The sequence below is a fragment of the Diplotaxodon limnothrissa genome, linkage group LG1, assembly GCF_057381915.1.
Source record: "Diplotaxodon limnothrissa isolate DT_005_m linkage group LG1, D_limnothrissa_male_GT1.1, whole genome shotgun sequence".
Classification (NCBI taxonomy): Eukaryota; Metazoa; Chordata; class Actinopteri; order Cichliformes; family Cichlidae; genus Diplotaxodon; species Diplotaxodon limnothrissa.
Genome location: NC_140596.1, coordinates 3,393,922 through 3,515,817, shown reverse-complemented (window position 1 = coordinate 3,515,817; position 121,896 = coordinate 3,393,922). Strand labels below are relative to the sequence as shown.

Here is a 121,896-nt window from a genome sequence, read left to right as displayed (position 1 = left end):
CTTTACTAGAACGCTGATGTTTAAGGTGCCTCGGTTTTATGCCCACTGTGAGGACATCCATCTGTGGTGCTAGCGGTAGAGCTTTGTCTGATAATCACTGGGTTGGCAGGTTGATTCTAGGCTTGAGTCCCTCCGGATGGTGAACAGATAGTGTTTTGTGGCCTCTCCACTTTTAAAATGAATCAGAAAGCCTTGAAGGGAAACTTCTCTTGGCTCTGGACTTAGATGTTGATTAGCCTGCCACTAAAAATAGCTCCAAATAAATACACTATGTCCTCCTGTTTATCTGATAAAACTACAGAGAGCTTTCTGAAGGAATTACCAAACCTTTTCAGAAAGCTTTAAGGCTTCAGCACTGGGCTCAGAGCTGAGAGCCGCAGACTGAGAAGAAACGATCCTGATGAAACAGCAGCAGGAACTCAGCTAATTCACTCAATCATGTCCAAAAACTACAACCACGTGGAGCTTTGGAGTACCATCAGTCTGACCCCTTTACCCTGCTTTGAGGTCAAAAGACAAAACTCTGCATTTTTGAGGAAAATGAAAAGGCTAAAGAGGCGGAGACAGGAAGCTGAAAGCCACGAGAGACACATAAACACACAGCTGCTTTGAGTCTGAACATGAGATCTGATAAAATCTGTAACATCACACCGTTCACCTGCCTAACAGTCACCTGAATCTGAACACCTGTCTGCACCTGTGTCGGCTGGTGACGCGCAGATCAAAAGCAGCAGGTGACCTCTGACCTCTGCAGGTTGGTCACATGGAGCTCAGGCTACAGGAGAGAAGATCGGACCTGCTAAGAGGTGCAGCTGTGGGAGGATGGATGATGAGCTAGTTTCCTATTGGATGGCCTAACAGGAAGCACATCACCTGATGTCTGTGAGTATCCTGAAGCTGCTGATTGGTGGAGTCCAGCCCTGCTCTGCAGGTGGCTGATGTTCCACTGATCTGGCATCTGCTGTTACAGTTGGGTGGGGCCTCTGCTGTGAGGCTCAGGAGGGGGCGATGTCACCAGGCTCCTCAGGTACACACAGGGGGTCCTCCTCCTCCCAGAGCCAGGGGCGGAGCTAGGTGGCGGAGGTGGAGGCGGCAATGGCCCGGGGGGCTTCAGGGAAGACATGAGCGGCTGCATCTCCGCAGCCACTCCCCCTTCCACGTCCTCTTCTTCTTCCTCCTCCTCCTTCTTCTTGTCTGGGAAGAGGAACGAGCCCTGAGACACCTGAGGTCCGATGGAGAAAGTGCTGCCCGCTGCGCTGCCGGGTGGCGTGTAGGAAGCTGGGCGGGGTCCACCCAGCCTGGAGAGGGCGCTCACCCGTGGGTGGATGGGCTCAGCAGGGGCCGGTGGGGAAGAGATGCTCTCCAGAGAGGAGATGCTCTGGTTCCAGGCCTGCTGGAGGTCCACTGGGATGATCTTTGTGGCCTCCAAAGACACGCAGGGGGGAGGCGAGCCCAGACTGCCTTTCCACGGCAAATGACTGTCCTCACTGGTTGGTGAGGAGGGTGCGGGTGGTGGTGAGGGCGGTGCAGGTGGTGGTGGTGGTAGTAGCGGAATTTGACACCCTTCCAGAGCTGCTGGCACTGAAGGATGAGACACAACAGGGGGATAGTTACTGAGCAGCGAGGCTTGAAAGACTTAAAGGTTCACACCCTAAGAAAAGGAGGAGATTCTGATTCTGCTTTTAGTTAGTCATGTGACTTTAATCAGACGTTCACCTCAGGGACTGCAAATCAAAGATGGATGTAGCTTCTGGATCCAATAAGTAAAGCCAAGACTGAAGTGCCCAAAATCTGCAGTCTTCCTAGCAGCCAGCAGGGGGCGACCCCTCTGTTTTCTACAAGAAGTCTGGCTCAGTTAAAGTCTATGAGAACATGTCCCTAAAACTCACTTAATCTGTTAGCTCAGTAAACACTTCCTGATCACTTCACAGCTTTATTTGCCTGTTCAGTTCATTTTGTGAATGCAACATGATTTTAATTTTGTAATTTATGGTCCAAGGGCCGCTGTCCTGCAGGTTTTAGATGTGTCCTTGGTCCAACACAGCTGATTTAAATGTCTAAATGACCTCCTCAACATGTCTTGTAATGTCCTGGTAATGAAATAATCATTTGATTCAGTTGTGTTAACCCAGGGTGAGATCTAAAACCTGCAGGACACCGGCCCTTGAGGCCTGGAGTTGCCCACCCCTGCTTTAAAGCATGTCTTCCTTCGGATTAATAAGTTGCTACATTATGAGCTTACTGTGTCCCTCTGTCTGCCACTCCACTCCTCACTTATTACATCCAGATTCACACACACAAGAGAGTTTGAGGTCCACTGAGTTTTTGAGTGACACAGTGACGTTTTACCCGATTTGGGTCGCTGCTTTGGCGTCTCGGCCTTCCGAGCTATGAAGGTGATCCCGACGTCTTCGTCTTTCTCTGGATCTGAATGTTCAGCTTTGTCCTCCGTCTCCACGGGAACAACCACCGGATCTGAACACAAAGACAGAGAATCACGTCTGCTGATAGGTGGAGACATTAAAATCCTCTCTGATGGCAGAGGAATCTTTCCTTAGACGTTCAGAGCAGATGTGTGGATGCGTTGGTAAGTAGAAAGAGCCCGCTGAGGCTGCAGCGCGCTCTCTTTATTTGCGTTACCTTTGTCCTGCCAGCTGACGTTACGTCTGGGTTTATCGCTGCCGTCCTCCTTGACGTCGGATCCTCGCCGCTGTTGAAAGGGGAGAGAGCAAACGCAGTGAGCCACAACAGGAAGCAGCCGGCCTTCAATCAGCAGTCCTTCGTGACAGACAGCGGTAAAAGCCTCTGCGCTGTAATCCACCAACCGTTTCACAGTCTCAAATGTCATGTTACAGTTAAACAGACTGACGCAGGGATCCATGTGCACGTTTAGACATCTTTGTGAGGACAGAAAATTGGATTGCTACTATACTTGTGGGGACAAAGTGCCCGTCCCCACAAGTTTAAGACTCAAAATCTCTTTAAAACCTTTAAACGTTGTCTCTCTCTTTCATCTTCCAGCTGCGTCACTCAGTATGAAACGTTTACAAAAGTCTAAAATATAGATTTCCTTGGACCCGTCCAACGACCGATCCACCACGTGTCCATAGTAATCTGCGGACCGCACCGTGTCATTTAGAGGGCTGTTAGTGGTAAAATGGGATTCTTTGTGAAAACAGGTTCACTCCAGAATGTCTTTTTCTTTCTTTGTTTTTAAGAAATAATCCAGTCATTTTCTGTCCGTCTGGTTCTTTCTGTTTACTGAGCTTTCCGCACAGGTAGTCCGCTGCATCATGCCTGCATAAATAAAGCTGAATGAATAACTCGCACCTCCATAATCAGCTTCGCCCACACGACACAAACAGAGAAATTTCGCCATCCAGCTGATCCGTCAGCCTCTCTGTGATATTATGGACCTGAGCTGGAAACTAGCAGGACTTTACTGAGCTTACAGAAGATATACACCCAATAAAAATGCTCGATTTGGAGCAACGGTGAGAACAGATGCAGGTACTGCATGATGTGCACTTTAAGTCCCAAAACAAGCCCAGTGAGAGCAGAGCAAAGCCAAGCTTTAAACAACTGATGGGGTGATCGTGGCTCAAGAGTTGGGAGTTCGCCTTGTAATCGGAAGGTTATGGTTCTCGGTCGTTGTGTCCTTGGGCAAGACGCTTCACCAGTTGCCTACTGGTGGTGGTCAGAGGGCCCGGTGGCGCCAGTGTTCGGCAGCCTCGCCTCTGTCAGTGCGCCCCAGGGTGGCTGTGGCTACAACGTAGCTGCCATCACCAGTGTGTGAATGTGTGTGTGGATGACTGGATGTGTAAAGCGCTATACAAATACAGGCCATTTACCATAACCGATCAGTGCACAATGAGACTCACTCATTTCACAACACAATGACACTGTTTGTCTTCATAATCTTTACGCATAAAAATTTTGCTGTGACACCAAAGGAAACATTTTCCAGCTACAGTACAGTAGATGTAGAAGTAGAAACACTTTATGAAGTACATCTACTGTACTGTATTTTCCTCCATCATCATCATCATCAGGAGTCATCTGATCGTTCCAGATCCATTCAGTCCAAACAGAGCAGGTCATGGGTTTTCTCTTGATTTAAAAAAAAATACATTGTTCAGAGCATGCTCAGAAAAGTGATTCTTAATCTCAAGCATTTCACTTCCTGGTTCATTAAAGGTGAAAAAAAAATCCCAACCAAACTAGACAACCGCAAAAACCAGTCTGTAATGACAGCTGTTATTTCAGCATCACAATCATTCTGTTTAACAAGAAAGACCGAGGACCCTGGGACCGACTAAATCCTGGAACAGTCTAAAAGCTGTTCCTAAAAAACTGGCGTCTGGTGCACTAAGCAGAACTTTATGTTTTCTCTGGACTTTGGTTAAAGCTTGTTTCGGTGACTGATGCGTCTCACCTTTTTCAGGCTGCGTTCCTTCTTGTGGCGTTTGTATCGGGTGGATTTGAAGGTCTCCATGCGGCTCCTCATGTTCCTCTGAAACACCTCCCGGTCCTGGCGCTCCTGCTCCCCCAGTGGCATGAAGTGACGACTGTAGTGGGACTGATACTGAACACAGAGGACACCAGCCTCAGCCTCACGCACTCAAACACATTTCATTTCCCAGTGAGACCTGCTCCCCTGTCCTGATCTTCTTTAAAGATCTCAATAATGACTTTAAAGACCCTGAAACATCTTGAGTGCCCTCCAACACAATCTCCACAACTTTAAGAAACCTTGGGGCTCCAAGAAGGGAAAAACTTACCCGTCTCCTGGGTTTGTACAGGTTTCCAGCGAGGACATGGTGCGTCTCCATGTCCTCCTCCACTTTGGCTCCAGGAATGTTATCGATGACCTGGAGGTCCAGACACACACCGCTGCCGTTCTCACGTCTGGAACAGACAAACATCAGCGAGCATTCAGGCCAGTCAGAACTGAAAAGCTCACAAAGAGTTTGATAATTCACTTATCAAAGGGCACAGGGTGAAACCTGAAACTTTTATGAGTCCGGCAGGGCAGATTTTGCAGTCATGTGACTCACAGATAGTTTGTGACGTTGGTGACTTCGGGGAACGAGGCTCTGCTGGCCATCGAGGGCAGAGACAGTCTGGCTGAGGTCAGGACGTTCCCACCCTACACACACACACACACACACACACACACACACTCTTCAAAACATGTCTTACTGCAGGTGCACTACTTGCAAATCACCTGGTGGTACAGTTTGGTGGTTCAAACGAAGCGGTGACCTCCACAAAATCAAATGAAACCAACAGCGAAGCACCAAAACTTGCAGTTCCTTTAATGACCACCAGAGGCCCCAGCACTCAGTCAGTCATAAACAGTATTCAATCTGAGACCCTCCTCATTTGTTACAACCCACAGTTAATGTTATTGTAAACATTTTTGTGGTTTTCTGACAGGCAAAGGGACATTTCACCCTGAAGTCAAATTAACAGGAGCCACCTGAGGAATTCCAAGCATGTCCCACTGGGAGGAAGCTCCAGGGTAGACCCAGAGTGGATATTCCCACCTGTTGTGCTGTTTATCCATCAAACTAAAAGTCTGTTTCCAGAAATGCTGACCTGGTTTCTAAGAAGTTTTCTGTAGGAAAAATGATAAAGTTACTGAATTTTTAAATGCTGCGTATGGATTTTTAGCGGTGGAGATTTTTGTGCTCTCCTAAAAACATATGATGGATCGTCATATAATAAAAAGGCTGTCTCGATGTGAAGCAGCGTTCTGCTTCATGAAACGTTCCTGTTTTCCTCATAAATCTGGTCCAGGGGTTTTCCTCGTCTCAGCTGGTGGGCTGATAAATAAAACTCACCTCTGCTCTGACTCTAATGTCGGCCTCACGGGGGGACTGAGCGTTAGCCTGGAGGCCCCTCACTGTGTTTCAGGCTGATTTATTAAAACGCTCAGCTTGTGCAGGTGCGGGTCAGACTGTTTGTGTTTCACTCTGCTGACCAGGAAAGTTCACAGTCGTGAAAGGAGACGCCAACAAGTCCAAAATCAGAGCCAGCTCAGTCTGAGAACACTGAGACAGAATTTAAAGGAAGGACCTTAAAACTGGAAAATTTTCAAAGCCATAAAAGAGACGATTTCATGTCTTTTCACAGGCAATTTATCTCCAAAGGTGGGAAACTCTTTTGTCAGAGAGGTCAGTGTAGTTATTCTTCTTCTTCTTTCAGCTGGTTCCTTCAGGGGTCACCACAGCAGATCATCTGCCTCCATGTCACACATTCCCAGCATCCTCTTCTGTCACACCCACGCTCTGCACATCCTCCTCCTCTGAAGTCTTCCTCTTTTCCTCCTGCCTGTTAGCTCCATCTCCATCCTCCTTATATATCGCTCTCCCTGCTCTGCCTCTGTCTCTGATGTACTCATTTATAATCCTGGTCCAGCTCGGCCTCCATCTCCAAACCACACATCACAGCAGGTCTCACTGCCATCCTGTAAACCTTCGCTTTCACACTTGCTGCTGTCTTCTGTCACAACTCAACTCTGACACTCGTCTCCACCCACTCCACCCTGCCTGCACTCTCTTCTTCACCTCTCTCAAGCACCGTCCTCTCTGTTAATCACAGCGTTAAACTAGAACAGGAAAATTTTTTTATAAAAAAGCAAGTAGAGCAGAATGAAATAAAACAGAATAATACAAAATATAGTGTGTCAATAAGTAAAAGCTAAATAAAATAATACAATGAAAGATAACATTCCTGAATGAAATAAAAGTTCATAGAAAAAAAATCATTTTCTAAATATTTTCAAATTATATTTTCAAAGTAAAAACAAATGATGCTGTTTTCTTAATGCGTCTGGATTTGTACGAACTGATGCTCAGGGATCGACGAGTCTCTGTCATATTTTGAATGTTTCTAAAGTGTCGTCTTCCTCCTACACACAGCAAACCTCTGTCAGCTTCACACTGAAGCCTACTGGCTCTAATTCTTGGTTTAGTTCTCCACCTGGTGGCTTTCAGAGGAACTGACAGAGACGGGACGTCATCGCTCATCGGTCCATGAAATATGCAAGTCACTGTCAGCAGAGAGGGATTATACCTCGTCGTTTACGGGCACGTGTGTGGTTCTCTTTATGAATCTGGTCCCTTTCATTTTCATTTTCTGAAAGTTTTCAGTGTTGGCAAAACCAAAAGCCATAACTGACTTTCATACATGTTATTGATATAAAACTACGATAGATGTAAAGCTGACACGCTTTAAAACTCTCTCGATGTGACAGTGAAGGACTTGCTGGCTGCTTTCCTTCTTTACACTTAATGTTAGTAATGCTTGGATGGTTTTTCCGACCTGGTCGATGACGCTGATGGCGTCTCTGATGTTGATCTTCTGATAAGCCTCCCACAGTTCACTCTTCCTGTAGACGGACTTCCTCAGCAGCAGCTTACTCAGGTAGTTCTTGTCAAACTGCTCCCACCTGAGCTCAGACAGGGCGACAGGTATGAAACACTTTGTCTCTGCAGCTTCCTCTGATGTTGCTGTAACATTGCAGTGATGTCGGGGACACTCACTTGTCTCTCCAGTGGTGATATCCCTGCAGTCCTGCGATGTCCTCCACCGCAGTCAGAATGTGGTCGAAGGCCTGGAGACAAAACATTAATGAGAAGGGCGACGGTGAAGAAGGTGAAGAAGAAGAGGAAAGGGGGAAGAAAAAGAAGTCACCCTCTCGTGGATCTCCTCGTTGATGGTAGGCTTCCTGTTGGTGGCACGAGGAACTTTGAGCCACTTCACCAGCGGTTTGATGGTCAGACCCTGATGACGAGAGAAGAGTCTCAGAGAGCTTCTGGTCAAAAGTATGTGGACACCTCCCCCAGGACCTTCTCTATTGCTAAAGTCGTGATGGCACTTCCAGTCTAGCATTTTAATCTCAAAGAGACATTTACCATCGAGGTGGCAGCAAACCCACCAAAACAGAGCCATCTATCTTCGCTGTACACGTGTCTGAATCCATTAAAGGTGGATTTACCAGCACTGGATTCTCCTGTGATGGAAGATTTAGTGGAATTTTCTTTTGCTTTTCTAAATATTCCTGAGCCTTGTAGCAGTGTTTTTGCCTTCTGGTGCTTCTTTTTGTACATATTAGATGAATTTAATGTATACCGAAGTCCTCTTATGTGCCCCAGATAGACATATACCCAGTATAATAAATGCTCTTGGTCCTCTTTCAACGTTTGTAAAACCATCTGTCAGGAACTTAGGGATTATCCTTGATCCTGCTCTTACGTTAGATAGTCATGTTAAATCTCTTGTTCGGTCTTGCTTTTATCATTTAAGAAATATTTCTAAATTGAGCTCTATTATATCCTATACCGAACTGGAGATTGTTATTCATGCTTTTATCTCTTCACGACTGGACTATTGCAATTCCCTGTTTACTTGTTTAAATAAAGGTTCTTTGGAGCGTCTGCAGATCGTTCAGAATGCTGCAGCAAGACTTTTGACGAAAGCTTCTAAATTTTCACATATAACACCGTTGCTCATGCAGTTACATTGGCTTCCTGTTGAATTTAGAGTCCAGTTTAAGATTTTGGTTTTAACTTTCAAGGCTCTTCAACAACAAGCACCACCATATATTATTGAACTTTTACAGCCCTATGCCCCTAGTAGGTCTCTGAGGTCGAGTAGTCAGGGCCTACTTGTCATTCAGTATACGAGACTGAAAACTAGGGGTGATAGAGCTTTTGCTACTGTGGCCGCCAGACTGTGGAATTCCCTTCCTCAGGACTTACGATCCGCTGATTCATTGATTACTTTTAAAAAACAGCTAAAAACACATCTTTTTAAAACTGCCTTTTGCTAACTTTGTTTGTATTTTGTCTTTTTAATCTGTTATATCTTGTAAAGCACTTTGTGATCTCTATCTAGAAATGTGCTATATAAATAAAATTTTACTTACTTACTTACTTACTATACTTTATTGATCCCTGTGGGGAAATTCCTCTCTGGATTTAACCCATTCACTCTATATAAGTATAAGCACTGATTCTACGACATTACAGTGGAGCTAAAACTGGTGCAATGTAGCCCTGCCTCATGTCTCAGCCCCCCAGAAGACTCACAGCCTCTGAAGCAGTGTTCCAGTTTCTTCTACTGTTTCTCTAAAACAGCTCATGAACTTGAGAAGTGATTTGGTCATAATCCAGAGATGAGTCAGCGTTATCCACGTCTAAGTCACGTTTTCGTTATTATCTAAGTGATAAACCATCATCTGTTGCACTCAGACGGTAACTCATTAACAGAAGACATTTGTGGGAATCACCACCGTCTGCTGAGGTCCGTGATTCATGATGGGAATCAAAGGTCCTTCAGCCTCAACGTCAACTCATGACTTACACCAAAGTATACTCTTTAGATTTAGTGTTTAGAATAGAACAGAATAGACTAAACAGACGCTAACTCAGTTGGCTGCTTCTGATTCCAGGGGATCCTTTTAGCTGGAAATGCTTATTCTATCTAAATTAAGATGATATCAAACACATGCATGTGTGATTAACATCTAAGATGATGGAAGGATGAATCTGTGAGTCCTCCTAACAGCCTGAAGCAGACACAGTTAATGCTGGGTCCTCATTTTGATTGGTTGCTTTGCAGTTGACTCCGTTGGGTGACTTATAATGATGGTGAGAAGGCCTTAAATGGGTTTTTTTGGAACCCAAAAACAATTCCTGTTTGTTATCTGCAGAGGCTTCGAAGCACACTGAGTGCAGCATGAAGGACAGGGATGGTTGGACCTGCTGCTAAAGTCTGTTTCACTAAAACTTCCAAAAAATCCACGTAAGAAATAAGGTATCAGCCGAGTCCGACTTTCCTCCAATTTCCTCGATAATTTCACCACTGAATGTGAAATTAAAGGCCACTTTATAACATCGACAAACTCGTTTCTGTTTTTTTTAAAACACTTAACTTGTGACAGATTCCAGGTCTGACACAGATCAACAAGTGAGTCAAATTTCAGTCAGTCAGCAGCCAGTTAGTGAGAAAAACAGAAAAATGGCTGAAGCGAACAGACGCTAATCGGTCAAATTTAAGGGGGGAGGGGAGCAGGGCAACCTCAGGTCGCCCTTTAGCCACGCCCCTGCTCCCATCTGTGCAGAATAGTGTAACTCACTGGTGTCAAACTAAATTTAATCTGTGTAAAAGTCACGGCGTGGGTCACCTGACCTCACTCGTTTGCTCGTCTGTCTTTCAGGGAGGGCGCTGAACGCCGTCATTCCTACCTGAAACATGACGGTGAAGAAGACGACCACGATCGTCGTTGCGACGAAGTAATCCTTGGCTTTGACTTGCTCGCCGTCTAGCAGTACCACCAGGGCGAACGCCACTGCTCCTCGAAGGCCGCCATATGACATCACCACCTGGTCAATCTTCTCCAGTGGCACGAGGCGGAAGCGGTTCAGGACCCAGGTCTGACCAACCACACCTGGAGAAGAAAGGACGACAGTTTCACCTTTGTGCTGCATGAAATATCTTAATTTAAGGGTGGAGAAGATTCGACATATTTTCTGGATTCAATTTAAATTCTGCGCGCCTCCTTTCAGCAGGGAGAGGTGGAGCAGGAGTGGGAAAAGCCTTAAAGGTTAAAAAGGAGGTTTTTCTCTGTCTGATACGAGTGTGACATTTGAGCGTGCTCAGTTAAAGATCAGCCATGCAAAAGGTCACCGCAGGAAAAGCAAACAGAAAAGGACAAAGCTGGTTTATTCCATCAGCGATCATCGAGCAGATGCTCCGTATTTTTCTGCTTTTCTGTGAAGCCGCCGTCTCCTCGCACTCTGAAACATATCCTAGTAAGATGCTGAACTATTTTAAGACACGATGGAAACCGACTGACCGACAGCTCTGAAAATTAAGATGAAGACGAGGGTGCAGGACACCAGGCCCGTGTCCCAGGCCCACTTTGACTTGTCCACAGCTGAGATGCCCAGGAAGATGAAGATGATGGTCTCTGCGATGCTGGCCAGAGTCTTCATGGTGTACTTCACCGTGGTTCGAGACTTCTGGGAAATGTTGGCCTCCACATATTTGTTGGCCCCGATGCCACAAAAGGTCATGCTGAGATGTGACAAAAAGACAAAGTGAGACATGCTGTAAAACTTAAAATCAGACCAGAGTTGATACAAAAGATGGATGGAAATGTTTTTGTTTTTGCAACCAGAGAAGTCGCCATCTGCTGATGATCAGAAAGAATGCAGATTTGCGACACCTTAGACCCAGAACCCGCTCCATCTGTTGTACACTGGTAGTTCTGATTTATAGAGGATGGACTTACGACAGGATGGCGGACAGGGAGAAGAGCTCGGCGGTCAGGTAGGCCAAGTAGACCATCAGGAAGACGAGGAGCGGCTCGATGATCCGGACTTTCTTGGTGAAGCGAGTGATGAAGCCCAAGATGACGGCAAAGATCAGACCCACCATAGTCCCCCCGATACTGACGATGAGGAAGGAGGCTGCAGGAGAGGAGGAGGACGTAAGTCACAGGACTCAGGTTTAAGTCAAAGTTTGATCCTTTCTGTGGACTCACCGACTCCTTTGAAGTAATCTGCTGTCTGCACATTCTCTGCTCCCACTTCCACAAAGGAAATGTAGACTTTATATAAAACCTGCAGAACACAGACAGGTTTAGACTGTAGGTGTTTGGAGGTCTGAGCCCACGGACGGTCTAATGTTTAGTGATCTGCGTCTCGGGAAAATCAGTTAAAGTGCAGGTGCTTAATAGCACCACAAGGTGGAGCCTCATTCTTTTTTTGTTATTTGGAGCTGGAGCGCTCACAGGCTAACAGAGGTCATCATGTATGACCAGGCAGCAACCTTTGACCCCGGGGCTGATAAATGAAGCCATCATGAGGTGATAAAAACTGTAGTTCCTTGAGTGGCCACTTGAGGCTGACTTCAAAAAGAGTCATTCCCCCAACAAACGGTTTCCATTTATAGCTAATTATTTTGTTTTGTTGTTTTTTGTATCTCACCTGTATAGATTTTGTTCACATTTAAGGACTGGCAGCCTCAGCCGGCGGTTCTCTGCTCAGCCTCACCTCAACTTAATTAAGTTTTTAATATACTCAGTGTCTCAGCAGTGTGGAGGTTCACACGTATTGCTTCACACGCAAAAGATTCCAGATTTGAAAGCAGGAGGTGACACAGAGCAGCCTCAGGGGTCACAGGCTGCTGCACTCCGAGTGTCAGCCCCGTGGGAAGGTTGTGTCAGGTGGGGCACGTGCTGCAAAAAATCTGCTCCCAATTATTGCAGCTTCATTTTCTGCGGCTTCCCTTTGGGAAACCTCTCAAGAAGTCTGTGCTGCAGTTTCTGTGATTTAAACTCTAATACAATCAAGATGAAGAAACATGTTGTTGCTGTTCTGTTCACTGCCAGGTCACCTCTGTACGGTGCATTTTTGAACGTACTGCCCAACACTAGTGATAACCAGCTGGATATCAGCTCACTTCACTGGGTTATATTGCTTTCTTTTTTATTGTCCTGCAGTGGAAACCCCCTCCCTGCTTTTCAAACACTGATTTCATGTCCTCTGCTCTCTAAGCTGATTCACACAGTATGAATCTCCACTTTATACCCACAAATAATCATTTCACAGCAGGAATTCCAGGCATTCTTACTGTTTACAGGACCTTAATGTGCTGCGTGACAACAGTAAATTATGGCGTGCGGCTTCGGGGAAGCATGCAGCACTCAGCTGAGCCTGAACAGTAATAACTGTGATGTGAAGCGATTGAGCAGCAGTAGTGAGCGGCCAGCCTGAGAAAATGAACTCCTTCCTTCGTCCTGTGCTTGCAGGTCATGGCTGCAGTGCTCCCACACTTTGGATTTTTCCATTTCTTGGTGGGATTAGCTCAGATTCGGAGTGCTGCTGAGGATTAGACAGTTGCAGTGTTAATCTCCTCACAACTGATTAATCTCAGCTTTCTCAAACAGTAAATGTGAGAAAATGTGAAGGTTCTGCTCTTCTGTCCTGGTCCGTGTTCATCACGCAGCTCTGCTGCTCCGATTCACCAGATTCTGTCTCTTCTCTGTCTCTCTTGATGTGGAGTAACATCGTAAATCAGCGGACCTGCTGCCGCTCAGACCGGCACCAGCACCCACACTCGACCTTTCACTGCCACCATCACTTCATACAAATGCAACAAGTGAAGTATGAAGGAAACGATATGTTCGCACAAACACGGCCCACAGTGCGTCCTTGTGTGCTAGTCATTGTTGACCTTGTAAGCCGCTCTGTTGCCACAGCAACACACCTGACATGATGAGGCATGTGTGAGAGCGTATGTGTGTGTGTGTGCAGCTCTGCCTTAACATATCATGTGTTTCTGTGCTGGTTTTACACCTACTGTGGGGACGTACGTCTGTTTGCTCAATTGTGCTCAATTTTAAGATGTGTTTTGAACAGGAAAATACTGTGTGGAGATGCACGTGTGTGTTGTTTATTTTTTATTGTAATTTAAGTTAGAAAATATGACCTTTGATATCAAGAACTGTTTTGCAAATGTGTCAGCAGAGATTTCACAGACTAAAAAGAAAGAAAAACACATACATACAGAAAATAAGTTTACACATGTATCAGAGTTTCTGGTGATATAATCATGATATAAAAACTTGTATTATTATTGGAGTCTTTCAGGATTGGGTGATAAGTTACAATTTTAACACCATCAGTAACAATAACCAGCTGGTGATTGTTATTGACGCATGTGTGCGTGCCACTTTCCATCCCCCGTCCCTTGTGCCTGACGGACTGTGTGTGGTTCTCACCACGGTGACGGCGTCGTTGACCAGTGACTCTCCAAACACGATGATGAAGAGCGTTTCATTGACGTGAACCTCCTCGAACACGGCCAGCACCGCCACGGGGTCGACGGCTGAGATCAAGGCGCCGAACAGCAGGAAGTCCAACATTTCGGCCTGCACGTGCTCATCTGCAGGGACACGCGGGAAATATGAAGAGACGGGACAACACAACAATAACAGGAAGTTTCCAGTTTTAAACGAAGCAACTTTAACATTTTAAAGGAAATTATTCTGCGCCACTGGTTCTCAGATGGTCGGCGAACTCTGTCAGTACTGTGTTTGCAATGATTACGAAATCTATCACAAACCAGTGAAGACAACAGAGAGTTCAGAAGAGAGTGCAGGTAGGGTGGAGTGGGTGGAGATGAGTGTCGGGGGTGATTTGTGACAAAAGGATAGCAGCAAGAGTGAAAGAGGAAGACCTCAGAGAGAACATGCAGGGGGCTGGTGTGACAGAGGAGGAGACGGAGGCAGGTGAGCTTCTGTGGGGAAGGAGAGGTGATATGTGTTCGTTTATTCGCTGTCATATATAAATCGTGCTCAAGAGTAGGAAGCATAACCACGACCATGATATACATGACCAAAGTAAGTAATGAGGTCAGCACACGTCTAAAAAAACCTGTGAGAAACGAAGAGTTAAAGGAAGAGGAGGTACAGCGGCTCGTTTCAGACAGAGGATGGACCGGAGGGACACACCGAAGCCCAACATGACAACATAAATAAGGACTATGTTGAAATTTGGATTACGGAAAGCTGCTCTCACTGAGTCCAGAAAATAACAATAAAGGTGGAAATGAGCACCATGAATCTCCTTTAGAGGCACTTAATGTACTGTAAATTTACTGCTGTGTGTTTGTCCTGAACAAATGCTGTTCGCTGGCACATTTAACTCAAATTTATTCACAAGTTATTTCTGTTTCCTGGAAAGAGGCGCTGCCTTAAAGACTAAACTCAGAGAACAACAAACTGATTGCTGTAAAGAGCTCGGATTGAGGGCAGACTATAAATTTACACAGAGGTGGGGCTATGCAGGACTGCAGATGCACACCTGTGACCTATGACCCCTGCACCCACAGCACTGACCTATGAACCCCAGCAGTTTGGCAGCGTACAGGGAGAACCCAGTGCAGAAGGCGTTCCACAGCGTTCCCACCACAGCGTATGTCAGGATGGCTCCCAGGTTGTCGAAGAAGAGCCTGGCCGGCATGAAGTATCCGGCATCACCCACGATGGTCGGCAGCAGGAAGAGGAAGAAGAGGCTGGGCTCTAGCTGGTATAGCTGCTTCTTATTGGCTATGAGGACGACCCCGCCCAGGACCAGACCCAGCAGAATCAGCATGCAGCTCTCTGGGACCACGGTGGTGAAGCGCTGGGAGAAGTGGAACACTGCAGGACAAGATGCACCGATTACAAAACAAGGCATGAAAAAGTTTGCATGACTTCGTTAAGTTTAATTATTTATCTGCTTTTCTTAATTTACCTTCTCTACCTTCTGTTTCCTGCAACAGCTCCTCTTTGTTCCTTCTGCTACTAAATCCTATGTCAGCTCTATTTTTCTCCACCTGCTTGGCTCCACAAACATCTGACTCTGCAGCTCCTGACTCGTGCTTCATTTTAGTCAGGTCTGCAGGTGTGAACACGGACATGTGTCGCACGTGTGCCGAGATGTGAGGAAGCAATTATTTGCTCTCTGAATTGTTGATATTTTTGCATTTGATGAAACACATAAACAAAAATCAGCGCTGCCATTGTAGCCTTGGACATGCAGTTAGGAATCCATCAAGGCCTGCGGTGAGTCACAACAAGACACACACACACACACACACGCTGGTGATGCTCCTCATAAATCAGGACACAGGGAAAAAACATCAAAGCCTGAACGAACATACTGTGTGCGTCTGTTTCCATGATGATTCATTTACACCAATCAGAAGGCTCTGCTCCATCAGCCAGGGCTGGATCACCATCCAGACAAACTGGGAGTCAGAGGAGCCTCTGACTTCCTCGTTATCATTTCAGTCGACATAATTTGATCAGCTGAAGCAGAATGAAGTAGAACTACAACTGATCCTACAAGTCAGACGAACCCAGAACCTTCAACTGCATCATCATCATCATCATCATCATCATCATCATCATCATCATCGTGCTTCCTGAACATTCTGCAGACTTTGATACTGAACTTTTCCAACTGAAATAAGTCTTTTTAAACAGGGTAACTCTGCATTTTACTTAAGCTGGTCATCGGGATCAATGCGCCGTGTTCTCCGTGACCATGGATAACAGCGCTGGGTCATCCTCACACTGAATTCTCCACATACACACATGGAGCATCAGCTGTTTGCAGCTTTTAACTAGAATAAAATAACAAAACATGAACAAAACTTTAAATTTCATGTGTGAATGAGCTTTCTGCCTGACTCACATATATGAACGGATATGTGTGTGACGCTCTTACAGAAAGCAGTTCAGTTACATGGTGTACTCGTACACAACTCTGTGCTCTGGATAACAGATAGCAGAGGAGGCACAACAAGAGGAGCGATACAGTCCTTCAGCTCACTGTAAAGAGCGTTGCAGAACTTTTCTAATTTTTCTAACCAACATCATAAGATAACGTCTGTCGATCTTTGAGCTTCTGGGTTTGTGTCTTAACACTTTAAAACCTGAACCATGAAATAATTACTTAGTTTGTCAAACAGAGTGTTAAATTAAACTTTCTGACAATTTAATTAACTATTTATGGAAGCCCGTTTCCGCCACTAAATAAAAACAAAACAGCTAGTATCCATAACTCGAAATTTCGAGTTATTTTTCTCAAAATTTCGAGTTAGCTCTGCCAATCAAAAATATAAGTGAATGAGGTCGCTTTCTTGTTACCCGGAAGCATATGGCGCAGAGGAACGCGCACTCAAAAACGGATCCCAACAAACTGGCGCTTTGGCGAGTACGTTTGCTGATAGTAACACCATGTGATTCAGCTAATAACACGGGGATTTCATCATTTGTGAAGCCAGGCTGAAAACACTCAGCAATCTGTGCATTCACGACTGGATGTAATACCGGTAGCTTAGCTGTAGCATTTGTAGCTGAGGGCTTCAGCTTCCGGGTAACGAGGAAATGACGTCATTCACGTAGATTACTGATTGGCAGTGCTAACTCGAAATTTCGAGTTACTTTTCTCAAAATTTTGAGTTAATAAATCGAAATTTCGAGTTAATATGTCAAAATTTCGAGAAAGTAACTCGAATTTTGAGAAAATAACTCGAAATTTTGAGTTATGGATCCATTTTTTTTTTTTTTTAGTGGCGGAAACGGGCTTCCATAACTATTTGTTTGCATATACTGTACGAGTTTTAATTTGTACCATTTTTTATTGCAATTTATTTTGTTTTTTGGGGGAAAGACACACAAATGATGTAAAAGTATCAAAAACTCAAATTCTCATGATACACTTTACATTAAAGGCTTAAACTTTTTAATAGCCAACAGCAGACGACTTCTCTGGTTGCAAAGAAAGACGTGTGAGTGTGTAGAAGTTTAAGGGAAACGTTATTCTACTGCCTCTGTGAGCTATGACTCCAGCGAGCGCTTTTCTGATTATTATTAGTTAGAAGTATGATTGGATACGAGTGAAGTTACTCTCGATTTCTCAGTCGGATCTGCCCGGGTTTCAAACTCCAATACACCAACTGGGAAAACACTCATTTTGAAGCTTTATATCAGGACTTAACAAACGATGACCGTGGTCATATTTTTTATATGCTATGCTCAATAAACTAACTGCTGTGCATTCAATGAACACATTTAATAAACTATAATTAACAAATAAAATGTAATAAAATAACAATGCAGCCCATAAATGTTGAGTAAAGAAAGAGCTCGTTGTCTGATCAACATCAGTCTGAAATAAAATCCTAGATTTTGGTGCTTGACGCTTCATTGCTTGTTTCAAGAGAAGCATGTTTAATATTTGCTTTGTACAGTAGTACACACACACACACACACACACACACACACACACACACACACACACACACACACACACACACACACACACACAGCCGGACCACCTACACACCAGACGCACAGCGAGGACAAAAAACACTGAGAACATTCAGCTGCTCAACATGACGTCCAGACATGGCCATTTATACACCACACATCCAAAGCAGCTCTGAAAACAGAGACTGACAGCGTCTGAGTCTGATTCCTCAGAGCTGCAGAGCTCCACCATTAAAACTCATCCCTGAGGCTTGTCTAAGGAGCTTGGAAAGAAAAGCGTCTGGACTTCTTTAGGTTAGGTCCAGCTTTTCTTTCCAAGCTCCTTAGACTACGATGACCTGGATGACTGAGAACCTTCACAGACATCGCTGAGGCTTCATCACCATCAAGCTACACACATACGGTGGTTTATTCTGACTCACTGCAACATGAATCGCCCCTCTGCCAAATAAAATCTAGAGCAACAAACACTGATTCATCCACTGCAGAAAATAGTCCCCAAAATGGTCTATTAACTCCTAAATGATAGTGAACAGTCTCTTAAAGAAATGACTGAGCCTAAAGTTTATATATCTGTTATGGAGGTTTGACTTTTGAAGATCAAAAGCTTAAAAGTTTTAGCTTTAAGAATGTTAAAAGACACCAGGAAAGAGCACATTTGTCTGAGACCGTCTTCAGTGTCGGATTAACCCACCCGTGGCGCTCTGTGAGCCTGGAAGAATCTCACAGTGACAGGAAACGGGGAATTTAACAGTAGATGCTTGTGTTCGGCTTTAACAACAGGAAGAACACGCAAGAGATCACCAGACCTGCTGATTTATGTCTAAATGATCTGAATGTGTGCAGCCAGCTAGAACAGAGCCACAGTGTGTGTCTGTGTGCACGCATGTGTGTGTCACTAACATTACCACATTAGTAAGCAGTATGTATAGCATGTGCGTATTATTGTCTTGCAGTGCAGTGACTCACCAGCAGCTTGGGAAGTATTTATGTCAACAGGTATTCCTCATGTTGTGGGGACTTAAATGTGCAATCATGCTATGGGGACGAGTCATTTTAACAGGGACGAAAGCGTCAAATTTTTAAGGTGAATGCAGCATTTAATGTTCGAGATTGTCTCCAGGAAGTGAATGAGAGTCATGGAAACATGGCTGTGTGTGTGTGTGTACCTGTTCAGACGTCTTTGTGAGGACCAAAAATTGGAACCTTACTATACTTATGGGGACCAACAGTCTGTCCTCACGAGTTTGAAGGCATTTCTGAGATTCAAAACGTGGTTTTAGTGTCAGGGTTACAATTAGGTTATGCTTAGGTTTAGGCATTCATTTCGAAGGTTAAGGTCAGAGTTATTGTAAGCGGCTAGGGTAAGTGTTATGTCAATTAGATGTCCTCACTAAGATATCAAAACGAGAATGTGTGTGTGTCAGTTAAAGTCCTGCTGCTCTGAAACGTTCTGAAACACTGAAGCTTTCGAGGATCGAGGTTCAAAGGTTTCTTTGTTCTTTTCACATTTTAATACTACATAAAGTTTATTGTTCATTACTATTAATGTTTAGCAGACGTGGCCAGTTCTTGGCTGATGAACAGACTCATCAACCCACTCATCCAAGCACACACGCCACATAAGCGACCTCTTACTCTACCTACAGGGACTCCTTCAGTTGTGTCAAGATGGAGACATCTTGGGGAAACTGGGGTCTCCTCCGGGATATGGACCCGGGACCTCAAGAAACCCAAAGATTAAGGATCATTCCTCTACGCTCTTCTTTCATCTACTCCTGTGCGTGTTGCTCCCTGTCAGTGGGACCCTTTCCAGCTGAAAGTGGGCTCTAACAAGATGCTGAGGTGCTGGGGTAGCACCGGTTCAACAGGATGCAGCTGATATTGAGCGGGTAGTAAGCTACTTGCCCCACAGGTTCAGGTTTCGCCAACTAAACTACTCTGTTGTGGAGAAAAGAAGCACTCACTTTAATATTGGGCTTTGAAACTCTTTGAAGTGTATTTAGGCAGCAGTGGGAGTCCTCTTGTGGTATATGCCAACCACAATCCTCTTATTTTTGCACACTGTAGAGAACACAGATCAGCACATGATGAGAAGGTGCTCATTTTAACAGCTCTGCCAGCTGGATGTCCAACATTATGTCTGTTTAGTTTTTTTTTTATTTTGGGAGTTTTCTTCTTCAGTTCTCTTAAAAGTGCTTTTTAGGTACCAAGCTGCTGAGAACAGAATTGGTGAAGGTAATCTTAGTATCTTCATAAATACATTTGTTAGTCTTAATGACTGAAGTAACAGCTGGTGTCACTTTTGCTATCTAATCATAACAAAACAAAACCAGCCATATTTCAGACAGAAAGGGTGCAGGTCGAAGCAACAGCTTCGGTACACCTACCCCTCATATTACACAGTTTAACCAACCGTGAAGTGATTGCTACGAGTCATTACGTAGAAGAGTCAGATAAAAATTTATGTCCAGAAACAGACATCAATAGCTGAAACGTGCTGTCAATGTTAAAAACTGTTAAATTTGAACATTTACAGTGATGCAAAACCAACAAATACCACCAATACTACTGATAATAATAAATGTTATACTTAATATTATGTTGTACAGCACTGATTTATTGTTGTGGCCTCATTTATCTGGAGTCTTAATTTCTTTTTATGAAAACAATATAATGACTGATTCTGTTCATGTTTTATTCACTAAATATGATTTTCTTATTTTGAACTTGGTGATATCTCAGTTTTCTGATCTCGCTTCTTTTTATGACCTCCATTTATCGTCTAATCTAATCCCCAAGAAACTAAATGTGTTTTATTACTTCGACAACTTGTTTATCATGTGAAGATTAGTTTTATTTCTGTCTTCTGTCTGGGTGGCTCATTTTTAAACTAAGCGAATAATCAGAAATAATCAGATAGATATAAATAAAAGTTGTTCAACACTGGATTAATTAACATGAAAAGAAGGCGCTGTATGGAAGGCCTCAGGTTTGACGATTTCCTTTGGGTTTCTGTAATATTACTTAGAAATCCAACCTTTATTAAAAATGTACACAGAAGAAGAACATTTCATATGCAACCAAAATCTTAAAAAGCTCAGTTATTTTAGTTTGTACAGATGCCATTTGATTAAACTTGGTCTTTTATCGAGTTGTTCAGCATGTACAGTGACTGATAAAGATTTCATGGGAGAACTGTGAGGCTAAAACCAGCAGTTAGTTCTTCCTCCTTATCTAAAACTCCAATCATTACTTTCAAACTCAGAAAATATTTTAAACTCTTGTTTTGTCGATTACAAAAGTGTTCATTATCAGAGAAAACTATAAAAGAAGGAAATTATCCCAAGCTGAGTAGGAGACCCCACTGGGGCATACTGCTAAAATAGCGTGGTCACTTGTTGGTTAATATTATTAGTAAAATATTACAATTATTGGCAGTTATAAGTGTCTTCGTTTTAAAAAAGAAAATATTTGTTACTTATTTTTTCAACCATTTAATGAATTAAGCCATCAGCTCAAAGTCACCATCAGTAATGAGCCTAATTCTTCTTTTAAAGTTGTTCTAAAAACCCTGGTAACAATCAAACAAAAAAAAAATATCATTTACTTTTGCTTTTCTCTACCATTTTTTAAAATTATTATTATTATTTTGGTAGCTGACAATAATCAGGGTTAGAAACATCACCAATGATTTAGACATCAGTGTTTACTATATCAAAAATGGGGTGGGTTCGGGGGGCCCAGCAGGAACTTTGTGGCCCGTGGCTCCGCAGCAGGTGATTCCGGCAGTGGCTGCAGCCATTCCCTGACTCTCATTAATAAACTTCCAGTCTGGTTCCAGCTGCAGTAAGGAGACCAGTGAAGTTCCAGTCTGTGTACTGGTGCTGGGAAACAAACACACACAAACACACACACACTTACAGATCTTGGCCACGCTGGCCACCAGTAGCCAGATGGCGATGATGTACGGGGTCTGGACGTAGCTCCACTCCCACTGGACCACCCGGTACCCGCCGCCGTGATGATGATCATGCTCCCCTGCGTCTTCCTCCTTTCCGGTGCCGGTCGGCTCCTCTGCAGCGGACCGGGCCAAGGCGACGCCGGGCGCCCCGTATTCCGCCCCGGGCTGCGGGAGGAGGAGCGGCGGGGCGGAGGGAGAGGCGGGGACCGGTGGAGAGAAGCCGAGCCCCGGCCCCCGGAGCGGCGGAGCGCCCGTCCCGGGCAGGTCGGCGGCGGCGGCCGGCAGCAGGAGCAGCATCAGTCCGAGCGGCAGCATCTCGTCCCTGGAGCTCAGCGGGCGGACATCCTCCGAGTCTTTATATACACACCGGGACACGGAGAGGACGCGGAGCGAGGCCGGGATCCGGTTTACAACATCAACAACACACACGCGCGCGCGCATGGACCCACGCTCACATACACTCAGACTCCGGTAAGACACGGAGGAGGGGACACCGGAGCCGGCATGTGACCCGCCCAGTCCCCCTTTAAAGAGACGGAGACACTGCAGGTGAAGCTCTCCTGCTGACTGACTCACAGCTGATGCTCGGTACCGATCGGCTATGACGTCACACATCAATACTGCTCGGCGTGACGTCAGATTTTCAGTTCATTGACATGTTTGAACTTTGCAAACATCTGGTGATTGTAACTGCTCCTTCTTTGAGAGGATTACTGAGGAGGAGCCATGTTTCTGGAGAAACATGGTGAAGGGGCAGAGCCAGCTTTGGGGGGGGGGGGAAACACTGAATGAGAAGACATGAGGTCACATCTGGGTCATTCTCCAGCAGAAGGAAAAACTATATGAAGATTTAATAAATGTATGAACAGATGTGATCATCTTGTAAAACCAGAACATGAACAAGTTAAACTACAGTCCTCACCCAAAACAGCACAGTGTAAAGCAGGCTCATGATTAAATGACAGCCTCCTGAAACAGACTGTATATAGAAGATGGGAGTGATAATCGTGTCAACTCGCTGGTCAGTAAAGTCCAAGGAGTAGATGCGACTCGGGCACACTGCTATGGAGGACCACAAGAGCCGCACACATGGAAATAAAGAATTCTGTGCTTAAATAAATTGTACAATAAATTATGCATTTGTAAATTCACTATTTACAGAATTCTTTATTTCCATGTGTGTGGCTCTTGTGGTCGTCCATACGCCGCACCCTGCATAGCAGGAGCTTTTTCACAATGAGGCCGCCACAACCTGAGGCACTAATTAAAGCAGAGAACGAGAGTGTTCACCCGAGCCGTAGCTAAAAGCCTGGACCCGAGCTGGAAGGGAAAGACTCTCGCCCCATTTAAAAGAAAACAAAAAGCAGTGGTCAGTCTGAGAAAATAAGTAGAATTTTATCATTTTTCCATTTCACACAATACAGTGGAAATACACAAAACCTCCACACAGAGCAGGGATGTCAAACTCGTTTTACATCACGGGCCTGGTTTGGGCTTTAAATGGCCCAGACCAGTGAAGCTTCTCTGTCTGGGAATGCAAAGAAGTTTAACTGCACATTTAATTCCCGCGATATCTTAATATAAGGAAGAAAAAAAAGAAAAGAAATGCATACCACTCAGTTTTGCTACAAGATAAAGAAATCTGTCAGCACGAGTCTTTGGGCTTAAAAGTAAAATTACAGAAAAGTTTCTGGGAGCTCACCGAAACCTGTTAATGATTGTCGATGAAATATTTTGTAGTATTGTAGTAAACCCCCCAAACAAACAGACTGTAAAACCTGCAAAATATAGTTCAAAACCCAAAGTTTATGTCCTTCTTCAGTCTTTGCTGGGCCGATTCTGCCCCCCGGGCTTTATGTTTCACACCACTGAAGTAGAGATTGAAGAGGGGTGGAGATTAAAAAATACTTTGAACTTTCAGACGTTTTCATACCAGGAACAGAAACCAATCAATCGCGGCTGATACAAGAGAAAACATTTTATTCATTACAACCATGAAACTTGGGTTAGACCATACACACATCAGGAAAGTGTTTAATGAGGTTTTAAATCACCAGATTAAAGAATCTGTTTCCCCTCAGGCTTCTTTTTGTAACCTCAGTTTCTTTAACACACAAGCTTTGGCTGTCCATCTTCTATCTACAGTCTTTGGTTTGCAGCTTCATATTGCTGCATTGTTGAATGCGTCATTCCAGCGTGCTGAAAACCCACAGAGGCTGCTGTAAGTGTTGGAGAGCAGCTGTTTAGCATGCAGAGTGGAAAAGGAAGGCGTTGCTTTAATCTGTGGGAAATGAAGGGTGTGGAGCCACTGCAGGTGTAGTGGGTGGATGTCCAGTGGAAGAATATAACATGAGGCACGAGGAACGTGACAATATTGTTGTGTGGAGTGAATGAACAGACTGCAAACACGTCTCTCTTCTTAAAAATCTTTATTAATTATACAAGCGACACATTCAACCATCCATTTAATATTTTTATAAAATGTTCGTCTTGCTCTTTAAGTTAAAACAAAGTCGTCATCTGTTTGTGAATGAAAAAAAAAATATGTGAAGAAGCTTTTCACACAAACTGACCTGAAGTCAGCCGCAGAAAGAAACCATAAAAACACCTCAGAGTGCCAAAAACACCAAGACCGACGCACACTGTTAGTCCCTGTAATCACACACACACACACACACACACACACACACACATATGTTTGTACCACGTAAGTGATTTTAGGTTTTAATCCAACTTTTTTTTTTAACATGTGTGATTAAAATTTTCCAAACTGAGCATTAATCGGTTTGAAGACCACGCCTCCACGAGGGCCCGAGTCCGTGTGACCACGCCTTCCAGTCCGTGCCATGTGTTTTGACCTGATTAGCCCACGTTCACCTTGAATTTAAATAAAACTATACAACTGTCAAGTTTTTAAACAGACCACCTTTGTGCTGTTTGTGACGCTGCAACAGCAAACTCTGCAAACTCTTCAACTCTGTGCAGGTCGGAGTGCAATTCAGCTTCAGGATGACAAATCTAACAAGAATCTGACCTTTTATTTGCAACGTATTCCTCAGATAATCCTCAGAACAGCCACTAAATGGACCCTGCTGTTTGATAATTATGTCAGCTGAGCTTTCTATGAAGTACATTTGCCTCCAAATCCATCAAACACACTTTCACTTACTTAGGAAAACAGGTTTAAAATTGTAATTTTATTATGATATTTTCTAAAGTCTCACAGTCTCCGGGTTTAAAGTTAAAACAGACCAGTTAATGAGCTAAACGTGAGGATATTTCACACACTTCAATAAGTTAAATATATTCACCAGCCTGTCGTTTCTATTGAATTTTAAAGTTTACCCTCTGAGGGAGGAAACTCGCAGCCATTTCTGCTGAACTCTCAGACTCTTCCTGATCCTTCGCTGACAGTTTTTGGCTGTGAAATAAAGAATTTGAGGCCATCCAGTAACGAACCTTTAACAGAAGAGTCCATCCTGTGGAATACGACAGTAAAAATAAAGCTTAGCTTTGCATAAAAACTGGACATGCAGAGAACTGGAGCCTGGATCACCTGACAGCAGCGGTAAAGCCCACCAATTAAAAATGTTTTATGTGCCGGATGACTTCTTTCCCTCGATTTCATTTTTGAGGACGGGCGTTTGGACGTGGCCAGTAAAACTAACTCTGACTGCTCCCATGCCAGTTTCACTCATGATGTCATGTTCAGACTCAAGCGCATCATCTCACTGGTCTCTCTGGCATTAAATCTGCATCCACCTTTGCAGACGTGCTCCGAAACTACACACTGTTGTGGCTCCCTTATTATATACTTTTTAAACTTAAATTTAGGAAAAGTTCATATTAAGAACAGCTGTGAAATTTTATTCCCAGTTTATAATTTAAGGAGCGAAACTGTTCCTTCACATCGCTGATGGTCTGTTTACACGCGCTCTAAAGATTATGGTAACACTCCAGTCCAGCAGGTGGCGGTAACGCAGAAGACTGAACAACAAAAATGAGCAGGTACAAGCGACGCGTGTCGGAGAGGCCATGCTCGACTTAAAGCAAACACACAGACTATAAACTGGGGACTTCCCAAAGTTATCTTAAAGTCAGTGAAAATGTAACAAAATACCAAAAGTTTCAATTTAAACTAATCACCAAAAAAACCCAGAAACAACTTTCAAAACAACAAACCGCCGGCCTTCTAAAACAGCCGGGGTGGCGTGCCCGAGCGTGCCACGTGTTCAAAACCCAGAAACTGTTTTGAGATCTCGATGAGCTCGAGCCGAGAGTCAGACAGGAAGAGACACACAGACAGTGACACTTCAGAGCCAGCGGCGATTCAAGTTAAAACAAACATGGGAGCAGTTCGAGAGGTCGAAGGCTTTGCTGTGCTTCTGCTCGCATTTCATTTATCCGACTCTCACACTTTCAGTTCTGGACGGACACCTGACAACGACACCTTAAACTCATTTCTCAGTAAGACCGCAGCTCTGCGTCCAGATTTCCTCGTGAGCATCTAAATGTTTCAAAGCTGCAGGAAACCAGTAAAAATCTGTCACGCGGGAAAAATTCTTCTCACAACTATTTCTACAGCAAAGTGTCTGAACAGCTGCGGCAGATGTGCCGGTGGAGGAGTCTCCAAATGCAGAGCGCACGTCTCCCGACGTCTGCTGGAGCCGCTCAGCTGGTCTGGGTTCAGTCTCTGTAATCAATAGTTCGCCGATTTATCGATCAGCTGCAGTCGCAGCTCAGACTCTGTCTCCTGCCGTCTTGTTGTTGAGTCCCAGAGCCTGAACCACGTCCACACTGAGGCCGCTCTTCAGAGTCCTCCTCACTGAAACACACAGAAACAACGTCAGCATTACAGGAAGCTGGGGCTCAACTTTCTTCTTCATTGATTTTGATTCTTTTCACAAAACTCTTCAGAAAATCTTCAGCCCAAAAATAAAAAGTTTAAAATATCTCCTGCCTACGTCTTAGAACAGACCAAAGAGGAGGCTCGGGTGGACCAGCGACTCCCAGCTTCTGCCTGATAACAACTATTTTACTTGGAAGAAGAAAAAAAACCAGCCATTTATCTGCTCCTAGAAGAGAACGCTTCAGGAACTCGTTCCTACAGGTCTTCATAACACGTCTTTCTGTGCTATTCCACACATATTTCTCTATTATACCATCTTTCAGCCTTTTTCTCAGATTTATAGCGTAAATGTACTAATTACTCATGTAATCTGCACTAGTTTCTTGCACAGTGTCAGTTTTAGTCATGCAAATGTAAATAATCATCATCATCATCATCTCCTCGAATCTGAGAAGCCAGAAGCTGCAGATTTGTGCGTCTTTTGCTTTAAAACACCTCGTGAAGGTCAAACACTCCAAAAATGTTCCAATCAAAGATTGCAGTTTATCGCACTGCCGCCAAGTTACTTAGAAATGAGTCTGCAGCCTGCGAGCAGCAGTTCATCGTGTCCTGCGCTCAGCAGTAGGATGATGATGATTATCTGCTGCTGTGGACAGATTTACTGAGGAAGTGCAAACAGTGATATGAAGCTGCACAGATATCAGCTTGTTTTGGACACACAGCTGCTGTTGTGTCTCCACGCAGTCTGAACCAGACTGAAGCTCAGAGGACTCGACCTTCAGCAGGACGGGTCCCTAAACCTTAAATAACACAGCAGGGGAACGTGAGGGGCAGCCGCTTCCCCTCGCTCAGGTTTCGCTTTTCAGGTCGTCCTTTGGAAAGCAGCGTTGCGTTCGTCAGTTTAAACTGTGAGTGGAAAAAAGTGACTAAAGTAAAACAAAAAGAAGCTTTGAAGAATTCTCAAAAGCAAAAATTTAAACATGAGTGAAACAGTCTTCAGCTGTGTTTGACCAAAATCATAAAATTCACTAAAATTAAATAAACAAATACATAAACGTGAAAGATTTAAAAAAGAAAAAAAAGAAATGTGGTTTTTCTTCCGGGTGCCCCTCAGCAGGCTTCTGAAAGTTAGCCAGTTAGAAGAAAGCACGTATGGAGGGCGGAGCTTAAAGAGACAGGCGCTCATTTCAGACAGATGATGAACTACATGAGACTCATTTAAATGAAAAATGCTGATTTTAAGCTAATAGACTGCTTTTGCAGAAATGCACCCTGGGAGTTGAAGTCACATAAAGCCTCGACTACACTCTGTTAGGGACGGCTGGAGACCCGAAGGCTCAGCAAAGCCAACACAGCCTAAATGCTCCGCCCACAAGTCTGCAAGGTCACAAAAAATTAGGCACGTCCTCGCACTCACCATCTGATGACGTCACAGGGAATCAATATTAAGAAGTAAATTCATACTCACGGGACTTCCTATTCAGTCGGGACCGCTTGCGGTTCTTGGGGCTGGACGATCTGCCGGAGGGATTCTGGGTAACAGACTTGACGAGTCGGTCCATGATCTCATCTGTGGCGTCGTCCTGGGAGCTCGTCTCGTCTTCTTTGGCTAAAGACATCTTGGGCGGCTCCACCCGGCCGAGACCTGAGGACCAGAACCGGAACATTAGCCACGAGCAGGAACGCGATAAGGAGCAGGGCGAGGGCGCCTGGGTGTTCCCATCCCCAGCTGCTCGAACTGGTTCAGAGTTTAGTAGTATTTATCCCAATTTTCTAACTTTCGGCTTAATTTCAGTGTGACGCAGCATCTGCCAGACTCACTAGACGTCCGAATATTTAACAGTAAAAACGAAATTAATTCAGAGCGTGCCGAAACAATCGCTCATTACGTTAGTTTATAAATGGAGTCATTATGTTGATGGAAATGTTCGGAAAAGAAAACTTTTTTTCATTTTAACCAACCAGAGTAACTCTGAATGAGCCCTGAAGGACGTTTCTACAGCGTCCGGTGGAGCGGCGCCGGCCGCTGATGGCTCTACTCAGATTTAAGCAAAAGAAAATGATTTCACTTTTTTCTCTGCAGCTCCAGCAGAGGTGAAAATATTCAATTTTTCATGCTTTCCAATAAAAAAGAAAAAGCTGATTTAGCGTGTCTGAGTTCAAATCACGACGCAGTCACATTTTTCTGCGTCCTCACTCCGATGACATCAAAATGTGGGGAATGTCGTGCTGCAGACCGGATCTCTATGTCTGATTTTACTGGTTGAACGCTCATTTCTAGCAAAAGCAGCACGAGCCTGACGGCCTTAAAGTTAAACTGATGCCGGAGGTGAACGTGGCGCTGACAGTCAGTTATTGTGGGAGTCGTGTGGAGGTGAAGAAAGCTGCTGGTCTTACTGCGGACGGCTCGGGAGCGCCTCAGGCCTCTCTGATCACAGTTCAGGGTGCTGCTGTGACTGATCAGCAGGTTCTTCATGTTCTCATGCTCCTCCTCCTGATCTTGGTCTGCCTCCGCTGCCATAGAAACGGGGGACGGGCTGTCCGGACGTGACACCGCCCCTGAAAACTTCTCCGTCTGAGGACGGGAGAAAGAGGATAAGCCCACTTTAGAATATAATATCTGTAAACAGTGATTTAATCTCTAGATTGTAAATGTTTTCTTTTATTCCTCTCTGTTCAACAGTGAATTCTGGTGGCATCCTCTAAGGATCGAAGAAGCGTCACAAACTGCAGTTCCTCGAGTGGCCACTGGAGGCATACTCCAAAAGTGAGTCACTCCCCATAGACTTCCATGTTAAAATATCCAACTTTACAGCAGAGTTAAACGCTAAATGTTTTGGTCTGTGAAGCTGATTTCCTCCTTTGCAATAATCACACAGGCAGTAAACTGATTTATACCTCGTCCATTTGAATTTAATTAAAGCCTGAAGATGGAGGCGTGGCGGCTCTGATTGAGAGGTGTGTTTGCAGTGGTTTAAATTGTACTGAAAGATCATCCGAGAAGTTCAGTGAGATTCAACCATTATGTGAATCTGCTATTTAAAAACTACAAACCTGGGAAGCTAGAAGTCTGTGGGCTTTGGTGCCGTTCTCTAATTAATACAAATATTTGATATTCTATGTAGATAACGGTGTTAACTGATTGGCACTGGCTTAAATCAAGTAACTCAGATTTTGTGATTCTGTTGCCGCTGACCTCTGACATGCAGGGGAGAGTCTTACCTCGGTGATCATCTTTCCTCGCGTCTTGGTGCGCTCTCGGTGAACTGCGCGTTTCCGTTTGATGGTGAGCACTCGCTCTCTGGTGGTGCGATATTCCAGAGCGAACTCGCTGATGATCCGACAGAAATTTGTCACCTTGACGTCTCTGACCGAAGAAGACGGCTGACCCAGGAACAGCAGGAAGGAGTGGAACCTGGAGGAGGAGGAGGTCAGTGCATCATCGTGCCGAGGACAGTGTGTGTGTGTGTGTGTGTGTGTGTGCGCGCGCGCGCGCATGCTGATGTGTCACCTGTTGATGACTCTCCTGTGGACGACCTTCAGGATGATGATCCTCTGCGTGCAGTCCTTCAGGAAGTCCGTTAGTTTGTTCTTCAGCGCCGCTTTGGTTTCATGTTTGGCCACCACCTTCAGGTTGTCCCATGATGCTTTGCAGCGTCTCTCAAGCTGGACCAGGTTCTCCGATAGCAGCTCAAAGTCCACCTGGAGAAAAAAGTAAACTAGTCAGCACCAGGCGATTTTACATCAGGGCGGCGTGAAGGTGAGAAGGACTGAACTGTACTTTGGCCGAGCGGGTGATGGCGGGGATCTCAGAGTAGACGTCAGAGGATTCTGGGTAATTTTCCACCACCAGGTTACAGGTGTGATGAAGCAGAGACTGACGGTGAACAGTGTCCTTCACCTCCACCACTTTCTCCAGGTAACTCAGCTCAAAGCCTTTAGCCTGCACACACACATGCACACACGCACACACAGATTCAGAGGACGATGTTTGATCTCCGCCTGAAATCTCCAATCTTGACTCTTTGTTTAGAGGAATAACAAACTGGCCCTCGCTGTCAGAGATACGTTTGGATGTAAACAAAGCACCGTGCACGTGTTTGAGATTCTTACCCATCACAGAGGCGTCTCATTGGCCAGATCTAAGATCCCAGACGAACTACCGCTTGAAGATACGTAACCATGGTAACCAAACCCCACCCATGACATGATCCAAGTAATGATTAGCACATGTGAAAAGTACACTACACCCAGTAAAGTAAAGATACTTGAACTAATAGATCATCACCATCCAGCAGTGTCTGTTGTGACACAGGTCACTACTGCATTGCATTGTGGGATATTATATTACAACATTCCCACAGAAATAGCTTGGACGTGGTGTAGTGTCCAGCAAAACAGCCCTGCAGCGCTCTGTTCTTTGTGACTTCAGCGAGGTCAAACAGCTGGGATCACTTCCTGGGATCTGTTTTTCTGACTCCACTGATTTATCAATGATAAATTAGTACATCAGAGGATTTGAATAAATACATATGTGCAGGCTTTTTAAAGGCCTGATTCAGAGTGCCAGCACGTGGAAATAAAGCTTAAATCAAGCTCTTTCAACCTGATTTTATCTCACTTTTAATAACGTGCAAATATATAAACACAAATGAAAGCTTCAGCCGAAAGTCCGTTTGAGAGCACAAACCTCCCTCTTGACAGTACCGCAAAATCTGAGCTTTCCCTTTAGAAATGTAAAATGCTGCTGCTGTGTATTTATTCTAGCTTGGTTTGCTAGTCTGTAACCTTTACAGTTTAAACTGTGCAGTGATGATGAGGAAGATGGCGACGACATCCTAACAGTGCCTTCAATCCCCTTCTGTTAGGGCAGCAAACACGATGCACAGCCTCTGGAACAGCCCTGCTATGGTTTATGTTCAGTTCTCTTTGATGTGATAAAGTGAGGAGGACAGCAGCTGTTAGCAGACCTGCTGCTACATCCTTTTTAATCAGCCATTCAATATTTTAAGCCCTGGTTCATTTACTGTCACAGATCATAAAACTCTTCCTAAACACCGATGTATTCAGTTTTTATAAAGAAGTCGGGGAATAAACAGCTGCTTCCATCTTCCTGTGAGTAACCGTGCATACAGCCTGTCTGTGAACAGCAGGGTGCAGTGAAGGAAACGTGAGGCTGTGGCTCTCGTGTTGTGTAGCAGCTGCTGTCGGCTCAGATTGAAGCACCGCTGACCTCCCTGCTGCTGACTGGCTGCAGTCAGAGTGCTGTCACATGTCGCTGAACCACCAGGGAAAAGTGTTTTTAACCTGACAACCACACTACTCTGTGCAGCAGCTGTTCAGTTTATTTGGATACGTCTGGAATATGTTATCACTGCCTGCTGCAGCAGTAAAATCCCTCATATGCAAGTATGTTTACTTTAATGACGTATACAAACTGCACGTGAGTTTTTCTAACCATGGAGAGATTCACATTTCCTGCTGCGAGAGTTGAGTTTCTACACCTCTTGTCATGTGTGTGTTTGTCTATTTAGACAGCTTTGTGGGTACAGTTAGGATTGTGTTAGGGTGAGGCTGAGGGTTAGGCTGAGCGGCTAGGGAAAGCATTATGTCCTCACTAGGATATCAAACTAGAATGTGCGTGCGTGCGTGGGGTTGGGTCCCTCCTCACGTTGGAGCTGTTGAGGAAGTTTCCGATGGCGAGCAGCGTCGCCAGGATTCTCCTGAAGGTCTGATTGGAGGCGAGCTGCTCCATGCCGAGCTTCAGGTCAAACAGCGGTTCGGCTATCTCCTGCAGGGGCGACACAGTCACAGGCTCAGCATTGCAGTATAACAGCCTAACTATAATCAGATCCAGTTTTTCTGTAATCTTGCTGAGCTGAACTCAGGTGACTTTCAGGTGTAAATCTTCTAATGATCTGCAATCAGCTCGCTTACCTTCTCCAGAGCCTCGTAGTTCAGTTTGAAGGCCCAGAGCTGAAGGCGGGGGGTCAGGCCATTGATGGAGGCCAGGGTGAGCAGGAACTGCTCTGCTGTGCCCAGAGGGAGGTCGGGATTGGCGAGCTGAGCCTCCTGGATCTTCTGCTTCTCCTCCTCTGTGGGGGTCATGGTCAGGATCTTCTGCTCAGGACAGAGAGAGGGCCCATAGCGTTAAAGTTGAAGATGAAACAGCAGATGGATCAGACTGTGATCCGTCCGCACACAGGAAGTCACCCCTACCTCGATGCCCTCTTTGCTAATGGCGAACTCGTCGAAGCTGAGAATTGCCGACTTGATGACGTGGATCGGTGGCAGGACGGTCATACCGATGTTGATGGCGTTACTCCTCTTTGAGTCCAGAACCAGAATCTCAGTCTTCTTGGTCTCCGGTCCTTTCTGCACACAAGCGACATGTTAGAAACGCGACGAGTGCGACAGTTTTCCTGCTCAATAATTCCTCCTCCAGCTTTGGAAGAGAGCCGCTCGAGCGCGACTAGCAGTGTCAGCGCTTCCTGTGATGTCATAAAGTTACACAGTAACACTTCTTAACAATCATCACTTTTAATGGTAAACTGATAATTGGTTAAACTAAACACACTGATCATGTTCATTTTCTGTTTAGTATTCACTGCTTGTTTAATTTGTGGTTTGAGTTGAAACATTAAGTGTAAAAGTGAAGGGATTTTACAGCCCGCTGGAGCCCCCTGGTGGTCAAACTGTGGCAGACCGCTTTAAATGAGCTCGTATGTGTTTGACATTGGATACTCTTTCTGCAGCCCGCCTTTTTACAGCCTCTCGAGTGCATCTCATTTTGCTCTCTGTGGGTCTCAGGCAGGGTTTTAAGTTTTTTTTTAAGAGAATCTATCATCCACCCACCTTGGTTACAGGGAGCTCCTTGCCTTTGGACTCAAACAGATGCTCGAGGCGGGCGGTGTCCACCGCCACCTTATCCAGAGACGCCCACACCGTCCCCCGACCGAAGCGACACTTCTTCGGTCCGTCTGCCTGCTTCAGCTCCTTCCAGAACAGCTTCACCGTCTTCTTCTTCTTCTGAGAGGCCTCAAGAAGAGGAGGAGGGGGGACACCTGGTGGAGGTGGAGGAGGAGGGGGTGCGAGGCCTCCTGGTGGAGGAGGTGGAGGAGGAGGGGGTGCAAGACCTCCCGGTAGAGGAGGTGGAGGAGGAGGGGGAGGAGCCCCCGGCATGCCAGGAGGGGGAGGAGGAGGGGGAGGGATTCCAGAGAGGGTGAAGGATGAAGCGGAGCTGTCGAAGGTGTCTATGTCCAGGACGTCGATGTCCTCCTCGTCCAGCAGGTCAGAAAAGTCCAGGTCCTTGATGCGTAGGGCGGCGGCGCTCGGCTGCAGCTGGTCCCAGGCGTCGTTGGAGCTGCCGGGGCCTAGCGGGGTCATCTGGGTGGTGTCCAGACTGGCGGCGTGCGCCTCGGTGTCGATGCTGCTCTGGTGCCGGATGTAACGCTTCTGATGGTGGATGGAGACACATTTATCAGCTTTACGTTCAACCTTCAAACTGCACACATGAGCCAAAACATGATGCGGCCCCGCAACTCCACCTGCTCTTTAGCACCAACGTGAAGCCAGCGGGCCTCAAACTGGAGCCACTGATGCAGGCGGGTGTGGGAGGGGCTACAACAAGAAAGCAGCACCACTTTAATAAAACAGAGGAGCTGCAGAAGCATGCTCTCTGTTATTATTGCATGTCATGACTTGTAGAATAAATTTCATGAACAGCAAACGCTGATTTGTTCTGCTCGCCATGAACGTCGTGTCTCAGAAATGACCTCAGCACTCGTTACAGGAACTCTGCTGAGCTCCTCACGACATTTCAGAGAATCTCTAGAGTCCTGTTGGAGAAGTTCAGCTCCTCACCTGAATGTTCTCATAGACCCAAGAAACTCTACTTATCCAGACCATCAGGTTTTGGCTCATGCCTGTACAGTAACTCGGTGCATCAACTAAAACCCGATTCACTTTAAAGATAGATGCAGATAAGTGACTAAAGAACGAAGGATAAACCGAGTACAGAAACACTGCTTTTAAAAACCTGCGGATCCACAGAGAAGAAGAAGAAAAACATCTGCAGACAGAATAACGTCCTTCATGTTCTGACCTGTTCTTCAGCCAGTCGGGCTCGTGCCGCCTGCGTTGAGCCTTCCAGACTCTCCAGCTCTGCCCTGCGGGAGGCGCTGCTCTCGTTGGAGGTGGAGGACTCTGCCGAGCGCGCTTTGAAGCTGGACAGACGCTCAGTCACACGACCCCGAGCAGCCACATCGTCACCTGATGGGAAAGGGAACGAAATCACAAAAGAACAGAAGAACGTTTTTGCAACTTTATTTATTGTCATAATATTAATAAAGTCTGGGATGTGCAGCGAGCTGCAGAAAAGCGGCTCTCTCACCAGGCACGAAGCTCCTCTCTTCTTCATTGGTGTCTGCAGCTGCAGAGGGGCTCATGGGTCCCGTCTTTGAGTAGAGCATGTCGAGCATGAACTTTGTGTCGTTGGATAACGTGCTGCCCTGTCGCTGCACAAGCGGTGCTGCAGACAAAAACACTGGTTTTTAAGTTTATGCCAACAGACTGATTCAGGAGAAGATGTGTCCTGCAGTTCCTGTCTCTGCCTGTAGAGGGCAGCTGTAGGCTCTCACCTGGGTCATCCTGGGAGTCTGAATGTCCGTTTGTTTCCAAACTGCTTGATGTTGAGTCTGAACACACACACGAAGCAGAAGAGTGGCTGTCAGCTCACACATTCACTTAATCTGGAGTCACAGGAGCAGCATTAACACCATCACACAGTAACAGAACCACGTGTACATCAGGAGGCTGTGTGCAGCTCTCTGACTGTAATGTGAAGCTTTACCGTGACGTGACGGCACTTCGGCTGCGCCCTCGTCCGCTGTCCCCTCCAAAGTTGACGTTACGGCATCATCAAGTGAGGGCAACTTAATCTCGCTCAAGTCTTTAGTTTTTCGCTTCCTCTGCCACTGTTGGGCAGCCAGGATGCGCAGGAAGGCGTCTCTGAGAAAAGAGAGAGAGGAGAGGGGGGAAGGGATTAGACCTGATCCCAGACTTCGAGGCTGCTTTGAGGAGCCGGGAGGCAAACTCTGGACTTCTCGCGTCAAGTTAAAGAGGACCTTTTCAGTCTCTTCTCTTATTTCCTGTCTTCTTCTGATCGTTGCACTTTTGGACGATCATATTAAACAAAGGTTTGGCCAAAGTTTCAAGTAAATAGGTCAACATATTTAAAAGCTCAGGTGCTACTTATGGAGGTTTGCCAATCAGGAGGCAAATTTAAGTGGAAAAGGTCCCCCTTAAGTTACTTTAATACCGAATCATCGCAGTCAAACTGATCTCAGATTCATTTTTATTCTCAACTGCAAACCAAACCAGATTAAACACCAGCAATTAGACTCCACCCAGAGTTACAAAAGACAAAACCAAACCAAACTCAGGACCGGAGGACGCGGTCAGCCCCACCACCAGCAACACACCCCTCCCCCCACATCCGCAGCACTGAAACATCCCACCGGTGCAGATTTATGACTTTAATATGTCAGGATTTGGACGGACCGCTGAGCCGCGGAGCCAACAAACACACACAAACCCAAACACATAATTTTTATATGGTGTTTTTATTATTCAGTTGTTCTTGGCCACCAAAGAATCTCTTCTCATTTCAGCGTTCAGAGGTCCGCGCTAATTTAACATTTTCTAGTTAATTTTATGAAATGAGACGCTCTTTGGTCACATGAGGGGGTCAGTGTGGATGCATGGTAATCATAATGTGTCTGTTTGTGACAGCGTGCAGTTTCCTCATCGATGACTGGTTCTACAAAAAAAAAAAAAAAGAAAAAAAAAAAAGCTGTGAGTAGGAGAGACTCACAAAACGATTGGTCCCAAAGTTGGAGCCGGCGATGGGCTCCTCTAAGAAAAGTCATATTTAGATAAAAGTGGAGCAGAAGCAGGAGACGCTTCTGAAAAGTCCAAACCACCTTCCAAACATAACCGACTGTGTTACTGCTGAAAACAGGGCCGTGTGGGCTGTTTTCTCACTCTTTGTGGTTGTTTTGCATCTTTTATCTGAGGTCACTTCGTACAGAGACACGGGGGTCCTTGGTTATCGCTGCCCATCCACGCCTGTAGTCACTTTGAAAGCATAAAGAGTATTTTGTAACGTTTCCGTAGAATGTGCAGAAACTTTGCATTAGTTACATATTCAGACAGAAATATTATTATATCATCTTTGATTAGTTTAAAGTCTTTAATAGTGGCAGAGATTTGGAGGCGTCTTAAGAGGTTTCTCTCAGCCAAGTGGAGAGAAACACTTCTTATGTGAGAAATTGTTTTTACACAAGTTTTAGCTGCAAGCATACTGAAAAGTATGCTATACCATGTATATCAATACACATGTAGTTAGCTTATTTGTACCAGTACAGTGCAGTACAGTGGAGTGGAGAGCGGTACTTTTGGAGATGGAGCGGGTCCAGGTCCGGGGGACCGCAGAGCTGCCGGGTTCGGCTCTGCGATCGACGATCTGGGCTTCACGTCTGTGTTTAGTGGCTGCAGCTGCCTCCCAAAAATCACACAGCTACATTTTTGCTTCACTTTATGAGTTTCTATTGTTCTGGTCTGAACCACAGGAGGACAACAGATCCAGACCAGGACCAGGACCAAGAGAAAACTACAGCAGGGTTTGTGTGCTGGGAAATAGATAATCTACATTTAGCACAGAGATACTGGAGGCTTTGCTTGTGCTTCTCATTTGTGTGAGACTTGAGCTGAGAACATTAGAGACGGCGTCACTTTGAGCTTCTTTGATCCGTTGCTGCACATCCTGCTGCAAAATGTGACCCCGCAGCAGCTAAAGACCCTGACATGCACACAGACTGCATGTAACATGTGACAATGCATGAATGCATCCAACGCATGTTTCCATGCTACATCCCGCTGCTACAAACAAGCTTCAGCTTTCTTTGAAGGAATCCATGTCCATCTACTCTGAGCGTTTCCTTTTACAGTGCTGCTTTCTCTCTTTGGTCAGTCGACACAGAACGGCAGCCATCGTTGGCTGAAAGATCACGACGAGACCGTGCACGGCGTCATTACACCGAACGACATCGGCACGATTCTTTCACGCCGGTCGCCTCGTTTGAAAACCCAAAATGACATAAAAGCAGCAGCCTTAAATCTGCATTAAGGGAGTTTAAATGTCACTCAGACAGCGTCATAACACACAACCCAACCCACTGAGGTGATGCAGTCCAACCAACACACACACACACACACACACACACACACACACACGGGTGAGTTACCGTCACTTTGAATCACATGAATTAATCACTTCCCGTTGACTCACCTTTACTCCAAACTACAAAGAGTCCTAAAGTTGATTTCAGTGATGACACACACAACCCAAACACAATCACCAGAGCCCGACAACCATCCCTGCAACTCCCAGCATGCAGTGGGGCTGCACCAGTACTTACTCAAACTTCCTCAGCACCGGCTTGTCCTGATTTACATTACAGTCAATTGGGCTGTAGAGACACAATACACATCTGAGCATGACACACACACACACACACACACACACACACACACACACACACACGCACACCAGCAGGCTTTCATCATCCTGTTCAGGCAGCAGTTGCATGCTGGTAACCGGCTACTTTAACGTAAAACCTGCTGACAGGTGCTCAGCTGCATAAAAACCCTTAAAGGAGCCCCTTCAAAGTCAGACCTCTGTATCTGTGGCCCAGCTTCTAACAATGAGACAATCCAGAGAATCACGTAAAAAAGCAGAAACCGAAACCAAACAAATAGAGCCTGAAAAGAAAAGTGTTCAGCACTGAGAGATGAATGAGGTCAGTTAAAGGTTCCCCTCCCTTATCGAAGCACCTGAATCCAGCCTGATGTACAAAAGTGTTACTAGTCAAAGACTCATTTTATGCAGCTGAACACCAGACTGACGACTACAGACACACAGGACGATGAGGAGGAGCAGGAGGAGACGTGTACTTACCAGAGGAGCTCCTCATCCTCCCCAGAGCTGGGAGAGGAATAAAAGGAGACGGGGAAAAAAAAAAAAAAGGAGCAGGAATTTTGGAGGAGAGACAAACAGACAACACATTATAATGTTATAACTGAAAGAGGAAGTGCGCCGAGAGTAAAGAGTAATAACGGCGAGAGCGAAGACGCTGCGGCTGAACTTTTTACCGTCTGCAGCCCTTCTTACTGCATCGTCACAGTTTTTATCAAACTGAAAATCAGAGCCAAAAATCATCTTTGACAAAAAAAACTCAAAGAAAAGGTAACGAGACAACAACAACTTAAACATGGAAGAAAAAGTTCAACTAAAATGATCCAAAAAGATAAAAACGTCAGATTTTAAAAGATCGCAATAAAGATGATAACAGATAAGATAAAGAAACAGTCCTAAAAAAGTATCGTTTTAGAAATAAATAAAAACAACGTCAGGAAATTATCCAGGAAAACTGACATAATCCATCTCAAAATAATAATTACATTTTCCATAAAATTATCTGGATGCTCTATACACGGGATTGAACGGGAAAACATCAGCCAGGAATTTAAACACAGAATATAATCAAGTTTTTATAAAAGAAAAATAATGAAGGTCACAGATTAAAATAACCCACAAAGTTCCAGAACAACGCTGGACCATTTAAAAGGCTAAACCTGATCCCTCCTGCAGTGATGACCCTGCACAGCGATGCCAGAGACGCGTGGTTTAACCGTCCGTTAAACAAACAAACAGAAAAAACAGAGCGCCCCCCCCAAAAATCAACTGATTCACTTACTTCGCTTTAGTTTTGGGCTCCGTCTTGTTGTCGAGCTGCTGCAGATTCGACTGGGAATTCTCGTGCAGAGAGAGATCTGGCGAGGATGGACTGTAACACACACACACAGAAGAGAGTGAGACTGCTTTAAAAACATTGCTCTCTGCCAGTTCATTCCACCACTGCTGTGTGTGTGTGTGTGTGTGTGTGTGTGTGTGTGTGTGTGTGTTGCTCCACGTCTGCAGCGACCATCAAGAAAATCAGTGCTACTGTCAGCGTCTGGCTGGTCAGTGAGGAACATGTGACCAGATGTTAGATGAACCCTTAATGAGTTCCTGTTACAGCAGGTTTTTCACAGAGCTGTGTGGACAGCAGAGTGGATGTGAGTAAGACTGAAAGCTAAAAGTTCAGCTACACCAGTTTACACAATAGTTGCCTTAAGCTTGTGTGGTATGAGAAATATACATGATAGTGAGAAACGCATGTTATTGGTCTGTGATTTTGCAACAAAACGTAAAATAAATAATGACAGTGATTGTGAATCCTAAAGGGACTGAAGGCATGGCAGCGGACAGAGTGCTGCAGGGAGCACGAGCATGACTGCAGAGTGTTTGTTAGTCGACAGCAGACAGGCAGGAGTCCTGGTTGCAGGTTTGAGGTCTGTCTCAGTGCTACAGACCTGCAGTCGGCCCGATGCTCCTCAGAGATGGAGCTGGTTTTGGAGAAGAACCTGGACTTCCTGCTTAGACCCAGAGACGACATGTGGTGGCTGAGGAAAGAGCGACTCCTAGTGGTCAAGATGCAGGACAGCACAGCGAGGGAGAGAGAGAGAGGGGAGGGAATCGGTGGTTAAATCAGAGACAGAACCGACACCAAGACACCCAGATGAGGGGGGAAAAAAAACAAAAAACCCCAAACAGAAAAAGAGCCCGAGATAAGAGGAAGAAAAAACATAACCAGAGGTGAGAGAAGGCGTCCACGGTGGTGTGATTTGTTGAAAATCACCACAACTGGAAAATCCTCCTGATTATTCTGCCATCATGACAATAATCACCTTTAAAAATATTTACACCCGTTTTTAAAATCAAACCAGTCACTTAACTAAAACAAGAAAACTTAGAATGTTTAGGCCAGCGGTGGGGATCTCCAGGCCTCGAGGGCCGGTGTCCTGCAGGTTTTAGATCTCACCCTGGGTCAGCACACCTCAATCACATGATTAGGCCTCTGGAGAACTTCAAGACATGTTGAGGAAGTCATTTAGACATTTAAATCAGCTGTGTTGGATCAAGGACACATCTAAAACCTGCAGGACACCGGCCCTCGAGGCCTGCAGTTTCTCCAGGCGGTGGTACATGTTCAAATAAGGACCACATGAAGAACAGGATGCAACGTTTCCCAGCAAAACATTCCTCTGCAGTGACAGGATCGCTGCTCCTCACGTCAGCCGTTTTCAGTGTTTCTGTTGTTATGGCTGATTGATGTTTAGATTATAATATAGATCATGACGGTTTCACGAACTCGAACAAGTCTTGGTTGTGAACCCAGAATGACTGAAACCAGTTTCCCCTCTGGCTCTGCAATGACTAAAACACAACTAACATTCAACCTGCCGGCGTCCCTTTAAACGCCCGTTTCTGCAGAGGCCAAACACGAGCAGAAAGGTTTACCCGCTGAGGACAAACATTCCTGCTGATTGAACTCACAGAAAAGCTGCTTCCAAACAAAACACGCCCCCCGTCTCCCCCCCTCCTCGCTCCGTCTGTCGGGCTAAACTTGGTAAACTGAGCAGCGGGAGAAGGCGACGGCGCAGACCACAACACCCGAGGGAGACGCAGTCTGACCGCTGCCTCCGATTAACAGCCGACACGGCGTTTGACCTGCAGGAGAGTCACGATTGCAGGAAGGACTTCAGGTCGTTTCCTCCCACAAACCTGCAGAAAAGCACGCTTGCACATCTGAACCTCCGCTACTGCCTCGATTTCAGGTTTCTACTTGGGCTCCGTTTAGCGAAACGTCTGGAGCTGTTGAATGTTATACTAGCTCTCATTGATTAGTCTAATTGATTATTAATGATCAGAATCAGGAGGTAAAGGTCACGAGCAGAGTGAACTCACGGGCTTGGCGGCGTTTTTGTTCCCTGCTCCGTGTCCACGGTGCCGTTGGGGGACATGTGGGGCGGCAGCGGAGATTCTGTCCGGGATCCGGATGGACTGGAGGAGGAGCTGCTGTGCTCGGAGGCCAGCGGGGACGAGGCCCTGCTGCCGAGACCTGCCGTGGGGCTCGGGGAGGAGATGACCGGGGAGACGGTGGGAGACGCAGCGGGGGAGACTGTGGGAGACGCAGCGGGGGAGGTGGCTGGTGACACTGAGGAGTTGACAGAAGATGACAAGAAGAGGGTAGGAGTGGTTGGGGTGGTGGAGGGAGATGAGGACGTGGGCGAGGTGCGGGCGTTGAGAAGATTCTGACTGGACAAGTGGCGGCGGCCCCTCGATCCGTCCTGCTCGCCGGTCGCCAACTTTCGTCTCTCTTTACGTAGGAGGGGGGAGGAGTCATCCACCTCACCGTCTTCGTACTTCAGAGTATTCTGCACACACGCACACACACAGAAAGACTGAGCATGCTCTAAGATCCCTCATATAAGGGGTAACAGAAGTCACATGACTGAATGATGATGTGCTGGTTACAGATGTGCGGCTCATAAATCCAATGCTTCTCATATTAGCGCCATAAATCCTGCGATTGCTGCTCGTTACACACTGAAGCGGCATCACTGTGCACACACATCCTAAATCTCGCCGTATCAGCACTCAATGTTGGGATGTTGTGCAAAATGCAAATAAAGCCGAGATGGAGCCACGATTTTTTATTGATAACAGTAAATGTTTTTAAAGGTTGAACTACAGCAGGGCAGCTGTAGCACTCAGGACCTGCTGGCAGGGCGCTTTCACCGAGAGACTTTCACTGAAAAAGACGTCTGTTTGGAGGCAGCACGTGTTCCTCAAAAATGGAAATGTATTTAAATCCCCGTTTCTCGTCGTTACCTCGTATATGGTGAACTGCGTCCGCAGGTCTGGCTCCGTCCCCTTGTTGTTCATGTGTTTGCGGATGACGGCCTCCATCCCCAGCAGCTCCAGCTTGTCCGTCACATCGTAGAACGAGTCCTGGTCCGGGAGCGCCACCAGAGTCTGAGAAGCACACGGAGGAGTGAGTTTGTACTTCCCAACTTCTGACCTTCTCGCTTACATTTGGAAATTTTGCTTACCTTGTTGATGAGTGTCATGGCAAACACGAGCAGCTCCGTGTCGGCGCCGTTCCTCTCCTCCAGGACCTCCATCATATAACTCCATGGCTTCGCAGCTGCCAGACACACACAAAAACACGTGATCATCATACGGCTGAGCACCTGGTGAAGCTACCCACGTCACATTCAGGGCATCCGTCAGAGGAAGAGGTGATAGGTCACATGGAGCAGCTAATGAGAGTAAACGTTACAGACACGTTATATGTGATCTTACATAAAACCATCATCTGCGTTTTTGTGCGCACCTCTCTGTCCAGCCACGGTGTTGACGGCTCTGATGAGCAGAGGACTGTTGGACTCCGAGTACTCCACGAAGACGATGAGCAGCTTCAGGGCAGTTTTCACCACCAGGCGAGACTAAAACAGAAAAACGTGTTGAGTGTTTGACCAGCAGGTGGCGTCGCACCACTGCTCTGAGGTCCGAGGACTCACCGAACTTCCCGTCAGCGTGTACAGCCACTGCACCGTCTCGTTGTGGTTGATCACTCCGTTCATGCCGTCCACAAACAGCATGATCTGACTGAGAGCTGAGGACACACAGACAGATGCATGAGCGCTGGCGTTTCCACAGGAGGCTCCAGCAGCTGCAGACTATAATCTGCAGCGCTGACTCAGCTTTCTGTGGGTTTGCTGGACTTGTGAAGCCGAAGCTCCGTTTCCATTCTGACCGAACACGAGAGCATGCGGCGATCCGAGCACGCGGCCCCAGGTCTGCGCTTCTGCGCTGGCGCCGTCGGCACGTTCCTAGCGAAAGCGCCAAGTTTCACTGCTGCCACTGTTTGCGTTCCTGTCATTTGGGTGAAATTGTGCCTGCCGGGCAGAAAGTGCTGCAGCTGACACAATAATTTACACATTTGTGCTTCTGGGCTTGTTTTTCCTTTTCCAGTTATACTAAAAGCTTCCAGCTGATCCAAAATGCTGTAATTCAAAGTAACCTCAGTAAGCTTTACAGCAAATCTCACCATTAAAAAACACAACACACATCTAAACTTTGCATCAACTGAACCAATATTCGAGTTCGTCTACTATAACCTTCTGATATTAAATTAAACTAAATCAATTTTCCTGTTAAACTGAAGCTGGTGTTAATGTTCGTGTGTCACTGTAGATCTCCTAAACGCCCGAGCAGGTGGATTACCTGCAGGATTATGAGCTGCGTTAGACCAAAAACTAAATAGTCCTACAGTTAAACACAAACCTTCACATCAGGCACGTTCACTGAGTGAATATCTGCTTCAGACAGGCTTCTCACAGATCTGTGTTCAGCCGTGTGACAGCTCAGGCACGATGAAGTTAGAGGAGCGTTTTTGGGATTTACAAATGCTTTTTCGCCTTATGTGATTGACCTCTGTGCTCTGAGCATCTCTGCGCACACGCAAACATTCAAAGGTTTCACAGCCTCCCTTTAATCCTCAGAGTCGGTGGAGTCTCACCTCTCAGGATGTAGTTCTGGTAGTTGTGGTCGGCCTCCGCCCCGACTTTAATGAAACACGTCAGCCCGTCAGAGGCCACGAACTCTGGAACCAGGTCTTTATCATCCTACAGACAGAAAAGACTCGTTTAGGAGACCGTTCCAGCCGGTGTTACAGAGACAGAGCTCCTGCTGCAGAGGCAGTCACACTGCAGCTTGTTTTTAATACTGAAGTGAAGTCAGACCTTTGTTCCCTGAGGTTAGCCTGCAAGGCAGCGGCTCCTCACAGGTAACAACAGCTCGCACAGACAGAAGCATGAAGCAACACATTAATATGTCAACAGTTAATCTCAAGAACTTCAGGCCAGTTTATGTGCTGACCTTCAGAGTCTGTCGTTTCACAGATATGGCTCATGTGACTTTTGTGCTGTATGTGTTTATATTATCTTTGCTGATGGATTAATATAGAAACAGGATGTCCCCGCAGCTGCTTCTCAGGGTGAAGTCAGTTTCTCATATAATCAAACTCATATAATAATCAAATATTTCCTCATATTTTGCCTTTGAAATGCCAGTGCTGCAGCGTGGGGAAGGCAAGTGTGGGAACGTGGTGTTGAAGTGTATTGTTATGCCTCGAAGTGGCCTCGAGCAGTAAGAAGCCACTCGCTGATGAACTTTGATCAGGAACACCAAACTCGGCTCCTGCAGTCACTTGTTTTCCTAACGTGTGCGTTCTTGTGAGTCTGACTTTGTGTCAGAGTCAGCTGCAGTTACAACATTCATGCCAACGGCCACTGAAGAAATCTGAAGACTGTCTCATAATTACCAGATATTACAGGAACCAGCAGCAGTGTGACCTGTGTGACCCATTTCCTTTAATCATGCAGGATAAACAGATCCGAGAGGGTTGTTCGAATTTTTGTTTGAAGCTTTAAACAGCTGGTTTGCATTTAAGACGTTTTTACATCATCGTTAGCCAAAGACACTACATCAGGTGGCTGCCATTAATTATTTCCACTTTTAGAGGAGATTCTTTTTTCTAATGTTAATCAGAATAAACCTAAAAAAATCTACGTAGCAACCAGAGAAACTAAAACTACAGCCACAGAGCAAACAACAGGTGCAGGCGTCTCCCAGGCTCTAGCTCAGACTACTAGACTAGTCTCCAACCTTTTTTGCGCCACGGACCGGTTTATGCCCGACAATATTTTCATGGACCGGCCTTTAAGGTGTCACGGATAAATACAACAAAATAAAACTAGTACCGGTACTGAAAAAAAGAAGATTTATTTATAACACACGTAAAAAGACCCAGGAAAACCGAGTTAACGATAAAAACGATGACAAAAATAATGCTGAAAACCGATAAAAACCCTGAAAACCATACATTTCAGACCTGAGCCTCAACTCTCGCGGCCGGTACCAAAGACTCATGGACCAGTACCGGTCCGAGGCCCGGGGGTTGGGGACCGCTGTACTAGACGAATGCAATCAAGACCTCAGCTGAAAAGAAGTACAGTATTTTTTGGACTATAAGGCACATTAAGCGAAACAAAACAGTCAGTCAACTTTACTCAACTTGTTCTTTTTGCTTCCTCCACTTCTGTACCATTGATTCATTAATGTTGAATTCTCTGGCAGCTGCTCTATTCCCATGTTGTTGCAGTATATGAATGACTAACCTCGTATTGTGGATGGATTATCTCAGTTGTTCTCCTGACTGAAGTCTGGTCCATTTAAAGCATCCTGCCATGCGATTGCATTTGTCTCTAACCATCGGGAACCCTCGAGTTCACTTTTATCCAGTGGGAAAGCGTTAGCGTTCATCCTCCAGCTTCACTGCGTTTATGTTATGCTAACATAACTGTGTCGCTAGCACATCATTATATACCAGCTAGCCCAACTTCAGTAACCCTACAAACATCACTGCTGTTTAGTTTTCTGTCTTCATTTATGTTGGAAGTGATAGCAGAGCTGTACGTTTGAATTTTTTCAGAAATCTCTCAGTCAGAACATGCTATATCATGCTTAGGTAACTAGCGAGTTAACTTCCTGCTAACATCTAACTCCGTTAAATTGAATAAATTATGTTTTCATGGATGCCTGGATGTTAAACTTAATTGTTACACCTGGTAGAGCAGAACGCTGATCATTTTATTAAAGACAAAAGAAATTGCACAGGTTTTACCTTTCAGTGATGCTGCAGTGTTTTGGACTTGAAAGGACGGAGTTTAGGACCCAGATTACTCTGGGAGACTCCTGACTATGGTAGCTGTAGTGCTCTGACAATCCATCAAGCAGTGCAGCTTCGTAGCTTACCAAAGACTTACCAAAACATTTTTTGACAGATTGTTAAGCACCGTGTAGCACATAAAATCGGTTCTAGGTCAGTGAGCACAACCAGAATTCATACATAAGGTGCACCGGATTATAAGGCGCACTGTCGATTTTTGAGAAAATGAAAGGATTTTAAGTGCGCCTTATAGTGCGGAAAACACGGTAAAATCATTTCACGTGAGTGTAAGCTGAGCTGTGCTTAAACGAGAAGTAAAGTTCTGACAGGTGAGCGTGTTACCTGGAAGAGCTGTTTGAGAGAGAAGAGGGACCGCCGGAGTTCTGGACCCTGGGAGTTGTAAAGTTTCTCTGAAACACAAGGACAGATGCAGGAAGTCACTTCATAACCAGTGGTGACATAAAAACGTCAATACTGTGGAAGTACCACAAGCCTGACTTCAAGTTTTAAGCACAGCACTTAGTACTTAACCTAACTTAACCTACAAAGCTTCCCTTAAACAGAGGATGGAGATTGGGGGGGGGGGGGCTAAAAACAACAATTTCCAGTTTTTTTACGCCCTACCACAGCCTCTGATTTTCTCAGTATCAATGGTATGTTTGAAATGTAGCCGTTCAGAAGAAAAGGCTCATTTCTGATGACACAACAGTTTAAGTGAATCTAAACCAAAATATCGTTCAAATATCATCAATTGCACAAAATCCTCAAACACTCCTTTTACTTTCATTTAAACACAGTGAATCTCTGCAGAGAGCTGAGCAGGAATGACTGATTTCCACTTAGATGAACATTAAGCGTCTTTACTGCTCTTAAACACACCTGTGCAGGTGATGTGCACGTACAGGTCTCTTTAATCCAGGAGGAGTGGTGCAGGTTTCTGAAATTTGAGTCAGGTCAGATCAGGACTCTCAGGTCCACGACAACACAAACACGAGCAATCAGAAAACAAACAAACCTGCAGTTCATCAAACAAACAGCAGGTGGTGCAAAGAAGCTACAGCAGAGGAGACCACACTCATTAAAAAGCTCAATTAAAATGTGCGTTTTCTGACTCCATTTCCACTGCTCAGTGCACCAACCACAAGCATCTTACAACCAGAATGAATGAGTGAGCCCCTGCAGTTTCAGTTGCATGCTCTGCCTTTAAGCACACTTTGGAATTTCTGTGTGAAACTTGACATTCTGCCCGTGTTAGCCAGTAACTGCTGTTTCAGTTGTAAACAGCACTCAGTCTATAGGAGTGAGTTTGCACTAGTCTCTGCTCAGTTTCATGGTCATGGTCGGTCAGCGACACTGTCATCCACCTGTATGCAAAGCTCCACCAAGGCTCAAATTTTCCTCCACGACAGATGCAAATGGCGTCAAAAAGCATCAAACTGATGTCTCACAATTTTTCGTTACCTTCTTCTGTGAATTTATGAAACTGTAACACAAAAATTAAAGATCAAAGTCAATATCTGGCTCTGAATCAGCTACAATGTAACCAAGACAGACTTCTCAGAAAATTTCATGCAAATCGCTTCATAATCCTAATTACAAACAAGCTGAACCAATCCCGTGTCCTCTTTGGTGACACCAATGACCCCATAAATCTGTGTTCTGACCTTGTTTTGGGGAGCCGGGAGAGGACTTCCTTTCTACTTTTTTTTTTTTTTTTAATCTCCCATTAGATGGAGCCTTAGCTTTTTTCTTACAGCAGAACCATAATTAATATGTTCAGGTTTTACTGGTTTCCAGAGTCTGACTGGACCACTGCAGGTTGTGGAAACACTGCCCCCTGTCCTGCAGGCGGCCTCGTAACCATGTGTGAGCCTTCAGGCTCAGGCCTCTTGAGACTGGCACCAAAAATGAGTCAATCCCCACAGACTCCCAAAAAAATCCAACTTCAGCATTAAAAGGCATATTTATAGCCTGGTACAAAATAAATGCATAGTTTCCACTTTAATCACAACAGGACCTTTTTAAAAACACCTGTTTTGGTCAAATCTTAAATTTAAGGGCTTGGCTGCTTTGATTGTGCCGCCGTGATGATACAGGGAGCTGTAACTGCTACACCTCTGAACCGGGCCTCCACACCATGTTTTAGGAACAATTATCTGACAATAACTCTGCTTTCTGTTACAGCTCGTCTAAGAAGTTTGTGCTTCGGTCTCGCATGCACCTGAGAGCTGCGTGCATCTGTTATATACCAGTCAGACACTTTTGGTTGCAATGCGATTTGTGTGTCCACTCAGAGTACTGACCTTAAAGGTCAACACTGTCTGGGACATTAGAAACGTATCAGCATCGTGCTCAGAGACGTCTCCTCTATTCCTCAAGAGCTCTGGGAAATAATCTCAATCTGATGCTGAAGCTAAATAAACTGCAGACAGTTTGAGTGAAAGTAGAGAAACAGAACTGATTATAAGAGTTCATGAGAAACTGACTCTGGAACACAAATCAAAGCAAGGAAAAAAAAAAAAAAAAGGGATATGAAACAGAAATAAATAGAAACACGCAGTAACCAGGGCCTATCGCAGAGGGAGGAAGTCACGGGAGGTGTACGTCGCTACAGCCACATAAACATAAATCACTCCTGAATGGCCCGCGATCACCAGCAGCCGCTCGTACACAAATACTGACTGATCGATTTTATACAAGTGTGATTGGCTGGCAGCTATGACATCTAACCAAAACAAGGAAGTTCAGTGTTTACACGTCAGACAGTTAAGAGCCTCTTTAATGATGAGGGATGTTTGCATGTTATCAAAACACAATCGTGCACAGAGTTCTCTTCAGACGGAGACGGATGTCAGGTGGACGAGCGTGGAGAGACACATTTCCTCCATCGCCCTCGGCGCTACAGTGACGCCAGCCCTGCAGAAATAACAGGGGCTTAATAGAAACTTGTGACGAACAGCTTTGCAGCCTGATGTTAAACGGCTGGAGAAATATTTCAGCGGACGGCGTGACATTTCTAAATCTGACAGAGCCATCCAGAAAAGCTGCTCGTCAGCACGATCAGAAGAAAGCGTCGCAGGAGCGATTCCCGACACCTGCAGGGAAAGTGAGGACACACACCTGCAACGGCCACTTTCATCGGTTTGCATCTGCACTGAGTTTGTACGATGTAATAGCCAGCCTGCAGTTGGCATGGCAACAATCACAACAACAAGACAGAGGATGTTGTGTGTTTGTTGCGAGTCCTGGTTTTAAGATGGTGACAGAGTTGACAGTGGGGTTTCCACCAGAAATATTATGAAGCTTTGAAAGCCTCTACCAGCTACCAGCACTACTTCGACTAAACTGCTTAATTTAAAGGTGAAAATCTGCTTTCAGTCACGCCCTGGAGGACGGGGCTGTGGCCCCCCCACACCCTCTAGCAGATTATTACATGAAGGAACCTTTTAAAAAAAACAAAAAACAAGCGCGTCCATGCTCACAGGTGTACACACGGGTGATCACACCCACAAACTACACCCTTTTTGGCTCCTACCTCAAAGCACACTGTGTTCTGTTGATCTTATGTGCTGCACAATAATGTTTAACATTTAGTATTTACTGTCATATTCCCATATATCATTGTGATGTTGTTTATTCTATTACTCTTGTTCTCTTCTGCTTGCTTTCTTTTTTCTTTCTCAGCAGGTGATCCAGGTGATTGATATATGCATTTTTTTTTCCTGCCCGTTCTGTTGGTTTTTGTCTTTTGCCCTTCTCCCCCGTCCCTCTTCTCAGCTGTTTCTCTTTCCCTCTTTCTTTCTCCCCTTCTTTCCCCCAGTCAAGTCTGTCCCGTATTCAGTAAGTGAAAATAAAATAAACAATAAAAGGTGAATCAAATGGACCATTACGGCAAGGCTGGGATGGTCAATTTGGTAAAGTAAATCCGTTGGGCATCTTTCTTTGCCTTTAGACAATAATTCTGATGGCAAAAGAGCCAAACGGGACAGGCCAAAAAAAAATAAAATAAATAAATAAATAAATAAATAAAAAAATCCACTATGCAGGTGTCCAAAAGGCAAAAATGGCCACAAAATCTTGGACATGACTGTAATTCGGGCCTATTTTCTGTTGCGGATGCGTACAGATATAGAAGATAAACCTGAATGGTCACGCTCAGGGGGCATCTCTTATCTTAGCTCCTGTCTCTTTAAGGCGACACATGAAAAGCTCCAGCTGTTCTGATTGGTCAGCTGGTTACAGCATACTGTGACCCTGATTTCTTTAGGAGCTGCTGGTTGGTAACCAACGTGCACGATGATAGGAGAATCAGAGCCAGGACAAGTAACACCTCCTGTAGAAGTCCCTCTGTTACTCGGTCACCGATCTCTGATGGTTTGCAGTGGGATGATTTGTTCTTCCCCAAACTTTGCTCCTGTGTCTCACATTAAAGCTGCAGCTGGTGTGTTCGTCTTTCAGAGGCTCAACTGAAACTCCTCAGTGGGCAGAGGCGACTTATCATTTCAAACTAAATTACAGCTGACAGATGAATAGTTGGTGATATTTCAGACAAACAGAGTGAGGGAGATTACAGAGGTGCAGACACAGGCAGGCGGGGGGAGGGGGCCGCTGCTGAGTTCCTGTCAGCGGACACGAACACAAATAAAGCTCAATCTGAGGAGCTTTACCAACGTCCGCCCCGACGGCCTCCTGCAGCTCTGAGGCTTAAAACAAAGGCTCCAATCAGCCCAGAGTCAGTCTGCACATCTGGGATGACAAAGATGGAGCTGAATGGAAACAAGTCCTAAAATATTTCACAACCGCTCCAGTGTTTCACCACAGAGCCAAAAATAAAAAAGATGACGTCAGAGGGGTGAGTGTTCGCTTCACCACAGAGTCACAGGAGCCACTCTAGCTCCAGTTTGCTGAGGGAACCAATACTGGTCTAGCTCTCGAAGACTGGAGTTGGACACCCCTGCCCATCAATAATACAAAGAATAACCCAACAATCAAATAACCCCCTATGAGCAAAGACTCTGGTGACAGTGGGAATGAAAAACTCCCTTTTAACAGGAAGAAACCTCCAGCAGAACCAGGCTCAGGGAGGGGCGGGGCCATCTGAAGTGACTGGTTGGGGTGAGAGAAGGAAGACATGCTGTGGAACAGAGGCAGAGATGAATAATAACTGATGATTACATGCAGAGTGGTGTGTAAGCTCATAGAGTGAAAAAGAAACAGTGCATCATGGGAAGCCGCCAGCAGCCTACACATATTGCAGCATAAGTAAGGGAGGATTCAGGGTCACGTGATCCAGGCTGTGCTCTCACCTATGTGTGCGTTCAATACTTTTAATTATGTACTACAAATATTAGAAGATGTGTCATATTTTTAATGACTGGCTGAGGAAGACCATGAAAATCAGACGCCGCCCTGTGTCACAGCTCAGGCCCAACATGCTCCTGTACTTGATCCCACCAACAATATGTTAGCCTAATGCTGAAGAGGCAGAGTGGGGAGCAGCAGGCTGGAGGCGTACTAAGAGCATGAATCCTGAACTCAGAGAGTCAGCAGAGAAAGCCAGGCTTGTTTACTGACACAGCGAGCTGCAGTTCTGTAGCTCACATTAAGACTCAGGTAATATTCTGACCCGGGTCAGACTGGGCTGTCCGCCCTCTGGAAGCACTGCACTTCACCGCTGCAGACCATTAACATTAGCATCCTGGCGGGAAACATCTTAACCTGGTTCGGGAACAGCACCATGCAGGACAGACGAGCTCTACAGAGGGTTGTGCGATCAGCTGAGCGCACCATCCGCTCCGAGCTCCCTGACCTGCACTCAATCTACAGAAGGCGGTGCTGGACCAAGGCCAGGAAGATCGTGAAGGACCTCAGCCATCCCAACAACAGACTGTTCTCTCTGTTGAGGTCAGGAAAGCGATTCCGCTCCCTGAAGACCAACACAGAGAGACTGAGGAGGAGCTTATTCATAGCCTTTCCTTTTTTTGTTTTCTTTAGGTCACGAGCAGTTGTCCAAGCATTTCACTACATATCGTACTGTGTATGACTGTGTACGTGACAAATAAAATTTGAATTTGAAATTTGAAGATAACCATCAGGCGGCTGCCTGCACAGTTACATGGAAACCCAAAATCAAACACGCGCAGTAAGAAAAATGTGGAAGACTCCGGCAACTTGAGTCAAATACAGTCCAACCGCCTCTCCCACAAAGCTGCAGTCACACCTGAGTGCAGTCAGACCTGCAAGCCTCTACAGACTCGCTTACCCTGTCAGTGACCTTGAAACCTGCCCGGCGACACGAACAGGATCAACGGGAAGTCACAGCCCCTGGTCATTTTTCGCATTAGTATTTCCCCCCCCCCCAACAACAACAACCAAGTAACTTAAGCCACACAACTTCCACCCAGAAAACACTTGACCTGTAATGTGCTGATCTCCGTTCCTGGCAGTAATAAATAACACTTTTAAGCAACGTTACTGTGGATCTACCCGACACGCAGCTGGTAGATCCACAGTCAGATATTTAAGGATGGGGAAAAAAAGAAAGAAAAAAAAAGCAAAGCAGGCTGCAGGTTTTAATTATCTGTTCATTTAAAAAGCTGGTCAGCTTTAGCTCCCAACAAACAACAAATACTTCCTGCAAATACTAACAGAAGAATACAACCCCGCCAAAATAAAGCCAACAATCAATGCCTTGCGATGATTGATGGGATGCATTTAATCCTGCTTATTTTCTCTACATTTCTATTTTTGGCACTCCGCTAGAATAACTTCATGACTGAGTTACAGCTAAAAATCCCAAAATATCATGGAGCCCGTTTGAGTAACCAGCAGTTTCTTTCTCTCACGTTTGCTCTGTTTACTATCCAGAATCAGTACTTAATATTTCCTTCTATTATGGAGCAAAAGTATTGATCTGTTATAGCAACAAGGAAGTGGTTCCACCTCTAATTATATCTTTCTACTTCCTGTCTGCACAGGAAATGAGGTTGTGTCCCGCTATATAGAGAGACATTTCCTGCCTGCACCTGTAGTTTATCACACATATAAACAGCTTTCCATCACATTTCTAACGTGATGAAGAGATGAAGGAGCGAACTGGAACAGTTCTCCTGCACTGACCTCAGATCAGCCCTTTAAACCTGCTGAGCTAACAAACAGCTACGACTTGTGAGCCATTTAATGCTGCATGCCATTTAGCTCCAAAGACTTTTGAAGGCGTTTTTAATCTGATGTGTGCAGTGGACACGGTCCTGCTTTGGACCTGAGTTTAAAGAACCGTTCAGTCTGCTGTATTCAGCTTTCGTGTGTATCTGCAACTGTTGCAGCGCTTCGATGTAACGAAGCACACGACATGCTGTGTATCAGGTGAAAACGTGTGAGCTCCTCGTAGCTTATCCAAGATTATTTGTTGTCACTGAGAACGTCAGCACCTGTTGACAGCAGCTCAAGATAAAACGCTTAAAGTTACTTCTGTCTCTCAGAGGACCGCGAGTCACTCAGACACCCATCTTTGACCCAAGATGGCCACCAGACAGCCACAGTTTCACTGCCGCGGCCGAGCACCGAGGAGGGAACGTGCCGGGATTATAGAGAGCTATAACTGCTCTATGATGCAGCGCAGACGCAGCTGCTGAAATTCCTCCGTCCTGACTGAACTCCCACACTTAGACTGCGTGAAGGGCAAAGGATTCATGTTGCTTTTCCACCAAGATCAGACCAACTCGTTCTGACAAACAGAAAATCATTTCAAGTCTGTTTCACCCTCACGCTGGCAGCAGGGAAATAAATAAACAGGTGAAATACAAAAAAAACAAAACAAAAAATAAATTAAAATCAGCTGACCCACTGGTTTGCTTACATCCGTCTGACCTGATGTGAAACTTACTGAGAACCTCAGACACATTTCAGCTCTTATTTTGTTGGATTTTATTTACAAAAAAAAAAAAAAAAAAAAAGCATTTTAAGAGTTGAATGTAAGAACTACAGAACCGTCTCACTGGATGTCTGTTGGTTTTTAGCTACAAACTATTCACATTGTTTTATATGATCGTGAGGTTTAGACTGAAACAGCAGACTGGAAACATTATTTACAACTTTATGAATCAAATTTAAGGTTTAATATTCTTGAAGTCTTTAAGAAGTCAGACATGTTAATATGAGGCCAAATCTGAAGCTTGATTTATAGCACTGCTTTAAATCTACAGTCCAGCCTGATGTGCAGATTCACAGAGACATCAGTGCAATGCAGACTGTAACTGTGGGTCTGTCTAGTAGTAATATGAACACGGTATAATGATAATGTAAAATGACTAAGTCTCTGTGGAACAAGCTGTAACTGACAGGCTTGCTGTCTGGTCTGTCCTGAAGTCCCGAATTTTACAAAACATATTCTATCATTTGGAAAAGTTCTTTTCATGTATTTGTGTGATTACGGCACTTTGGAGCAGAGGCAGTGTTGCAGTCTCCGGTTCACATCCCGTGCTCTTTCACATTAGCATGCTGGATTCCCTGCTGAGGCTCCAATTTGCTGTGCACCACGTCGGCTTTAGTAACTTCTCAAAAATGGCACATTTGGTTTGACGGTCATTCAGCAGTCCAGCTGAAGCAGTGAGTCGGGTCCCTTTCACAGAAGTTTGTCTTGTTTTTGTTTCCTTCAGCTGCTTTTGTTTGATTTTCTCTGTTTATTCCCTGGTAAATGTCACCTTCCTCCCTGTGAATCAGGCCCACTGAAGTGTTAATCAGTGCATCTGCATGAATGCGGATACAGCAGGCCGGAACCACGGATCTGAAGAACTGCATTCACTAACGACCATCAGAGTCTTCTTTGAGTCGAAGGAAACGTCAGACAGGCAGAGGGACACAATGGGAAGAGGTCAAACGGTGCTTTCGGTGTGTTGACGTTTTTCTCCGGCAGCAGCGAGCAGATGCAGCAGAGCATGAGCGATTCTTGTTCTGTGTAAATAAAGCTTGTTTACATCCGTCTGTCGGAGACAAAAACACATTTCTAGAGATTTATTTTTCAAGCGTTCCTCATAAATAAAGCCCATCAGACTGCAACAGCAGGGCCCTCGTTGAGCTGATTAACGAGCATGATAGCGATGACTGAAACAGAGGGACACTGGGAAGGATTCCTGTGTTTGTCCTGTGGAGACAGGAAGTGAGCTACATTATCTCAGCGTGGTATTTCCTGTTAGTGTGAGCGTTGCTAATTGAGTCCAAGCCCAAAAGGGAAGAAGCTAACTAAAATCTTCAAAAGCATAATTTACTATAAAAAGTATCAATATAAGCAAAGGCATGTGATCTCAGAGAAGCCATGATTGTAGTTTTCTCCTGACTGCATGGCGTGGAGCTCACGCTGAACACGATTCAAATAACTTTGCTTAAACTAGAAGAAAAGGATTTCCCCGAGAGACAATCAGCTCGTCAATCAGCTGGAAGGAGTCAAATAATTGTGTTTAGCTTCTTGAAAATAAGATTTAATGCTTTTTTGGTCCCACGTGACAGGTAACTGAACATTTTTGGGTTTTGGAAACAGGGACACGTTCCTAATTTTTTAACTTACCGGTAGTATAGACAAAAGATCCAACAAGGAAGTAAAGACGGGAGTTTAATGAATTTAATGGGCAAACTGAGATGATATCAGGCTAACATTCACTTCTGGGATGTTTTTAGCTTTGCAGATGTGAAGATTTGATGTTTTTCATTTGCCATTGTTTTTTCTGATGACTGGGTGGACTGAGTGGCACTTTATTCTATTTCTGACATCGACAAAGACTCTTTGCAAGAAGGAAACAATGGCTGGTTGCAAACCTCAGAGTATATTTAGAGCTGACACAGCCCAGACTCTGTTTGAAATGTACAATTATTATGAAATAAACATTTTATTTTTAAGTGACATATCTGCTGATTTTTTTCCCCCTCTGAATCTTTGATGCTTTTTCATTTTCCTCTCACAAAGTCAAAGACGTCATCTTGGACTTTACAGAGAAGCAGTTTTAGAAGATTTGGTAATAAACAAAATGTGATCTGAACTCATGATCAGGAACGCCAAGTAAGTGTGTCAACATCCAAGCAGCCGCCACAAAGCAGGGAAGGAAGCACAGTCAGTGCATTATTGATGACATCATCACGCCGCGAGCCAACAGGACACACAGACAGACACACAGCATTGCTGGAAAAATGGCACTATGAGCTTCATGTAGAGTCTTGTCAGGATGTGACCAAAAAGAAACACATACATGTTTTTACCTGCAAGTTTTACAGTAGTTGGCAAACTTAAACCTGAATCTGTGTCTAACCTAAACCCTGAAACCAGGTCTGAACCCTCCGAGGGTCCCAGTGGAAGGACGTGGCATCCTCGTAATGTGTTAATCTCCTCCTGTGGGCTTCAAACTGATCCCAGAACAGTCGTGTTGCAGTGCTATTTTACTTCATAAAGAAGCAGATAAAGAAATGGATCATTTTCAGTCTAATAAGACTGGTTCTACAGAGAGAAACAAAAGGTAAGCTCTGTGAGCTATCCGTCCTCGCTGGAGTGACAATCACAAACAAATCACAGCGAGGGTTCCAAGGAGTACACATTCTGGGAAATCCCCTCCGGAGCAGGAAGGGTGGGGTCATGCCAGGCAGCACGGGAAGGAGGAAGGGAATAAGTGGCTGACAGCGGGAACTCTGGGAAAGTTCAGCATTTCCCAGGAGAGGAGATTCTGACCAACTGAAGTCAGACCTCAGCAGCTACCAGAGAAACAGACACTGATCTCAACAAACACATGGAAACCTCCAACAACCCAAGTCTGAAGCTGTTCACAGGATCCTGAGATTCAAAGACACACAATAACAAAGAGATGCATAACAATTAAAGAGACACAAACGGAAAAAGCTAAGTGTAGTTGATGAATCTCAGGGCTCCTCTGTGTCATTTAACAGCCACTGGATCCTCTGAGATCGTTTCACACTCGGCCTGCAGAACCTGATTGTTTCAAAAACGCCTTAAAGGAAATGAAAATGACAAATTTGGAGTCAGAATAATGCAAAACAAAGACGACAGAGAGACGCACTGGTCTTCTGAACAGAACTACTCCATCTACAGGTGGAAGCTTTTTGAAGAATGCATTTTAATGATGAGTTTATGGCAAAACACAGTGCCACTAAACACAGTTATGTGTAGTTTATGAGTGCGATTGTCTCAGGATGTCCTCTGGGTCATTTGACTGGAACACAGTCTCTCCCGTTTCTCACTCTGCCTGCAGAACTTTCCAGCATTGTTTCAAAACTCTTAAAGAAAATGAAAGCGAAGGCTTTCTACCTCCGGCTCCGTCCTTTCTGACGCTGGCGTGTCCAGCTGCTGCGAGCAGCAACACCACAGGCGCAGATAAGGGCAGAAAAGGGCTAAAAATAAAAACCCCAAAACCAGAGTGGAGCTTTGGTCTGCTGGGATGAAAACAGCTACAAACACAGAAGTGTTCAGTGAACCGCCGAGAGGCTCGGAAGACCATTTTAAACAACCATCGTGCCCAAAGCCAAGACACAGTCAGCAACAATAAATAATCAGCCACACGCAGAGCAAGAGTGCAGATGAGGTGAATCCGCTCAGTTTGAGCTGCTTCACGTTGTCTGTATTCACTGGTGTACACCACTCTGGAAAGGTTTTAAGTAACAACCACAGGGAGGCTTTTAGACCGCGACGTGAACGCAAACACGCAACTAAATTTCCATTTACACCACATCAGGATCGAACTGTAGAAATAAATAATAATAATAATAATAATAAATTGCATTGATATAGCGCTTTTCGGGGCCCTCAAAGCACTTTACAATACCACTATTCATTCACTCTCACATTCACACACTGGTGGAGGCAGCTACAGTTGTAGCCACAGCTGCCCTGGGGCAGACTGACAGAAGCCAGGCTGCCATATCGCACCATCAGCCCCTCTGGCCAACACCAGTAGGCAACAGGTGAAGTGTCTTGCCAAAGGACACAACGACCGAGCCGGGGATCGAACCGGCAACCTTCCGATTACAAGACGAGCGCCCAACTCTTTGACGATACCCACAGATTTATTTTGCACAAACTGCTCTGGTGTATAAACAGACACTGTCCTCATTTTAACATGGACAACCCCCGCCTAATATGCATTTACTTCTTTGCATATACGTCATTCTCATATTGAAATATTGACGTCCGTAATATCATCCTCAGGAAGTTCTCTTAAAGACAGTGGAGCCAAAACTGCTTATTTCAGACAGAATGAACTGATAGGTTCAGTATAAAATAAAGTTTTATTTTATTTTATTTATGAGTAGCAAAGTATGCAAAGCTACTATATACTAGTCAGCGACTAAAAATATAAAGCTGGAAACCGGGACAACGGGTCCCCAAATGTGTTCCTGACAGACAGACAGCAAATACAACAAAGTGACCAACAATAAAAGCAGGTGGTGCAGATCTCTTATACATGTCCTTATATGCCCTCATTTAATGTTCATGTTTCTTTTTTCCACTTGAAAACCAGAAAGTGAGAGCCAATCAGAAAGTTAATTTAAAGTGGGCGGGGCTAAACTGGCTCATTTCAGACAAAGGATGAACTCAGAGCAAGGCCCAATGTAAGACGATTAAGGAGGATTATGATCTGCGACTCATGCAGAGCTATTCTAGTAGGGCCCTCTAATAGCGTTACATAAATGACTTCCTGTTTGACTCACAATTAAACAACATGACTAAGAAGAAAAAGCCAGCTGGTGTCCAGAGATGAGACTCATTAACCTGCAGAACCCAGAGAGCCGGTCTTTAAACGATCAGCAGCAGGCTGAAGCACTTTAAACCGCGCTCTCCGTTTATAAACAACAACAAACAATAGAGTATAAATAGATCACTCAGCCTCTTTGTTTACAAACAATAAAAAGTTAAATATTTGCAGGCTCTGCCCCTCGCTGAGCTCCTCGGGGATTTCTGATGATTACCAGTCATGAGCCGGTCTATGAGCCGTTCAGCACGCAGCCACACCCAGCATGCACCTGCTGCAGCCCGGTGGCTGTGTTTGATTTGGATCCATCAGTGTGTGCACTGGATGGTGCGCTGGCAGCGATTAATTAGAGGAAGGCACAACAGTTTCTTTAAACTTATGCCAAGCTAATGCCTCAAAATGTGCCTTCCTTTACTCTGTGCTTGCCCCCCCACCACATCCTGATAGTCCGCGCCAGGTCGTCTTTAAGTCTGCGAGTAGGTGTGTCACTTCCATCACGGTGCTGACAGATGAGAAACCTTAAAGTTTAAAACTTATAATATCTGATAGCTTTGAGGAAAATAAAACAAACAGGTTTGATCATGCTGACCACCAACAGGAACAGCAGGCTTCATATTACAGGTCTCATGCTTAGGTCTGCTCCACGTAACTGTGGAGGTTTAAAACTGGTACAACAACACCCCTGACAGAGGTCAGAGGTCACAGAAGGAATATAACCAGACACGCAGTGAGTAGAGGAAACGAGAGCAAAGGGAAGCTTTTAGAGATGGCATGAAAAGGTAAATCAAAGCACAGGATGTACAGAAAGTGCTAATACTGCCGTGACTGATAACTGATTCGCTTCACCTCGCGCTTTCCCAGTGAGCTCAGATGTAAACTGGTTTACGTGAAAACATTTAAATAAATCAGAGGGGTAGACTGATGTTCAACACAGCCAGGGTCTCCTTGTGTTAGCTGGCTCGACAAAACCTAAAATCATATTTGAGATAACGGTGCGATGATAGTGGTTATCATCTTTCTCTGCTAATCCCTGCATCCTGGGTGGCTGTAGCCCAGGAGGCGGAGCAGGTCATCTGCTAATCAGAAGGTTGGTGGGTTGATTTGATCCAGTCTGCGTGCCAAATATCCTTGGACAAGATACTAACCCAGAGTTACTACAAATGTGTGAATGTTAGATAGAAAGCACTGGCATAGAAAAAGTCTATAAAGAACATAAAAATAAAAATGTAACACTGCTGCAAATAAGACGAGAGGTTCATACTGCAGAAAATCATCAATCTGGTGATTACAGAGTTGCACAGAGCAGATAAAAAAAAACCCTTTTAATTCGAGGCAAACACTCCCACTGGTGACGGCTAAAACTTAATATTTAAATGGATCCAGTTTAAACTTGCTGTCCTGCAGCCTAATAAAGGAGATGACTGCACAGGTGTTCCTGATGGTTTCTGTGATTTCAGCAGCGTGAAAGCGATGAAGAGTTTAATTTTATGCACAGAATAAGTATCAGAACATTTAAATACTTCCTGCATCACCAACTCCGTACATGCACAGCTCACTGACAAGTTTGCAGTCTAAGTTTATAGCTGGTGCCATGTTAGTAAGGTACAGGTGAAATGGAAAGCCTGAAGATAACCTGATCCCAACCAGCTCCTGCATTCAGCGCGAGTTACCACAGGGATCTAAGACGGTAAAAACCACAGAAAGCTCCGACTTTAACCTCGACATGACTCGCGATAGCATTACTCTCGCTTGTCAAATACACTCCTCGGGACTGAAACGAGACAAGCAGGAGCCACGACTTCATTCAGTTTCTGAAGATGAAATCGGCGATAAACGAGGCTGCTGTGAGGAAACCGCTGGATGAAATGAGTGATATCATCAGGAGATCCACAATATTTCCTAACATAGTCCTGACACTCTTCAACATGCCCGCGCTCCTCCTCCTGTTGTAAACGTAACCAGGACGAGTCCGGACAGGAGCTCGTCTTCTCAAGCCGATCCGTTTCCATGGAAACCTCAATGGGAGATTTTTTTCTGGTCTTAAAAATTCTGCAGTGTCAGACTTTAGTTGGAGCTCGCCTGAAGTGAGAAGAGTCATGCTAATCCTGTCTTACTCACATTTACATGCAGCAGTGAGCTCCCTGTGGGGTCAGTCTGCAGGAAACTACATTTCCCAAAATGCACTTAAAACCATGAAGCTTTTAAAGACTTTCAGCCTTCCAGCAGCCTGCTCAGAGGACACCTCTGATCCCTGTAAACAAGCTTCAGAGGAGCTACTGCTAACCTTTCCCGATGTTCAGCACCTTCAACAAATAAAACAACAGCCGAGTAAAACTCTAAACCTGAGCTCCACTTCATGTGGAGAAAGTAACCGCTGTATTTTCTAAGCTGCAGACTCAGAGGGAGGAAATCCTCCCAGCTGAGTGCAACACGTCACCGTGGTGGAAGATGGCGAGAGTTTCCCCTGAGTCATCACTCCTGTGCTGCAGGAGAGGACGGAGGGAAAAAGTAAAGCAGAAGACTGAGGACATAATTACCCAGGATGGAGTGAACACGAACAGAGAGCTGAGTCCTCAGAATCAGGATGGGCTTCCTTCCTTTCCTGTGGAAAAATAAGAAACCGTTTGAGTTCAGAACAAAAAACAGTCACGACTCAGAGTTCAGGTTCAGTCAGAGCAGCCAGCTCCGTGACAGACATCTAACCAGATTAACTTTTGTGTAATCGAATCATCGTACGAGAGGGACATGGCACTCAAAGAGTCCCGAGTTGGCATATTTGAGAGAACACAGAGTCAGTAAAGACGATGGAAGAAGAACCTCCAAAGTGGGTTTTATCAGATCTGAGTGCAGTTTTCACAAAGACTTGCTTCTACAAGGAGTCCTGATCCACTGTCAGTGTGATCAGTGTGTGCAGACAGCTGGTCTGAGGTGATCCCAGAACAGCTAAGTTTCCACATACAGTCAGACTGCGGCATGCTGGGATTAGAGTATGGAAAGAACGACAGCATGAAGGTATGGAAAGAATGAGAGCGAGAAAGAAGGAGAAACGGGAGAAGGGAAGATGTAAAGGTGGGCGTGTTTGTCTGGAGGATAAAAGAGGAATACGTTTTTCAGACGCTCTTACAGCATCGCACAGAGTTTACACTGCTGGACACACACAGTCACCAAGCAGCTATAATGTGTTTCAGTTCCACATCACTGAAATGAATGTGATTCTTCACAGAAAGAAGATCCAGTCTGAGGCCTGGATTTGAACCCAGATACTCCAGCTTCCTCCCACAGTCCAAAGACCTGCATCAGGCTAGGAAGACCAACCATAGGTGTGCAGGGTTATCTGTGCACTTTAGTCCTGTGACAGACTGACCTGTCCAGGGTGTCCTGGGCCTCCTGCCCTGTGACAGCTATGATAGGCTCAACCGCCTCCTAACCCTGAATGGGATAAGTGGAAGAAAACTTATCCCACTAATTCTACTTCTTTTACTCCTTTTATGCATTATTTTGATTATTCATATTTCTATTACCTCTACCAAGGAAGTTGTGTTTTTGGTGCTCCTGTCTGTAGACACGAAGTTTTGATCGGTGATGAGCGGGGTCATGTTAACAATTGATTAAAAAAATGGCTTCCATCCCCCGAGGTCTTTGTGGTTAACTTCATGATTTATTGGCTGAAAATTGACGACAACTTACAAGCGTGCTGTCTGTTGGCAACATGTGAAAAGTATAAATTTAAAATATCACCTTCAAGGTCAACAGATGGATCCGAAGGTCAAAGCGATGATGCCATACAGAGTGATTTAAACCCATGTTTCTGACTCAGACAACGTTTACATGCACAGGGATTCTAAATATCACTCTGGACCTCTGAGCTTCAGATGTATATTTTAAAATTGTTATTATTTTTATATAAAATAAAATAGCAATCATCTTTAATAATTAAATTTAAAATGGTACTTCCTGTGATCTCACTTTCACATCTGCCTTTTTTAACCCCCCAGAATGTTTTACACCTTTAAAGACAGTGTTGGCAAGAGTGTATAGTATATACAGCATAAGCTCAAATTATTCCAGTGCATCTTAGCTGATGTCACAATTGGGCATCATCGTTATACTCTGAGGCACGTACGTTTTCGGGCAGCCGGTCAGTATGAAGCCGCCGCCTGCAGCGAGCAAAGCGTTTAAAGCGCCCGACGACAAAAACTGTTTTCACTTATTTATCACTAAACGTTGTGGAGATACAGAAATTCTTTTATTGCTGCCATATAATCTGCATCATTATAACTGCATTGATAACATTCTTTACAGCATTATTTCATGTAATAATATTTCTCACAGTATTGATACTGCATTACAGTTGTTTATTGAAGATGTTCATATGAGGATCCTTCCATTATGTTAACTTTTATTACAAGTACGGTTGGAAGTATTTTATACACATTGCATATCTGTGCTTACTTTGAGTTGATGTTCGGTTCATTAAGGGTTTTAAGCTTCACTGGCGTGACTTTCCAGGTGATACATGCTGAGGGAAACTAGAACATAGAAGGATAACTGCAATGCATGCTTACAGTACATGTATATAATTTAGGAATGTGTCAGGCCTGAGGCCTTAACCCATTTGGAGTCTTACTATATTTTACTTTACTTGGCAACAGATGATCAGAGTCAATAATCAGCCTCAGAGACCCTGAGGGCTTGAAGTTTTATTACCTTGTATGGAAGGTGTTACAGAAAAGAGAAGTTCTATGTCTGCTTATAGCTATTAAAGACGTACAAGATGTACGATTAACTGTGACTAATGTCGCGTGTACCCCACTGCTTTATAAGTGTCCACCACATGCATTTTGGTCAGAAGACATATGTTGATGTTTTCTCCGGGCTGTTTGATTGCACTTTTCTGGGGCCTCCGTGGTTTGTGACACTGCTCTGCATTGATCGATTTCGCGACAACGTGTAAACAACTTTTACTAAACAATCAATGTTACACATGTACTATATGAACATAATTAAAATGAATAATAACAATAGTACTTTAAATTACATAAAGTGTATTATAATGAGTAATGGTAAACTACTATTGTTTTATAATAAGGATAAAAATGTGCTTTGTCTTTATTTTAACTTGGCTATTTTTCCCCATATAATTTTTTATTTTATTTTAATACTTGAGTATGTTGTTGACAGCGTTCGTCTTGGTCTGTGTGGGTCCAGTGCTTCTTTTTTCTGTTTGTGGGGTTACAAGGACGGCATGTCTCTGCATGACATGTTTGGCTGCAGTCATGTTCCCAATAAACACACACACACACACACACACACACACACACACACACACACACACACACACACACACACACTAAAGCTTTTCTTACGCCACATCTTCGTAGAAGCTCTCCAGCTCGTCTCGCTGCTCAGCCAGAGAAGAGTCCAGGTCCAGATAGTTTCCACTGGGAGACAGCTGGAGGGTGCAGTCTTCCAGCTGATGGACACACAGACAGAGACATATGTGAAGATCAAGTTTAACCAATGCTGAATCACGACAGAGCTCAGCTGTGAACAGATTTGTTTGTGTGTGAAAAGCCGAGGCAGAGCGAGGGACACCGATCTCTGGTGTCAGTAGAAACCGATCCTGCAGCCGCTGCTGCAAACAAACAAAACTGACTCGACCGGTTTAGCCGATGAGGTCTGTGGATCTTTGCCTCTATATTCATGTGGGAGAAAGTAATCTGCCCGGATACTGGCTAATCTGGATGAGTCTCACACTAAAGCTGCACCCAGATTTCTAAAGGATCATCCAGCCTCATAAAGCTGAAGACATTTTGAGATTTGGTAACTAATGCGAGGACACCTGCTGTCCGAATAAATCACAGACTGAAAACAGTCACATTTATGGCAAATACAACAAGATGCAACAATCCTCCAATATCAGGAGTCACACTTTATGCAAAAACTCACCAAAATTTAAGCCACCAACTTCAATTAGCTGATCAATAACAGCTTTTCTGGACGATTGATTCATGCATTTATTTACAGCACAGTGTAGGACAGCTGTAGATCCGATGCTTGGCTGCAACTTCTATTTTGTGTCAACTCTAAAGCCACAGGACAAGAAAAACTCCTGACGTTGATTTACTCCAGGATCACATCGATCCATGTTGTCCTGCGTCAGAGAGAAATGCCATTTATACTTCAATATATTTATTATATTCTTGTTAAAAACAATGGAGTCCCGGTGTATCAATGTAATGTAATGAGACACAATGCTGTCAGATTCAACAGCGGCAGAAAACACTCGACTGTTGTGCCGATGCTTTAGCTCAAACAAATGCGATTCCTCCACCGTCGTTTCTGCACAACGCCCGATTTTACTGAATTTACATGACATGTAAATCTTCTGGCTGACTGGAAAAATAAAGACAAAGCGAATTATCAAGAATTAACCACGACCATTATAAAGCAGGACCGTATAACAACTCTATTGTACTTGTATATAAATAATTCATAACAATGGGCATCTCAGGACACTTTATATTATAGGAAGGTACCGATCCAACATCGTTCAACAGACGTAGTGGTTCAGTGGGAGAAACGTTTCATCACTGATCCGAGTGCTTTGTTCAGTCTCAGCTGACTGCAGGTTTCCAACCTTATAAACAGGACATTCGCACAATGACTGAAACCAGCCCCTCACTTGGCTCAGTGACGAAACGTTTCTCCCACTGAAAACGTTACGTCTGGATGAACAGAATCAACTTTTTGGGATTTATTTACCTGGATGATTGAGTACGCTTCAAGACATTATTCAACACAACTCCTTTACTTACGCGCCTAGAGGAGCGTAAGTAAAGGAGAGTTTAGGGCAGGGGTGGGCAATCTCAGTCCACGAGGGCCGGTGTCCCTGCAGGTTTTAGATGTGTCCTCGAACCAACACAGCAGATTTAAATGGCTAAATTAGCTCCTCAACATGTCCTGAAGTTCTCCAGAGGCCTGGTAACGAACTAATCCTGTGATTCAGGTGTGTTGACCCAAGGTGAGATCTAAAACCTGCAGGGACACCGGCCCTCGTGGACTGATATTGCCCACCCCTGGTTTAGCTTCCTATTCTACTTTTCATCACTAAGAACTACAAGAAAGCCCACAGTCTGAAACTGAACAGCCATGTAGGGAAATGTAGGAATAATATGACGCTAATAGGTCTTTAATATTACCGTTTCATAACTCACGAGTAGTTTTCCAGAATGTAAATGATAACATTAGAGACACGGGAGGTTTCTAATTTTTTATAGTAAGCAGTCATGCATATTTGTTTAATGTGTTTGTTGAAGGAGACACTGATTAAAGTGACTCAAAGGTTCCTTGCAGTGTTAACAGAGGCCAGTGTAATGCCATCAGATTAGTCAATGTGTTTCTGAGGTTAAATACAGTAACTTCAATTTAATCTGAGTTTAGCAGCAGGAAACAGGAGTCATCTCGCCCTTTGTCTTTAAAACATGACTGCAATTTAACTGACTCGTGTATCTGGTTGTATTGCTAAATATAACTAGGCATTACCTGCAGAACAATGGAAATGCACGCAGTGCTTTCATGTTATACATTCTTCCCTTTGGCAGTGAAAATAATTGGTCCCAGCACAGAACCCTGGGGAACTCCATGACTAACCTCTGAGTGAAGAAGGCGCGCCATCCAAATAACTTGGATTTTTATTATTGAAACTGGAACACATTCAGAAAAATCCATGTAATCTGTAATAAAACCGACTGCTTCATGCAAACAAAGTTGGTTTAGGCTAAGAGAAGCTAATTAGTAACCTTCGCTGCTGTAAATGTTTTACAGTCATTTCTAAAGCTGGAGCTGGTGTGTGACATTTGTGCTGTTGGATAATCGTACAGTTATTCAGCCGTCGTACCGTCAGCAGTAAAACATGAATGCTGCTCGCGTCAGACGTTATTCTTTTTATTTTAGAAATGGCTGTTTAACCCCTCCCTCCTTTTGTATCTGTGGTTTCTATACTTTCACTGATTTTATTTACATGTGACAGAAAGTTGCTTTAAAAAACCGATCCAACAGGTCACACACGCTCTGGGTTTTCTGGGGCAGTATGCAACAGGAATGTGTTTTTTACTCTCTCAAACAGTAAACAGGGTCTGATCCACATCAGCTTCATGTCTATTTATAGCCGCCCTGCTCGGCCTGGCAGCATGTTTGTAGCAGAGCCATGGCCAGGTACAATAATCAGTTATCAAACACATCAGGTCTGCTTTTGAGTGTCAGACTCTAGACCTGCAGGTCCACATTCTTCCTCTCCAACAACACAGATTCTTCCCGTCAGCCTGGAGCTGCACGGAGGAGGCGGAGGAGGCTCACCTCCACATTTTTAACTGATGGTGTAACTGCAGGTCACGTGGTTGTTCGTGGATTTACATTTTCTTCGCTATAATTTTCAGTAAGGATTTAAAGAAGACAGTGACCATAAAAGCAGCTCCAAACATCCCTCTGACTCAATCTGCACATTTTCAGGTTTAACTAATCTTACATCTGAGTCTACAAAAACCTTCCTTTTCTGTGAAAAGTTTGTTGAGTTTACACTCACATTTTATACCGAGTAGTCTAAGGAGCTGGGGAAAAAAGCATCTGGACTGCTTTAAGTTTCTTGAAGACGTTTCATCCAAGAAGCTTCTTTAGTTCTAAAACCAATTGGTTGCAAATCCCAGATTATTAAGGCCTACTGGGAGTGTCCCTAAGAGGGTTGTTGACCGACTATTGATCATCTGAGTCAGGTGTGGAAATGGGTGTAGGTCATTATCAGCCAAGGTTTCAGGCTAACCCATAGTGAGACCACGCCCCACCCTGTCATGTGATCTATTGAGATCAAATGGCCCAGGATGTGAGTGGGCGTTAAGGCATCTGGGAAGGATCTCAAAACTGGATTATAGATGGCACAGTGGGTGTCATAAGCCCCGCCCTCTGTTCAAAGATGGTTGTTCACAGTGGACATAGATGCTTCTTTCACTCCTCTTTCAAACCATCTGTCTTCTCTGTCCAAAATGTAAACATTGGTATCCTCAAAAGAGTGACCTTTGACCTTTATGTGCAAACTGAAGAAGCTGCTTCTCGCATGAGAGGTGAAATGTCTTCAAGAAACTTCAGTCCAGTCGCTTTTCTTTCCAAGCTCCTTAGATCACCAAGACCTGGATACTAAGAACCTTCAGACTGAGAGCTTTTCTAGTCTTACCGACCACTCAAGGCGCTTTAACACCAAGTCACATTTGAACCACAGAGCACATCTACCTCACATGGTAATCTAGAATCTCCAGTTAAGCTAACAAGTGTTTGGACCGTAGGAGGAAGCTGGAGTACAGACACAGGAAGCACACACCGACTCTCCATCTCACCAGGATTCTGCCCAAATAAAGGAGTTCGGCTGTGAGTGTTAGTATTTTACGGTGATCTCCATGAAGTGGGGACAAAATGGTTAAAAATGTTTTTTAACCTAACATCTTAGAGTGGACAGGAATGGCTTAAACACATACGCACGTTGTGGCGCCTTCCTCCTCCAACTTCCCCCCCTCTTGGTCCTCATTGATTAGCATCCTATTGACCCACTGGGTCAAAATGTAGATGCTTCCGTTATGCAGAACTGTGTCATCACTGTATTTATTATTTTGCAAAACCAAACAGGAAAGGTTGAAGAACACTCCACCTTTTCTAATTTGAATCAGCTGGATTAGATGCCCTGCTACAAACTCTGAGGACAGAGACGGTAACCGTGCAAAGGATTCACTCCGAGCACGAGTGTGTGTTCTTGGGCTGCACAATTAGTCAAATCTAAATCTCAATCACAATTTTGGCTTCCCACAATTAAACTAAATACTAAAAAGCGTGCTCTGACAGCTGTTCCCTTTTCCAGTCTGTATGAGTAACAAATGTTAAAAGACAGATTTACAACATCCTGTCAAAACAAACATCAAATGTCTGACACAGCAGGAAGTGAAGAGCTTGCCTCCTGAAGGGGATCATCATCCATTGTTTGGAATTACTTCAGATTTGGGGCAAGTGACGTTAACCTGGAAAGAATCACATACAAAGAGTGCTGCAGAGTTGTAACACAAATAACACACAACTGCCTGAAAACACAATGCAGTGGTTGCAAATGCGCCTCGTCCAACATCAGCTCAGACGAGTCTGTACAGCGCATCGGCCTATCAGCGCATCCATCCAGCTCCCACCAGCCAATCACATTTGACTTGATTCTAGATAAGAGTCCAGTAAACACGGGGAGTAACGAAGGCTTTGGGAAGATGTTGAGCTGATTGGACGCCTGATACGTTATCCTCTCTCTGTTCATTTGTGGCAACAGCTGACAGGGGAAATTAGAAGAGGCCCCTCAGCTGTTTTGTTCACATTCATCGTGCAGGTACAACAAATGGAGTGAAACCTTTACCAGGACACGCTCTCATGCCAGGTCAATAAACACCTCGTCTGTCTGCAAAGAAGTTCTAATTGACAGGAACGTACCATGACAGAAAAGTGAAAGTGGTGCCCGGATGACTTTGTGTTTTATTTAATTTATGAATTGTATTAGAGCAGTCGTCTGTCTGAACTGGTTTGGTTGAGGAGAAAGAGGAGAAGGCGAGACGTCACGCACTGCCTAAACTAAATGAAGTATTTAGTAATGACAAAACATATGTGGAGAATCTTGTGCCGTGTGTGCTGAATGCAAGACGGGACAAACTCAGACGGTTTCCCGCGACACTGTCCGGAGATCATGTGCAAACAGCTTTACACTCGATTTAAATAAACACTGCTGCTAATTTACTTTGATCCTCTTTAAAGCCGACACTGAGCGTATGAAACAAAACTCATCAACAGACTGTTTGTGCAACTGCTGCCTACAAATTTTAGGAAGGAAAAGCCTGTTCAGCTCTTATCAACACATTGCTCTTAGTATTACATCCGTCCATGCATCCATCCGAGCTTATCTGCTGTTTACAGGTCCCACCCTTTTCCTCCAAAAACCAGGCAGTGAAGCAGGAGGACAGCGATGAAATAGAACCAGCTTCGTGCAGCACAGTAGATGTAATGGCTGTGTACCATTCTCACTATCTCACTGAATCTATCAAGGAGGCGGGGAGCTGCCTCAGGTCGAGCCCTGGGGCAAGATGGGAACAATTAGGGGGTCAGTGGAGGAATGTAATCTATAGGGACTAGCGTTCTCTGGTGCTTATCTGATGCTCGAAATTCCAGCCGGGCTCCGGCCGCCTCGTGGGAGGCTGGTGTCGGGCTCACATGATGGCTATGAATCTTTGAAACAGAACTTCCTTTTTTAGAAAGTGAGAAATCAGCACTAGTGTTTCACAGAAACAGTGCAGAACATGTTCAAACAAAGACTGCTGAGCAATGATTGCTTCATCCTTCTTTTAATAACTGCAGAGGGAAAAAGAGCAAAATGTGACGTCAATAAGATGGATGAAGGCAAAACTTTAAATCATACCGCTGTAACTTTTCAACTATTAGCAATAATACATATCTGAAAGTCTGTACCTGGCAGCTCACACGGATATTTCTATTGTTTTTGTGCGCAGCGCTGTAACGTCTCACCTTCCAAACCCAAATCACTATTGAATGCTCGTAGTTACTGTAGTCTGATTACTGTCTAAAGCGGCACAGTTACATTTCTTCTACATTCTTTTGAGCATTAACGGAAACATGAGGAGTTTCTCAGTTTGAACAAGTGTGGCTCTAAAGCCTCCATCAGCTCCTAGAAGTTACGGGTCCCGTTTCCTTGTCTGCAGCTATGACCACGGTAGCTCGAGGCTGAAGCTTGTGAGAGCTTTTGATCGCTTGAGAGCTGGAAATTTTTCCTGGAAAACTACTTGTGCATTTATGGCAGTCGGGTTAAGACAGATGAGGGAACCATGAGATTCATCATCAGTAAATTGCTCTTGTGACGCTGACTGGATGGACTAACCATTAAAACACATCTTCAGATATGTCATCGTCATGCTTCGGTTTCACTGTTAAAGCTGTGTTTGCACTGCAGGGACTAGGAGGCTTTGGAAGAGCTCAGTGTGTTTCCACTGCCGGGACTCTGTTCTTCACTGGCAAAGAAACCGCTTTACAAAATAAATGTCTGAAGGAATTATTATCTTAAGGTTCTGGAACTTTTTGGGTCAGCCTTGCAGCTCGAAACGCTCCTGATTGGTGCTCACCACTATTATTAAAAATAAAAAATATGTAGTTGTTGCTAATGCGTTTGTTTACTATGCTGTGGCCTTAGAGCAGCATGCCAAACATGGACTGAAAATAAGGTGTAGTAGAGTCGTGCACAAAAATGACATGTGTGACTCATCTGGAGCACAAATGCAGAGAACTAAAGGCCAAAGGTGAACAAGGCTCCTGGGACTAAAGGTTGTGAGTACACTGGGTTTCATGGCAACTTCCATTCTTTTGTGTTAACACCAGATGAAACAAGGTCTAAATTAAGCGCCAAGTTTTACCTCCAAATAATTCCTGATCCAACTTTCTTTCATAAGTACATGCAGCTTCCTGCCAGGGCTTGCAGCTCTGAACATTTCTGACTGGTTCAGTTATTTGGAGTTTTTTCAACTATTTTTTCAAAGACCATTAAAAAAAAAATAAAAAAAAAAAAATACTAAAACTACAACATGGAGTTACAAAAGACAGATGGAAATGACCACACAGTCCAAGCTTCATTAGGCTGTAACAGTGAAGAAGAAATGCACGGGTACAGACAGTTGTGAGCAGCTCTTGGTGTGTGAAAATAATGCAACTTTAATTCAATTCCAATTAAATGCAGTGGAACTTTATATAGCATCAAACAACACCTCAAGGTGCTTTATTTTTAAAAGGTAAAGACCCTAAAACAATAGAGAGAAAACTGGCAACCCATTATGAGCACGCATTTGGCGACTGTGGGAAGGAAAAACTCCCTTTTAACAGGAAGAAACCATCAGCAGAACCGGGCTCAGGGTTCTGCTGCGAATAAAATACTTATTATAAATACCTGTGAAAAAAAAAACCTTTAAAATTTAAATAAAGACAGAATGTGAAGGAAAAAGATGCTTGTTTATGTACAAGGCTGCACTTTAGTGTAATACCACTTTTCACCACAAGGTCGTAAAACGAGTGTATCTCTTTTAACCAAACACGTAACTAAGAAGACATAAGGGTCTGGAAAAAAAGGCTGAGCTAAAATAAATAAATAAATGAATAAATAAATATTTGACTTGTAATAAACCCCTTCTGACAGCGGACTAATTAAAACGTGCAGAGTGTCATTACAAAAGGCAGCTTTAAAAACAGCCCTTGCTTTTCTTGATAAGTCAGGTAAATAATAACGTTCTCAAGGAGCTTTAGTACGAGTGAAATCAAAGATGGCAACTTTAGCTTCTTGGAAATTTTGTGGAAATTAGGTTCGTGTACAGCGGTTGTCACGAAAACCATCCAGCCTCAGAGAAATCGCTGCTCTGAAGTTAGCCTGTAAGTTTCCACAGCTTCATAATGCTTCATAATGTCAGACAGTCCCACAACACTGGCACCATCAGGGCTCACTGAATTATAACACTGCTGCTAATCTTCATTTAACAGGCTGCAATTAAAAGCTTCTTGTATTACAGCCCATCGTAAACTCTGTAGCCAAAAGTCATTTAGATGTTTCTGACAGTCGCCCATTAAAATTAAGCTCATTTCATTTTGACGCTTAAACCAGACGCCGCTTTTGTCAGCAATGTTACGCAATCACTTTATTGTGCCGTGTACTTCAGACCATCAGAACTGTGGAATGTGTGCTTACATGTAACATGACTAACTGCAGTGTAACAGCATGCTGACATAATGCTGAGTGAGCCTGAGTGACATGACGCTGCAGTCACTTCCTGTTTGGAAAAACAGACTCCTTAGCACAAAGAAGCATCATTAGTCACCCAAGCAACAGGAAACAGGACCACGAAGCTTATTCCGCTTTTCCAAACAACGACGCATTAAATTCACCATTTTCAGCCACATTTTCAGCTCCCTGACAGAATGGACCATTGAGAAGCGGAGCAACACGACTTCTCACAATAATTTCATGAGGCAAAACTGCACATACATAGCTTCAAAGGGCAGGAAGACTACTTCTTCATTTTGAATCAATCCAGTTTTATTTATACAGTCCCTGTTCACAACAATCACCTGCAGACACTTCCCAGTGATACAAATGTTCAGAAGATCCAGTATGAGCAGCACTTTGTGACAGTGGGGAGGAAGAACTTCCTTTAAACAGGAAGAGACCCTTAAGGTCTGCCTCCCATTCTACTTTCAGAAAAGCAGGAACCACAAGTAAGCCTGCAGGCTGAATAATATTATTCTATGAGGTCTTTACAATATGACACGGCCTGATCATTCGGTTTGAGAGGGAAATAATAGGACACAAGTCCCCCCACAGCTTTCAGGCATTAAATGAAGATGACATAAAATGGTCTTTTTGATGAAAGACAAACGATTTGGTCTTAAACCCGTGATGAACACAGAGTCAGCAGGGTTCACCCTTTAGGGAAGATAACCAAGTGTACAAAATGTTGTTGACATTTCAGTCTGAGCGCACAGGGTGCTGAGTGTTTTGGTTTTTTCCTTTGAGACTTCCCGGTGGGGTCATTCAGGTCTACCTTCTGTCCCCGAAATAAACCTGGAGTTACAGTTCGTTAATTTAACCTTTTCCACTTAGCTTACCTTCACTGCACCTGCACTTATTCAGTTCCTAACCTTTCATCTTTCTGAAGGCACATTATGCAGTTTTATATTGCCTTCTGCCCCTTTTCCATCTCGATTAAACAGACGGCTTTATTTTGTCTCAGGGTGCTGCTGAATGCCTCTGCTGTGAAAATAACCCTGCAGTGACGTTAAGCCTTATTGATTATGTTCTGATCGATTCTGAATCCCTGACAGAGAAAGGGGGCTTGGGACTAAGGAAAAAGCTCTCACGTGGAAAATCAGACTGAAAAAAGAGAAACGGATATAAGTCTAATTAAAACGTTTTCTACTTTAATGAGGAGCAGGTCGATAAAGTCCTGTTTCTCTTACACTTGTATTGATTTCAGTATTAAATGTGTAAAAGGAATAACAGCTGCTATCCTGTTGAACGACTCGCGTTTCGGCTCCAACTCGGACGCACCAGGCTGTATGATTTTAAAGTCCGGTGTGTTTTTGGACTGCAGCAAACATCATAAACGCCTCTTTGACACCTGAAAACTGTCGCCTGCCTCGGATAATTCGAGGCATTTAAAACTTATTCCCACCCCAGCCTCTCTGTCCGGTCCGGTTTCGCAGGTTTCCCCGTAAAGGTTTAAGCTCCCCGGCAGGACTGGCGTTAACCAGGTAGTCCCGTCAGTGACCCACCTTCAGCGGCGGCTCCAGCAGCTTGTGGATCCCGGCGATCTGCTCGCTGAGCGGCAGGTTCTCTTCCAGGTTCACCGTCGGAGGTCTCCGAGGTTCGGGGAAGTTTGTGCAGATAAACGGATCCGAGTCCTCCAAGTACTGGACCCGGCAGACGATGGAGGCCATGGCCATGCGCCCGTGACCCGACTGCGGCTGTAAAAGTGCGAGCTGTCGGCGAAGGTCCGTCCTCCGCTGGAAGCAACTTTAAATGAGAGGAGAAAGTTTCAGCTCCAGATATAAAGCCGCCACACTCACTTCCGGCGCCTTCAAAGTAAAACTAAAGTGTAAAAGAAAAAGACATGATTCAAAAGAACACTTTATTGATGATGAGATTATTTCTTATTTATTTCTTATTTTCATCAGATCTGGATTAGGTTATAGGTCATATTTCTTAGTGCATATCAGTGAACTCACCCTCCAATCTGCTCAGATCACCCAAAGTTACCCTTATGAGATCACACTAAAAGACCAAGTTTTTTTTACTTAGATTGAGGCATTTGAATGGCACTTTTATTCTAATTAAAATTATACACAAAGGTCTGACAAAGTATACTTCAAGATAATCAGATAGCAATACAATACCCACTTCAGGAAAATCCTAATCTCAGTATTCACTGACCGTTAGTTGGACTAGTCACTGATAACTTGTGTTCTTGTTTGCAGCAAATGCTGCATTTTTTATGCAGACTGGTGGTTTTTGGTGTCAACCAGAAAATAGTCCACCAGGCTGTGCCAGAGACCATCATAAGGTTTAGGATGTCACTGCGGGGTGGCACGCTCTCTGTGCGATTGGCTCAGTCTGTCATGAAAGTGATGGCGAGGACTGAACGTCTATGATCGGTCGGTATTTAGACAAGCACAGAGGTTCTGTCAGATTGATCACATGTCCTCTATGCTGAGTATGAGCCGAGTATTGGCTTCTGTATGTGGCAGAACATACGGTGAACTGCTTTTAAACTTCATTCATGTTAGTCAAGCTTTTCAGCAAGTTTTTAAAAGTTATCTGCACATTAAAAAATGTTTATTGATTCTTTGTGAAGGCAGGTTATGTGACAGAAGCTGAGCACATGTGGTATTGTAGTTTATGTTGGTTGCATATAAGAAAACATATGTAACCAATCAAACTGTCACGGGCAGAGCTGATGGATGAGCATGCAGCTCCTGGAGCCTCGGGGTGCAGTGTGTTAGGCTGCTAATCCAGATTTTGCGGCGAACTTTTATTTACTAACCGCTCCATCCTCACGAGGCCCGTCAGCAGAGCCGTTTGTTGATCAGCAGCGTCCTCTGGTGGATGACTGACTGTAGTACAAAGATTTTCAATGACACATTAATGCTTGTTGTTCTTCTAGCCAGCTTAAAGAGTGATGCCGAAAAGTGTCATTAGGAAATTAAAAAAATATACACCTGCAAACACCTGCGCTTTTTCTCTGTCATAAAAACTGCTTAAATCCCCACAAAGAACTTGGACTCACTTTCTTAACCCCTAGGGATACAGATGTATAAATGTTCAAATATCAAATACTTCAGCAAAAAAAAAAAAAAAAAAAAAAAACATGACAGAAAAAATAAAAATAAAAGAAATATCCTTTCAGAATATTTCTTTTTACATTTCATGTGGCTGAAGTTAATGCAAAAAAATAAAAAAAAAATAAAAAAAAATCAGAATACTTTATTAATCCCTAAGGAAATGATGTAAAGCTACACACAACCTACATATGCACACTGTCATAGTCAATCTGACATCCCAGGTATAATCTTACCATAATCATTGTAGCATAAATATGTATGTCTGTTCCCTAACTCCTGCTAGAGGCATCAATCAAGCTGGATTAAACTTTATCAACATCTATGAAGCTTTTAGGAATTATTTTTATGTCACTCACATGCTTACAAGTTATATAAATTATGTGCAGTAGCTGATCTTAAAACAAATGGCAACATTACATCTATGTTAAGCAGTTTTTAGCGCAATGGGACTTTGAGACAATTGTGACTAAATGTCAGACAGTGATGCTAACAGTGCCTGTAACCCATCACTTTGTCTTATACAGTGAGTATGTAGATGAAGAGAAGAAGAACAATAAATACATGTTTATTATTCATTTATTTGCTGTTTATGAACAGAAATTTTCATCACCTGATCATATACAGTATTATAATGAAAATAAAAGAAATAAATTATAAATGATCATACATGTCCATCTTTTTATACATGAGCAAAGCAAAGAAGCACTGCTGGCCTGGCAAACACACAGGGTGCTTCTTGTATGATACAATGATATCATGGGTATAATTACAGTTTATCCTTCCATGGTGGAGTTCACATGGTTGGCTCTACATTGTCTACATTTTGCACTGCAGCACTCATAGTTTTATGCGTTTCTTCCGATTCTTATATCAGTGACTGATGGGTGGAGCTCTACTTGACACACCACATCCCAGTAACATGGAACAGTGAGAGACTCTATGCACAAACTGCTGCTGCTTCGACCTCTGTGGATCTGTGGACTCAGTTCATCTTCTCTCAGCACATGCATTACCCCATTTACCAAAATGGCAGCCATCTGTGGAGAGAAAAAGAAACACTGAATAAGTGTTTATGTGCAGCACATCCAGTATAAAATACAGCAGAGGTTCAGAGCTCTTCAGAGCAGCAGTGGAGAGGCTGTGCAGTGTAGCTAGCGCTCTCTTAGTTCTTCATGTTAACATGTTGGTGTGAACATGCTGAGCTTGAGGCTCACAGACCTGCAGATGCTTTTAGCATCAAGTCTAATCAACTGAGCACCCCACAGGCTTCATTACTGCAGAAATTTGTTAGGGCCAGCAGCCCCCGGTGGCACCTCCTCTCTCCATGCTGGTCCTCGGGGATTCCATTGTCAGGAACGTGCGGATGAGGGGGGCGCTCACGCTGTCGTTCCCGGGAGCCACCGTTGTTGACATAGTGGACAGAATTCACAACATCCTGGCGTCCCACCCACAGGCCAACCGGCTCATCATCCACATCGGCACCAATGACATCCCCAAACAGCAATCTGAGCTGCTGAAGTTGGACTTCCTCCAACTCTTCAGCCTCCTTGGTCAGTTGCAGGTGAGTGCTTTTATCTCCGGGCCCACCCCCACAGAGGGATAGGCAGTTTCAGCCGGCTGCTCAGCCTTAACACCTGGCTTTCCTCTGCCTGTGTCTCCCACGGTGTGGGTTTTATTAACAATTTTGATGCCTTCTGGGAGAGGAGGCATCTTTTTGGGGCAGACGGGCTCCACCTCAACGCCTGGGGACGCTGTTTGCTGTCCGCCAATTTGGCATTTGGCGTACAGCACTCCCGCACACGGCCCTGTCATTACCCCAAACTGACATTTCCTGCTGATCTGTCCACCACTGACTGATGTCCCCTGGTCCCAGTCCTATATTTGTTCCGCTTTTAACAGTAATACACAAAACTCTGGACTTGGACCTCTCTCGGACACAACAAAAGCAACTGTCTGGTTATCAACTCAAACACAAGACCACAGCAAGCTTCTGGTTGAATGTGACTGCTTGACATAAGTTATTATCACTGTTCTCCTCTCAGTTGTACTCATGAAAGCCTGCAGGTTTACAGGAAATGCCGAAGGGTTGATACTAACTTCAGTTCAGTGTTCCTGAAAACCGCGTGGACCGACTACCATCGTTTACTGACCTCAGAATCTCCAGTAAACAATGCGGACTCTTCATGAGATTAGACAGCTGCTTAACTCCTGAATCCTCCAGGATGTTGTGACCCAGGTCCAGATGTCTCAGATGGGAGGGGTTGGACTTCAAAGATGAGCCCAGATAAGAACAACTGGTTTCCGACAATTCACAGCCCCTTAATCTGAGTAAAGAATAAAATGTGGAGATAAAATAATTGATAATCCAACCAGATGTGTTCAGGTTCTAAATGTGCAGCTCAAGAATAATTATTCCTAACCAATAAGCTTTTTTTTTCTAGCTTTCTGTAATTATGGACTGTTATCTTATCAGCTTCTATCCACTTAATCCAGATGTCCTTACATAAGGATAATGGATGCAACAGATAAAAAAGTAAACTGACCTCAGAGTTTCAAGCCTACAGTGTGAACTCTCCACAAGGCTAGCAAGCTGTTTCACTCCTGAATCCTGCAGCTTGTTGTCACTCATGTCCAGATGTTTCAGATGGGAGGTGTTGGACTTCAGAGCTGAGACTTCATATCATATTCATCCTAGTGTACAACTAAAACATGGTGTCTAACCTCAGAGTCTCCAGTCTGCATTGTGGACTCTTGAGAAAACCACACAGGTGCTTCACTCCCGTCCAGAAGCTTCAGATAGGAGTGGATTGCATTCAGAGCTTCAGCCAGGGAAGAACAGCTGGTCCTTGACAAATTGCACCGAATCAGTCTGAATAAGAAAAAAAATTATATACATTAAAATCACAGATAATTTGATCCAGGGTTTTCAGGTTTTACATGTGCATATTTACAGCATTACTGTAGTGACCCAAATCAAACTCTTCATCAAATGGCCACTGAACCTTTATTATGCCAAGTACATTTTCCAAACTAAATTTGGAAGGAAGTGTATGAACAAACAAATAAAAGCTGGCTCTGGGTCAGTTCCATTCAAAGAAAATAAACAACATAGGCCCATAGGTCCCCAACTGGTTGTGGCAGATGGCCGCCCCTCCCTGAGCCTGGTTTCTTCCTGTTAAAAGGGAGTTCTTCCTTCCCACTCTTGCCAAAGAGCTTGCACAAAGGAGGTCATATGATTGTTGGGGTTTTCTCTGTTTTCTTTGTATTATTGTAGCGTCTTTACCTTACAATATAAAATTCTGCAAGGCAACTGTTGTTGTGATTTGCCTCTATATAAACAAACAAAATGGAACTGAATTGAACTGAATCAATTATGACTTAAAATTAGGGCATCCACTGTGTAAGACATTTTTTGCATTGCTCTTCTGAGTATTATTTGAAGTATCACAATAATAGTATACTGGGATGCCAACCTTGCAAGAGTATGGAAAAAAAGGAAAACAATAAAACAGTCGAGGTGACAAAGCTCAGTGTGTAAAGCAGTAGTTTGAAAGGTCGTGAAAACAGACACTATACTGGCTGCAATGAACATCTTAAAGGAGTTTTTCATTAAAAAAAATATCAGGATTATGGCACCATAGCAGAAATGAAAAAGGAGATAAGGGATTATTCTGAAAGGGTGAATAAGCCAACCTGCAAATGTATTCAGCAGAAGATGAAATTACTTGTTGTTACCAAACAAAACTTATTATTTAATAACGTAATAATGTGTTTAACTTGTAGAGAAGATAACAAGTGTATAACATTGGGCTAGTAAAGCGAATACCCCTCAGAGAACACTAACAATAAATTTCTCAACCGCAGAGATAAGCTTGTAACAGTCACAATGGTGTGGTGTCTCTTTAAGACAATTTAAGGTCAGAAATATGCGCCACTGCCCTCTGTGGAGTATGAGAGCAATGTGCTAGCACGTGAGAGTGTGGACAGACACGGACTTTATATGTTTTACCCCTCTAACAATTTGCAACGTTACGGGTTGTAGAAACACTGTGCTTCATGTATGATAAACAGTAGCCGTTAGACTGGGCCTTGTAAGGTTGATTAAGAGAGTGTGCATTAAAGGACAAGCACTGTGGAATTCCCAGTACCAGTGTGGTCGTGAGTTTTTCTGACTGTCCTGCTAAGTGTTTCTACCTCTCCTCTCAACCACTGAGTACAACCCATGTTAGGCACAGTAATTAATTTAATTTGTACAGTGTGCTAATGAATGTTATAAACCTTCTTTATAAGCTCCTCTTTGAGGAGCAGACAGTCATTTGGACTTCAATACAAATAAAATGAAAATTAGTTTTTAGACAAAACTTTGAACAAATTCTGCAGACAGACCAAGATTTTGAATTTTACCTCAGAGTCTCCAGTCTACACTCCGGGCTTTCTAGAAAACCACACAGCTGCTTCACTCCTGAGTCCTGCAGCATGTTGTCACTCAGATCCAGATGTTTCAGATGTGATGGGTTGAACTTCAGAGCTGAGCCAAGAGATGCACAACTGAACTCTGACAACCTGCAGCCCTTCAATCTAAAGTAAGAATAACAAGAATCAAGAATCCAGTTATTGCACAAACATTTACATTTTTAATTGTGCAGTTCAGTATTACTATAAATAACCAGTAAGATTTCCATAAATGAGTAGAGTGACCTTGTCCTTTTGCAATTGTGGTTCAAACTCCTGAACAATAACTCATGTCAACACAGATCAACAAACATGCTGCTGTCCTCAGTCAAGTCTCATAGCAAAATTAGTATCAGCTCACACATAAAAGCTGTATATATTACATATGATATATGTAGGCATTTGTCAGGCTAAAAAAATCTATCAGAAAAATAGTAGAACCTTTAGGTGTGGCCACATTAACAATCTGATATATTGTTAAAAATGACATGATGCAATTTTCAGCTCAGCAATAGCAAAAATTCCTGGAAAACCACAGAAGAGTGGATACTGATAGAATTCTTTCCCTGGTGAAGAAGATATGACTCACAACATTTACCCAAGTCAAGAACATCCTCAAAGCGTATCTTTGTCAAAGTCTACACTCAAGAGATGCCTTCTATGTACAATGTACAAATAAAATTTACAACAGGGTGCAAACCACTGGTTATATTTAAGAACAGGAAGACCAGATTAGACTGCCATAACACACAAAACTTGGCCATTGGCCCAAATCTTATTAAACTAAAGTCTGTGACCTGACCTCAGGTGCTCCAGTCTACAGTTTGGATTCTCCAATGCAGCAGACAGATGCTTCACTCCGGAATCTTGCAGTTCATTGTAACTCAGGTCCAGCTGTGTGAGATGGGATGGGCTGGACTTCAGAGCTGAGGCCACAACTTCACAGTGAGTCTCTGAGAGTCTGCAGCCACAAAGTCTGTAAGGACAAACATTACCCTTTAGATCTACTTTACACATTTGATGACAGTTGAACATATCCCACTAACATGTCAGCTTATCTTCTTTCTTTTAATTATTTTAATAATTGTTTAGCTTTAATCTGCAGAAGGGACTTAAGTTGCATTCAGGCTGTGCACAGTTTGTTTACATGACCTGATTCTGCAATTGGCTCCAAAAAGTTATCATCTGGATCCAAATAACATTTTTACTGGCCACTGTGTTAATGTGATTTTTGTACTGGGTTACTCATTAAACAATTCCAGTTGTGAACGATTATCTTTGTTTGCTGCAAGAGTCATGTATAAATTTAGGATGGAATTTAAATGTTTTTCAGACCTTTGGTTAATGGTGTTCTCTGTGACAGACTTGTGCTTAGCATACACATGGGTTCTTTCTTTTTAAACCACAGAAGTCATTTAGAGACTGGTGATGTAAACAAAGCATGTGAAATTGATAGTTAATATTAGATACTTACGTTCAAAGAGGGGAAATGGGTTACCATATGTTTTGTAGATAATCAAAATCTGATGATTTTTAAATACTTGTAGGATGCTGAAATAGACTAAGCTGATAGATGTTAATCTGTCTGTGAATGGCGCTGGAGGCCATTGATCAATGGTCATGACAATTAATGATCATGAAACTGACCTCATTGTTAGTCAGTGGTGTTATTTTGCTCATTGTGCAAATGTACTGTTTAGTACACTACGTCCAGATGGAATTCCCTTACCTGGATGATTATATCATCAGGACGATATAAAAAAAATGAACCTACTTTGAATTATACTGTCTGAATTGTTAATGTTAATCACATTTGGACTCACCCAGCCCTTTTACAGTTCCTCACAGCTGGGCTCAGTCTCCGTTTTCCTTTCTCTGATGCATTGTATTTCCTCAGATCCAACTCATCCCGAACCTCCTCTGACATCTGCAGCATGTAGGCCAAAGCTGAACAGTGGATGTCAGAGAGTTTCTTATCTGATCTGTTCTTTGACTTGAGGAACTCTTGGATCTCCTAATGGACAGAGATTTTTCATCTCCATCAAACAGTGAAAGATGTTAATGCTTCTGTCAGGAGACATTTCATCACTGTTCATCTCATTCAGATTGTTCATGACTATTTGAACATTTTTTAGACTGTTCTCCGTCCGACCCAGCAGACCTCCTAAGAGTCTCTGGTTGGACTCCAGAGAGAAGCCATGAAGGAAGCTAACAAACATGTCCAGGTGGCCATTTTTACTTTGAAGGGATTTTTTCATGACTCTCTGTAGAAAGACATCCATAGATGGGGAGCTGTTTTTGTATTCGCAATCTCTCTCCAGGAAGTCCTGGAGCACTTCTGTCTTTCTGTGGGTGAAACTGTAGAACAGATAGACTGCAGCCAGGAACTCTTGAATGCTCAGATGAACAAAGCAGTAGGCTGCTTTCTTGAAGATCTCACACTCTCGTTTGAAGATCTCTGTACAAACTCCAGAGTACACCGAGGCTTCTGTGACATCCAGCCCACACTGCTCCAGGTGTTCTTGGTAGAAAAGGATATTTCCTTTCTCCAGATGTTGAAATGCCAGCTTTCCCAGCTTCAGGAGAACTTCCTTGTCAGCCTCTGTCTGCTCCTGTGGACTCGTCTTATGTCCCTCGTGGTACTTGTTCTTCTTCCTTTTTGTCTGAACCAGCAGGAAGTATGAGTACATGTCAGTCAGGGTCTTGGGCAGCTCTCCTCTCTGCTCTGTAGTCAACATGTGCTCCAGAACTGTAGCAGGGATCCAGCACACATGATGTGGAGGCTCCTGGATGTCTTCATGTGGGAGATGATTCTGGACAGCTCTTCATCACTGAATCTCCTCCTGAAGTACTCCTCCTTCTGGGCATCAGTGAAGCCTCGTACTTCTGTTACCCTGTCAACACATGTAGGAGGGATCTGATTGGCTGCTGCAGGTCGGGAAGTTATCCAGACGAGAGCCGAGGGAAGCAGATTCCCCTGGATGAGGTTTGTCAGCAGCTGGCTGACTGATGACTTCTCTGTGACATCAGACAGCAGCTTCCTGTTGGTGAAATCCAATGAAAGTCTGCTTTCATCCAGGCCGTCAAAGATGAACAAAAGTTTACAGACAGCGAGCTTCTCTGCTGTGACCTTCTGTAATGTTGGATGGAAAACATGGAGCAGCTCCAGAAGACTGTACTGCTCATCTCTGATCAGGTTCAGCTCCCTGAATGAAAGCAGAACCACCACACTGACATGTTGGTTCTCCAAGCCCTCTGCCCAGTCCAGAGTGAACTTCTGCACTGAGAAGGTTTTTCCAACACCAGCGACGCCGTTCATCAGAACCACTCTGATGGGTCTCTGTTGGTCAGGTAAGGCTTTAAAGATGTCGTGACACCTGACTGGAGTGTCATCAAGAGCCTCCATCTTGGAAGCTGTCTCCAGCTGCCTCACCTCATGTTGGGTATGAACCTCTTCACTCTGTCCCTCTGTGATGTAGAGCTCAGTGTAGCTCCTGCTGAGGAGGGTTCTACTTCCTGTTTCATAACTTCCTTCAGTCACACGTTCGCATCTCCTCCTCAGACTGATCTTATGTTCATCTAAAACCTCCTGCAGACCAACATCTGCTGAAAGACAGAAAATCAATGAGACTAAAGAGAAAAAAAACTCCTACATAACACAAGAAGTCGAGTTTTCAGAAATGAGTCTATCAGCAGACAGATGTTCAATCGTACTTTGCACTTTGGGTTCACTGGCTGTCTGCCGTTTAGCTTCTGTTGTGGGGATTTTTCCACACTGGGGACAGAAGAAGTCTCCTGATGAAGCACACTGGTCCCAGTATGAACAGACACACTGTTTGCAGAACCAGTGTCCACAGCTGGTGAAGACCGGATCCTTCAGGACGTCCTGACACAAAGCACAGCAGGACAGCTGCTCCTCGAACATTGCTTGTCTTCTTCGCTCTGGACACAAACGAAAAACTATTCCATTTACTGATAAAATACATAGTCAAAAACAAAAGTTTAATACCAGCGCTGGCTTACAGGGAAAATATTGTTTTTTAAATAAAAACATAAAATGAAATTATAACAATAATAGTAACGTATAGACAGAGGGCTGGATCCTGTATCCTGGGTTTTGCTCTGTGCCTGGCACGTGTTCCTGTTACTGGACACTGGGGACAATTTTCAATGAGCAGATTTCATGTGCAGATAGATTCCTTCACTCTGAACAGAGCTGTACAGTAAAAGCTTTAAAAAGTGTTCATTCAGTCTGTAACCCAATCTCAGCATCACAGGAGCATGTGTTGTATTAATGATCCATCCAATCATCAAACACAGACACATGTTATAAAGAAGCTGAACGGACAAGGTAAGCGACTCATGTTGTAACTGACGTCAGACGCCGGAGATTTTGGTGGAAAATTAAAGCAAATGGTAGTTTAGATCTGAACAAATTCATTTAAGCTTCAGTATTACCAAATACACTTATCAATTGTCTTATAACTAACACTATTTGTCTAAATAATCTCCAACACCCTGGAGAACAACGAGGAGAGTTTAGAGACTCTCCAAGATTATATTGATCAGTGCTTTCAGGATCTCGTGATGAAGAAGACCCAGTGTGCAGCTTCCCCGGCCAAACCTGAGACGCCGTCGTCGAAAAGACAACGCCCGGCAGATTCCCCCGGCTCAACATCGCCAGCCGGCAAAGATATTGCCGACATACTGGAGTCAATCGACAAGCGATTGTCCAGTTTCGACGCAAGGCTGTCCTTGGTGGAGATTCTTCACCGAGAATTTAAATGCTTGCGAGAATCCCTGGAGTACAGCCAGCAGCAGGTGGAAACGCTTGCTGCTGAAAATGCCACGCTAAGGGAGTCGGTGAAATGTCTCACAGATAATGTTACCCAGCTCAATAGAGAAAATAAAAAAATAAAAGAAACCGTTATCGATCTACAAGCTCGTAGCATGCGTGATAATCTGGTATTTTCTGGTATTCCAGAAGCTGCTGGAGAGGACGCGGAGACCACGGTAAAAAGCTTCATCAAAATCCACCTGAAGCTGCCGGAGGACACTGTGAAGAACATTGTCTTCGATCGGGTACATCGCCTCGGCCCCATTCGGGCTACGGCCGGGAGACCACGTCCTATCGTGGCCAAATTCGGCCACTTCAAACAAAAGCATCATGTGAAAAGCCGCGGCAGGGAATTAAAAGGAACGGACTTCAGCGTGAACGACCAGTTCCCCAAAGAGATCTTGGAACGACGCAGGGTCCTCTTCCCAATCCGACGCGGCTTCATCCAGAAGGGCTCCCGCGCTGTCATCGCTGTGGACCGGCTGTACGTGGACGGACAGCTCCACCGCGACCCCAACATCACTCCGTGGCTGTATTAACCTCACACCAGATAAGAATCAGCTGCACCCTTTCCCTATCCACTCACACTAACTTGCATTAATATCTGTTTAACTTACCAGTATCAAATCGCATCTTAAAGTGTGATTTCATAGCAGAATTAACACCGTCACTCTCCGTCAGTGATTTAATTGGAATGTTTACGTTTTGTTTTTTGTTTTTTTTTCTTCTCGTTTTTTTTTTTTCCTCCTCTCTTTTCCCTCTCTTGGTTTTATGCTGCTCACCCCTGTCCTTGGTTTCTTTCTTTATTCCTTTCACTGCCTCGATCACCTGCTTCGACACTCATCCACAAACATCCTTTATTTCGACACATACACACCATGCGCTCAACGGCAGCACATTTTACTTCAGTCAGAAGTAAAATGTCGTTTAGGATACACACACTTAAGCCAAGCCTACTCATATTAGTAACTATGCATACACAAAGTCAGACTCAGGGAGCATCTCGCCACACATTTTTTCTCTCTCTCCTGCTCTTTATTTATGAACAAGTGACGTATTCTCTCCACCTGTCTAAGCGACGCACACAGCATACATCCCTAGTTAAACACAAACATCTATGGGTACACTGAGGTTCATTACATGGAATATAAATGGAGCTGGCTCCAGAGTAAAGAGGTTAAAAATATTTAACCAACTCAAAAAACTACAGGCAGATGTTGTCCTTTTACAAGAGACCCACAGACCTCTTAGAGGTTCGAATGAACTTAAAACACCTGAGTTTCCTAATGTGTTCTCAGCTTGTTATAATTCTAGACAAAGGGGAGTAGCAATTTTAATACATAAAAATATTAATTTCACAGTACTCGATACAGTTATAGATCCAGAGGGCAGATTCTTAATCATTAAACTATCTATACGTGATAAAAAGCTATGCATTGCAAGTGTATATGGTCCAAATGTTGATGATCCCTCATTCTTTCACGGTTTTTTCAGTGCACTCTCTGAACACTTAGATGGCACACTTGTTCTTGGAGGCGACCTCAACCTTGGACTAAATGAAGACATGGATAGGCTCAATACAGCGGGAACTCAGCGTAATTGGCAGTCCACAAATATAATCAAACAGTATATGAGCGACTTTGGTCTTTGCGATGCATGGCGCTCCCTTCACCCCACCAGTAAGGAATATACTTTTTTCTCACATGTCCATCACTCTTACTCTCATCTGGATTATTTTTTGGTCAGCAGCTCACTGCTGAACGACATTTCAGACACTGAGATTCACCCTATAGCTGTCAGCGATCATGGTCCTGTATCTTTAACACTAATGCACAAGAATAATACTACGCCAAGAAAAAACTGGAGATTTAATATATCACTACTTAAAGATGAAGACTTTATTAAATATTTTAAAAAAGAGTGGACTTCATATTTGGACTATAATGACACTCCCGAAACATCAGCTTCTGTTCTATGGGAAGCAGGGAAAGCTGTGATGAGAGGTAAAATAATTTCTTTCTCATCACATAAAAAGAAAAAAGAAAACAAAAATATTCAGGAATTAGAAAAAAACATCAAATCACTAGAAGAAGCCTACGCGTCCCACCAAGATCAGGAAACATTGAACAAAATACGCAAAACAAAACTAGAATTAAATGAGATAATTGATAAAAAAACAAAATTCTTAGTACAAAGACTACGCCTACAAAATTATGAACATGGTAATAAATCCGGTCAATTTCTAGCAAACCAGCTAAAAATAAATAAAGAAAAAACAACTATATGTGCTGTTCAAGATTCATCTGGGAACACAATATATGAACCGATACAAATAAACAACATTTTCAGGGATTTCTATAAAACGTTGTATTCACCACAAATAAACCCATCTAAAAAAGAAATTGATCAGTTTTTGGACAACGTAACTCTTCCAAAATTATTGGACACTCAAGCAATGGCACTGGATTCACCACTGACACCAGGTGAACTCCAGGAAGCCCTGATAAGTATGCCCAATAATAAGGCTCCAGGTCCAGACGGCTTTCCTGCAGAATTCTACAAAGAATTCTGGTCGATTCTAGCACCAGTTTTCTACAGAACGTTGTTGGAAATTAAAGAAAAGCGCAGACTTCCATCAAATATGAATTCTGCAAACATTAATCTCCTGCTAAAACCAGGCAAAGACCCTGTATATCCCTCAAGCTATCGTCCAATATCCCTTATAAATGCAGACCTTAAAATAATCTGCAAAGCTCTCTCAAAGAGACTGGAGAAAATAACCCCCCTCTTAATTCATCCTGACCAAACTGGTTTCATAAAAGGTAGGCACTCATCAACAAATACACGTAGATTACTTAATTTGATAGACTACTCATACAGTAAAAACCTAGAAACTACAATATTCTCTTTAGACGCAGAAAAAGCGTTTGACAGAGTTAACTGGAAATTTCTATTTGCAACTTTACACAAATTTGGTTTTGGATCCTCTTTCATAAACTGGTTAAAAATATTATATAATTCCCCAACAGCTTGTGTTAGAACAAATGACCAGACATCCTCCAGCTTCTGTCTCTTGAGGGGCACCAGACAGGGATGCCCACTCTCCCCTTCGCTGTTTGCAATTTTTATTGAACCACTAGCAGCAGCATTTAGACAGGCTACAACAATTAAGGGCATAAAATGCAAGAACGTGGAACATAAAATCAGCCTTTATGCGGATGATGTGTTACTCTTTCTCCAAAATTCACAAACCAATATCTCTGGGGTGATTGAATTGATAAACTCTTTTGCAAGAATATCAGATTACTCAATTAACTGGTCAAAATCTACAGTTCTACCGATTAATTGCTCCCTCCATAATTCCTCTTCTACACCACTGCAATCGGGAAATATAAAATATTTAGGTATTAATGTTTCTCCCAAGCTTGCAGATCTAACTAAATTAAACCATATCCCACTTTTAAAGAAGGTAGAAGATGATCTGGCTAGATGGAAATGTCTACCCATATCACTCATGGGAAGGGTTGCCGCTATAAAAATGATGGTCTTACCAAAGATAAATTATTTATTCTCAATGATCCCAACTAAACCGCCACAAGATTGGTTCAGATCTCTAGATTCATGTATGTCCAAATTCCTTTGGAAAAATAAACCCCCTCGTATAAGCTTAAAAACACTACAAAAGACCAAGGATAAAGGAGGACTAGAACTGCCTAACTTTCAGCACTACTTCTTAGCCAACAGGCTTCAGTTTATCTCAGGATGGCTAAAACATACCCTCTTAGATGAACCTTGGCTAGATGTAGAACAAGCACTTTGCAATAATCTAGAGATCTCAGACCTACCATTTATCAGCTCAAACATCCAACGACATGAATGCTTTAAAAGCATCAACATCAGCTCTTCTCTGACAGCATGGTGGGAGTTTCTAAAATTGACGGCGTCTTCATTAATCCCATGCAAACGTACACCTATCTGGAACAACCCTGACATATTACAAAACAATAATATGATAAACTTTTCAGATTGGAGTGGTAAAGGAATCAAATATTTAGAACATATACTAGAAGGAACAGAATTTATTTCATTTGACGGACTAGTTACACAATATGGGATCAACAAGAAAAGATTTTTAGAATATCAACAAATTAAATCCATAGTAAAAAAAGAAATTTAAACCGGGTCAAGTTGAACTACAAACACCACCAAGTGTGGTTCAATTTCTTACTCTTAAAACCCCCAAATTACTATCCAAAATATACAGAATGCTTTCTAAAACAGATGAATCAATATCACTTCCTATTGCAAAATGGGAAGCGGATTTATCAGTTAACTTAGACCTAAACTTCTGGTCTCAGATTTGCTTAAAAACCTTTCATCTAATTAGAAATCCCAGTCTTCAATTAATTCAATACAAAATATTACATAGAGTGCACTATACAGGTCATCGGATGTTCAAGATGGGCTTTACGTCTACCAACAACTGCTCACACTGCCAAACCAATTCACCGGACAATTATATCCACGCTCTTTGGTTCTGTCCACCAGTTCAGAAGTTTTGGCGCGAGATATGTGAAGACTTATCGAAGTGTCTGAAATGTAACATTCCAACTTCCCCCTTAGTGTGTTTGTTGGGCAGCTTAGATAATGTCACTTCAGAAAAGAATATCGCCCATATGGTTTTCACTGCCCTATGCATAGCCAAGAAAACAGTCCTCATGAACTGGAAAAATAAAAATAATCTTAATTCTAACCAATATAGAAATTATCTATTAGATTACATTAGTCTTGATACAGCCTCTGCCACCACATCAGATCAATTGCTCTGGGCCCCTTTGATCAGCTCCATCACCTAGTGGGGGTGGGGGGTCATAGTTTGGTCCCGCCTTCACTGTTGTGATTGGTGTGGGGGTAGGGACAGGCTTAGGGCGTCGGGGGGTTCCCCGGAGGCATCTTCCTTGGGGGGCTCAACCCGGGGTAGCGGTCATGTCCGGTTGGGGGCTCTGTTGGCTCTCAGGTGACTGTTTCCTCGCGGCTGCGTGCAGCGGGGCTAGGGGAGGGTCTGTGCTGACGGACGTGGGTTACTGACCTGGTAGCCTGGCTGCCCCTGGGTGGGTCCGGGATGGGCGTGAGGTTCTGGGGGCGCTCCGTCTCTGGGCTGGGGCCCGGGCCGGGCCTCGGGGGCTTGGGTCCTGGTTGGTGTGTTGCTGGGGTTGTGGGCGGGTGGGTGCATGGGGGCCCAGCCCTGGAGCAGGGTGCCGCCGGTGCATTGAGCCACCTGTGGGGCTCTTCAACTGGTGGGGAAGATTGTCACATCTTGCAGGAGCTTTCCTCTCCTCAGGGGCTCTCTCTGCAGGAGGGGGAGATACAGGAGAGGTGGAGGAAGATCTCAGCCTGGGTGTTTATTGTCTTATGTAGTCTGGAAGAAGAGTGGATGGTGGGGTGGGTGCAGTTTTCTCTGTGGTGGGGTTGGGTGGACTGTCCCGGGCTCTGTGGGGCCGGGAGGCGCTGCTGCGCTGGGGCCCCGGTCTGGATGGGCCTGGGCCCCCTTTCCCTGGCGGGTCGCGGAGTATGGGGGTGCCTACTGGGGTCAGCGGGGGAGCTGGCCCCAGGGAGGGGTCACTTGCCCCTCCCCTCCTTCCCTCCCCATCTCCAGCTGCCTCCCTCTTCCCACTCCACCACAACCACCCACACATGCTGGACCTTGGAGTAGGGGTATGTCACCAGGGTGCAGAGGAGGCTACCCCCCCCCGTCCCCCCCCCGTCCCCTTCTGGCTGCCTCTGCCTCAATTTTATCCCACAACTTAGACATTCACATTACTCACACTCGCATTACACATACATATAGGATCTTGGGGGTGGGCACGATACACGGAGTCCAAAGTACCATCAGGGTGTACACCCCACCCCTGGCATCGTTGCCCACCTCTCAATGTTAAATACACGTAGACATTGAGGGCTAGCAGGAGGGACCATGCGCTTACCTGCTGCTCTCTGGCAGGTAGCTCCATGCCCTCCTGGGTTTTAAATGCACCTTAGAACACACATGCATCAACACTACAATGAGCGGGTGGAGGGAGGTTTGGAGTCTTCTCTCACCCCCATTCTCTGCGACCTGCTGGAGCGGGGGGGCTAGGAGGAGGAGTTGGCCGTCCGACTGCGGTCTGGAGTGTGGGGCCTCCCTGCTGCTGCGGAGTCGGGGCGGTCTGCCTCCCCCCACCGCAGGGAAAAGGGTAACACCACCTGGGTCTGGGTGCAGTTCCCCCCTCCAGGGGCAAGGGCACCTAGACCCGGTTCGTAGAGTACGCTTGGGGAGTGTGATCGTGTGTACAGCGTCTCTTTATGTCTGTCTCCACGTTGGTTGAGTGTGGAGTAAGTGTATATGAGAGCATGAGGGTGGGAATGGATGTTTGTATATGTGTGTGCCTGTATGTCTGTGTCTATATGTCAGGTTGGGTGTCAGGCGCCACCTCTCTGGGGACATCTTAGGCCCTCCAAGGTTTGGAGGCCTATCTCCCCCTACCACCACTTCCCCTGCCAGTGGCGGACTCCCTCAGACATCGGTGTGTTGGTGGTTCTTTGTGTCCGGGGATGGGCGTCCAGGTACACACCGGCTCACTCCTTGGCGGCCGCTTATCGGGGCCTGGAGCCTGGGGCTCGCTCGGGCCACTTCGGAGGTGGGGTGCCCCCGGCCTCTCGGCCTGGGGCTCGGTCACTCAGGCACAGCTGGCTGCCGGCGGAGCTCACGGGCGCATCACTGCAACTCCCCCTGGCTTCTGCTCCGCGGCTGCTGAGTGAGCCCTCATCTGGGACTCTCCTCAGCTCTTTCTGGGACAGTGGCGCGGCTGCCCCTCTGTTGGTCTTCCTTGGTCTCTTGTGTTCTGGGGGCCTCTGGATGTCTGGAGTTTTGATCTCCTCCATACCTGCTTCATGCTCTGGAGGACGGGGCTGTGGCCCCCCCACACCCTCTAGCAGATCATTACATGAAGGAACCTTTAAAAAAAAACAAAAAAAACAAGCGCGTCCATGCTCACAGGTGTACACACGGGTGATCACACCCACAAACTACACTCTTTTTGGCTCCTACCTCAAAGCACACTGTGTTCTGTTGATCTTATGTGCAATAATGTTTAACATTTAGTATTTACTGTCATATTCCCATATATCATTGTGATGTTGTTTATTCTATTACTCTTGTTCTCTTCTGCTTGTTTTCTTTTTTCTTTCTCAGCAGGTGACCCAGGTGATTGATATATGCATTTTTTTCTTCTTTTTTTTCCTGCTCATTCTGTTGGTTTTTGTCTTTTGCCCTTCTCCCCCGTCCCTCTTCTCAGCTGTTTCTCTTTCCCTCTTTCTTTCTCCCCTTCTTTCCCCCAGTCAAGTCTGTCCCGTATTCAGTAAGTGAAAATAAAATGAACAATAAAAGGTGAATCAAATGGACCATTACGGCAAAGCTGGGATGGTCAATTTGGTAAAGTAAATCCGTTGGGCATCTTTATTTGCCTTTAGACAACAATTCTGATGGCAAAAGAGCCAAACGGGACAGGCAAAAAAAAAAAAAAAAAAAAAAGAAGCTGAACATTCAGATGTCTCTGAAATCTGAGCAAATCAGGTGGCTGCATCCCAATTTTTTTCTTTAAAGTGAAAATTTTAATGCTAAAATGTATGTAAGAGACTAGATTTGAAAGAAAACATCTTCTATCCATCCATCCATCCATCCATCTTCTTCCGCTTATCCAGGGCCGGGTTGTGGGGGCAGCAGCCTAAGCAGAGAAGCCCAGACCTCCCTCTCCCCAGCCACCTCCTCCAGCTTATCCGGGGGAACACCAAGGCGTTCCCAGGCCAGCTGAGAGATATAATCTCTCCAGCGTGTCCTGGGTCTGCCCCGGGGCCTCCTCCTTGTGGGACATGCCTGGAACACCTCACCCAGGAGGCGCCCAGGAGGCATCCTTGTCAGATGCCCGAACCACCTCAGCTGGCTCCTTTCGATGTGGAGGAGCAGCGGCTCTACTCTGAGCCCCTCCCGGATGGCTAAGCTCCTCACCCTATCTCTAAGGGAGAGGCCAGCCACCCTTCGGAGGAAGCTCATTTCCACCGCTTGTATCCACAATCTCGTTCTTTCAGTCACTACCCACAGCTCATGACCATAGGTGAGGGTAGGGACGTAGATCGACCGGTAAATTGAGAGCTTTGTTTTTACGCTTGGCTGTCTCTTCACCACAACGGACCGGTACAGCGTCCACATCACTGCAGCCGCAGCACCGGCCCATCTGTTGATCTCTGGCTCCCTTCTCCCGTCACTCGTGAACAAGACCCTGAGATACTTAAACTCCTCCACTTGGGGCAGGAATTCATCTCTGACCCGGAGTGGGCACTCCACCCTTTTTCGGTTGAGGACAAGAAAACATCTTCAAGTTCCTGCTCTCTTTTCTTATGTGGCTAAAATGCAACCTAATTCAGACTTTACAGCTAAGACGTCAGCTGGTGACCTGGTGGCTGGTAAATGCATCAAAGGATGGTGTTGTTTAAGAGCCACTGATGGCTCACATTTATGTACCTTGTAAAAGTAGCCTTAATAAGATGTTGTTGTCAATAAGGACCACCATCGCTGTGAAATGCTCCCAGTTTTAATTCAGGATTATTTAAGTGTCACTGATCTAATATATCACTCAGGCAATCTTCCCCATAGATACATGCAGAACAAGTTGGTTTAAAGGAGAGACAGTCACTTACTTTATGTCTGATAGAGGTTCATTACTGAAGTTTAAAGGCACTCCTTTGGACCTATTACTCTTCATAGATAAACACTTGTACTGCTTACTGGAGACTCTGGTGGAGCCTCATCTTCCCCCAGATCACTCATCTCCAGTCAGTCTGAGAGGAAAACCAGCAAAGGTTCATTTTACAGAGACAGAAATGAAAAACACCAGAAAACCACGAGAAAAGTCGTGCATATTAATCTTTCATTGGTTTTATTTAATATTCACGTGTCCTAATTTGTCGTTGGAGAAATTGCAAATTTTTTCTTTTAGCTGAACGTTTAGTGGGTGGTGACGTCACTGCTGTTCGTAAAGGCCCTGCAGTATCAAAGATGAAATAAGGAAACTATATACCGTATATATATATATATATATTTCATGTCACTTTATTATTTCTCAGATTATTCTATTATTCTATTCTAACACGGCATAAATAAATACACAATAACACTCACCTCGTTGTCCTTCTGTTGTGTAGACTGTAAAATAGAGTCTGAGCTCATAAACCCTTCACTTTCACTTTCAACCTAACATTACCCCGCCCCGAGACAACGTCACAGATGTGTGACATCAGCTTCTTACAGAGAGATGAGCGCCTGTATTCGACTGAATACTACAAAAATGAATCTAAATAAATAAGCGTGAAAGGATGATACTTGGCATCACACACAGACCTCAGACCTCCGTGATTCTACACACATAACCACAGCTGCTGATGCTGGATATAAAGTGTCACGGTGGTTAGCTGTGGTTTGTGGTTTGCAGTAATGACCAACAGAATGTGAAGAATACGTGGAAATATGAGGATGAGCTGTTGCTGATGTGACAGGAAGCCAAGAAATGGGGAAACGTTTGTAACTCAGTCCAACAAACTCATTTATGAAGTGAAATATGCTGCAGCTGCTGTTTGCTGTAATAGTAGAGTAAAGTAAAGCTTTTGTGGATCTGAACATCGCCTACAATTCCAGGTGCTGCCATTTGGCCTGTCACTTGGACCAAGACTCAGGTGGTCTCATCAGGTGTAGGCTCCTCCCCCTTTACATCCTTCTGTTTTGAAAACAGTTACAAGCTGCTGTGGAATGTCAAAGCTAAAAATAAAAATTAAAAAACACTGGATACTGGCATATAAACTATATTAAATAAATTTCAAACAGAAAGAAGCACAAACGAGTGCAAACTACGCAGAGAACAGTATCTGTGCTCACTTTGCTGTTCTTTGTTTCTGTTGAACATCTGTCGATGGATTAGGCCTTCCACGGCTGGATGATCTCAGCCCAGTGAGTGTTGATCTAAAGATCACTCCCCCAGGAGCCACTTAATTAAAAAAAATATGTAATCAGTGAGTGAGAAGAGTCAGCTGATCCAGATTCGTCCCATTCATTCTGGAATTCTTCTGACTTTTCAGTCTATGTCTGAACCCTAACTTTATTACAGGCGTGTATGTATTTATAACCTGTTTATTATCACTGTAATCCATTGCACTGTGCATGTCTTTTATTGGTGTTTAATTCAAAAATGCTGTATTGTTTTTGTGTAACTGGGTGAAGCTTCTTTTGACGGCTTCCTTATTCACAAAGGGTCACCACAGTGTGCAGTTCCATATGTTTAAGCTGGATGACGCTGAGTTTGGGATCTTTCACTTTATAGGTGAACGTGTGAATCACTACAAATGACAAAGTTTAATCTTGTTTCTCTGTTTTTTAAAATTTTTATTATTCTGAGGATGCTGCTTTCTGATACCTTCTACAACATGTCTCAGTGCTCCAAAAGCAGCAAAATCTAAATAAATACAAAAATGTGAAAAAGTGGAGTTTGTGTTTGTTCCAGCAGGTGGCAGTGTTTCTGCACATTTCAGTGGTTGACAGCTTGCAGCGTGATTGCATAAGAAAAGTGATGAAACTGGTTGAAACACACACACACACACACACACACACACACACACACACACACACACACACACACACACACACACACACACACAAGGACTTTGGTTATTTTAACTCGACTGTCAGTCAGTCAGTCACAGCAAGCAGTGACCCATGAAGGGACACTCACCTGGGTCTGAAAAACGTCCCCAGTGAAACTTGTTTCCAGACAACCTCTGCTCACATCTGTCCAGTCAGTGAAAACATCATTTGATCATATCATGGAGTGACTAGTTAGGAGGAGGACAGATGAGGAAATAAATAAGAATGAGAAATACTGTAAGTAGGAAGGGAAGCAAAAGACCAGAGTAAGGAAGGAATGAAGAGGTATGAAGGATGCAGTGAAGAGTATGAGGAGGTAAGGGAAGAAAATAATCAGAAAGGGGAAAGACGTATAAGAAATGGAAGGAAAGTAATGAGGACGAGGAGTTATTATGTAGAAGCTGGTCTATAAATAGTTGTGCTTTTTACCCTCCCCTGTTTCCTCTGAAACTAAAAAAGACAAACTGGCCCTGACAAATTGGCCTGTTGTGGTTTTGGCTCTGCGGTGCTGGTTACTAGCTCTGACTCCATCAGCACAGCTGTTTCTCATTGGCTGCTTCTTGCTGAATTTCTCTGAGCTCCTTCCAGCTACACTGCAACACACAGTCACATTGGGAATACACCAGTTCAGCTGCAGACCGGTGTACTGGTAATGCAGCACTCCCAGAGGATCAGGTTTCTCTGTCTCTTTGGGATATGCTTGTTTGTCTGTTCTGGTTCCCATTCTCTTTGTTTTCTGTGCTAAAATCAGCCAGGTGTGTTCAGGTGTGTTTCTGTCCAGTGTGGTGCACTGACAGAGGAGAGCTAACTGAGCTGCTCAGCTCACTGAACCTTCTACATCCAACATTTGGCTCCATTTTTTAGGAGGCAACAGTTAGATGTGAGAGAAATTTTTGTCTTTTATTAGTCAGTTACTCATTATTGATTTTGGGTAACCGAGCCTGTGGAGTGCACTCAGGGACAGGATGCAGCTTGCTACATAGAGAGAGCTGAGTGTAAAAGCAAAGCTCTCAATTTACCAGTCGATCTACGTCCCTACCCTCACCTATGGCCACGAGCTGTGGGTAGTGACCGAAAGAACGATATTGTGGATACAAGGAAATGAGCTTCCTCCGAAGGGTGGCTGGCCTCTCACTTAGAGATAGGGTGAGGAGTTCAGCCATCCGGGAGGGGCTCAGAGTAGAGCCGCTGCTCCTCCACATCGAAAGGAGCCAGCTGAGGTGGTTTGGACATCTGACAAGGATGCCTCCTGGGTGAGGTGTTCCAGGCATGTCCCACAAGGAGGAGGCCCCGGGGCAGACCCAGGACACGCTGGAGGGGTTATATCTCCCGGATAAGCTAGAGGAGGAGGCTGGGGAGAGGGAGGTCTGGGCTTCTCTGCTTAGGCTTCTGCCTCCGCGACCCAGCCCCGGATAAAGCGGAAGAAGATGGATGGATGGATGGAGAAACTAATCTAAAGGTTCACAGGAGAGTGTACGAAAGAGGCAGGAGAGGAGGATGAAGAAGGAAAAGAGCTGAGGAGAGTACGTTGTGTATAAACGTGATCCTCGAAATCTGTAGATGACTATCTTAAGATCTAAGTAAGACACGGACTTCGGGATGAGCCCGAAGCAGATCTGAGATGATGAAATTTACATTACTCATAACTTTGTGGTATTCTCTGAGTTTAAGCAATCAGCCTCAAAGCTCCACGTTGCAGTTTTTCACGGCCACTTTGAGGCATCTACTTTTTCTTCTTCCTCCAAAACAAGCCGTGAAAAAAGTTTAACAGTGTTCATTCCTGAACACCAAGAACGAGGCTGGTGTTGTGTTTAAAAAAAGGCACATTAAGAAAATGAAGTTAAATGGCCTCCTTGCAGGAGCCACTTTCATAATTGCGCTCCGTGATATGTACGTTGTGCGCCGCCGACTACTAACTGACCCCCTGAGGTGCAACAATGACAGTGATCCACATACTGTTTTTATATCATCTCACCTCTGATCTGCGTTTCTGCTCTGTGATTGAAAACAATATCAGGCCTTCCCATGTGGAGTTTGCATGTTCTCCCCGTGTTTGCGTGGGTTCTCTCCGGGTACTCTGGCTTCCTCCCACCGTCCAAACACATGCAGCTAGTGGGGTTACGTTAATACATGATTCTAACTTGTCCACAGGTGTGATAGGAGTGTGACTGGTTGTCAGTGTTGGGGAGTAATGGAATACATGTTACGCGTTACGTATTTAAAATACAAAACATGAGTAACTGTATTCTGTTACAGTTACCATTTAAAAAGGTGATATTCAGAATACAGTTACTTTGTTGAAATAAATGGATTACACGGTGGTATTTTCCTGTTTCATATGTTAGGCTATTCCTCGCCAGTGGAAACAAAACAAAACACACATTAAAAGCCTCTAATGCCTGTGTCTCAGTCTCGTAGCCCATGCCACCTCTACTTGCAGCCGCATAATGACGTGAAGAAATATTTTTTTAAATTATTCACAAAAATAATTTGAAGGCAACAGGCTGAGTGTTACAGGCATAGCCCTAAAGAATGTAGCCTCATGGGCAGTGTAGCCCAGTTGTAAGTAAGCTGTTAAGACTTGACTGTACACTTTTTTCGTGTTTTCCTCTGAAACAATACGTTTGGTTGGAGCAGCCTTTCAACGCCTCTCTCTGTCTCTCGTTAGCAAAGTTGACCCAGACAACAAAGCAAAGCTAGTTTTCGGTTATGAGCCCGACACGAACCCGACGTATTAGCCAGAGGTCCCTTTACTACGGTTTGGAGCCGCGGACCTGTTTTATATACGTGTGGAATAGTTTTCTATACGAGATCACTGCAAAAAGTGCAGCCTTACCTAATGTCCACCTACTGTTACTCATTTATATTAAGATTTAAACATCTAGTTGGTGTTGGTATGGAGAGTAACCTTCAGTAAAAGTAATAAATCACACAGCAATAGTACATTCATGTAGCTGTAAAAAGCATGACAATATATTAAGTAATCCAAAGTATTCAAAATACGTTACTTTCATTGAGTAACGTAACGGAATACGTTACAAAATACATTGTGGGGCATGTAATCTGTAATCTGTAGTGGGATACATTTTAAAAGTAACCTTCCCAGCACTGCTGGTTGTCTGTCTCTGTGTGTTAGAGACAGACTGGCGACCTGTCCAGGGTGTCCCCCGCCTCTCACCCTATTACAGGCTCCACCCCCTCCCGTGACCCTGACAAGGACAAGTGGAGGAGAAGGAGATATGTATCGTGTGTTAGCTCCAGAAACGTTTTCTTTCAGTCTTGGTTATTTTTTCTCATCTCCCTTTTAGTTCGTGCTCTTTTTTTTCTTCTTCTTCTTTTTAAAATATTGCGGGTAAAATTGTTTATTCTGTCAGAATCAGCCTGAGAAACGAAAATCTGCTAAAAAAGTGCTGATTTGCATGTTTATGCAAAACAATGACTAATTACTAAACATTGTGGAACACCGTAAACTGTATTTTTATAGAGCTTCTACGTTTCGAGGTTGTTATAGCAGATGGAGTAATAGACGTAATTATACTGAAAAGTTTTTCTAATATTTTGCCCACTCCATTAACATAGAATAATGGGAGTTTATAACAAACACAACTATTGTGTTTGGATTACACAACTGTACAGGTGTTCCTAATAAAGTGATCAGCGAGTGTAAATTCAGTGTTTGTGCAGTGATTTTCGGCCGGTGGGCACTGAAACGCTTCCTTGTGTATTGAAACTTTAATCTGTTGGTGCCGTCCGTGTTTGCTCAGCACGTCGGATTTGCTCACGGCATCACTGTTGTTTTTGGCAGCAGATTATCAGCTGCTGAACACTGAAGTGTCCTTAAACGCCCCACACATGGAATTTCATAACAGCTCCTGCTTGCCAAATCAACACAGAAGCATCAGAAAGTGACATAAACACAAACACACACTAAGCACAAAAAAGGAAAACCGACATGAACCCAACTGTAAATATTTCCATGCTGAATGTGGGGTTTTCAATATGAGAAGGGTCTTTGTTCAAAGTTTGAACACCACAGTTATTTATGTATGTTTTCAGTGCAGTTTGTCAATCAGCAAGAAAACTTCATGTTTAGGTGGAAAAAGGCGAGTCCATCGAAGTCTGGTCAGGACGCAGATCACTTTTTATTTTAAATAACTTCACAGCAGGGCAGTGGCGTTGGTGGACGAACGCACCCACCAAATACTTTTCTCATCATTAGTTTTATAAAACACTCCAGTCAACATTTTGACACTGATAATGCAGTAAAGGTTACCATGATTACTGACGAAGTTACTGCTTTGGGATTTTCCTGAAAGGCTTTTACAGCGTGACACATGACAGGAGCGGAAACTATCCAGCTGTGCATGAAGGACTGAAATGCTCCAAGTGGCCTGCAGGGGGCAACATCTATCCACCGTGTGCTTCGAGTCAGACACGAAACCATCACGTTTCAGCTGATACTGTGGGCTTTCCACTGTACCACTTTATCATTTAACATAATTACATTTAAATGCACTTCTTGTAAAAGTGCATTGAAAGCTTCATTCTGAAACGTTTTGGCTGTAACAGCAAGCGTTTGTTCTGCCATGTTTCCCATTTGAGGAGTAATATGAGAAGGAGCACCTCCTGGCTGTAGGAGATGGAAAGCTCCTGCCAGCCGTCTATAGTGATCCTCTAGTTGTTCACCCATCAAGAACCTAGTGTTGGTAAATGGTGCAACTCCTTAGATCATCATCATCATGTGTAATTTAGCTTTGTGTAATACTGAACGCTCTGAGGTAGTTGTTACTTAATTATGTTCAGGCAGGCTCTGAAATCTAACTCAGACACTGACCTCAGCACTAGCCCACATCAGCTGAGGGCTCCATGCAAACACTCCAAACGTAGACCCAACATATGGCACGCTATTAGAGCTGCTTTAGCCAGCCTATAGCTTTTACAGCTCTGCAAGCAACTCTTCAACCTACCGCCACCCCAACTCCTCCTTTCACGCTCTGTCATGTCAGCTGTCACCTCTTCTCAGCAGAGCCACACCATAAAATATAAATGAGTACAGATCGAAATGACATCCCAGTGGTCCTGACTGACGAGGCAACTCGAGCGCCAACATACAGAGTTATGCTCCAATATGGTGCTTTATTGAAATGACTGATTTTCTCAAATGACAGTGCTGTTGTGCATCTCTGCCTGCTCTTTCAGCCCTTACACACACCTGTTACCGCTGTTGGCTCCTGCCTAATATATCCATGTGTATCATATCAGCAAAGCACGAAGAGCTCAGAGCCTAGATGCCAGATTTTTACTGTATTCTGCTGCTGTGACAAATCAGCCATTCCACTCACAAGTTTCTGACTGAATTTGAAAGTTCCTGCAATGACTGCAGAGCTTGAGCGGAGTCTGCTGATGGTTCCATTGAGGTTCGAGCTCTCATTTAGGAACTATCTTTTGGGAGAATGCTCTGCATCGCTCCAGAAGGGTTTCACAGACATCATATAGTTACAAAACATGCTGGACTGAGCAGGCTTGAAACATGCTGTGGCTGTGTTAAACGAGTGTTTGGATTGGTGCGCCAGGACGGCTCAGAGCGATGGGGTCAGAGATTGCAGTGTTGAGAAAACTGATGCAAGAATCGAGATGCATGATAGATACAGAGCGGTCTCTGGTCAGCTTCTCTTTGCCTCGTCCTCTTGGAATCAGCTTCATTAACCTCCAGCATCCATTAGCCTGAGCCAGCAGTTTCAGCCAAATCACCCCACGAGCAAGAAACGACACATCAGCTCGCCAGCTGTTTCACAACTTCTGCATCAGCCTGGTTTCTAGAGAGAAGTTAAAAATACACACAGAATGATCAGATAAACGGACCAAGCACAGTCCAGCGTCATCTTATGCAAGCTGTGCTGAGCAGTGGGGAGGACAGGAGGAGTGATGGACAGCCTGCAAGCTCTGGAAGGACCCCCTCATAACGCACCCCCCTCCACCCACAGAGGCCCTGAGTGCTGAGGGGGACATTCAGTCCAAAATACCATCGTAAGCCTGTGAGCCATGTGGAAATGCATCCGTCCATTCACATGTTATTTTCTTAACCACTGTCCAATTCAGGCTCACGAGTTTGCTGGAGTCTATCGCAGCTGTAGAGCACTCAGGGTTAACAAACAGAGACAGGTAAACATTTGAGCTTACATTCACACCTGGAGTACCTGACAGGAACCAGGTGGCCAGTGGCTTTGAACCCAGAGGAGGGAACATGCTAACCACCTCACTTGGTCCTGGACCTCTGATCCAGAGTTTGGGTTTGCACCAAACATCTGACTTATGATTAATAATTATTCTCTGATTTGATTATAATCTCAGTCTTTGAATCGTTGATTTAGAGCAGCAGTCCCCAACCTTTTTTACGCCACGGACCGGTTTAATGTCAGACAATATTTTCACGGACCAGCCTTTAAGGTGTCAAGACAAAAACGGTGGTATTTTTTAAATATAATAATAAACATGAATTCACTGTGTAATTGTGTAACTTTATTAGCAGCGTTTCAATAGTCCGTTGTTCTTATAACATAATAGAAGCCGTTCCAGTTCTCTAAATACTAAGGACAGGAGCCCCAATGCTTCCTTTATTACCTCCTTTAGCAAAGGATACACCGGAGCATCCTTTATGAAAGGAGAGGAGAAAATGCCGTCCGATAATTCAAAGTGGCACACATCATGTAAATGTTAATTATAAGTGCTTTTTCCATCATAACTGCAGAAATAAAAACTATGTCTTGTTGAGTTGCTGCCCATGAAGAACACAGTTCTATATACACTCGAGATTCTTTTCTAGATGAACTGATCAGTTCTGTAAAATAAGTAAATCAAGAATATCATAAATGTATTTTTAAATTCATTCATGTCGGTTGGATAAGTGATGGTTGGAGGGAATTTTGCGCACGGAGGATCCACTGATCACAGTAGGTATAAATATATAAAATCCTATTTAATTTTAGGACAATAACATGTATTTCATACTTTTGACTATCGAACAGATTTACTAACCTCAGGAAATCATTGTGATGTCATAGTGTGCCTCAGGAGGGAGCGTGAGGGAGAGTGGGGCAGGCCTGCTAGCCAAAATAATCCAGCTCAGGTTTCACACAAGTGTTTCTCTCTGAAAACAATTCAGATAAATGAGAGGAGGATGAAGCAAAATCAATCTGCTTTTAATATAAGAAGCAACTCTGCTGATAGAAATCAGGCCTCAGGTGCAGCGCAGGATTTAATCAGAGGATTGCAAACTGTTCCACCCTATAAACCTGAGATCTGTGTGGTGAGCTGACCCGTACAAAGCATTATTCACCATCAGATCCCGAGTCCTCCACGTGTTAGAGAAAACACTGTCACTGTGCCACGTGTGCAAATTTTAAATAGCACGTTGCAACATTCAGGCATTAAACTAACAGACTAACACGGATTCATTCATAGCTGCATTTCTGAGTACAGATATTCCACATTAATCCTTACAGATTCAGCAGAGGAAAGCCTGTCGCTGTGCGCACTGCTGAGAAAAAGAAGTGAATTTCTGCTCTGTATTCTCTTTTTTGAGAAGCAACCTGCGGGATTCACCTCTGAGCACTCAGCGAGAGGACTGAGTGCAGAGTCTCAGGACAGTTTCGATAACATTGTTGTCGTTCTGATAATATCTCCCTCTTCTAAAAGTACGCACTCCTAGTAGCAAATACCACAACAGGCAAAACAGGATTTTTTTTCATCGTCAGTTTGTGCAATTCGCAGTAAATTGTGAGCCACAGGCTTTTTAATTCACATTTGTGTGACTTGCTCTCCTGAAAGGGAAACTCTAACAAGTATATTTGCCACAAGGCCATCTGCACAAATACTCCTGCTCACAGCTTTCAGTCACAAACTGACACTGAGCCTCTCCGCTAAGTCAAAGAAGGCTTTTGGTAGACCCGGCCCTAAACCTCCCTTCTTCCTTAAATTTCCAACCTTTGGAACGAGGCGATGTTTTTCTCTGACTGTTCTCGTTTACATGACCTGTTTAAAACAACAGAGTTAGAACAGACTGTGGTGAAGTAAGATGTGGTGAAGAACTAAAAGAAATTACAGATAATTTTGGTTTAACACAAATGATCAGTGATCCCACTACAATAACAAATTGCTCTGGAACTCTAATAGACCTGGTGTTTTCTAACAAACTGGACAGAATGATAACAACATAGAACTTTTTGACTGGCTTGTCTGACCACAATGCAATATTCTTCTCTAGAAAGCTGACTAAAAAGCGACTGAGATGTGTCAGTAAAAGCATGAATATAAAAAAAACCATTTATTCCAAATAGTCAAGAACAACATTTAATGGCAGCTCTAAATAATTTTGATTGGACTAGCATACTATCCTATGATGACACTAATAAATGTTGTGATCTATTATACTCTGCTATTAAAGGGGTCTTGCCACAGTTTCAGAAAGACAGACACTTAAAGAAACGAGTTTATTCCTTGCCTTGGATTAATATGGAGTCTAAACAGCTTATGAGACTCAGAGACCAGTTACTTAAAAAATCGTTACAATCTGGATAAATGCTGATCGATTACATTTTATATCTCCAAGGAATAAAGTCACGCAAACTTTGAGAAATTTTTTCATGACTGTAATTAATAGTGCCAAAGGAAACTGTAAGCTAATTTGGGAAAATATTAACAAACTCCTTGGTAACAGTAAGCATAATGCTGATAAAGACCTTGAACTTAAATTTGCCAATGAACTGGTATCAGAGCCTCTCAGCCTCGCTACTAAATTAAATGATTTTTTCCAAAGTACCATTAATGAAATTGCACAAATGTGTTCTAATTCTTGTGACCCTCAACAAAATATTGGGAATGCCGACACCAAAGAGGATGTTTCTTCTCAAGATTTAAAGTTCAATATTCAGAAAATTACAGAAAATGAGGTAGAAAATATAATCTCTAAATTAAGAAGTTCTAAAGCAAGGGATGAGTTTGGATTTGATACCAATTTCTTGAAGTATTATAAATCTTGTCTTTTGGTGCCTGTGACCCATCTTATTAATTTATCAATCACGCAGGCAGTCGTTCCTCTGAGTTGGAAGGTGGCAAAAGTTACACCAATTTATAAATCGGGTGATAAATCAGACCCTGCTAACTATCAACCTATTAGCATACTCCCTATCTTTTCAAAGATAGCAGAAAAGTGGGTTGCTAATTCTATCATTGAACATCTTAATCACTCCAATCCGGGTTTGCACCCTATGCAATTCAGATTTCTCACTCTTCATTCAACTGAAACGGCTGTCTGTGTTTCTGTTGAGAGAGTGAAATCTTACTTAGACAAGCGCAGTTATGTTGCGGCTGTTTTTCTTGATTTCAAGCGTGTGTTTGACACTGAATCATCTTAAGCTCTTGTCTAGACTGTCGACATTTAACTTTAGTAATCACACCGTTAAATGGATACAGTCTTATCTATCAGATAGAAAACAATGCGTGCAAATAAAGAATAGTAAGTCACCCTATCTTTACTGTGCGCAAGGTGTCCCTCAGGGTTCAATTCTAGGCCCCCTGTTATTTTCACTTTATGTAAATGCCTTGCCCAATGTGTGCAAAAATGTGGACACGATTATGCATGCTGATGATACGGTAATTTTTGCGCAAGCCAAAACTGCTGCTGATGCAGCCCATCGGCTTTCATTGGCATTACATGATTTACAAACATGGCAGAATGACTCATGCCTGTGCCTTAATGTTAAAAAGACCGTATCAATGTTTTTTAGTAAACCTAAATCAACCGTGGCTGCAGTAAAAGTTTGCTTGGGTGCACAAGAACTAATTAATGTTGAGGAATTTAAGTGTTTGGGAGTGCTACTAGACTTTTAAATTATCCTTTAAAAACACGTTAAAAAAGTAGTGAAAACTGTGAATGTTAACATACAGAACTTTAGACATATCTGCACATTATTAACAGACAGCAGCGATTACATTCCTGCACTCTATGATACTGGCTCATATTGAATACTATACGAGTTTTGCTGCTATTGGGCCAATCGAAGTGTGCTACAAAAGAGCATTGAAAATATTAGATAAAAAACCTTTTTCACATCACCATTGTCAAATTTTCGATAAATACAAATTTCTAAATTTTACTAATTTCAAATTACTTAAATCTGCCTGTCTAATATACAAAGTTATACATGGTCTGGCGCCTCCACCAGTCAGTGATTTTATTAAACAAAAGTCCAGCAGTGTTGCCGGGTGTCGACTGACTCGAGCCACCGTTAGAGGTGATTGTGAACTGGCATTCAGACGGACCACCTTTTCACAGAATGCTCTGTCATATCAGGGAGTGAGCTTCTGGAAAAGTCTTCCACTGTCAGTGAGGGAAGTACAAGTCTCCTCATCTTTAAGAGTCACTTAAAAGGGCGGCTGAGGGACACACAAACATGTGATCATGTTTAATAATCATGCGTTATATTGGACGTGAAAAAGAGTTAGTGTATTACAAAAAGGGAAACAACTATTAGTGTAATGGGTCAGTGCAATATCAGGACTGTCATGGTCCGGGTGAGTAAGGGGGTTTTCCACTCCGCTGGGCTCCACCTTCAGGCAGAGACTCCAGTCAGCTTCCACACCTGGTTCCAATCAAGTCACCAGCATATAAGACCAGCATTCACAACAGACCTCTGCCAGATTTTCTGCTAACTCACGTTAGTGCTAGGCCGCCAAGCCCTTGCGAGAGCCGTTAACTACTGCTTTTCTCCTCACCGTGTTTTCTTTGTCATAGGACCCACCTGACAGTCGCACTTCCCAAGCCAAACTACTCACATCTCTGCCTGAACGCTGGTTCTGTCATCTGGTTGCTTCCTTTCCATCATTGGACTACACCTGCCTGCCTCCCTGCCAAGTCCCTCACTCCAAGTATATTCTGGATCCTCTCTGGACGCTCCTCACCCGGAACCCCTTGGCCACCCCCTCCTTGCATGACACTTTAACCTGCAACGCGTAAGCCCTAACTACCATAGTCTAATCCTTCAGCTGTGATTCACTAGACTGCCACTGACTACTTGTCTCCTCTCATTATAGTGACTGCGTGCCTCCATCCAAGCCGCTGCCCCTTTTTCCATTCCCAGGATCCATCCATGAAATCTAGCACCTAGTCATAGCACTCAGAGTTTCATGTTCATAGTTTGGCCTCACAGTTCTCAGTTCATAGCATTCTCCGTTCATAGCATTCATAGTTTCCTGCTTTGTAAGGTAACTAGACACTTGTAAATAAAGCACTGTGTTCACGCCCATTTTGCCTCCCTCTGTGTCTGCATTTGAGTCCACACCCACAGCCTGGCCCTCTCGGCCCTAACAAGGACAGTCAGCGCATGTGCAATACTGGGGTTTGTGCGTTATAATTGATGTGTTTCCGTTATTGTCATCTATATTGTCCTCTGTGTCCACTCTTCTTGTCATTGTTTGTTCTAGTATAATGTGATCACTGTTTTTGTCACATGACCTGTAAATAGTGTCTCTGTATGTTTTTACTAACTTGTGTTTAACACCAACCTGCCAGAGGGTCTGCGGATGGAAATTAGTCCAAGGCTATAATCTGGCATATTTACATTTCTTAAAATGTTAATTAATATGCATTGCCCCTCTTTCTAAATAAAATAAAATAAAGATGCACACTTTGTAGTCTTCTGCACATTGTAGTGTTAACACAGCAGACATGCCGGTGTTCATTGCTAAGCACAGACTAGTGCAAAGCTGTTCCAGGTCTGTAGAACACCGACCTTCTCTTTTCCTAACTCCTTCTCAATTCTCCTACCCACCTTTCCTTGACCTCGGTGACGTTTTCATCAAGGCCAGAGAGATTAGGAAAAAGAGACAGCAAGGTGAGACGACACTACAGAGTGCACGAGGAGAGTGCGTTCCAAAAATCCGTCCCGTGTTCTCCTATTTACTTCCTGGCCCCATTTCTGTGTGTATTTCTTAACTTTGTTTCCAATAAAGCAATAAAGCCGTTTGCATCTGCAACCTGCGTCCCTCACGACGACCTGTGACAGTTTCCAGTTTGTTTACAGGCTGAATCTGGAAGTTTTGGCTGTGCACACTTTGATAGCTTTGAGCTTTTTCAACTTGTAATTTATAGCCGTGGCCACTTAACTAACCATTACATTTATTTGATTACTATTCAACCAAATGCTTACAGTTCTGGTATAATTCCAGCCTGGCCGCTCAGCACGATCTCTGGGTGAGGCTCCAGTACTTCACAACACAGCTTAGACTCTTAAGCCCTTGGTAGCTAATTTCTAAGCTTCTTCAATTAAATTCAAATCAATTCGTACAGTGCCAGTTCAGTGCTTTGCACTGTAAGGGGAAGACACCATGTACAGTAATAAAGAGAAAACCAAAACCATCAATTGAGCCCCATTCAGCAAGCACTTGGCAACAGTGGGAAGAAAAAAACTCCACAAGATGACACGGTTATTTTTATGTGTGTGTTTGTGACAAGTGGAATTTCCATTATCTCTTTGACTGATGGCTGCTTTTGAATGAGCGCTGCTGCTGAACCATAGAGGACGCATTTTTCCATTGTGATGATGTAGAGAGTTCGCACCTATGATCTGTGATCAGATCTAAAAACAGGCAGGAAAAACACCGTGTCCGTTCACGCTTAAGATGAGTGCGGACCTGCTCTGGTCTGAGGCCAGGAATGCTCTGGCTGCAGGTTTAAAACAACACGCAGTGACAGACGGCAGGTTTTCACGGCTCTGCGGTGGCTGTAAATCTCTCACTTAACAAGACCATTATTGATAAAACACAGACCAGTACCGACAGGAAAATCTCACACAGGTGAGTCTATGTCATCCTGCAGGTGCACTGTGTTATTTTAAGATCTGAGGATAAATATTTTACCTACAAATATTTAATTACTAGATTATTATGGCGACTCCAGCGGCCTGACTACACAACAAAACCTGCTGTCAGCCTCATAATATCTTCACTAACAGCAGATTAGTGAATAGAAAACAGCATTATGCTTCCCTCACTTTTCCTTCATTGTACATGAAACTCGACAAAAATTGTGGTCACTAAAGAATGAATGAACGTCACCATGCCGGTGAGAAGAAATGGTCAGAAACGTCATAAAACAGAGAAAAACTGCATCCATCTTTAAGTTTAGGTTGGTGCTGTGCTGACACATGCACGCAGCAGATGTTGGGTAAGACACACTGGGTGTTTTACGATTTTGGATTAAGCTGCTAAAGAAGCTCGTGTGGGGTGGCTGTGGCTCAGGAAGTAGAGCAGGTCGATGGTTCAAAAGCACTGGCATGCAGATCGGCTCCTCCAGTCTGCACGCCAAATATCCCGAGACAAGATACAACCCCACTAACTCTGTGTTCATCAGAGTGTGAATGCTTGATAGAAAACACTTAAGCATAGAAAAAAGGACTTGCATGAAAGGGTGCTAAAGGGTGAATGCATGCTGTATAAAGCGCTCAGGTAGAATAGCACTATGTGAGAACCAGTTCATTTAGAAGAAGCACAAGTTGCGCGGAAAAAATAACTAAATACTTAAGAGAGGTGTACCAAGGAAACTAAAGTCACCAGACAAAACCGTGACTGACTGGATTTAATTAATGTGGTGGATCTGCGGATGATGGGGTCCTGCTGGCGCGGTCGAGACATGACCTCCAGCTTGGATGGGGAGGTTTCGGGGCAAAGGTCTCTGAATGATCTACAATTCTACCCTCACCTGTGACCATGAGCTCTGGATAGGGACTGAAAGAATGAGACCGCAGAGACAAGGGACAGAAATGAGCTTCCTCTGGGCGGTGTCAGGGCTCACAGTTCAAGACAGGGTGAGGAGATTGGCTCAAAGTGGAGTCACTGCACCTCCCCAGTGAAAGAAGAAGATTATCTGAGATTATCTGAGATGTGGATGTCTCCCAGGTGTTTTGGTCCTGGAGGAAACCCAAATGTTTTAATTTCTGATGCATAAAACTGATCAAGTCCTTTAAATTGGTGTCTTCTAAATAGGGTTTGTCTCTGCCCTGCTTCAGATAATAAAGTAAATCATCCACAGCAGACATCATCCACATAAAGACAAGACGAACCCACATTTTTTTCTGGCAAACATGCAATAATATAGCTTTAATGTCGCAGAATTAAAGAATGGGTTTATTATATTATCTATTCAAGTTTTTGTTGTGATTTCACCACGTTAATCTCAGAGATTTTGCTACGTCGGGAACGCCTACCTCCCCCACAGACTGAAATCCAGTCCGACTTGCTGGAGCATCAATTTTTTTTCCATTCTTACCTACAACTTAATACCTGAACTACAGGTATGTTTTTATTGTCTAGTTTTGTTTCTAGTTTTAACAGCTGCCAAACAATCAGAATCGAATATTAATGTGACAGTCGGCTGCCAGATTTCCGCAACTTTTGATGATGTTCTTATCTAAACAGCCCGCGGCTTCGTATGATGCTGTGAAGCTCTCAGTCACCAGCAGAGCCAGATTTGTTCTCAACCAGGCTGAATAATGGCAGGATGCCTGGACAATCAGAGGTTATGCAACAGGCGGCTCCCATGCTGCCTGGTCCGACCTGAACCTGCACAACCTCCAGTGTGCAGGCAGCTGGAGGAGGGCTCGCAGCTTCTCCTTCCATAAGTAGAGTCAAAGGTCAGTGAGGAGATGTGTGTGTGCGTGTGTGATATGTCAACAAAGTATTTATATGACTTATTTTTGTTCTTCATGAGAAGATGCCACAGCCTGGGGGAGATTTGATTACAAGCAGCAGCATGCTTCCCGTCCCTGTGAAGGCCGCGAGCTGTTGGCAGGAGTCAGGTGTGATTGTTTCAACCTGTGTGCGGCGCAGGAGGGGGAGACTGGATTGAAAACTACACTTATTGTGGGTCTTTGTCCTGAAACAGAATAAATGCACTTGCTGAGTAAGGCCTCACGTAAAAACACTCAAGTTTAGCTGATGAAAAAGTTCCTGGGACCAGGCTGCTGATCTCTCACTCAAGACAAGTACAACCAAAATCAGGAAGAAATCACACACAAAACAGCTTCAATTGTATTTTTGTCCATTTCGTCATTATGCCTGTAAACACGGCTGAACCGTGTATATTCAAGAACCAGAAGTGCTATCACTCTAAGAAAAACACCGAGCTGCGTTTACAGTAAGTATCCCTGTTGGATGAACACTGTTTGTTTGTTTTTAAAGAGAAAGGATAAGCGGAAGAGGATGCCTGCATGGATGGAAACTACTTTGCATATTTCCAGCTCCATGTTTTTATTCTCAGAATCTACTAGAGTGGCTTTGCATGATTCAGTCCAAAAATAATGGTTACTTATCCAGATCCTGACTTTTGTACAGACCCTCAGCTCATCATGAAACCATTTTAGGTCCTTTCCCTTTAAACCTACCTTCTCCTTATTGGCTGGCCCTTAAAAATCAGAAAGTTTGAAAAGGAGGTGGGTGGGATGTTTTTGCTCACAGCCACATTTATTGCTTATCCTTAATATGAGGAACCACTATTTTAAGAGTATGAAAGTCCATAAGAAGTAATAATAATAATAATAATAATGGATTGGATTGATATAGCGCTTTTCAAGGCACCCAAAGCGCTTTACAATGCCACTATTCATTCACTCTCACATTCATACACTGGTGGAGGCAGCTACAGTTGTAGCCACAGCTGCCCTGGGGCAGACTGACAGAAGCGAGGCTGCCATATCCCAGTCCCAGTTAATGATGCATCTACAGTTGCTCTTGAACTTGTTGGACCTTCCATTAGTTTGATCCAGGAAAGATGCTCATTGAGTGGTAGAGTCAGTGGAAAAACCACCGGCATTCCCTCAGAGTGAAAAGATTCATTACAGTTCAGTTTTATCTATTTAGCACCAATCAGTAATTAATTACTGATTACCCCCCAAAACAGTAATCCCGTTACTTTACTGATTACTTATTTTCAAAAGTAATTAATTACTTAGATACTTAGTTACTTTTTAAAAACACGATTTACAACCTGAGTAGGTGATAAAGAGATCTTTAAGCCCAATTCTACTTTTTCTGCATAATCTATCATACAAAATGTAATCAAATGGAAAAGTCCCTTTTTAAAATTTGTTTTTGTTTTAATCTTTTAACTTTATGCATCAAGCAAAAATGTAATTATCTGCAACATTCTAACTGGAAGAAATTTGTTTAACATTTAAACCTATTTTCTGCACATTCCAGCACACAATATATATATATATATATATATATATATATATATATGCCGTCTGTCACAGCACCCTGAGGCTGTACGCTAAGCGGAAGGAAGGGGGCCGGGGACTGGTGAGTGTCAGCACCACAGTCCAGGATGAGACAACGAACATCCAAGAATACATTGGGAAGATGGCCCCAACTGACCGAGTGCTCAGTGAATACCTCAGGCAGCAGAAACCCAAGAAAGAGGAGGGAGACGAGGAACCATCATGGAAGGACAGGCCCCTGCACGGTATGTACCACCGGCAGATAGAGGAGGTGGCTGATATCCAGAAATCCTACCAGTGGCTGGACAAAGCTGGACTGAAAGACAGCACAGAGGCACTAATCATGGCAGCACAAGAACAAGCTCTGAGCACAAGATCCATAGAGGCTGGGGTCTATCACACCAGGCAAGACCCCAGGTGCAGGCTGTGTAAAGATGCCCCAGAGACAATCCAGCACATAACAGCAGGGTGCAAGATGCTAGCAGGCAAGGCATACATGGAACGCCATAACCAAGTGGCCGGCATAGTGTACAGGAACATCTGTGCCGAGTATAACCTGGAAGTCCCGAGGTCAAAATGGGAGATGCCCCCAAGGGTGGTGGAGAATGACCGAGCTAAGATCCTGTGGGACTTCCAGATACAGACGGACAAAATGGTGGTGGCTAACCAACCGGACATAGTGGTGGTAGACAAACAGAAGAAGACGGCCGTAGTGATCGATGTAGCGGTTCCGAATGACAGCAATATCAGGAAGAAGGAACACGAGAAGCTGGAGAAATACCAAGGGCTCAGAGAAGAGCTCGAGAGGATGTGGAGGGTGAAGGTAACGGTGGTCCCCGTGGTAATCGGAGCACTAGGTGCGGTGACTCCCAAGATAGGCGAGTGGCTCCAGCAGATCCCGGGAATAACATCGGAGATCTCTGTCCAGAAGAGCGCAGTCCTGGGAACAGCTAAGATACTGCGCAGGACCCTCAAGCTCCCAGGCCTCTGGTAGAGGATCCGAGCTTGAAGGATAAACCGCCCGCAGGGGCGTGCTGGGTGTTTTTTTTTTTTTTTTATATATATATATATATATATATAGTGTTTACACTCAGTCAAAGACTAGCGGTCCTTTTGCCCTATTTTCACCTGTAAAGCAGGAGTAGGGTAGGCGGAGGTTTACCCTGTACCGCGGTCAGTTGAACAGTCCGCGAGTTTCTCTGTGAGTTTCCCATTACGTCGTAGCTACTCGGTGCTTGTTGGAAGTTTAGGGTTTTTTTTCGCTGTAAAAAGAAGTTTTCTTCCCACGCACGGCGGACACTAATGTTTTTGTCACTTTTTATGGAATCAAACTCAAAGTAAGGTCAGTACTTCCACGCTTTAAACGCTGCACGCTCATACTCTCTCCCACAATCGATATATGATCCATTGTTGATCTGCACACAGCTGTTGTCACAAACGTCGCACTCGCTTACGTCACTGTCATGAGACATTCTCGCAAAAAATCACGGTTTTAGTAACGCAGTAACGCAGCGTTCCTACGGGAAAGTAACGGTAATCTAATTACCGTTTTTGCAATAGTAATCCCTTACTTTACTCATTACTTGAAAAAAGTAATCGGATTACAGTAACGCGTTACTGCCCATCTCTGGTAAAGACCCTACAATAATACACAGAAAACCCCAACAATCAGCATGAGTGACGGGGAAAGGAAGAACTCCCTCAGAAGACACCTCAGCAGAACCAGGGTCATAGAGGGGTGAGGGGAGGAAGACGAGACAAAGACAAAGAGATGAATAATAACTAAGGGTTAAATATTGTGCAAATGAATGAAGACAGACCTTCATATTTGATTAATGTGCATCATCTGGCTTCATGCATGAATATGGCTGGTATCATTCGCAATAACAGTAATAATATTGCTTAAGGAAGGAACTTATTATGTAAAAAGTTTGGTCCCAGATCGGAGTTGTAGCTACAATAGACAAGGTTGTTTGAGAAAGTCATTCTGAGCTGTTGGATAAATGTTGCTGATCAGAATGAGACGAGTCTGTGGCTCGGTCTAACATTCCCGCTGCTTTTAAGACAAATTACTTACTCTACTGCAGTAATACTGCAAAGGGCACATTAATACTGCACGTGTACAGTAACACTGCAGCGTCGTACTGTAATACGGTACTGGACTTCAGTGCTGGTGGTCCCCGCAGCAGCAGCAGCGGTGGTGCAATTGGCACCTCGCTCCAAATATTGAACAACTCTGCGGGGACTCGAGGCCTCGACCCTGGCAGCACGTGTTAAACTGACTCTCGGTAGGCCACCACTCAGAGGGGGTCGCTTGATGCTAAGCCACCTTCCCCCCACATCCACAGCCAATCAGAGAACAAAACAACTGGGTGAGGGGTGGCGGTCGGCCCGCTGCTGTTGCTCAACTGGGCCTCCCTCCTCCTCCGTTCCACGACACCTGGGGCCAGCTCCTGCACTCCAGCGTCCTCTCCAGCGTGTAGCTGAGCACGCCTGTGTTTCCCTCCTACTCTGCACATGCCAAGCTGCCTGATGTGCGTTTCTGGCGCCGCTCGTTGCCTCCATGCTCCCCGGAGGAGTTTCAAAATTAGTTGATGCAACAAGCAGCACCATTGAGCGAACGGACAGACAGAAGTACAATGATTAATGAAGTACCATTGACAAAGTGTGAGTGTGTTTTGTGTGTTTGTGAGCAGTTCAGCTGAGGTTTTTGTAATTTAAATGATTGCAGCTTTTTTGTAAATTATACTGGCCAATAACAGCGCCGGACACTGGATCACTGCACGTCAGATGTCCCACAAAGAGCGCATCAGCAGGCAGGATAAATAAATCAAGTCCTTCGCCTTTTTAAAAAATGTAAACTCCCCTTATTTTGCAGGACATCCACAACATGTCAGTAATGCTGACCAGTGTAAACCCGCTTGTGCTAAAGACAGCATATATCACACATGGGCAAAGTTGAGCCCGTGTGTGATGTGGACATCAATCACTTTTCAAAAACTAAATCCAAGCATCACTTCCTAGATTTTATCTACTGTTCTGATTTTATCTGTTTTGATTTTATATACTGTTGTTTGTTTGTTTGTTTGTTTGTTTGTTAATTAGTTAGTTAGTTTATTTGCTTGTTTTAATCAATTTTAAATCATGCTTTTTATTTGTTCTTGTTTCTAATGTCTCTGTAAAGCACTTTGAATCACCTTGTTGTTGAATTGTGCTATACAAATAAACTTGCCTTGCCTTGCCTTGCCTAGCAAATTAATGGGTAGACACAATCCTTGCTTCAGTGCATTAATAATTGCAGGAGCCTTGATGCAGTTTGTGGAGCTTACATGATTAACATAATTTGGGTTAATGATTGGGGACTATAAAGTTATGGCCAGTGATGGGAATAACGACGTTACAAGTAACGGCGTTACTTTTTTCAGTAACGAGTAATCTAACTAATTACTATTCCTAGACCTGCCTGCATACCTTCTCCGCATGAGGCCAGACATTGTCATGCACCAGAAGGAACCTGGTACCCACTGCACCAGTGTAGGGTCTGACAGTTGCTCCAAGGATTTCATCCTGATACCTGATGGCAGTCAAGGCGCCATTGCCTTTAGAGGTCTGTGTGTCCCTCCATGGATATGCCTCCCCAGACCAACACCGACCCACCACTAAACTGGTGAATGATGTTACAGGTAGAAATACATTCTCCACGGCTTCTCAAGACCCTTTCTCGTCTGTCACATGTCCTCAGGGTGAACCTGTAGAAAACACTGGGCACCAGTGGTCATCCTGCCAATTCTGGTATTCAATGGCAAATCCCAATCAAGGTCCACAGTACTGGGCACAGGGCCCACTAGAGAATGTTGGACCCTCAGGCCACCTTCATGATGTCTGTTTCTGATCAGTTGGTTGGAGAAATTCAAACCAGTGACCTGCTGGAGGTCTTTTTGTAGCTCTGGCAGTGCTTATCCTGGGCTGCTTTTGCACAAAGGACCAGAGACCAGTCCTGCTGACAGGTTAAGGGCCTTCTACGGCCCTGTCCAGCTCTCTTAAAGTAACTGCCTGTCTCCTTGAATCTCCTCCATGCCCTTGAGACTTCGCTGAGAGACACAGCAAACTTTATGACAATGGCACATATTGATATTGCCTGATAATTTGTTACTAGGATTAGGGGTGCAAAATTCACGGTTCGGTTCGATACTTTGGTGTCACGGTTCGATATTTTTTTGATACAAAAAAAAATGTTCATGCCTTTTTAATTTGTCATTTATTAAAATTATAAATATATATTTTAACTCAAAAGTACAGTTTTTAAATTTAATGTTGCTGAAACAACAAAGTAATACAAAAATAAATCTGATTGAGGAATCACTCATCTTTGGAAAAGAGAGTTTATTACAGAGAAATGTCTCTTTCCAAAATAAAAGATACACTATACGCTTCTTCTGGGCTATATTCTCAGCAGCATATTAAACATATCAGGTCCCCATAAGGAGAATCATGTGCTAACGGCTGTCTAAATGACTCGGGTAAAGTTTGTAGCATGCGTGCTTGTTGTTTTTGTCTGCTTCCACTTGTCTTTGCACTAGGATGATGTCGGAGTAAATGTGCAGTCATATTCGTTGTGTTCCCACTAGTGCTGTCAGCGTTAATCTGAAATGACGTTAACGCCACAACACGGCAAATCTCCGTTAATGAGCTACCGCGGATCGCCCCGTGCATGGGGCTGGACGGCCAACACGTTAACGAGCTAACTGCGCTAACGCACTAGTTCCCACCCATGTAATTGAGCATTGCGTGGCACATCCGACATACTGTTTTACTTTTGTCCATGACGCGCTTACCTTCAGGGTCATACGTCACATGAAGACCAAGATAGTTCCAAACGCCAGATCTGAATGAGGGTGGGGGAGGTTCAATTTACCATGTTGCAACGAGCTTAGCTTCTGTCTCGCTAGCTTGCCCTGCGCTCAGTGAATCTGCGTTCGACTACTCCGCCTAGGCTGCACTGTCGAGTGCAGATCCACTGAGATCTCAACACAGACAGCATCGTCAGAAGAAAAGTTGATAAAGTAAATTAAAAATTTTGTATTGTTCGATACATATGCGTACCGAACCGAAAGCACTGTATCGAACGGTTCAATATCGATACGAGTATCGTTGCACCCCTAATCAGGATGTCCTAAAAAATCCCCGGGAAGCCTTCAGTGATCCAAAATGCGCTGGCTCTCTTCCAGAGTGTGTCTTTTGTTTTTTCTTCCTCCCCTCACCTCCACCGGTTCTGGCAGATGGCCCCGCCCCTCCCTGAGCCCAGTTCTGCTGGAGCTTTCTTCCTGTTAAAAGGGAGTTTTCTCTTCCCTGTGTTGCCAAATGCTTGCTCATAGGCCGTCACCTATTTTTCTGGGGGGTTTCTCTGTTTTCTCTGTATTGTATGGTCTTTACCTTACAATACAGAGGTAAATACAATACTTTAGTGCATCTATTGTTCATGCAGCGCCAAATCACAACAACAGTCGCCTCAAGGTGCTTTATATTGTAAGGTAGACCCTACAATAATACATACAGAGAAAAATCCAACAATCATATGACCCCCTATGAGCAAGCACTTTAGTGACAGTGGGAAGGAAAAACTCCCCTTTAACATGAAGAAACCTCCAGCAAAAGCAAGCTGAAAGTGACTAACAACTCTGCTACTTAACTGACCAGATCAATATTCCAGAATTTTAATTGTCTTGATGCTATACTCTGATAAAAACAAGTAGACTTGAATCTCAATAATATGAAGAACTAAATTGAAGCAACAGCTCCCATTTACATGTGGTATTAGCAAGTTATCTGTGTTTTGATCCATTTAATCTGCATTCATCTAAACAACTCAAACACAGCTGAAAAAAACAGAACCATGGGATAATGTAAGATTCTAGAGAAACAAGAAACAACCAAAAATATTAAGTACATTTAAACCCAAGAGGAAACTAACATTTGGACACCTCAAAACTCTGGGTCAGAGACCCTGGACCACGACACAAAATTCCTTTAAAGAAGTGTCTCTTTTCCCGAGAATTCACTTGGTTTCCATTCTGAGATAGTCATGTGGGAGGGATTTGATTAACATGAAACTGAAATGACATAAAATGACTTGTAATATAATAACTGCAAGAAGAGAAGCAGGGATATATGAAAGGAACATTTGGCATTCGTGGTTCCTGTGGCCGAGATCCTGCTTGTCTGCATCAGGATACAGATAAGTTGATGTCACGTGTAAATGTGAGGGGGTGTCTGATCACCACTATGGCTCAAACTGTAGCGATCACCTTTGTTTGAAGCTTAAAATGTTTTTGCTTTCCACAATTTTCTCTTATTGGAGCACAGCCCAGTGTGAACTGCTGGTGGGGTGGTGGAGGGTATGTATGGCTTTGTATGATTCATGAGTTTCCACGCTGACTGCAGTGCTCCCATGATGCTCTAAATTCTGCCTGACAGGCTTTCCCGCCTCATACATGAATAAACTTCTGCTTCCCGTGAATATTTTGGCAAAAAAAAGCATTGCTGGCGTGAATGCCAGCAAAATACACGAGCTTCAGGATCACTGGCTTCAGTTCACTGCCCAGAAGATGCTCTGTTTCCTAAAGGGAGGCCAAACATTCTCCATAGCAAGAAGTTCTTTCTGGACGCTTGATTTGATGGCGAGGCCTGCGACCATTCACTGTGCTCAGATGCTTTCTGAGGAACACCTGCGTGAAACTATATTTTGCTAAAAAAATTTACCCTTCAGCCAGTGGTTCTCATTCAAGCCAGATGTAGCTTAAAATCATAACATAGCATGAAATGCCCAAGGCTGTCCAAGGTTGTGAATTTACACTTACTGAGCGCTTTATTAGGAACAGCATAACACTGGCTGCATTTTCCTCTGTGTTCTTGATGAGATTTTGGAAACCTTCCTTCAGAAATCTGCTTCTTGACACGATCCCTCACATCATTTGTGCAGATTTGTCAGCTGCATATTCATGCTGCCAGTCAGCCTTTCCACAGCATCCCAAAGGTGTTCTACTGGATTCAGATCAGGGGAAGGCCACCGAAGTCCATTTAACCAGCTTGACTTTTCCAGAGAGGCACAAACCATTTTCCCCAGGAGACGTAAACTGTGGCCATAAACATGCTCAGGTTGATGGGTCCAGATATTTGAAGCGGTCAGCAGCAGCACTAAGACGGAAACTAACAGTGGTGATTTTTCTTAAGAACCCTCTTTGGTCCAGCCCTAACCTAGCCTTGTGTTTTTGATAATGAAAAACATTCTTCTAAAGACTCCAAGATGATTTTCAAAAACCAGAGAAAAGAGCTGTATTTTGGTAGTAAAGTGTGGACATGCCACAAAACATATCCACACTGCTGAAGCAGCAACAGCAGCAGCCTGGAGTGGCGATACGACGCAGGCTGGCTATGAGGATTCTCACCTGTTACCTGCAGCCTAAGCAGGAATGGCGGTTCATTGTATCGGGCTTCAGCTGTCCAGTTTCCTGTCATCTTCTACAAAGTTTAATCTGAAACAGTTTTCTGCTGTTCAGCGGATTCCATCTCGAGATTTGTGTTCAGCTGTTTTTCATGACACTTGCAAAAAGCGGTTCACTGAGTTAGTGCTGCCTTTTTATCAGCTCCAAGCCGTCTGACCTCTGTTCCTCTCCTCAGTAAGTTGTTTCCTCACTGAATAGTTTTGGTTTTTCACCACACTGAGTAAACTCTGGGGACACTTATGGTGAAAAATCCATAAGATCAGCAGCTTCCAAAACACTCAGACCAGCTGCCTGACACCACTGTCCACACCTCGGGTGTGGATAGTCACGAAGCACATAACCAGCAGCAGCTGGCTGATTGTATCGCTGCCCTGTTTCCTTTAACATGTACAATACTCAGCTTGGTGTGCTACAGTATCCATTTTTATTAAGTCAATATAGCAAAAAAGGTCTTCAAAGACTCATTTTGTTGTCACTGAAAACTAAGCTGCATATAAGAAACGATGTGCAGCACTGAGCAGAGCTCGAGTTTGTTTCTAAACGTCATCTGTTTAGAAACCAACTAGGCTTAAACTGCTTCGTTTAGGATGTTTTGCTCGCTCGTTTCTGTTCCTTCATTTTTAAGATTAATGGTAGCACGAGTCTCCACATGCTTGTAATTGAATTAAGTTCCTCTCTGCTCTTTTGGCTTTAATTTACTGTCTTTTTATAATGACTTTAAGTCCCTCATATGTAATAATTCATGTTTAATTGATCTGCAACTAATCCAATAGAATAAGTCACAGACTTCACAGTCTGACGTGGCGCTTTCTTATCGAGCTGCAGTCCTAATGACTGTGAGTGCATGTGATTTTATCCATCGTGGTTTAACGCGATGCCATGGCTGCAAACTGCACAGGTGTCTGATGAAACACTGGTGGGAGATTAAAACTCTGGACAATCAGTAATCAGCACTTTGATGAGCAGTGCAGTTGCAATCGTGTTTGTTAAACATGCACTGTGCAGAGATGCGGTGACCTGATAAATTCAACATGTGCTCTGAATGAGGAAATCATGGTGACGGCGCCGTTTAAAGCCTTGTTCTCACTTTTCAGGGAGGCAATACCCTGATATTACAGAGCTGCAGCTGTTGTCTGTCTGCACGAGACTCTCACTGGGATACTGCCCATCTTACTTGATTTGTATAGTTGTCTGCAGCTCTATTATCCCCACACGTCCCCACAGGTTTCCAACCACAGTCCAAAGCTTGCAGGTGACAAGAAAACCTGCCGTCCAGCGCAGAGATCCCCGAGAGTCTGGTTGTGTTTTATTTATATTGTTCAAGTACACATTAGGACTTTATGTAGTTCAATTTTCTGTTACTAAATATTATATACATATAATACAGGGGCATCACAACAAAGAATCTCCACATGATTTTTGGCCTTCTTGGTGTACATCCCATTTCTCCTCCCCTGTAGAAAACATCATGGGTTTTGATTACTGCAGGAGAGACCCTCAAGTCCCTTGTGCAGGACAAACCTTTTGACTGAACTCTCAGCGGGTCCCTCCTGAGGGTGTGGCTAAAGTTAGGGTGGGTTGAGTCAGTGTGGAGTTTATGTTGTCCAAAGAAATGCAGGAAATTTGAAACTGGCTTTAGGAGGCGATACGAGTCTGTGGCTGTCTGTATATTCGACCTTTCACTCACTGACCCCAGCTGGATAAGAGGAGAGGGTATGATGGGGGTGAGAGGACGTAAGTGCGGGACGCAGAGGGAGATGAAGTCAACAAAAAAGCAAACCGTTAAAAGTTGTAATAAAACATAAGAAACACAAAGGGTGCACAAAAACAGCACTACATGGAAATCTGCAGTGTTTTAACAGATGACATGAAAAGAAAACATGCGACTACAATAAACACACACGCAGCATATTAAACAAGAAGAGGTGGAAACAATTAAGGGCAGGCAGACACTCTCAAAGGAGTGAAGTCACAGACTACACAAAAGACATGACTTATTACCAGTGTTGGTC

General features: G+C 44.1%; 2 protein-coding genes and 1 pseudogene across 2 annotated transcripts; all 3 read right to left on the bottom strand.

Moving 5' to 3' along the window:
* Nucleotides 1-964: 964 nt before the first annotated feature.
* Nucleotides 965-22,118, bottom strand: slc9a5 (solute carrier family 9 member A5). The gene is made up of 16 exons (XM_085351308.1): nt 21,764-22,118; nt 14,918-15,220; nt 13,799-13,962; nt 11,558-11,636; nt 11,306-11,483; nt 10,868-11,088; nt 10,257-10,459; nt 7,702-7,791; nt 7,551-7,621; nt 7,330-7,456; nt 5,058-5,149; nt 4,782-4,908; nt 4,436-4,585; nt 2,641-2,710; nt 2,350-2,475; nt 965-1,581 (listed from the first exon to the last, which is right to left on the bottom strand). The coding sequence occupies exons 1-16, from the start codon at nt 22,116-22,118 to the stop codon at nt 965-967; spliced, it is 2,973 nt and encodes a 990-aa protein (XP_085207434.1).
* Nucleotides 22,119-24,222: 2,104 nt separating this feature from the next.
* fhod1 (formin homology 2 domain containing 1) lies at nt 24,223-74,755 on the bottom strand. The gene is made up of 28 exons (XM_085358208.1): nt 74,531-74,755; nt 64,507-64,613; nt 61,678-61,742; nt 46,737-46,804; nt 44,184-44,289; nt 43,183-43,277; nt 42,996-43,107; nt 42,712-42,806; nt 42,491-42,634; nt 41,564-42,033; nt 40,129-40,236; nt 39,471-39,560; nt 38,672-38,698; nt 38,133-38,183; nt 35,504-35,661; nt 35,292-35,348; nt 35,045-35,182; nt 34,757-34,923; nt 33,508-34,107; nt 32,872-33,027; nt 32,590-32,772; nt 32,324-32,443; nt 30,434-30,595; nt 30,164-30,354; nt 29,875-30,067; nt 29,050-29,227; nt 28,121-28,297; nt 24,223-26,628 (listed from the first exon to the last, which is right to left on the bottom strand). Exons 1-28 carry the CDS (start codon nt 74,699-74,701, stop codon nt 26,543-26,545), a joined length of 4,275 nt encoding a protein of 1,424 aa, XP_085214334.1. The 5' UTR covers nt 74,702-74,755; the 3' UTR covers nt 24,223-26,542.
* Nucleotides 74,756-78,194: 3,439 nt separating this feature from the next.
* Nucleotides 78,195-84,473, bottom strand: LOC146639260 (protein NLRC3-like; annotated as a pseudogene).
* Between the last annotated feature and the right edge of the window lie 37,423 nt (nt 84,474-121,896).

Coding starts and splice junctions, on each gene's coding strand:
- slc9a5 (XM_085351308.1), bottom strand. CDS start 22,118: ATGCTGCCGCTCGGACTGATGCTGCTCCTGCTGCCGGCCGCCGCCGCC. Junction 5,150..7,329: donor CCATCAGCGTCATCGACCAG/GTCGGAAAAACC, acceptor GTGTGTGTGTAG/GGTGGGAACGTCCTGACCTC. Junction 4,909..5,057: donor ACCAACGTCACAAACTATCT/GTGAGTCACATG, acceptor TGTCTGTTCCAG/ACGTGAGAACGGCAGCGGTG.
- fhod1 (XM_085358208.1), bottom strand. CDS start 74,701: ATGGCCATGGCCTCCATCGTCTGCCGGGTCCAGTACTTGGAGGACTCG. Junction 43,108..43,182: donor ACACGCTGACGGGAAGTTCG/GTGAGTCCTCGG, acceptor TTTCTGTTTTAG/TCTCGCCTGGTGGTGAAAAC. Junction 39,561..40,128: donor GAGCATCGGGCCGACTGCAG/GTCTGTAGCACT, acceptor TGTGTGTTACAG/TCCATCCTCGCCAGATCTCT.